A 144,093-nucleotide genomic window follows, 5' to 3' on the forward strand; every position below is an offset into this window, starting at 1 on the left:
AATATATTAACAAAAGTATAGTCAGTACGGAAAGTTTTAAATGGAAGAATTGATGAGTAATTGAACTATTAAATTAAATATCGAGGATAGCGGTTTATAATATACTCAGCACATGACAGTTTAACGGTAGAAGTTTTAGTAGAAAAAAGCTGTTGTATTTAAAATGTTATATAGATAGGTAGGAATAAGTGCACACTTTTGGTATTCAATATTCAATACACAATAATAAACAAAAACACATCAACACAGGAAATGTTTAATTTCTTAGTTCAATAACATTATCTGTAAAAATATCTCCATAGAAAGTTGATATTAATCACGTTGTTACTGGAAATCCAGCATGTCGAAACCAGTGATCACGAGTCCTATAAAATACTATATTGGGCTTTAAAACATCCCGTGCTACAGCCCCGATGGACTTGACAATCCTCAGTTGCGGCCTTATAAATCTAATTATTCCATAGGCTCGAATAACTTGTGTTTAAAAATTTATTTATACAGACTGCGGTATGTCAGAAATCCACGCTAGAAGTGATTTGATTTTGATTTATTGCAGAATCTTTGTAATCAGCAAAATACTCCATTTACCTTTCGATTAAACAGAACATGCGATCAACTTAAATACTAACGTGGCATTTTCGTATTATATTGCATTAAATATTTTATAAGATGTATCAAGATGTTTACCTTTATGTAAAAGACAGATTTCTTCCAAAAATAACAGTTGTCTAGCTCGAATGATACTATTGTTGTTTTTGTTGTTGTTTTCCGGTTGTAGAATTTACGTTTTGGTTTATGTTAATCGTACTGTCATATTACTAAAACCTGTAATCAAGATAATCATTAATATTTCACATATGTAATTACATTTTGCTTTAACATTTTAGCTTACTTTAAGCAAAGCAAAGCATTGACCAAGTATATACAATTAGATGCCGTATTGTTTAATTCTTTTAATTGAAAACGGTTGTAAGATAAGTGGAAACCAATTGTTACAATAATAATTGTAATATTTTGGAATACATTTTTCTGATATTAATTTAAAGCATATTTCTTTTTAACTATTAATACATCAGCATATTTTGTTTGACCAACATATTGCAAAACATTCTATTTTTGTGCGAATAAAACATAATGGGTAATAATCAGTATAATATATGATAAAAACTTTAGTACTATTTAACATAGAATATCAATTTTAATAGAAAAAATCTTAATGTGCTGCTGTTCTAAAGTTTCTTTCTAACTGATGTTTTAAATCTGTACTTATATGAGCTTTTCCTAAATTTCTTGACAAGAACATTGTTTAACAATCAAACAAATGTTATTTTTTTCAAAACATTTGATAATAATTACCATAATTATTATGAACTTGATACTGATTTCATGTAAAGATAGCGTTTAGAAAGCTGTTTAGAATTTGATATCCTTTGTAGTTGGACATATCACTTAATGAGCAAAAATCTAAACTTTGATTTTGCCTTTAATATTCCAAGGATTGACTGTCATTTTAAAATTGTATGCTGAGCTGTTGACAACGCCTAATATTAGTTGATCACACATTTAATTAATGGTTTTGAGCTTCTATAGGTCCCTACATAATTTATGAAATTATTGAATATTAAACTACATTTTATGACAAATACATTATATCCGTTTATTGGTCCTGGTTCCTTTATCAACAAGGTCAGATAATGCATTATTTAGTTTGAACGTTGCTGCAATCTTTATATCGACGTTAAGAGCCTTCTCTTGAGGATAATATATCAGGGTTGCCTGGTGGTAATCATAGTAATTATTAACAGACAAGCTTACGATAAGCATGTTTTTTTTTTATTGCAGATCAATGATGAAAACTGGGTCCGCTTGTGGCATTGATAAAGAAACGTGTGTTGATGTAAAATATCCTGTATTTATAGATACTATGCAGAACTGTTTCAACGGATTTCAATGGCGTAGATATAAAATTTATCTTATCTTAAAGCTGTACACTCACAGATACACCGTTTAAACAACTTCACATAAATGCATAAAAATGCATCAATTTGTTATCTTAAATATATAAATCTGTGTTATCAGCAGTCTAATATAAATGATTTCCATGCATTTTCGCAAAAATTGGCTCGTTCCAAGACAAAAAGTAAAAAAAAAATATTTCAAAACGTTTCTATTTTATGTTTGTTTTACTTAAACGTTATTTTAAAGTGTCTTCCATTTTTCAAACTGAAGTGTTTGTGTTGCCAAATGACTATTATTTAATAATTAGACTCCTCAATCTGATAAGGTGGTTATCCTAGCTTTTACAAACAGGCAGCGCCACGTTTCCATTAGTTGAGACTTTCTCTGCATCATCCACTAACAATAATTGCACCGCAAATGACGACTTGTGCACGTAAACAATACCTTAGGGGCAGTTACTCACTGCTGTTTAGTTGTTGCTAAAATGACACATATAATCATAATCAATACATACACTTGTATAACAATAAAACGTTTCGAGTTATAAACCCTAAATAAACTTAATAATACATTTAAGGAAACTATTAATTACTGATAACAAGATTGTAACCGTGAAAGTATGCAGTAATAGCTGCAAACGCCAAAATATAAAATGATTGGTGAGTGCTTACATATTTAAGGTGATCTAATATTGTCTCATAAGGTAGAAATAACGATTTTCTACATCTCTCTTTCAAATCAAACCCGGTATTCTCCATAACAACCATTGTTTTCGACATTTATTTATACTTTTTCGTATATTAAAATAACTGTTTAAGTATGGTACATCTTATTTGGGAATACGAGTACATCTTTACATAAAACCACTGTTCACAATTTATGCTTCTAGGAACAGACATCTTATATATTTTCAAGGGCCAAACATGGTTCGTTTTCTGTCTGTTATAGGGATCTCAATGAACAAATCAAGCCTTAGCAGAGTCTGAATGGCCAAATCCCGGTTTGAGATAGTTATATGAGATATATGAGCAAAACATATAGGACTAAAAATATTTCAATTATGCAAACGAGAAAATAACAAAAAAAACAACATTCAATGACTTTACATGTTGCATATGGTATAATCGCATATCCTATATATCCTATATATTATTTATATGTAATTACAATTACATGTAGCCTCATATCAATAAGTTAGCGTCTTAAAGAGTAAAACGACAGTATTATTACATGGCCTTGGAAATACATGGAGTTGTAATAGAGTGGAATGCGTATAAGGTGGTAAATTATAAACTCTCCGTCTGCTGATAGAGTTGGGATCTCTAATCATAGAAGTACTTGGGTTTACCTAAAAGTTTATTATTATTTGTTTTATTGTTAAGTTTCCTCAAGTTAATGCATACTTTGATAAGATTTCCCATTATATATATATTTTAATTTAGTATTGTTGGGATAAGAGTGAGGTTTGTGCACTCAAACCGGTTTAAACTCCCAGTAAATTTACATTTTACTGACCGTTTTAAGGCGGTACCTTTTTATATAGTATGTATGCAATGTACTGTTTGTGGAGTTTTGTGCTGTTATTCCATGTTTCTTGTTTGTGATTTTTTTGTTTTTATGTTCTATGTCTTTGGCGTTTACCCAGTGTCATTAAACCGGGTTTATGTATTAATTTTGATAACAGGCGCGGGCCTTTGCCCTCGCAAAAACAAAACGAAGCATACTAGCTGACAAGCGATGGCCGTGAAGCGTCACATTTGAGTTTCTTTACAGATTAATTGGCTGACGCGATACTTCGTATCGCACAGTTATAACCGTGCAATTTAAAATGGAATTGCCGTTGAACTTCACATTTTAAAATGCTACAAATTGATTGACTGACGCGATATTAATGCATAACTGTACAGTTGGAATGATGCATTCCACTAGAATAATATTTATTTGAACAATGTCATTAGTTGAAGGTAAGCATAAACGTGCCTATATATGCAAACTCTGCTGCTTGCATGACGTAATAATATTTCATTAAATCGTCACCCCAAAAGAAGTGTCCCTTCTATTGTATGAACAATGAAGTCGACACTATTTTGATAATAAAATTGTAAACGCAAATCAAAAGCTAACTTAAATGAAACCGTTTTCAAACTAAATTTCATTATTTGTTTTTAAAATAAATATATTGCATTGGCAATCCGAGCTTTATTCCCTGCTGTATGCTTCAAAAGTCGTCTTGAAAAAGGATAATTTGTGTAGAGTTTAAGCCCAGAGCAAATTAGAATCAGATGGTTACTGTCAAACTGTAAGAGACTTATATACTCAAACAAAATCCCTGGAAATTCGGTGGCCTTCATATCCCAATTAAGTATACATATGTCAGTTTTTTTCATTTGCCTAAAATTTCCCATGATAGTTAGAAACTGACGTTTTAATGGAATGGTAATGTTTTCCGCAATGTCACGTCCTTTTATATATTCTTGCAGTATTTCTATGCATATGAATTAAAAGAGATCGTTGACATAATCATCAAGTTTATTCGTGTTTACTTTTCCTTTTACTTTATTTCGTGTTTGTCTTTATTTGATCACCTAGCTCTATTCTTTGTGAAGCACGTGTTATTTTGACGTTTTCGTTAAACTGCCCAGGCGCAAATCTCATTGATAGCAAATAAAATGAATTGATATTGAATTACACTGGAAAAGCACCGAAACATGAATGGTACTTTTTGTTTAGAAATCAACAAAGTTTTGATATTGAGATTATAGTAATTACTGTTTTAAAATATACATAGGCATGTTTACATGATATAGAATTATATTGAGGTGACCTCGTGAACTTTGTTTTTCATAATGATCTCTAAAGAGTGTACATTTTGGTATTGAATGTGTTTGATTGGTTGTATATTATAAAGAGCATTATCAAAGGAAGAAACGTTAATGCTTAATTTTTATTTCAACATTGTCACATACATATTTTAATTATGTACTGAAAAGTTGTCAGTACGAATTGAAAGCCATTTAGTTCATTACCTAAGCTTCGCGCCCTTAAATGTCAATCAAAGTTACTTCGCGCTTGTGCAGAGGGCACAGCTATCTATTAGATATATACGGCTGTACCATATCACGTAGACCGATATAATATGATATATAAAATAAATGCTTAAATTATTCGTCAGATCTGCTATACCTAATATGGAGCTTCAGTAATTTGGGTAAATCCTCGATAATAAAGAACTAACACCAAATAGTATCGGCGAAATCATTTACGCTAGAATAAAAATGTTGGTGCATTTAATCCACTTAAACAAAATAAACCTTGACTCTTCTTCATTCAAATTGCTTTGTCGTTGTAAGAAAACATTTGGTTAGTTCAATATGTATGCGAAAAGCTATAAAAACATGTTTAGTGGCTAAAACAAAAACCGGTTTAATGGCACTGGGTAAACGCAAAGACATAGAACATAAAATCACAAACAAGTAACATGGATGAACAGCACAAAACTCCACAAGCAGCACAGTGCATACATACTATATATAGAAACCTAGGTATGTTTATCAAGGATTGTTAGGTAATGCCTTGGAACGGTCAGTAAAATGTAAATTTACTGGGGGTTTAAACCAGTTTAGGTGCACAAACCTCACTCTTATTCCAACAATCCTAAATAAAGATAAAACGCAAAAGTTAAATCTTATCAAAGTATGCATTAACTTGAGGAAACATAACAATAAAACAAATAATAAACTTATAGGTAAACCCCAAGTACTATATGATTAGAGATCCCAACTCTATATGCAGACAGAGGAATACAAATCAAAGCACCTAATGCAAAATAGATACGATGCAGTCAAGGTTTCACGAACAATGTTGAACAACAATAACTTTCAATAACGTATAATATAATAGTTTTCATCAATATAAATAGCTTCATAATTATGGTATATGTTTGGTTTCATTGGATAAAAGTATGTCATCGGCAGCCTTATATTATTCAGGTCTTAAAAATGCACGAGAACCGTGACGCACATTTGTCCAGAATATTGATTAGCGCTTTGAAACGCATTTGCCGATGCAGGAAAATTATAAAGGGGTGAGGTTTGTTGGCGAGCAAAACCCTGGTATTAAAGTGAGATTGTCCACCTATCGTAAATTGATAGTGTCTTATTTTTGCTCACTAAAGTACTTAAAGGTTAATAATCCATTAGAACAAGAAGTTCGAATATGTTGCTTCGATATACTTTAGCCACCCCCCCCCCCCACACACACAAAGAAGAATAAAGATGCACATACGAATTTGTTTCTATGTATGCCATATTCGAACTCGGAAGGAAGATTTAATGAAAACCACCATGCAGTGATAAGTACATCAATTTAATATAAAAAACTGTATACTTATTACAAGTTGTACATACTAGTAACGAAATATTCGCATTGCTGGGCGTGCAAAAAAAAACTCCAATACACAAAAACAAAACCCACAAATGCATATATTACTAGTAGTCTAAAAACACAGCATAAACAGAACAAACAGTTCAACCAAAGTACTTGTTGATCACGAGTCAGGCATAAAACATTAAGGTAAATTGCAAACAGGTGAATCAATGAATATAAAACAAAATTAGAAAATGAGTGTTTGAAAACATGTCGTAATAACGTGATGTGTGGGAGTGGTCTGGGAAACGAAGGTAAATGAAAACTTCTTTGCTTTTATTGATAACATGTAGAGTGTCTGAGAATATATTGAGAGGAAAGCAGGCTGGGAAAGCCGAGTTACCCTGGCCACCTTGTAATTAGATAATGGTACTGATAAGCCTCCTCAAAATGCTTAAGATGTGTACTTTGCAATCCGCTTAATTAACTGCTGGACTGTCTGTGGCCTTCACTTGCCAAACTTATGTCCATATAGTTTTGTCTTCTCTATCAGTTTCCCCTGAAAATTCTTAACTTAAGTGAACGTAATTGCAAGCCCGAGCGGTATGGTTAATAATACAGTACGTGAAAAATAGCACTTACCGAATCGTAAATATTCATTCGAAAGGTTGAGAGACGTGAAATAGAAATGCTGTCCGCATTTCAGGTTGTGGTAGAAGTATTTTTTTATGACTTGTGAAACTTTGTTTTATAGCATCTCAATTAGACATTATTCCTGGTATATTGCCAGGAAAGGGTGTCGACTATAATACTGATAGCTATTACCTTTCGTCCGATATTCATACATGTATTTTGATTTCATGGCTGTTCGAGGATTATATAAATTATTTCTGTCCACTTTGTTTATTATAAATTGTTTTAATTAATTATGGCACACATTAAAACAAGGTCTATAAGCTAACGATATATATGTTAACCTGCAGTTGTGACAGGACAGAAAATATTGAAAAATCAAGGAAACCGAACCTTCTCCCGACTAGTGCTTATTCGACGATAATCATAAATTGACTAGCTTCATGTTCTCTTTTAACAAAATTAACCAACAATTGCCTGTTATGTTTAAACTTCGACTATTGGACTTCTTTATGTAGTTTTTCAAATAAATATTCATGATGATTTCGGAGAAAATGGCTTCCACTGTACTGAGGTAATTTCAGGCATTAAATTATAGAGTGTGTAAGAGTAATCGTACATAGAAAATTCAATTTCTTTCACATATTCTTATGTCGTAGATTTGCTGAAAACATGTTTCTAACTTATGATATATAACCCTCTTCGACGAAATATCAGGCTATGTATTTCATTGTTTTAAATGCAATATAGTTGAAAGAATAATGTTATTTAAAACAACCATATTTGAACATGTAAACACATAATTCGGTTTGTATGTTTATCCGGTAAAGTAAATTATTCCCGTGTTCTTATATTTTTTTCAGCCCTGTTGCGTATATTGACATAGGCTGATTAATTTAAACTGGTAATGCCAGTATTTCACTGCTTATTTTCTAGGGCGATCGTTTTCTGTCTGCAACATTTGGCGATTTTTCTATTTGTAGTCAATGTCAGAACCATCTTTCAAGTTTAAGGCAGATATAGGCCGATAGTTTGTTTTTTAAGCAATTTCTTCAGACGTTCTTCAAAAAACATTTATTGTCAATATCACTGAACGCTTTCTCAAATAAAGCATTGACAACGAATAAGGAAAACAACACGATAGAAAAAAAAACAAGATTGTCATTGAAAACTATTCGGTCCAAATAAGGCAAAGGAAAACAACACATTCCTCGTTAAGAAGTAATGGTATCTCTCTCATGTTTCTAACATTTAGGGCTTCTCTTTCAACGCAAAGTTTTACTTCAACTTAAAGGGTTTACTTTGTCGTTGTCGCAAAATGATCCGCCGATATGATTTGTTAAAAAATTAAAGCGTATATCTTTCGGAGTTCCAATGTTCTGAAATAATGATAAGAGTGATTTTCCAAATATTAATTTCGCCGATACAGCTGGCGCTAGTAAGTAACGCATGCATATTGTTTGATGTTATTACCATGAAATAAGCTCGTCATACGCTCTATTTAAAAATGATGAACGTAAACAAACTTTAGAAAAATAATCATATCTTCAGCAAAGTAATTCTGCTGTTGCTTGTTATAAGTGTATTCTACTATGATGGTAATAATAAATTGTATAACTTGGATAATTGCATAATTTTTGAAGCTGCAAACAATTTTGAAAGAAATAACAATCCCTTTTTGGAAATCTGAATTAATTTCTTTGAAAAAAAAGTTTGGAAGTATGTTTTAAAATATGAATGACAGCTTTATAGTTTATTTCTCGTTTCTTCGCTCATTGCCTACCCTTTTTATCACTTCGTTTCTTAGTTTGCGATGAGGAAGGTTGATGTGTACAATAAACAGTTTCAGCATTCTCTTCCTTATATAAAAAATAGGATATCGCATAACGAATCGTGCACTTTAACAGGCGGAAATTAAATTGTTTGTACTTCTTTTCATATTAACGTACTTTAAATACTAGGTTCAAATTAAACGTGCAAAACGTTGCTTTCGCTACAATAACGGTTATGAAATTTGCTTTCAATAAATCGACGGATGTTCTCCCAAGGAAAGTTTGCCACCGTCTCTTATTATAATTCAGTTCAAACATTCTGCAAATCTAATAACGTTGTACTTTATAATCGTCGGTCAAATGTCCTACGTTTCTATCTGCGAAATGCGGCATCAAATTATATGGATTTTATCTTTAATTTAAAACAAATGTAATCTACCTGTGGTGTTTGTAGAAGTCTATATTTTCAGACATTTAATAATTATTTTTAGACGCTTTATACTGTCTCAAAATGGTACTAGAAAATCAGATGGCCCAAAATTTGTATGTCCTCAAAACAAACCTAGAATTATCAAAACGAGTTAGTATGCGGCATATAAAACATCATTTTACATGATTAAAATAATATAATGAATAAATTATGTTGCTGTCTCAGCTTAGTTTACCCGTTTAAAAAAACGCATAGTGGTTTTCTAGTTAAAAGTGTGTAAGTTTAGCATGTTAAAGTCATGTGATATGTACAGATACATATACCGACGCTTTGAAATTAACTGTGGTAGACAAGCCCAGCTTAATTTGACTTGTAAAAAATACGCAAAAACTGTTAATAATACTTGTTTCGTAAGCGAAGTGATAAATATGTAAGTAAGATTTTATGCGTTGGGCACAACAATATCAATTTTGTGTACGTTCTTTCTATTTTCTTTGTTTTGCATTGGTATCATCTGGTGTCTAGTCCCTTTAATGTGTCGAATGTTTTAACGGTGACAAATCAAACAACGAGGCTCATAACACAATATTGGCGCCACAGTCACTTCCAAATCCTTTATTAGGATTTAAACTTGCTCTATGTCAGACTACAGACAATTATCCGAGAACAAACGCTAATGAATGGCTATTATCTTTGGTTTAATGATAACATATAGATATATTTATTTCGGTAAGGAATAAATTATACATGGTGAACTAAACTAGCATGACTTATTATTAAGTAATAATTACAACATGAGCATCCGAATGTTATCTAAAAATTAAAATACTGTGATTTTCTGCTCAAAATATATAAACAGAAGTATAGTCAGTACGGAATGTTTGAAGTTGATATAAAATCACGTTGTTACTGAAAATCCAGCATGTCAAAACCGGTGAGCATGAAGCCTATAAAATATGTTATTGAGCTTTAAAACATCCAGTGCTACAGTCCCGATGGACTTGTAGAGGTTTTGACAGTGCTCAGTTGCGGCCCTATAAATTTTATTATTCCATAGGCTCGAATAACTTGTGTTTAAAAATTTATTTATGCAGACTGCGGTATGTCAGAAATCCACGCTAGAAGTGATTTGATTTTGATTTATTGCAGAATCATAGTCATCAGCAAAACACTCCATTTACTTTTCGATTAAACAGAAAATACGATCAACTTAATTACTAACGTTGCATGTTTCGCATTATATGGCATCAAATATTTTATAACATGTATCAAGATGTTTACCTTTATGTAAAAAACAGATTTCTTCCAAAAGTTACAGTCGCCTAGCTCGTCTGTTACTATTGTTGTTGTTGTTGTTCTTTTTTTGTTATAGAATATACGTTATGGTTTATATAAAGCGTACTGTTATGTTGCTAAAATCTATAATTAAGATAATCATTTACATTTCACAAATGTTAATTACGTTTTGCTTTAACATTTAAGCTCACTTTAACCAAACCTAAGCAATGACCAATTACTTAAGGAATGAATTGCGGGAGTGATGTCATTATCGGGGTATAAATGCAGTTAGTATTGTAAAATTGTGCGGAGTCTGAGGGACTCCGCGTTCATATCCCCGATAATGACATTAATCCCGCAATGCATTACTTATATTTACACCAAAAGTTCATTGTTTCATTCAAGATTGTTAAAAACTACTAACAGACAACAGTTTATCAAATGACGTTACAATAACGCGGGAAAAGATCAACTACTTGAAATCACTTTTAAACGTAAAATTGAAACACTAATGGCAACAATACATTTAACATATCATAAATTCACACTTTCTAAAATGTTGATTTATTTTTACGCGACCTGCTGACGCAATACAAACAATAACAAGATAAACAATTTATATGTATATTGTATGTGGTGATTCACGATCCGAACATTTCCGGTGATGTTGCGTTCATCGGATGATAACCGCAATTGCCGAAAGACAGTTCGTTTAAGGAATGGAAGTTGAGGTGTAAAAATATACAATTGGATGCCGTATTGTTTAATGCTTTGAATTGAAAACGGTTGTAAGATGGAAACCGATTGCTACAATAATAATTGTAATGTTTTGTAATACATTTTTCTGATATTAGTTAAAAGTATATTTCTTCTTAACTATTAATACATCAGCATATTGCATAATAATCAGTTTAAGATATGATAGAATGAAACTTAAGTACTATTTCACATAGAATAACAATTTTAGTAGCGAAAATCTTAACTTGAATATTTATTTTATTTCAATGTGCTGCAACTATGTTCTCATTTTATCTCTGACTGTTCTATAGTGTTTTTTTTCTAATTGATGTTTTAAAGCTGTACTCATTTGAGCTTTTCCTAGATTTCTTGATGTCATTGTTCAACGTTTAAAAGAAATGTTTTTATTTTTATTTTTTATTTTAGAACGTTTGATAAAAATGATCATAATTATCATGAACTTGATACTTATTGCATGTGAAATATAATATTAAGAAAGTTATCAAGAAGTCCATATGTTTTGTAATTGGACTCGTCGCTTTATGAACAAAAATTGAAACCTTGATTTTGCCTTTAATATTCCAAGGATTGACTGTCATTTTAAAATTGTATGCAGAGCTGTTGACGACGCCTGATGATTGTCAATCGCACATTTGATTCACGAGTTTGAGCTTTGATAGGTATTTACATAATTTATGATGTTTTTGAGTTAACTACATTTTATGACAAATACATTATATCAGTTTTTTTGGTCCTAGTTGCTTTATCAACCAGATCATATATTGCATTATTTAGTTTGAACGTCGCTGCAATATTAACATTGACTTTAAGAGCAGCCTCTTGAGGATATAACACGTTTGCCAGGCGGTCATCATAATTATAATTAACAGACAAACGTACAATAGACATTTTTTCTTTTATTGCAGACCAATGTTGAAAACTAGGTCAGCTTGTGGCATTGATAAAGAAACGTGTGTTGATGTAAAATATCCTGTATTTATAAATACTATACAGAACTGTTTCAACGGATTTCAATGGCGTAGATATAAAATTTATATTATCTTAAAGCTGCACTCTCACAGATACACCGTTTAAACAACTTCACATAAATGCATAAAATGCATAAAACATCAATATTTTAACTTAAATATAAAAATCTGTGTTATCAGCAGTCTAATATAACTGATTTCCATGCATTTTCGCAAAAATTGGCTCGTTCCAACACAAAAATTAAAAAAAATATTTCAAAACGTTCAATCTGTGAGAGTGCAGCTTTAAAGAACCGACTTTATTGACGTAATATATATTCGGCTTTTATTTTCTATTTTGTAGGAATACTATTTTTTACTATTTTATGTTTGTTTTATGCTTTTTACTTTAATGTTCTTTTAAAGTGTCTTCCATTTTTCAAACTGAAATGTGCCAAATGACTATTATTTAATTTGCACTTAGTAATTAGACTCCTCAATCTGATAAGGTGGTTATCCTAGCTTTTACGAACAGGCAGCGCCACGTTTCCATTAGTTGAGACATACTCTGCATCACCCACTTACAATAATTGCACCATAAATGACGAATTGTGCACGTAAACAATACCTTACGAGCAGTTACTCACTACTGTTTAGTTGTTGTTAAAATGACACACATAATCATAATCAATACATACACTTGTATAACAAACAAACGTTTCGAGTTATAAACCCTAAATAAACTTAATAATGCATTTAAGGAAAATATTAATTACTGATAACAAGATTGTAACCGTGAAAGTAATAGCTGCAAACGCCAACATATAAAATGATTGGTGAGTGCTTACATATTTAAGGTGATCTAATATTGTCTCATGAGGTAGAAATAACGATTTTCTGCATCTCTCTTTCAAATCAAACCCGGTATTCTCCATAAGAACCATTGTTTTCGACATTTATTCATACTTTTTCGTATATTAAAATAACTGTTTGATTATGGTACATCTTATTTGGGAGTACGAGTACATCTTTACATAAAACCTCTGTTCACAATTTATGCTTCTAAGAACAGGCATCTTATATATTTACAAGTGCCAAACATGGTTCGTTTTCTGTCTGTTATTGGGATCTCAATGAACAAGTCAAGCCTTAGCAGAGTCTGAATGGCCAAATCCCGGTTTGAGATAGTTATATGAGATATATGTGCAAACACATAGGACTAAAAATAATTCAATTATGCAAACGAGAAAATAACAAAAAAAAATTCAATGACTTTACATGTTGCATATGGTGTAATCGCATATCCTATATATCCTATATATTATTTATATATAATTACAATTACATGTAGCCTCATATCAATAAGTTAGCGTCTTAAAGAGTAAAACGACGGTATTATTACATGGCCTTGGAAATACATGGAGATGTAATAGAGTGGAATGCGTATAAGGTGGTAAATTATAAACTCTCCGTCTGCAGATAGAGTTGGGATCTCTAATCATAGAAGTACTTGGGTTTACCTAAAAGTTTATTATTATTTGTTTTATTGTTAAGTTTCCTCAAGTTATGCATACTTTGATAAGATTTACCATTTGCATGTTTTCCTTATTTAGTATTGTTGGGATAAGAGTGAGGTTTGTGCACTCAAACCGGTTTTAACCCCCAGTAAATTTACGTTTTACTGACCGTTTCAAGGCGGTACGTAGCAATACTTTGATAAAAATACCTTTTTAAAATAGTATGTATGCAATGTGCTGTTTGTGGAGTTTTGTGCTGTTATTCCATGTTTCTTGTTTGTGATTTTTTGTTTTTATGTTCTATGTCTTTGGCGTTTACCCAGTGCCATTAAACCGGGTTTATGTATAAATTTTGATAACAGGCGCATGCCTTTGCCCTCGAAAAAACAAAACGAAGCATAATAGCTGACAAGCGATGGCCGTGAAGCGTCACATTTGAGTTTCTTTACAGATTAATTGGCTGACGCGATACTTCGTATCTCACAGTCATAACCGTATTATTTATTTAAACAATGCCATTAGTTAAAGATGAACATAAAAGTGCCTATATATGCAAACTCTGCTGCATGCATGACGTAATAATATTTCATTTAATCGTCACCCAAAATAAGTGTCCTTTCTTTTGTATGTACAATGAAGTCGACACTATTTTGAAAATAAAAATGTAAACGCAAATCAAAAGCTAACTTAATTGAAACCGTTTTCAAACTATATTTCATTATTTGTTTCTATAATAAATATATTGCATTGGCAATCAGAGCTTTATTTCCTGCTGTATGCTTCTAAAGTCGTCTCGAAAAAGGATAATTTGTGTAGAGTTTAAGCCCAGAGCAAATTAGAATCAGATGGTTACTGTCAAAATGTAAGAGACTTATATACTCAAACAAAATCCCTGAAAATTCGGTGGCCTTCATATCCCAATTAAATATACATATGTCAGTTTTTGCATTTGCCTATAATTTCCCATGATAGTTAGAAACTGACGTTTTAATGGAATGTTAAAGATTTTCGCAATATTACGTCCTTTTATATATTCTTGCAGTATTTCTATGCATATGAACTAAAAGACATCGTTGACATAATCATCAAGTTTCGTCGTGTTTACTTTTCCTGGCGTGTTTAAGTATATGTTAATGTTCATTTTCGCAATCTACAGATATTTAGAGCGACAAAAAAACCTATTTATTTGGTGGTTGCCTTTATTTGATCACCCAGCTCCACTTTTTGTGAAACACTTGTTATTTGGACGTGAACGTTAAGCCACCCAGGCGCAAATCTCTTGAAATGAGTTTGGCGATGGTAAATGGTCGCGGCTTTGATAGTAAAATAAAAAGGATTGATGTTTGAATAACACTGGAAAAGCACCGAAACATGAACGTTCATGGTACTTTTTGTTTAGAAATCAACAAAGTTTTGATATTTAGATTATATTTATTACTGTTATAATATATAAGGCATATTTGTATGATACATAACTTTATTGAGGTGACCTCGTGAACTTTTTCATAATGATCAACAAAAGAGGGTCCCTTTTTGGTATTGAATTTGCTTGATTAGTTGTATATTATAAAAAGCTTTATAAAAGTAAGAATATTTGGTGCTTGCCTTTTTATTACCACTAGCTCCGCCCTTTGTGAAGCAAGTGGTATTTTGACACGAAAGTTAAACCGCACAGGCGTTAGTTTCTTTAAATGAGTTAGGCGATTGGTAAATTATCACGGCTTTTATAGCAAATGGAATTGACTGATGTTTGTACAAAAACATGGAAAAGCATCGAAACAAATTGTTGGTACTTAGATTATAATAATTACACAGAATGTACATTTTGGTAGTGAATTTGCTTGATTGGTTGTGTATCCTAAAGAGCATTAATTTTATTTCAATAGTTTCACATACAATGTTTGATTTGAGTACTGAATGGTTTTTAATATGATTTGATAGCTTTTTCGACATTTATTTTTAGTTCTGGTTTATAGCCTAATTTTCGACCGCGCCCTTAATTGATAATCATAGTTATTTCGCGCGCGCATGCGCAGAGGGCAGAGCGATCTATGAAATTATGCGGCTGTACCAAAGTACGTAGACCGACACAATATGAACAATAAAAACTGTTTGAATTAACAGGCTTAAGTCGCTTATTTCAATTAGCAAAACTAGAAATGTGTCCATAGGACACGGATGCCCCCACTTCGATTTTTTGTCATAGAAAATAAGCCATAATGATTATTCAGGATAATCTGCACATATAGGATAAGTTGAGTTGAGTTGGGTTTTACGGCATCGCAAGACTGTATAGGTTATATGGCGCCATTCAGGCAGGAAAAAACTTGTTGGATCCACATTGGACACATACTTTTCAAGAATTAGATTGGAAACATATATTTTTGAAGTATTTTTGGCAAAAAAGGGCCGTAACTCCTAAATGACTAAAGCGATTTCCATGACTATCGAACTTGATCAAGATATTATGGTCACAAACATGTGTTTAAAGTTTGGTGAGGATTGGACAAACAGTTTTCAAGAATTAGATTGGAAACATATATTTTTGAAGTATTTTTGGCAAAAAAGGGCCGTAACTCCTAAATGACTAAAGCGATTTCCATGACTATCGAACTTGATCAAGATATTATGGTCACAAACATGTGTTTAAAGTTTGGTGAGGATTGGACAAACGGTTTTCAAGAATTAGATCGGAAACAATCTTCGGGACGTACGTAAGTACAGACAGACAGACAGACGTACGTACGGACAAGGGCAACCCTATATGCCGCCACTTTGTGGGGGCATAAATACATACTGAAAATAGATTTTGATAAATTAAATAGGTTTATTCTGATAATCATACAGATTACTCCTACAAAATTTCTAAATATTCTTGAAACAGTAAATATAACACATTTTATAGAACAACAAAAACAGTGAGATTAGCTTAATCCTGTTATACGGGACTTAAAAAAATCGGTCTGATATGGATCTACAGTAATTAGGTTTATCGTTTATAGATAAGTGCTAACGCCAAATAATATCGGCGAAAATTAAGTCAAAATAATAAAGGCTTGTGCATTAAATTCACTTAAACAAATTCAAACGTTTCTCCTTTAACCTTAAGGCTTTTAACTGCTTCATCGTTTTAAGAACACATTTGGTTAGTGCAATGTTTCCGTTGCAAAACCTAATTCTGAATGGTATTAGTCGTGTGTCTTCAAACAGGTTAAGTTGAAACTCGTATTTAAAGCCAATACATACTAATATGTAACAAACATAAATTTTGAGTGATAAACCTTAAACTACTTGCTTAATAATGTATTTATGATAAAATCTTCATTACTGATATCAAGATTGTAACTGTGTATTAAATAGCAAAAAAACAAGTATAACATGATTGGTAAGTCCGAATAGATTTACAGTGATCAACGATCGTCCAATAAGGTAGGAATACCGTGTTTTCTGCACCTTTCTTTCAAATCAAACACGGTTTCCTTCATACGAACCACTGTTTTCGATATCTATTCATCCATTTCGGTAAATCTAAACAATTCGTGTAAGGCTTATTTTGGAATAAAAATGCATCGTTAATAATGTGCTTACTGGGTGTGGTGTTTTGTTGTATTATTGTCAATGGTCAACAAACATATTTATTGGAATAAAAAAAAATCAAGATTGCTTTAATTTTGTTGTTTTTTTAAAGCAAATTTATCAATGCAATAATATAAACAGTATGTTTCATTACACCACTTCGTGATAAAGAATACATCAACTATGTAAACTAGCAAAACATATATTTAAAAAAAATGTATAGTGACAATAAACAGAGTCAAGAACTATGTAAACCTGTAATGAATATATTATAGAACTATGTTAACAGGAGAAAAAATGAATCAAGAGTTATCATTATATTATTTTGTATTATTATTCCGTTCCTCAAAATAGGCATTAGGACGACAAGAAGAATAGCTCATAAGAGTCGTTAGTCTCAATCACTATTCGGTTGTAAATTTCTCGATTTGTTAATTTGATATACCGCCAAAACGCGTTTAGAGACGTCAATTGAACGTAGACAAGCTATTTCCAAAACGCGCTTCCGAGACAGTGAATCATTTGATAAAGTACTGAGGTCTAAAGTTGATGATCCAAGTTGCTATTCAAGTGGCGAGATTTCGTATTACTATCGAAAAGCGATGAAGCAATTGAGCTGAGAGAAGAAAGTTCTGATATTTGTATCGAATTCGATGTTCAATATGTTACAAGGAGGAGAGACGTGAACATGTCTTGATAATGTTATTGGTCTTTTTCTTCTGTGTTATAATTTGGAAATATGATAAGATGGAAAGCTTCAAAGTACAACTTCAATTATTAGATTAAATTTCTTAAAAAGTAGCATAATATTTAAGGAAAAAGGTTCAACATTTTGTATTAATTGATGGGAATCGATATTTGTTAGTATGGAGTTTTTAAATAATAGTTCGAGTGAATTATATAACTATAATGAAGAATCAGGAATTGTAGTTGGCATTAACTCATCAGACTTTTATGACTACCATTCCATCTACGACAATATAGAAAACATGGAATATCCTGTTGCTTTTAAGAAAGTACCTCTGTGGGAAATGATTGTAAAGATCACACTTTATTCCATAATAATTTTATTCGCTATTGTTGGAAATATTTTGATAATAGTGGTGGTGGCCCACAACAAGAGAATGCAGACGACTACGAACTATTTTATCGTGAACTTGGCAGTGTCTGATCTCCTTGTGACCGGTTGTTGCACGTGGGTGCGACTAGTAGACGATATCACAGACGGATGGGTCCTTGGGAACTTCTTCTGTAAAATTAACTCATTCGCTCAAGGTAAGACAAAATGGGTGCTTATAAGCTCAGTGTAAAACTCAATGGGTACACTGTAAAATCAACTAAATCGATCAATGTATAACAATATGGGCGCTGAGAATATTCTCTGTAAGACAAACTCATTCGCTCAATGTATATCAAAATGGTGCTCAATGTTTGAAAAAGGGCTGTGTACGAAAAATGCAAAATGGTTGACAAAATCGGTTCTGGGAATAACACCTTCAGTGAACTAACTCATTTGCTCAAAATAGGTACTTGTTGCTCGACCGATAATCCTCTCCGCCGCCACATTCAGGACAGTAACTTGAAACTTTATTTAATCATTTACAAGTTGTTTCCATAATCATTATCTAATTTCAATGCAATGGCAGTATATGGTAAAATTGTTCGTCTTGTGGAATAAACCCTAACGAACTTACGAAATAGTTCCCGTAACGCATCTTATATGTGAAAAATGAACCAAACACCATGCGTATCGCATAATACCATATCTTAAACATTTCACTTTAAGTAACAATGATTTTTATTGTGTTTTCATTTGCAAGTCGTCATGGCATTTAATTGACTATGAACCGTCTCGGGGACTATTACATTCGCAATCAATTGACAATAGTATAATATATAATTAAAAATATTATCACTTTCCTTAGGCAAACAAACCATAAATACGTCATATATTCAAGGTTCGCATCATCCTCTTCCAATAGTTCCAATTTATGCCCACATTTATGATTACCACTGTTTAATCAAATGACGTCAGACATAACTTAACCAAATGAAAAATGGAAGCATAACTAACATAATAAACAACATTCCATCTTATTTTGGAGTTAATTTACAATTAAGAGATAAGAAGGGAATCAATGCTAAAATATTTGAACAGCGCATATGACCAACTGGCCCGAAAATGGTCTTAGTTACCCTCCACGTTTTAGCCAGATATCTGTACTACTATTATGGATAAACTTTCCTCCCACCTCAGATAAGTTGATCCGAAAATTTAACCATGCTAGAAATTCTTATCTTGCCCACGGGCAAAGATAAAACAAGTACCCGTATGGAACTCCTTTTTAATGGTCATCACATTGCAATTACCTCCCTTGTTGAAGACTGTCGTCTGTTGCATCATTGAAACCTTGTCTATTTAGAACGCTTATTAATCATTTCTCGCTTCAAATTTCACCATAACAAAAATTCACGTACCTTTCAAGAAATAATGCTTTATTCTCCTCAGAACTATTAAAGACCGATTTGACTATTAACATAATCTGAATCGAATCACTGCGCGCATATCCAGTGACAACCACGAATAATCAAATATCCATACGAATTTATTTTCACTAACGCACAAAAGTGTTCCACCAAAAATACATTTTTACTAAATTTTGTTTTACTGATTTGGGAGAAAAATCATCAACCATAACCGCTTGGGTAAGATAGGTTCATCCCAACCCTCGCGCAGGTTTTTGCGGAAACGAGGTTCCATAAAACACCCTATGCTCGGGTCGGGATAAACCTATCTTACACGAGCGGCCATGGAAGATACTTATATTCTTTCTTCGTTTGAGTGTGTTCAATGATTTTTAAAAAAATCATAGGGATAAAGCACGTTGTTTAAAAAAGTGTTTTAAACATACGAAGGATAAAGCACGTTGTTTTAAAGGAGTTTAAAACATCTAAATGATCAAACATCAGTGTTTAAAACATTCTCAGGATAAAGTACTTTTTGTCTCACAGTTATCCTAGTTCCTTGCAAAAAATAACACGATTCAAATCGTGTCCACTTCACTGTCATTTTAGGCACTCTCATTATCCACTTGATAAGGAATGGATTTACAAAAATTTGTTGGTAAACTGCAAAAACCATCGTTCACAACTTGTTGTAAAATAACATATGACTGTACCATTCACATTAGTTGTAAAAAGCGTCTATTGTGTAGTATGTTTTATATCGGGAAGTCTTTTGCTAGGAAATCATATTGCATTAGCCAAATATCTTACCTGATAATTGAAACATTGGCAAATATAGCGCCAAACTCTGTAGAATATTAGTTCAATCCATTATGAATGATATAACGCAAGAACATAAGAGTGTTAATACGAAAACCAACCTAAATCGCCACAAACCAAAACAAGGAACACTAACACCACAATCAACAACGTAGCCTAGGGGTTGTCAACGTCGCTGCTAGCGTCGGAGGCGATGGCATCAGAATACCAGAATATTTATATGCACATTCCAAAAATTACAGGCTAACAAGATTGTTTCAAAACACGTACAGGCAATTTTATCCGGGTAATTAATTAATGTTGTTTGCAAAGAAAATTTGCCACACGAAAATCCAATTATAATTAGGTGAACGCAAAATATCAACTTACGCAGTTAAGGTAAATTGGTGCCTATTCTAAGTAATTAAGTTGACCTGATGCCTATTCAAGAAGTATGCACCCCCTATTTGGTTATAAATTAAAACCTCTTTTAATGCCCGCTGCATTGCTTTTAATTTGTCCAAAACACAAATGATTCGGGTAAAGTTTCAAAGCTCCAATGACATTTAAAACCTAAATTAATCCTGTCCAAATTAGCACATTTTAACCACCTGAAAATAATACTCTTTAAGATCCTGATCTTCCATTTCCATTTGCATATTGAAGCGTTTTCCACTTCTTCAAATTATAAACTGGGGACTAATTTATACGGAAATGAAAATATTGACAATCCCGCGTTATTTGTTATTCTGTGCAAATTAATAAAAAAATGGACAATATGCCTTATTCCCATAACACAATACTCTCTTTTTCTTGCTTTGATGGAAAATATGAAAGGTTTGGAATTTAATTCAATAATAAAGTAACTGTGTTTTGGAGTTCAAGTTGAAGCACCTTAACACTTTCAAACAAATTGAATCAACCATTGGAAATGGTTCATGGAGAAGATTCCAGCGTTATCAGTATTGGCATATGGCAAAAATCTGACTAACGGTTTGTTAGAAAAGAGGCGATGAATGTATACATGCAGTTTACTTTAAGTAAACAAGAATGTATTTATTATGATGACACATACTGTCGATCGTGTGTAGCCTTCGTTGAAATATCGAGAAACAAATAAATTGAAGTAAGGCAAATTAATAGGCCTTTATAGTACATACAAGTATTTATGTAGTTTGCTAGGTGAACGATTTCATTGGTTTGGTTATATCTCGTGTTGTCGGGCTTAAAGTATCCGTCAATATTTACCAGACATTACTAGCCAACCAGATTGCCTGACAGTCATCACGTGCTATGCCCAGCCAATGAAAACCATTAACCATTGTTTCTTTGTCTTCCGCGAATGAACATCGCGTGAACCTATTGGTGGAATATTGAGATCATTATTACGATTACATTCTTGATATATTGTGATTTAGACTGCAATTAACATTTTGTGCGAGTACATGTTAGTACACTCGTAAATTGCTTGCAAAGTGTGCAAAATCTTCGGAGACCTCAAGTGTTTGATCACGTATCGATCAGCAAGATGCCGGATCGCCGAATCCAGATTTTCGGTCATTTTTACTTTCATCGTTTGAAAAACTATCTACAATGGTCTTTCGACTTTGATCCATATTTTTTGTTCCGGGAGGCCTGTTCGGTTCGTTTTTCGGGCTACCCCGCGGCTACTCTATTCGATTCAAGACAGAGGCTAAAAGTGATAACCGATTTTCAACTGGACATCGTCGTTTTATTTGTCTGTACGAATGACCAGTACCATCCGTCTTCCTATCCTGATGCTATCGCTACGGACATCCTCGCATTGATGCAGGATATAGATTATGACTGTCATGTTAAACATATCATTTACCCACAAACTGTACATCGCATACAACCGACAGTGTACACCAGGTATCCTGTTGGTATAGACTGGTTTAACTCTCGGGTCAATACTTGCAACCATGTGATATCTGTACATTGTTCGCGGACCTAACATTTACGTTTCTGGCGTTTAAAAGGATTTTGGAGCAAGGCGACGAAGGCGAGCGCGTTTTTCGAGGATGGGGTTTATCTATTTCATGACGGGCCAAAAAAGCTTTACCACAATCTGCGTACAGCCATTGTCGCAGTCCAAATTTATACAGCTCTCATTGGCACAATGTTACACGAGCGCTTGTCTTCTTTGAGGAGGGACCTGGAGGATAACTCAATTGTCCGGATTGGTGATCATGAACCAAACTCGAATTCGCCTTAACATGTATTGTTGCCTTAAATGTTTCTTTTATTGGCTATTCAACAAAATACATTTGAATGTACTATTGTTTTGCCCCTCATTTGTATTTATTTCTGGTATAATAAGGCTCGTTGTAAATCGTTTATACATAAATGTGATGCCCATAACATATATAGTAACCTGCAGTTAGATATCAGAATTAAAAAAGTATATGGTCATAAAATGAAGAAGATTTTGTATTACAACGAGTTGACTTGTGTTGCAATACGAAATGATTGCATTCTTCAAATGTCGTGTCATAAAAGCAATATACAGCCATTGATAAGTTAAATCTTATAAATAAATGTAATTCGACGCCTTATGAAAATCGACTTTACATTATGTAACAGTTCAGAATGAGCTTTACACACGCAATGTATTGATAAGCAAAGAATTCAGTCAGTTTTCAACCTCAAACAATTTCAGACTTAAAACAGTATGAGACTGAAAAGAGATAAATATATGGAAACTTGTTTACATTTTAACTATCCTTATTGTATAATTAAAATGCGTTTAGCTAACAAATTAAGCTTCTTAATCCATTGCATGATCCTTAAAATTCCTGTTCCTATCAAAGGAAAATCAAACGAGGCGGGTTTGACTTGCAATGAGATTGGTCGCCAAGCCCTCACGCGGATTCAATATACTTTTAAGTCCCAACTAGTCTCTTAACAGTGGCTATACATGCAATAATACTAATTGGTTGGTACCAATCGTGTACAGTCTGATTAAAGACTCATGTTATTTCGGTGAAAGGTTTAGGAAGTGAAAATTTACGCGTTTGTCCAAATGCGTGACTTTTCTTTAACACAAAATACGTTGATTACAATGCGTACGATTATTTAGTCGTTACACATTCGCTGTCACGTTTACTCCTGTAATACACTCGGCGCCAGCTCCCCTATACACGTTCAAAGCAACCCACGTAATGCCAGACTGTAAAAGGTTGTCTTTTCGCCACTATTATTTGAGGTTCAGAAACTATTTATTTGGTTTAGGGAGGCATATTTCAAGATACAACCCTCTTCAATAGCGTACCCGGTTGTTTTGGGTAGCGCCGTGAACAGCTAATGCTGTTTTATGATGTGCGATGTTGTTTTGTGTTATTATAAATTATGAATTTTAACAATGATGTTATATGAAGTGTGGTGTTGTTTTGGGTTATTCTTATACTGCGCTCGCGCCGTTAACAGTCATGTACATAAATTGTGGTAGTGTTTTTGGAGGTAATTTTCATGATATCCCAGCATCGTTTAATCATTCGATTATGCATCACCAAACTTAATATACGTAATGGCATAAGCTGAATGTTGAAAGCATATCAATATGCTGTTTTTACCGATGGCTCATTTTTTTGACATGGATTAATATTTTGTTTGGAAAATGTATGGAACGTGCGAACAAAAATAGCTCTTGATAGTAATTACTGAATCAAAATGTTGTACGAGGATAAATGAAGTTTTAAATGAATGTGCATGTGTAGCATTTAAATTAAGATACTTTTTGCAACAGAGTTAATTTATTGTGCGATTTATTTCGTCTCTAATAATCATTTTGGCTGATAGTTGAATTTTATACGAGCATATCTAAAGTATTTCAAATTTCAAATTAAGATGCATGTATTCCATACTCATATACGCGTTCATGAGGTTTCTAGAACAAACCCTGTGACGTTAAATTTCCCCACCCCCCATTAAACGCTCCAGACCAATAATATTAAGTTTCATTTTTTTACAATGCCAACAGTTTGTTCATCTTTCACACTGTAGTAAAATGATCTAAAAGCTACGCCAATCTTAAAGCGTTGTCTTCAGGTCGGAAATTAGCGACAGAAGATAAATATGTTTTTTCCTCTAGCAATACAATTAAAATGTGAAAACGACACTATGCACGCACAGTTGGCTAAGACCATTTTTACTTGTAAAATGCATTTAAAATTCCACAGCAATAAGAACAGTTCAACAGAAAAAAACAAATAGTTCCAAATTGGAAAGTCTGAGGATTTCCCCAAAAAGACAAAAAAAGCATTTGAATATAAGTGGCATGATGACGTTGTAGTTGTTATATGTTATTAAATACATTTCAGAAAACGTCATAATATATCTTAATCATTTCAAACGGGGCCTTACTGAGACTAAGATGAGATATGTCCATGTTTTTCCGATGAAAGTTTGCTGTTAATATCTTCTGATGTGACACGACATCTAAATGAACGTGACAGACGTTGAGCTCCATGGTGAAGATTTACTTCTTTACTCTAATTAATTCGTTGGTTATATGACATCAACCATCGTTTACTACTTGTTTTGAGATAAACATATTACTGTACAATTCATATAAAGTCGTTTTTAAAACGTCTATCTAGATATGTTTCTCATACCAGGCAGCCTTCTGCTAGATAAATTGCATAAGTCCAATATCTTACACGATAATTGAAACATTGGCAAATATAGCGCCAAACTTTGTAGAACATAAGTACAATCAATTATGAATGTTATTACACAAGATCATAAGAGTGTTAATACGAAGACCAACTTATAACGCCACAAACCAAAACAAGCAACCCCATCATCAAAAACAACAACAACATAGCCTTGGGGTTGTCATCGTCGGTGTTTGCGTCGTTGGCCTCGGCATCGTATTGCAAAATCTTTGTCCTTTGACAGAACTCGAAAATTATTCAAGATATTGAATACTTGCTACGCATGCTACTTAGGACAGATCACGCATGCGCTGATTTTAATAATGATCGAGTTCTGCCATATTTGAGTAAAAACACAACAACAACAAGCAAACAGAAGACCGTTGACATTCGTTTCGCGGTGCTCCTGTTTCAGCAAGTGCGTTCCTATCAATAACTTATTATAGGATAACCTGTTTGAAAAATACCAGAATTTATATGCAAATTCCGAAAATTGCAGGCATTTTTGTGGAGTTGACTAACAAGTTTATTTCAAAACAGGTATTGGCAATTATATCCGTGTAATCAATTAATGTTGTTTGCAAAGAAAATTCGCCGCTAAAAAATCCAATTATTAGTAAGTGAACGCAAGATATCAACTTATGCAGTAAAGGTAAATTGGTGCCTATTCTAAATAATTAAGTAGACATGGTGCTTAGTCAAGAAGTTAACATCCTTTCGTTGGTTATAAACTGAAACCTCTATTCAAGCCCTACTGCATTGTTCCTAAATTGTCAAAAACACAAATGAATCGGGCACAGTTTAAAAGCTCCAATGACATTTAAAACCTTAATTAATCCTGTCCAAATGGAAGAAATTTGAAACCACCTGAAAATAATTAACTCTTTAAGACCCTGATCTTCCAATTACATTTGCATATTGCAGCGTTTTCCTCTTGTTCAAATCATAAACCGGGGAGTAATTTATACGGAAATTTAAATATTAACAAGCCTGCGTTATTTGTTATGCTGTGCAAATTAAATAAAAAATGGCCAATGATATGTCTTTGTTCACAAACACAATATTCCCTTTTTCCTTGTTTTGAAGTAACATATGAAAGGTTTTGAATTTTATTCAATTAAAAGAGTAACTGTGTTTTTGAGTTCAAGTTGAATCAGTTATACATTTTTTTAAGAAAATGAATCAAACATTGGAAATGGTTCACAGAGTCGATTTCAGCAGTATCGGTATTCCCATATGGCAAAACATCTGACTTACGGATTATTAGAAAGAAGGCGATAATTGCATAAATGCAGTATACTTAAAGTAGACAAACAAGTGTTTATTATGACAACACATGCTGCCGATCGTGAGTAGCCTTCCTAATCCCATCAAATGGAAATCAAACGAATTGGGTTTGACTTGCAATGAGTTTGGTCGCCAAACCCTCACGCGGATTCAATGTACTTCCAAGTCCCAACTAGACTCCTAACAGTGGCTAGATATGTACCTATACTAATTGGTTGGTACGAATCGTGTGCAGTCTGATAAAAGACTCCTGTAAGTTCGAATAAATTTTGTCTTTTTTGTCTATTGTTTTATTTTTTGTCTGATTAAAGACTCCTGTAATTTCGGATAAAGGTTTGGGAAGACACTATTTACGTGTCTGTCTAAATGCGTGACTTTTCTTCAACAAAATACGTCGAATACAATGCGTATGATTATTAATTTGTTTGAGTCATTACACATTCGCTGTCACGTATACACCGTACTCCTATAATGCACTCGGCGCAAGCTCCTTTATACACTTTCAAAGCAACCCACGTCATGGCAAACTGTAAAAGGGTTTCTTCTCTCCACTATTGATTTACGTTCAAAAACTATTTATTTGGTTAAGGTAGGCATATTTCAAGATACAACCCTCTTCAATAGCGTACCCTGTTGTTTTTTGGTAGCGCCGTGAACAGTGCTGTTTTATGATGTGCGATGTTGTTTTGTGTTATTATAATACAATTTTGAATTTTAACAGTGGTGTTATATGAAGTGTGGTGTTGTTTTGGGTTATTATAATACAATTATGAATTTTAACAGTGGTGTTATATGAAGTGTGGTGTTGTTTTGGGTTATTATAATACAATTATGAATTTTAACCGTGGTGTTATATAAAGTGTGGTGTTGTTTTGGGTTATTATAATACAATTATGAATTTTTACAGTGGTGTTATATGAAGTGTGGTGTTGTTTTGGGTTATTATAATACAATTATGAATTTTAACAGTGGCGTTATATGAAGTGTGGTGTTGTTTTGGGTTATTATAGTACAATTATGAATTTTTACAGTGGTGTTATATGAAGCGTGGTGTTGTTTTGGGTTATTATAATACAATTATGAATTTTAACCGTGGTGTTATATGAAGTGTGGTGTTGTTTTGGGTTATTATAATACAATTATGAATTTTTACAGTGGTGTTATATAAAGTGTGGTGTTGTTTTGGGTTATTATAATACAATTATGAATTTTTACAGTGGTGTTATATGAAGTGTGGTGTTGTTTTGGGTTATTATAATACAATTATGAATTTTTACAGTGGTGTTATATGAAGTGTGGTGTTGTTTTGTATTATAATACAATTATGAATTTTTACAGTGGTGTTATATGAAGTGTGGTGTTGTTTTGGGTTGTTATAATACAATTATGAATTTTAACCGTGGTGTTATATAAAGTGTGGTGTTGTTTTGGGTTATTATAATACAATTATGAATTTTAACAGTGGTGTTATATGAAGTGTGGTGTTGTTTTGGGTTATTATAATACAATTATGAATTTTAACAGTGGTGTTATATGAAGTGTGGTGTTGTTTTGGGTTATTATAATACAATTATGAATTTTAACAGTGGTGTTATATGAAGTGTGGTGTTGCTTTGGGTTATTATAATACAATTATGAATTTTAACCGTGGTGTTATATGAAGTGTGGTGTTGTTTTGGGTTATTATAATACAATTATGAATTTTAACCGTGGTGTTATATAAAGTGTGGTGTTGTTTTGGGTTATTATAATACAATTATGAATTTTAACAGTGGTGTTATATGAAGTGTGGTGTTGTTTTGGGTTATTATAATACAATTATGAATTTTAACCGTGGTGTTATATAAAGTGTGGTGTTGTTTTGGGTTATTATAATACAATTATGAATTTTAACCGTGGTGTTATATGAAGTGTGGTGTTGTTTTGGGTTATTATAATACAATTTTGAATTTTAACAGTGATGTTATATGAAGTGTGGTATTGTTTTGGGTTATTATAATACAATTATGAATTTTTACAGTGGTGTTATATGAAGTGTGGTGTTGGTTTGAGTTATTCTTATACTGCGCTCGCGCCGTTAACAGTCATGTACATAAATTGTGGTAGTATTTTTGGAGTAATTTGCATACTTTAATCATTAAATCATTGTTTAATCATTTGATTATGTATGACATAACTTAATATACGTTATGAACATTAGCTGAATGTTGAAAGTTTATCATAATGCTATATTTAACAACGCTTCATTTTTTCTGACATTGATAAATCCTTTCGCAAAATGTATGGAACGCGCGAACAAATATATCACTTGATAGTAATCACTTCATAAAATTGCTGTAGGAGAATATGGGAAGTTTCAAATGAATGTGCATGTGAAGCATTTAAATAAAGATAAGTTTTGCAAAAGAGTTAAATCATTGCGCGATTTATTTCGTCTTTAATAATAAATTTGGCTGATAGTTGAATTGTATACGAGCATATCTAAAGGATTTTAAATTAAGATGCATGTGTTTAATACTAAAAAATGCTATGATGTGGTTTATGAAACAAACTCTGGTAATGTTAAATTCCCCCATTAAACGCTGCAGACCAATAATATTTAGTGTCAATATATTACCATGCCAACGGTTTGTTTATATTTACACTGTAGTTAAAATGATCTAAAAGGTACGATAATGTTAAAGCGTTGTCTTCAGGTCGGAAATTAGCCGACAAAAGTTAAAAATGTTTTACCTCCAGCAATACAATTAAATCGAGAAAATGTCGCTATACACACAATGTTGGCTTAGACCATATTGACTTGTGAAATGCATTTAAAAGTCCACAGTAATAAGAACAGTTTAACAGAAGAAAACAAATAGTTCCAAACTGGAGAGTCTGAGGATTTCCCCCCAAAAGACACAAAAGCATCTGAATATATGTTGCATGATAGTGTGTTTGATATGTGTTATCAAATACATTTTAGAAAACGTCATTCTATATCTTAATCCTTTCAAACGGGGCCTTATTTAGACAACGGTGAGATATATTCATGTTTATTTTCGAAGAAAGTTCGCTATTGAAATCTTCTGACACGACATTTATAATAACGTTGCGGTCATTGTGAAAATTTACTTCTTTACTCTAATTAATTCCTTAGTTACATGCAATCAACCACCTTTTTAACTTCTTGTTTTGAGATAAACATGTTACTGAAAAAATCATGTAATGTCATTTTAAAAACGTCTGTTTAGAAATGTTCCTCAATCCAGCCAGCCTCTTGCTAGATAAATTGCATTGATCTAATATGATAAACGATAATTGAGACATTGGCAAATATAGCGCCAAACAATGTAGAATATTAGTACAATCAATTATGAATGATATTATGCAATAACATAAGGGTGGTAATAAAACTTATAACACCACAAACCAAAACAAGCAACACCACCACCATAAACAAGCCTTGGGGTTGGCGTCGTCAGTATTGGCGTCGTTGGTATCATTGTACAAACCTTTGTCCTATGACAGAAATCGAAAATCATTTAAACATTAAAATAACACATGCTACACATGTTATAATTTGTTTTAAAGATTAAATACACATGTGCTGATTTTAATATTGATCGAGTTGTGCCATAGTTTTGACTAAAAACACAAAAACAACAACAACAAGCGAACAGAAGGGCGTTGACATTCATTTCGCGGTGCCTTTGTTTCAGCAGGTAATCAAGTGCGCTTATTAATACATTGTATATAGGATAACCTGTTTGTAAAATACCAGAATTTTTATATATTAATTCCAAAAATTACAGGCGTTTCTGTGGTGTTGACTAACAAGTTTATTTAATAACACGTACTAGTTATTATATCCGGGTAATCAATTAATATTGTTTGCATAGAAAATTCGCCGCATGCAAATCCAATTATTACTTGATAAACATAAAATATCAACTTACGCAGTAAAGGTAAACTGGTGCTTATTCTAAGTACTAACTAAGTTGACCTGGTGCTTATTCAAGAGGTATACATCCGTTCGATGATTATAAATTAAACCTCTATTCAAGCCCCACTGCTTTGTTCTTAAAGTGTCATAAACACAAATTATTCGAGTACAGTATCAAAATTACAATGACATTGAAAACCTAAATGAATCCTGTCAAAATGGAAGAAGTTTTTAACCACCTGAAAATAATTGTTTAACTCTTCCTGATCTTTCAACTACATTTTCATATTGCAGCATTTTTCTCTTCTTCAAATTATAAACTGGGGAGTAATTTATACGGAAATTAAAATATTGACAAGCCCGTTTTATTTGTTATGCTGCGCAAATCAAATAAAAATTGGCCAATGATATGCCTTATTTCCATAACACAATATTCCCTGTTTTCTTGTTTAAAATAAATATGAAAGGTTTTGAATTAAATGTTTTGGAGTTCAAGTTGAATCACTTATACACTTTCAAACAAACTGAATCAACCATTTGAAATGGTTCACATAGACGATTCCGGCGGTATCAGTATTCCCATATGGCAAAAAGATACTTTTAGGAGGGACCTGGAGGATAACTCAATTGTCCGGATTGGTGTCCATGAACCAAATTGATATTTGCTTTAACGTGTATTGTTGCCTTAATTGTGCCTTTTATTGGCTGTTCAACTGAATGCATATGAATGAACTATTTTTCCCTCACTTACTTTTAAGAATAGTTACGCTCGTTGTAATTCGTTTATACATAAATGTGATGTGCATAACAAATACATTTACATGAAATTAGATAACAGAAAGAAGTACATGGACATAAAATAAAGAAGACTTTGTTTATCAACAAATACACATACTTTGAGGATTTCTTATATATTGACATGTGTTGCAATACGAAATGATTACATTATTCTAAAGTCTTGTCATAAAAGCAAAAGAAAGCCATTGATAAGTTAAATCCTACTCTTAATAAATGTAATTCGACGCCTTTTGAAAACAGACTTAACATTATGCAGAAGTGAGCTATACACACGCATCGAAATGTATTGATAAGCAAGAGTTTGAGCCAATTTTAAACCTCAAACAATTGCAGACTTATAGTTATATGACACTTAAAAAAGATAAATCTATGGAAACTTATTTTCATTTTTACAATCCTTATTGTATGATAAAAATGCGTTTAGCTAACAAGTTTAGCTTCTTAAACCATTGTATGATCCTTAAAATTCCTGATCCTATCAAACAAAAATCAAACGAGTTGAGTTTGACTTGCGATGAGTTTAGACGCGCAGCCCTCACGGAGATTCAATGTACTTCCAAGTCCCAACTAGTCTCTTAACAGCGGCTAGACATGTAATAATAATAATTGGTTCGTACGAATCGTGTGCAGTCTGATTAAAAATCATGTAAATTTGGATAAAGGTTTTGGAAGCCACTATGTACGCGTTTGTCCATTGTGTGACTTTTCTTTATCAGAAAATACGTTGATTACAATGCGTACGATTAATTAGTTGTTTTAGACATTGCACATTCGCTGTCATCTATATTCCTGTAATACACTCTGCGCTAGCTCCTTTATACACTTTCTAAGCAAACCACGTCATGCCTGATTGTAAAAGGGTTTCTTTTCTTGACTATTATTTTACGTTCAGAAACTATTAATTTGCTTAAGGGAGGCATATTTCAAGATGCAATGCTTTTTAGTAACGTGCCTTTTTGTTTTGGGTAGTGCCGTAAACAGTGCTGTTTTAAGATGTGCGATGTTGTTTTGTGTTATTATGATACAATGCTTGCGCCTTAAACAGTGATGTTATATGAAGTGTGGTATTGTTTTGGGGTTGTTTTTATACTGCGCTCACACCGCTTACCGTGCTGTAAATAAATTGTGGTAGTGTTTTGGAGATAACGTTCATACTATGCCAGCATCGTTTAATCATTCGATTATGCATCATATAAGTTTATCTACGTCATGAACATTAGCTTAATGTTAAACGTATGTCATAATGCTATTTTTAAACAATGGCGCATTTTTTTTTGACATTGATACATATTTTATTCGCAAAAAGAATTTAAACTGCGAACAAAAATAGCTCCTGATAGTAATTACTTTATCAAATTGTTGTAGGAGAATAAATGAAGTTTTGAATGAATTTGCATGTGTAGCATTTAAATTAAGTTAATTTTTGCAACAGAGGTAATTTATCGGGCGATTTCTTTCATCTTGAATAATTATTTTGGCTTATAGATAAATGTTGTACGACCATATCTAACGGATTTTAAATTTAGATGTATACGTTCCATACTAAAATACGCGTTGATGAGGTTTCTGAAACAAACCCTGTTAATGTTGAATTCCCCCATTAAATGTTTCAGACCAATACTATATAGTGTCTATTCTATGTTTTACAACGCCAACGGTTTGTTTATTTGCCACACTGTAGTTATAATGATCTAAAAGGCACGACAATGCTGAAGCGTTGTCTCCAGGTCGGAGATTAGCCGACAAAAGATATATTTGTTTTTCCTCCAGCAATACAATTATATTGTGAAAATGACTTTGCGCGTACAATGTTGGCTTAGACCTAAATGACTTGTGAAATTCATCTAAAAATGCAAAGCGATAAGAAAAATTCAACAAACATAACAATATGAATAGTCTGAAACTGAATATGGTGATGATTTCCCACAAAAAGACCCAAATCAATTAATTAGGAGTGGCATGATCAATGTGTCGATGTGTTTATTAGATAAATTTCAGAAAACGTCATTCTATATTTATCTTTATACTTCGACACGGGGCCTTCTTGAGATGTCGATAAAATATGTCTATGTTTATAAGACGAACGTTCAATGTTGGTACCTTCTGATATGACACACATTTATATTAACGTGGCAGACGTTGAGTTCAATGGTGAAGACTTGTAAAAATTGCTATTAATCATGATCGAGCCTTTTTTAAAAATAGATCAACGCCGCAATGCTTAAAGTCACATAAGTTTGTTTTTTTTCATATTTCTTGGCAAGAGAAAATCAGAATATTGTGCAGAGACGCACAGACGCTCGACAATGCTCGCTTTTTTTCAGAAAAGGCAATGCCTATTAAAGCTGTATTTGCAGAAATTATGAATGGTACCACTCATACTTGCATAGGTTACCTTTGGCAAGGTGAGACAAAACGAACAAGATGTAACTGTTTCTGGCCTGTTTCCAATATTTTTATGATATTTTGTATGTAATATTATAAATCATTTCAACAATTTCTTAGTATAACAAGGATGCAAAAAGCAACACTTTGATTTAATGTGTGTCATTACCGATGATGGAAAAGTATACAGGTTGCTTAAGAAGTGATGATTTGCTACAAAGGGACGCTTATGAAAATTGTAAAGTAGAAAGTGTCAACTCGTATACTATAACGGCACCAACATCGTATATAATAAAATGTTCAGAATCTGCGAAAAAGCTATACTATTTCATCATTATTGTAAAATTCATGATTATTTAAAAAAAAACTCTTCCTGGAACGCAAATTTTATAACGGGTTTAAAAGTAATGCGGGTTTGAAATGAAAGAAAAGTTACATTGTGCGTCCAGCTGTGAACATTATAAAGCGGTTAATTATTTTTAAGAAATAATTTCATATTCAACGAAAGAAAACATTGGCACAAATAAGAACGCAGAACAAAACAACTATGCAAACATTTCAACTCATGTGAGGAAATATGACCTTCAACATCATTGTTATTTCAAGTAAGTTAAACTATCAACGTGTGTTCAACAGGTTTAAGCTGGCATAGTGTCTGTTGTATTGATGTTTAAAACTTACGATTGTATTATTCTCCAGGTAGAACGGACATTGGATTGTGCTTAACTTGAATGCAAGCCTTTTACACAAATTCATTTCATTCAAAACCAATACTGGCGAAAGAATCCTGTTTTTCTTAATGTATAACGCAATGATAAACTATCGTTTTTTATCTAGAATACATATTTGTAAATGTATGATGTTCATATATAAATTCATGGTTTGGCGATCAGGTTTACATATTTCCAATGTCAATGGCCAAACGCAACATGCTGATTTGCCAATTAGCTTTAAATAAATTTGATAATTATTGCGAATTATTTAGATATCATTTTTGAAACATCACAACAAAGACAAACTCCAAAAGCTCCAATGCGTTTTTTTTTAGTCTTCCTCAGTTGAAAGCAACTAATCAATACATATGAAACAAACATCATTCTATTTACAATTGTGAGTTAAGGTTAAGTCATGCTTATGTAAGTGTACACCATAAATCACACTGTTCGTCATACAATGCATATTTATTTGGCAATCCAAGCTTTAATTCCAGCTGAATGAAGCATACATCGTCTCGAAGGAGGATAATTTGGGCGCATTTAAATCCCCTGAACGCAAAAAAGTGAATGGCTGCTGTCAAAGTGTAAGGGTTTATGAAATCAAGCACAATTTCTAGACGTTCGGGGGCGTTCAGTTCCCACTTAAATGTACATTATCCAAATACTAATTGTTGTTATGACATTAAGAAACTTATAATTATACCGCTTGGCGGTTTAAGGTATTGCCAATCCTGTGTGGTTTGATATGATGTTGCATTAATCATATAGTAATAAATTAGAATATATATTCGACATAATTATAACTATTCGTCGTGGTCAGTATCTCTTGTGTGTCCGGGGGGGGGGGATACATTATCCAGAAATAGAAACGTATTTGAATACATTTCAGCGAAATCAAACGATTCTTATTTCTCTTCCATTTTGTTTCCTTTAAAATAAATGAAACCGTATTTTAGTGTGTTCGTATTTTTGTGATAAATCTTGAGCAGAAAATTAGCCATATTCCCTTGTTTCCCAAGGCTGAAACATGTATTATTTTCACAAATGTGAAGATAATATTCCCATTGTTTTTGTTTTGTATTTCTCAATGTCCATATCGTTTTCTTACTTCTTCTGAAACATGGACAGTCGAACCAGTTTTGCACGGAAGAGTTGGTGAATTCTTTTTTTTTTTTGCATATTCTTTAAGTGTTTTGTTTTTATCTAGGCAAAGATAAAATTTCGAATTTAGGTCAAAATGACGCATTCCTCCCGAGCAGAAATGTTTTTATTTTACACTTAAATAGTGTTGTTGTTTTTAGTTGTGATGAAAGCTGATTTATGAAATCACGCAACAGTCCGTTTCTAGTACAGTCTGAATCCACAACCCCTTACATGTGAGTCGGATAGCTATACCACTAGACCACTTTCATCATCAAAAACGTTTTCATACCTGTTAAAATAAGATTTAAGACTAAGTGTTCAATATATTATCATTATATGAAACGATTTGTCGTTGTATTGTTCCCCTAACAATATCAAGTATTTATAGTATTCATTTTGACAATGTCTAACACAAGTCATTGTTCTAATTACCAAAAAAATGTTATTCTTAATTCTAATAAGTATGCGTATTTATGTGTATAATGCTCTGATCGGGCTGTTTATCTGGACCAAGGATGTAACTTTCAAATATCAGAGAAAGTCTAGAAAAGCTTTCCAGCTCCAAAAGGTACGTATTGAGTCGTCCGACATGTCTCAATGTCTTATCAATATATCTTGATCACATGGAAATCGCAAATGGCACCGTTCTGTTAATTGGCAGTTTTAAAGACATCGAACACTTATAATGACAAGCCATTTCCGACGTTGAAAGATGCTCCCGCTAAAATACTGAGGTCTAGAGTTGGTTATCCCAGTTCTAACAAACACATGCGATACAAGTTGAGATATGTGGTATAGCTATCGGAAAGCGATGAAACAATAAAGCTGGGAGGCAACTATAGTGACATTCGCGTACAGTTAATGTTCAATATGTTACAAGGAGGAAAGACGTCAACATTTCTTGATAGTTATCAATATTATGATTCGGAGATTCAATTTTGTGACACGAATCAGAGTATAACGAAAATGATGATATAAAGTTATTGAAAATAATATAATGTAAATAAAAAGTGCAATCATCTGTGACACATTGACGTGAACCTACACGTTCAAATATGGACGTTTTAACGCAAAATGAAACGACTGACTTTTACGACTACACTGTTGGATTAGAAACTTTAATTGGCTCTAATTCGTCAACCAATTACGACTACCAGTCCATATTTGACAATCTAGAAAACGTGGAATACCCTGTTGCTTTTAAGCAAGTGCCCCTGTGGGAAATGATTGTAAAGATTACACTTTATTCCGTAATCATTCTTTCAGCTATTGTCGGCAATATTTTGATAATAGTGGTCGTAGCCAACAACAAGCGAATGCAGTCGACTTCGAACTATTTCATCGTGAACTTAGCAGTGTCCGATCTTCTTGTGACCGGCTTCTGTACGTGGGTGCGACTAGTGGACGACATCACGGAAGGATGGGTGCTAGGAAACTTCTTCTGTAAATTTAACTCATTCACTCAAGGTATGGCAAAAAGGTTGTTGGTAACCTTGTAGGTAACATTTTATTTACTCCTTTAAAGTGGAAGGAATGGGTGCTGGGAATATTCTATTCTGTAAATATACACCATCTGTTTAATTTCATCATTTGCTTTCCATGTTCATTTTACGATGATGTTAATTTGGCTATAAATTAGTGACCACTGCATTTTTCAGCAGCATGCATTTTACAAAAAAAGACATTACTTAGGTCATATTTGCTAAGCAACAACGTCGTAAGTTCATTGTCGCTTACAGATCATCTCTTTCCAAGCACTTGTTTGCTCTGATATTTGTGTATATCACTGCGTAATCAAATAACATCTTTTATTTCGTAGCAATACAATTAAAGAAAAGAGCTAGGATAAAATAATTCCATACTTAGTTCTAGTAAAGGTAAATAAGTAGCAGAAAAGCTCAGTTGACCACCTGGCCCGATAAAGAATGGATGTATTACGTATCCTTTTATTATGTCGGCTTTCAGGTAAAAATGTTGACAGATAGACAAGTAAAATAATTTCCAAAAATAAAATTTATAATATGTTACATCGTTTTTAACTTGGAACGTAACTTGATATTTTATTATAATGAAATGCCATAATGCATCCATATGCAATGTAACTGGATGACTTTGTTATATGAGTTATTGGGATTATCAAGGAAGGAAAAACTTAACAGTCTCTCAGATGACAAAATGTTACAATGCAGATGATTTGCCCGAAATGAACAGCTAGAACTATTCAAATAAACATTGAATGGATATGCTACTAAATAATATTCTGATTTAAAACCTTTTCGATGAGCTAGAATACAAAACACGTATTTTAACAATAACCTTGCAATTAAACAAATTGGTCTTTCTTGCCAATACAATTATTATCAAGTGGTTAGAGTGTGTTCTAAAAATAGGTAAAGTGGATATGATTTAATGCATGTCGATTGAAAGGTGCTTAAATCACGTCTGACAAAACGTGCTTAATTCTCAAAATGATGGACAGTAAACTGAAATTAAGCACGTTTCTATATTAAGTAAAAAACAAAACAATTGGATGACATCACGTACTTGTTTTGAATACGTGATAATTGTTCTTTCTCAAGTACAGAGGACTCCAACCATAAATTCATAAACCAATTTCTTTCCAAATTAATGTTTTGTTCCATGGATGTTTGCCAACAAATAGTGAAGCGAGCGAGCGAAACAACATAAGATACAAGTGTTTCATTTTTCATAAAATCCAAAGCGAGCGAAGAGAAAAAGAATTCTTACAATCAATAGGAAAAAGAACAGTTGTGTAACATTTTTGCACTTAAACCGATTTGAGCAAATCCTGAACTTGATTCTCTAAAAGAAAAAAATGGTTCCAGCAATTGTTTTGAGTAAGCACAGAAATTGAGACCAAATTACTTGGATATTTATAAAAGATTTTAAATACGATGACTTTTCATAAATACGCAACTTGGCTTTTCAAATTGGTAAAATGTGTGAAACAACTTATCTACCTTAATCAAATGACCATCATTTGCAACCGTTTGTAAGTATAATAGTCTGTCTTAATTTCAATTTCTTGTTTTAATTTCATTTTAAATATCATTGTTGATGCAATGACATATTTGTACAAAAACGAGCAGTTCCAGGGTATGTTCAGAATACTTTACAGGTCAGGGAAACATGCCAGATTATGTTGTTAAAGAAAAGAATATATCAAAGTATATTTAACTCCGAACCAGCGCTCCCTGTACTGATAGCTATTTGTGATCAGATATTGGAGCAAAATTGTTATGTGTGTCCGTTTTGATCAATATGTATTTCCAACCATCTATTCAGACCGAGCAATAAAACATATTCTAGTTGAGTAAAGGCTATTCTCGTCATTATCGACTTCATCAGGTCATATTATAGTTATGAGTAAACTTTCATTGACTGGAATACTTTTTATAAAAATACTCTAAAGCTAGTAAAAAGCTGGGACAAGCGACAACTTCTGTGTTTATCATCATGGCAAACATTTCACAGTCAAATCATAGGTATTTGTTGAGAGAAATATTGCCTATGAAAAATAGTTAGTTTTATTTTCATTTCAATGAGAAAACAAAATGTCAGTACAGTTACACATTTACTGGAAGCCGCCATCTCTCAGAAATATTGGAAATGACTGACATCAATGCTTAACCGATTAGTATATAAAACTCAACGCGTCGGTTACTTCCCTTTATATAACCAATACTATAAAACTGCGTAGAAAAATATAATCCATGACATTGCAGCATTCTGATAATCTAACTATCAAAAATAAATCTGGTTCGTAGTGAAATATAGGTGCGGTCGCACATTTTTTTTTCATTTTCATGAAATAGGTGAGGTGAATCGCGGAACGAAACATCAGCTTGGTGTGGCCATAGCAGTATTACAATAATTATAAATTGCGGTTCAGTTAATTAAATATAAAAATCCCTTACACTTTCCGATTTCTTTTCAGCAATAATACAATAAAATTCGAAGTATACAGTTGAAGTAGGTTAACAAACGACAATTTACTAGGTAAAAGTTAGAAGTAAATTATTAATAATTCAGAATGGGCGGAGAGCGCGTAGCGAACCAGCACTTGTAATCATTCAGATATGACTTCAGTTCATCTTACTGACTTAGAAAACAAGCTTATTGGCTGAACAATTGTCAATGCAAAATCTGATGCAGTAAAGGTGTATCGAATGAGTGACAGAAGGCTTTAAATAGACGCAAAAGTTGACATTCTAATTGATTAAGTCTAGTACTTATTAATTGCCTACCAGCAATTTTGGTGGCTGAAATGTAGGCTGTATTCTAAAGACACTAACGTATCAACATTTAATACACAAATACAAGCACCACAATCAGACCTCACATTCATCAAATTAGCTTTATTTTTAAGTAATTTGATTACCGTCTTGGAATGGTAAGTGGACCACGTAAGTGAACTACGAGTTCTCTGCAAGTCATCATGAGCTGAAATGATTTTCTTTCCTACCTATTTATTCTTAAAGAATAAGCGCTGTTATCAAAATTCAGAATTTCGCTATGTAAATTCTAACAAGTGCGACCATAGTATGTAAGTTGCTAATAAGTTTGATTCAAAACAATAACTGCAAACAATATCCGGCTTATCATTAAAGTTGTTTATTTAAATGCATTCGAAAAATCGAATGAAAGCATATTTTTGAATTTTAAAGTTAAGGTAAAAATATGCTTATTCATCGAGTTCACATAATTTCGTTGTGTTTATGCATTCAAAAATCTATTTGCAATTCAATCCCCAACTGCGTGAATCTTATATTTTCCAGATCACAAATGATCAGGGTACAGTCCCAATGCAATTTAAAAACAAATAAATCCTGTCAGAATATAAGCTATTTAACAACCTAATAATAATTCTTGTACTCTCTAGTATCCTGATCTGGAAATTAAATTTGCATATTGTAGTGAAAGTCTCGTTTTTACAGTATAAACTTCATATTAGAAGTTAAATTATTTACAAGATCACGTTATTTGATATGCTGATGCATTATTCATGTGTAAATGAGATAGACTTGGTCAATGATATACGTATGCCATACAACTCATTAAAGTGAAATTGAAACTAAAATGCATTTACTGCCAATCTCAAGTACAAATATGTTAAAATATCGGAATAAATAAAATCGAATGAAATGCAGAGAAAATTTTACTTTACCGTTTTAAGGTTTTAACATATGGGTATAGTCAATTATGGAAAACCCAATGCGTATTTATTGCTCATTCCAATATTATTTTTTCTATCTCTATCCTTTCTTCCTTCGTATTCATTGATTACAGACTACAACATCTTGAATTTACAATCCAGTGTATACACCGTATACCAACAGACTTATATTTATTCGAATCACTGCAACCATCGCACCAGCATAAGCAGCCTGAATGATTTACAGAAGCGAGACATAGCATAAGTTTGAACGCTTTCTTCTCAATTCTGTCTACACTATTGTTTTGTGCATAATTAACACGTTTTCTTTCAACGCAAAAACATATTTGGTTTTTTGTTAGTGCTAATGCTTAAGGTATGTTGAACTGAATCAATTGTAAATGTTATATCGAACTAAAAATTGTTCAAACCAAGTAAATCATGAAATTATTCAATACACGAAGACTTTCGCAGAATTTTTCGTCACCACGCACTTGCGCAGAACTAATATATTTCCTATCTTTTCTAGTATATTAACATAGTTTAACATATGTCAACACTGGCTGTTTCGAAACAACCATGTGCAGTCTGGTTAAAGACTGATATACTTATTTTGATTATTGTTCAAGAAAGTAAATAGTAAGACATTATTTAACCTGACGAAATCCATGCCTTTCCTTTACAAAAAAGAAGTCGAAAATAGTTCCAACAGTCATTTAATTAGGTTAAATAATGAGACATTCACTGTTACGTGCATTTCTTTCTCACTAACCGATAAAAAGAAACATTAGACACTCCTTCGCAATACACCTTTAAAACTTACCAGCGCCATGACAGACTTACATAACGCTTTCTTCGATAACCTTTTATTGTACGTACAAAAGAAAACATTTGTTCGGTTCAGACAGGCATAATTCAAGTAGATTTATAGCACGCTACGGCGGTAAAAGGACTTCGTTAGAACAATATAGTTACTCGTTGTAAAGACTTCTGTACCACGTTAAAACGACTGACTACCTCGTTAAAATGAATTACGTATCTTGTTAAAATGACTGACGCATCTCATAAAAACGACTTGGTAATTCGTAAAAAAAAACTTAAAATCTCGTTAAACGTTTAAAGTTTCAATCTGACATTATATTCTATGCGCCATCAAATGTACAGATTTTCTGTAAAAGATTATGTTAGCCGTGCGATACAATCTCTTGTGAGTAATTCATCCTAATGTTGAGCGAGCATATCTGCAAATGAAAAATAAATGTTCATGTGTTACATTAAAACTCCGCACTCAGTGCTTTTGCACCAAATGTTTCAACGTTTAAAAAACGTCATATGTACACCTCAATTTCCATTCCTTAAATGAACTGCCTTTCGGCAATTGCGTTTATCAATCGATGAACGCACATCATGAACATTTTTCATCTTGTTATTGTTTGTATTTTGTCAGCAGGTGCCGTAAAATATAAATAAACATTTAAGAAATTGTTAAATTATGAAATGTTTAATGTATCGTTGCCATAAGTGTTTCAATTATACGTTTAAAACTGATTTCAAGTGGTTGATATTTTCCCGCGTCATCGTGACGTCATTTGATAAAACGTTTCCGGCTACAGTCGGGTCGTTCTATTTATAGAATGGGTAAGAATGGATTACTGGAAGTCTTTTTAAATGAAATAAAAAAAATTTTTTATCGTTTCTTGAATGAAATAATGAACTATCGGTGTAAATATAAGGAATGAATTGCGGGGTTGATGTCATTATCGGGAATATGAACGAAATTGGGCTGGTCAAAGTAAGCGGACTCCACACACTTAGACCAGCCCAATTGCGTTCATACCCCGATAATGACATCAACTCTGCAATTCATTCCTTAAATGAAGGTTTAAGAAGGTTTAAGAATAATTTATTTATGACATAATAGGGCACCTATTGAAACCTAGAGTCATTACACAACAATGCCATCAGTACATTTATTTTAAATGAGGAAATATGTAATGCAGAGATAAGTTTAACCTCTAGCAATAAACTTATGTCGTAAATCTAACGCTATGATTGAAACGTTGGGAAAAAAGAAACTTTGACATTCCTACGTTAGGTTAATTTAAAAAAAAAATACTCGGTCGTGCTTCTGTGCAGCTTCGGCACCATCAAGATCAACTATGAGTATTATAAGCGTTTGCATTGTTAATTCAAATGTGTACTGTGAAATACGTACATGCGGCATCGATTTAAAAGATACAAAAAAGAATGACCGTTTTTAAGCTTTACCAGATCTGAAATAACAATAAATAATACTATACCATTGAACTAGTTTTAAAAGCGTTTTACTTAAGAAGATAAATAATCAACATGTTAATTCATATTCATGGTATGATAGTAGAGCACGAAGGTCAATGCATTATTTATTTTTAGCAAAATGAGTTGATCGGTTGGTTTGAATTTTCAAATTGCCAAGATATATTTGTTCTGCTCTCTATATTTATCATAAAACACTTCCAATTATAATTCTAGCAGTCGTAAGACTTTAAATGTAATGGCAGTAAGAGTAGTGTCAGCGAAATAAATATCACAGCGCTTCTACAAAATGGTTTTTAATGTACAAAGAAAATGTCATATACGATTGTACTGAAATTGTAAGTATGACCTTTCAAGACACAGCAGGTATTAGATACTGTTGTCAATAGACAGCAGCACATAAAATTGAAATATCACATTTAGTTTTTTTCCGAAAAAAATGTTCACAAATATTTATTTAAGGTACTTATAAAATTGTAGGTAATTTTGATTCAAAAACAAGATATCCATTAGTCATCGAAAGAAGACCATATTTATTCTTCAATAACAATTCACTAGTGCACTTTAGTAGACAAAACGGAAGACAGATAATCTATTACTAGGTGGTAGCCAATAATTTTATAACACTATTTTGATATTGACGTGGTTTGTGTTAGATTTATGATGTAGTTTGTGACGTTTTGTGTCCCGCTTTAAGTGTCGATTTGGCCTCGATCATTGTTCTTTTAAACACTTTAATAATGGATAGGTCCATATAGTTTCATGTTAGGTGTAGAAAGGACTATCATTTGAGTTGCTAGTTTGCTTAGTGATACACTGGCAAAGTGGCCTCTTTCTTAGACAAAGTGACGGCAATTAATTTTGAAGTACTTTTCTTCAACTTTAGAGGTATATTTCTTAACGCATACATTAATTTATCTTCTGTAAAGCTTGGTCTAACACACGATGCTTGAACAAGCGAGTCTTGAACTCAGCCAAATCCGCTAACTTAGTAAAACTGCTATTGCTTCGCCTTTTTCCCTTAACAACGTTTAACTATTTCAAAGCATATTTTTACATGTTTGTCTACTTAAACAACCCATACAACAGCATTGCCTTAGAATTAAAATATACTCGACCTACGTATAAGCGATTCATTGATTGAAGCTCACAGATAAAAGTCCAATTATTTTTTATCATTTTCTATATGTATTCGTAAGTAACAGTTTGTGTGAGAGAATATATATAATTCATTTTTCTGTTATCTCTGGTTTCATAAACTATATTGACGTGTTTGTTTGTGCCGTTCTGTTTATACAGTGTCATGTCATAGACGTGTTCCTGTCTGATAAAAAATGATTGACGAGAAATCAAATACAAAAATGTATGCTTCGTCAAAGACCTAGGCTCAACTTCTGTGCGTGATTTAATTAAGATTAGACAAGAATGTTTTTTTCTCTATTTCTTAATGAAATAACGCATATATTGCTGGGTTATCTTTAACAAGGCGTGACGAAACAAACACGATATTGGTGTTTCCTGTCTGTCTATTTTGTTTAAATCGTTTATTTGCAAGTGTTGATGATATTGTTTATTCAATATTGTAAATAGTCTCAACAGCTTGTTACAATAACTTCATATCTCTCAACGATGGAAATAGCAACACTTTGCTTTATCGTTATACCGAACGTAAAAAACTACACTGGTTCCATTTTTCAAGATAAGCACATGAACATTAATTTAAAGTAGGACTGGAAAACTCGTAAGCTGAAAAGTACCAAAATCCTCAGTAGCTAAATGTAACCTGTACCACTCCCTTAAAGAGGCATTTATAATTATCTTCTCAATAAATATGCCCATCCTGGAAAGGAAGATGAATAAGGTTAACAAATAATATTTTTTAAATAAAACAAAACGTGACGCTGTGTGTAACTGTGAAAATAATAAAGCGATATAAGAGAAATAATGAGCTCGAGTGTGTGAACGAATCATAACGTTCAAGAACTATGGAAAAATGTCAACTTATATTTTAATTTAGAATTTCTGAACTTGATTTGTTTCAATTATTTAGAAACAGTTATTTTCAAAGTACAATTAATTTTAATTATATCTTGACAATTTTAAAAATCGTTTCATAGCAGGTTGATTTGTGTAGAATTGAAATCCCATAAACGCACCAGACCAAAATGGTTCCTGTCGAACGGCAAGGAATCAACTGAAATCAAACACAATCCCGGGACGCTCGAGGGCGTTCAGTTCCCATTTAAATATACACAAAATAAATAAAACTGTCCTGTCAGTTTTTGCAGTCTTTCAAATCCCATGACAGTAAAAAACTGATAAATATCCCAGTGGTAAGTGTGAGATATTCACAATCACGCGTCGTTTGACATAATTTTGCATTATAATTCCTTCGTAAAATAATTAGAAAAGAACATTATTACCGTCGAGTTGAGTTTTCTGGCGTGTCAAAATAGTATAGTAGAACATGTCGTAGCGAGAATTTAAGGTTTGTGCATTGATAGATGAAATATCAATATTTTAAAGAAAAACAGGAGTTTATTATTTCCCTTCCGTTTAGTCTGGAATGAAAACATAACTTATTTTATTGGTGTTTTTTTCCTGATAAATATGGTATTTTTTTTCGAAAAGCGAAAATATTATTACCAATTATTTTGTTTAGAATTTTCTTATTCCCCGTCGTTTTTATGGTGTCCATGAACTGGACGTTCAGTTATATTTAGCGTGGTAGAGTTTATGTCTTTCTTACGAAACATTATTTTTATGCCCTTTTTAAAAGCGTTCTTGTCCATTTTTAGGCAAAGTAAGATTTCACAAATCATGTTAATATAACCAATTTTTCCCAATCAGAAACGCCTTAGCCCAATGCCAATAATGGTGAAAAAATGTGTTTATTTGAGACTTATGAGTAATGTGATTCAGCGTTTAATTTTTAGATGAAAGTTCATAGCTTTAGTCCGTTTCCAGTACTGAGGCACTCGAAAGTTCCTTGATATGAATTGGTACCTCAATCTCTTGTACGTAATGTGGACAGCTGTACCATTAGACCATTCCCATTAATAACATTGCATATCCTGTATTTATAACCTTAAATATTTAATGTTTAGGGGTTCATCGGTGTATCAAAAGGGCTGCATTGCATGGTTTCCCTTGCAATATTTAATGCTAATAACATTAATCTTGACATAAATGTTTTTCTTCTAGTAACCAAACAGTTTTATATAATGCTTTAATTTAGTATATATGTAGTAAGTATTAATGAATGCAAGGATCTGAATTGACTATATAGTACAGATTAAACCTTTAAATGACAGAGAATGTCGAGGAAATACTTTCCAATTTTAATAGATACGTATTAAGAATGTAGTTATCAAATAGACATATCTAATCCCTTTCATTACAAAGTCATAAGTAGAAGCAGTATATCTTGATCACACAAAGTTGCAAATGGCTACGTACTTGAATTGGCACAATTAGAGATTTCGACCACTTACAAAAATAAGCCATTTCCGACATTGAAATGAGCTCCAAGAAAAATACTGACGTAAAGAGTTTCGGCGCAAACATGCGATACAAGTGGCAAGATTTTGTATTACTATCGGAAAGCGATGAAGCAACGTAGCTGAGAGGTGATCAGTAGTGAAGCTCGCAATGAAAGTTCTGCCATTTGTATCAAAGTCATTATTCAATAAGTAACTAGGAGGACGAACTTGAATATTTCTTGATAATGTTTTGATATTTTATTTGAACATTATAATAAGAAAATACCAAATGTAAGCAGCATCAAAGTGCAACAGAAGAGATGAGACCTCATTTAAAATAAATTGATATTTATATAGAAAGCGAAGTAAGTGTAAAAGTGCATAAATACTGACGTGAAACGACGCTTTCAAATATGGACGTTTTAACGCAAAATGAATCGTCTGAATTTTATGAATACAATGTTGGATTAAGAAAGGTAATTGGCATTAATTCGTCAGACGTTTACGACTACCAGTCAATGTACGGAAACATGGAATACCCTGTTCCTTTTAAGGAGGTGCCATTGTGGGAAATGATTGTAAAGATCACACTTTATTCCGTACTAATTCTATTCGCTTTTGTTGGAAATATTTTGATAATAGTAGTGGTCGCCCACAACAAGCGAATGCAAACGACTACGAATTATTTCATTGTGAACTTAGCAGTGTCCGACTTGCTTGTGACCGGTTTCTGCTGCTGGGTGCGAGTAGTGGACGATATAACGGAAGGATGGGTGCTAGGAAACTTCTTCTGTAAATTTAACTCATTTGCTCAAGGTAGGATCGAGTTCTTTCTTGGGATTTTTCTCTGTAAAATAACTTTATCGCTCAACGTACGGCATACTGGTGCTAGTAAGAATCTTTTTCTATAATATAAATCCATTTCTTTAAGGATGGGGACTTTTGTGCTGGAAACAATTTCTGAGTAATAATCTTATGTGTTCAAGGTTGGGTAAACAGATCCTTGGAAACTCTGTTTGTAAAATGAGCTCATTCGTTCAAAACATTCTTAAATAGGTACTTAGATAATTGTTAGTTTACCCTATAAATTTCATCCCCGTTCCCGACAATAGCTTTATTTATAGTTTTACCGATTTTTTATAATCACTTCCACAGCTTCATCAACATGTTTCAACGCCCAACAAACAATTTCGAAATAAAAACGTATTAACAGACAGAGTCATACGTAGCCTGTATGTACAAATTTTAAAACAAACTACAGAAGCTAGTGTCACAAGTCGGATTCAACTTTTTTTTCTAATTTTAAATGAGCATTGACTAATCTTTTCAGCCATTTTTTATCCGTTACAACCAAGCGTAAAGGATTTAAACTGTTTAAACTGCCATTTTCATTCATATTAGATTGTATTGTTATGTGGAATTGTCGGAAAAATAGCCCGAACCATATGACTGATCAACAACGAGATCATTTCTGGGTGCAAACTGTCCTGGCCAAGCAGTTTGCTTATTATTTAAACTGCCCATGTGCAGGGTCTCCGTATGTCGATCTGTAAACAATTGTGATAATCTGGCTATATTGTTCTGGGCTGGAATTCAATATTAATCTTTAGTTAATCTTATGGTCATACATCATTGACTTCATTCACTCTATAGGTCAGTTATTGATAATAAGTAATCCGATTAGCTACATCGTTATTAGATCCAATTAAGACCAATATTGAATCTACCCCTGATCTAATTATACCTGACTGGAGAAGCGGAGACGATTTAATGGAGAGAGGTATTAAATAATATTACATTTTACCTATCCCCTCAGTCCCTGATGATAAATGCATACCATGGGTTGTTTTCAATGTATTTTAATATAATATATTTACATTCACACTTCATTCCTTAACGATGGTTGTTGTTTATCAATTGCACTTTATTTCTGTATAAAGTGCAATGGCATTTTCCATCGATATCGCGTGCGTTTGTTCGATAGTTCTGTCCTGTCATTGGGCGCAATAATACCAATGGGCGGGGCATATTTACTACGGACCCCACCCATTTTGAACAGTCCCATTGCATACCATACCCCAATAAAATGCAACATGGCGAATTTTAATCCTTAAACAAATGTTTAAACTCAGCTAAACCGAGCACATCTAATCTGGTTGGTTGAAATCTGTGTCATTTATTTCTAAAGTTGGACGTGCTTTTTAATAGAGACATACACATATAATGAATCCATACTCACACCCCACTTCTTTTAAACACACTCTTTACACTTGATAAAAGTTGGATTTAAAAAAAGACGGCTGTACGTTAAACAGCATTTTTTTTATCAATTAAACAAACATATTGTTGTACCATTCATGTTAATTATAAAACGAGTCTAAACGGAAACCTATTCGGAAAGTATTTTTCTAAGAAAATTGCATTAGCCAAATCTCTTACAAGATAATTAGCAACATTGGCAACTGTAACGCCAATGTTTTAAGAATATTACCTTCAATTATGTATGTTTATACGGAGGTACAGGCGAAGGTTGTTTATAAACACTGCATACAAATGCATTCACGAAAATTATCTGATGCTTGTGTTTGTTTTCATTCTTTTACTGGATAAATTACCCTCGGTTGCATTAGAAAAAAACTTAAATGTAATTATTCTATATAACGGTTAAGGTTATGTTTTGAAAGAGCAAAACACGGCCACTTGTTCTTGTTTCCTTACATTCTAAGCTCGCCTTTTTTCAATGAAAATCCAACACTTGAATATATTTCTTTCAGGCTCATATGGTTATAAAACAAGACCTGTCAGTAATTTCCCCCTTATAGATTAGAGTTGCCTGCAAAGAAAATTCGCCGCATGTAAGCCAAATCATGCGTGATGCATGTATAATATCAAGTTATGGTAAAGTGCTGCTCGTTCAAAGTGATGAAGTAAAGGTAACGTAGTGCTTTTTCAGGAAATATCCATCATCATCATCATTCTGTGGGTTATAAATTGAATTCCTTTGGCAGTGAGACCACATAATGCAAGATTCTTAAGATGGTTAAGCACAAATAATCAAAGACAGTTTCAAAATCTCAATGTAATTTAAAAAACTAATTTGATTTTGTCCCAATGTCAGAGAATTAACATGCTTAAATTAATTATTCGAGTTTTTAGGATCTTGATATCCCCATTTAATTTGTGTTTTGAAGCGGTTTTTTATTCTTTTTTAGTAAATGGGTTGGAGAGATTTTTTAATGTAGGCTTAGATATTTACAAGCCAACAATTTTTGATATGCCGTTAATAACTTATGTGCAAAGGAACTAAAAGTGACCAATGAAATGCCTTATTTCCACAGGCAACATACCTTGTTTTTTTATGTTTTGACAAAATGCAGCTGAAATGTTTCAGAGTAAATGAATTTAACTGATCGTAACGTTGTTTTGGAATTCAAGTTAAAAAAATTACACCTTCCTCAACCTGTTTTAGATATCTAATTGTAAAACAGACTAGTGTAATGGAATACAGAATACTTAGCTTGTCAATGAAAATAAAAGATGTCTTGTTTATTTAGTCTTATGGCAGTAGAAATCTAAAGCATTGTTAAGGAAACAATAGTATCCTAATGAATGTAATCATACGCGCTTTCATTACTAAGAAGACAAGAATATCTGCTATCTTGAAACTGGGACTCTTATATGTGTGTCAAAATAAGCGCTACGACAACAATTTTGATACGTATAAGAACATTCAAACACAATGTTTAAACCCAGAACCAACAATAAAAACACAAAAATACTACAGGGACAAGCCAAGTAGCCAAACAATTTAAGTTGAGCTGAACAGACTCTAAAAGAGAAATTTAGAACTTATAAAACGAAAAAGACGTAGCACATACAAAACACCACAGACATATCACTCATGCATCAAAATATATTTATTAATAAATGTGGGAATTTATAAACTAGCTATTATCCTCATAATTGCCCCAGCATTCATTTGTAATTGAAAAATAAAAACAATCTAGAATATTAAAAGTAGATAACTCTGTGGAGACCAATTTTCATTTAACAAATCCCATTTGTATAGTTCTTATATGTTAAGCGTTTCAACCAGGACAATGGACAATACCAAACGCAACTCAAACGAGAAACAAGTCTGTTAATAATGGATAGACATGTAATAGTACTAAATGTTTGGTACCAATCGCGTGCATTCTGATAAAAGACTGATGTAAATTCGAACAAAGTTTTGATAAGTCGACTTCTTAAAGTATGTTCAAATGCGTGCGGTTTCCTATAAAATGGATATATAGATTATACCAGTCTGTACGATTCTTTGGTTATTTAAGTCATTACGAGTACCTTTGACACGTATGAACCTAAGACGCTAGCTGTGTCTTTTAATAGAACCGGTGCCAACTCACCTTAATTATTTCGATGTGACCCACGTCATGCCAGACTGAAAAAAGATTTCTCCTCTCCCCGTTTTTTTTTACGTTCAGAAAACATGTATTTGGTTCTGGGAGGCATATGTCAGGAAACGTAAAGCGCTGCTTTATAAAGTACGGTGTTGTTCGGGGCTTTTTTTATACTATTCAAGCACCATGAATAACACTGTAAAATATAACGAACCGTGTTGTTTGGGGGTATTTATCATATTGTACCAGCGCCTCAATGAGTTTAGCAACATAAGCATCGTGTTGTTTAGGGTCATTTTAATAATAATAATTATTATTATTATTTTTATTATTATTATTATTATTATTATTATTATTATTATTATTATTATACGATGCCAGCGACTGTAAAGTACTGTTATATATATAGAAGCGTGTTGTATTGGGTTATCTGTTTTGATAAAATCACGAATATGTCGTCGTCGTATCAAGAATCTGATGTTTATGTTTACGAAATTTATACGCCAATTAATCATTTGATTATGCTTCACATAACTCAATCTAGGTAGTAAACATTAAATGAAATGCCAGGTATATTATTATTCTCTCTTTTACGAACCTACATTCTTTCTGACATTCATTAATGATTACTTCGCGAAATATGTTTTTTTTGCAACGGAATTATCAACAAAAAATATTCTTCTTTATGAAATAATTGACCGAGCAGAACTGATGGTTTCATATAGATGTGCATGTGTATCATTTAAAGTAATAACATTTCCCTGCAACAGGTTTGACGTGCGAGTTCGAGTAAATTATTTTGTCAACGATTTAATTTAAAAGAGCATATTTGAACATTTTATAAATGTGAGTGCATGTGTAATAAATTAAAATCTGGTTCGAGATGTTTTCTGGAATATACCGTCATAATGTCAAAAAAAAACTCATTAAAAGGCTCAGACATATTATATTTCTAGAGTCATTATATAACAATACCATCAGTTTGCTCACCTTATGCACTTTAGTCGTAATGATCTCAACTGTACGACAATGTTGAATTGTTGTCTCCAGGCCGGAAATCAGCCGACAATGGATAGATGTGTTATAACTCTAGCAGTACAATTAAGCCGTGAAACTGAGTTCACGCACGTTATGCTGGATTAGACCTAATTGGCAGGTAAAACGCATTACAAATGCTAATCGATAAAAACACCGTCTCCGTGGCCTTGTGGTTAAGGCATCCGCCAACGGAGCGGAAAGTCCTGGGTTCGATCCATGGCCGCGTCATACCGAAAGACGGTAAAAGTTTGTACAAGTAGCTCCCTTGCCTGGCGCTTTGCGTTTTAAGGGAATTGCCTGGAAAAGAGGTGTACTCTGTACTGGTTTAACCCAGGAAAGTTGTACCACATGTATCGGTGCTCAGACAAAGTTGATATCTAAAAGGCGTTCACCTTTTATATATTTGGATGTGACACGTGTCCGTGAAAGTAGATTAAGCTTGATGGTGAAGACTTGTAGAAGTTTCACTGAATGTAGATCGAGTGTATTTTCCAATTGTACAATCGCTGGCTTGTTAAAAATAACATGTTAGCTTTTCCCAGATGTCTCGGAAAGAAAAAGAAAATCACTAAAAGGTTTTATTTCCTGCTTGAAGGAAAAGCAGCTGATATGATAAATAATTATCATACCATTTGAAATGTCATCAATATTAAGATTAAAAATATATATAATATGCCGGCGGAAAAGAGCTTTCAATTTTAAGTCAAGTTTTCGTAAAACTTTAACGACAATGACAGTTTTTGTAAATTTGGAAATAATTACCTCCTCGTTTTTTTACAAAAATTATGTTGTAATAAAACAAATGTCATCAAAAAATTGGAACGTGATGTTTCTAGAAACAACAGCTTGATACAGGTATAAAGAGCGTTCTATTATGCTTGTATTATCGCATTTTAAATACAGGGTTGGTAATGCATTTAAATCAATTAAACACCCTAGTCCAGGCCTGTTTTGATACTAACGTTGTCTTTGACGCTTTGTGTCTCTCTTTTAGTCTCTTTGATTGTCTTTTTAAACAAGTCCATAGCTTAATGTTGGCTATTGGTGTATTTTTCTTGTATTTTCATTAAGAGTTTCCTGTAATAAGGCCCATCAACTATATTGGTAGATTGTTACTTGGTAAACTAAATGTGGCGCTCTGTCTTAAAGGAGGGGCGGAAAACTATTATTGGTGCTTTTCTTTAACTTCACAGAGAAATTCCTAAACGTATTTACGAATAAATGCTTTATAATGTGTGTACCATTATACATTTTAACAAGTGTTTGTGAGGTTAGAAGTCAAAATTGAGGAAGTGCTACTTCAGCTTGTCTCATGTCATCTCGGGAATGTTAAGAGTGTTGTAGCATTGAGCTATGCCAACTATATTGTAAGAGAGCTACTTCTTCGACATTGTATTTTCTTGTCTCGGTAAACCCTAGACCTTTGTATATATACTTAGTTTGAGCGCTGACACTTGTACTGGTCTAATAAGATTGATATCGCTTCAAAATGTTATAAACGTGTTCTTTTCTGTACTGTGATACAGGGTTATGTCACACATGTTTTATGCTATGATAAATAAATCCGCCAAAGATCGAAGATTGAGCTTGATTGAAATACGATAAGACGATGCTTGTTAATTGCCACTTTCCTTTTTTTAAAATGAAAACACTCATACCTGTAAATGCTATCTTTAACAAGACGAGGCGAAATTAACAAGAAATTGCCGTTTTCTGTCTGTTTCTCGTAAACAGCTTATTTGATCGTGTTGATAATATTCTTTATTTCAAATTGTAAATTATTTTCAACAGCTTCTTACTTCAACCAGATGTCAATGATTTCCTCTCATGATAACTTGCTATGAAGATTGAAACTTGCGTAATAAAACGGCACCATTATTTGCACTATGTAAGTGTTCAGTTGCTAGTGAAATCTCTCAAAGAAATATGCCCATTCTCGAACAGAAAGTCAATGAAGGTTAAGAGATAGTGCGTGTTTTTAAAAACGTCTGTCATATTCAACGAAAATAATCTGATGCATGAATCAGACCAAAAAACAACAAATATGCTTGAAGTAGGAAATGTGCACTTAAATATGCAATGCCTGTTCAAAGTATTTGAACTGTTAGGAACGCATGCTGTTTATTGAAAACAAATACTGACAAAAATCCAGACAATATGTTTTCAATTTTTAGATAAGATAAAGTGCTGGTTATGACACAAATCAACACGACATATATCATTATGTGTTTTAAAATGCATTTTTAATTGACAATCCTAGCTTCTATCTGACATGCATGATTCTAAACTCGTCTAAAGGAAATACACTTTATGTATGATTTAAGTCCCGGAGACGAACAAAACCCAATGAGTTATTTTCAAACTGTAGCATTTTATTAAATCAAACATAACACCATGACGTTTGGGGCATTCAGTTCCCTTTCAAATTCACATTAAAAACTATCGGGTCGGAGTATTTGCATTGTCTCAAATTTTGACGGCTCAAGACTTTTGAATATTCCCCTGGACAGTTTCAGATGATTGCAATCATGCTTCATTTGATACCCCTTATTACCGCAAAAAGGAACTATAGGATAATTGATATAATAATCACTATTCGTCGTGTTCAGTATCTCTGGCGTCTCAAAGTTGCATCGTGGAAGCTATTGTAGCCACAATATAAATTTGTGTGCATTTAATTCCCTTAAAAAAAGAGAAAACTTTTCTGTTTTATATTTTAACTGTTTTACCTGAAATAAATAAATTATTATCGAAACAATTCAAATCCTGTAATAAATGTTTATTTATCGGAGTTCATCGGCGTATGTAATAACCAACTCAAATAATTATTCGGAAAATGGTATGTGATCTTATATTCGAGTTCTAACATTTATGGATATCAATTAATGAAAGGATCTAAATATCTATTTTTCTATACCCGTTCGTAGTTTAAAACTATATGTAAATTGGCAATTTACAGGGAAAATTATTGAGATAATAGACCGTATTTAAAGACGAAAATTAAGTAGTCGTTTGACATGTCTAATAACTTGTATACTTAAATACTTATTAATAACTAAGAGGTGTATGCAATAGCAATTTATCGTGATTACACACAGAGGTAACAAATGGCACTTCTTTTAAATTTGATATGCTGTTAACACGAAATTAAGGACGTCGATGACTAACATAGACAAGCCATTTCCGACGTTTAAATGTACTCCTGCCTCCGTGATGTATGTCTAGCAAATTCATGAGGTCTAGAGTTGATGATCCCAACAGTAAAAGCGGCCAGTGTTTTACTATCGGAAAGCGACGGCGATAAGTAGCAAACTTCGCGAAGAAACGAAAGTTCTGGCATTTGTATCACAGTTTGTGTTCAATATGTTTACTAGGAGGAAAGACGAGTGCAATCGACTTCCAACTATTTCATCGTGAGCTTGGCAGTGTCCGATATCCTTGTGACCGGTTGTTGCACGTTAGTGCGAGTTTTGGACGTCACCATGGAAGTATGGTTGCTTTGAAACTTCTTCTGTAAATTTATCTCATTCGCTCAAGGTTGGGCACATTGGTTGGCGAAAGAGTAACATGTTAGCTTATTTCTTCAATGTAAGGGAAATGGTTGTTTCGAAATCTTAACCTATATGATTCACCATCCGTTAAAGGAACGAAATTCGTGCATTTGGAATGCTTTGTTGTACAAATTTGAAACTTATTTGCTCAATGAAATGTAAAATGGGTATGCATGACCCAGGAGAGTGAGTGCGCAACTCCGTCTACAGAGGCCACGAAAGGTAGACCGGTCCAAGCAAAATGATTGCAAATTATCATGTGCAAATGTAAATATTTCAGATATAAAGTATGTATTGATATTGTGTAGACCGAAGTTCATGCTATATTTAGAATTTAGTTAAGAAAAAAGTCAGTGACATACTTAGTCTATGCAATATTGTTGTGTTTTTTTATAAAGCACATATTGTGTTTTGCTTAGCAAAAACAGTTTGCATGCTGAAATTGAGTCAAATATTGTGTAATAGACATGTCACATCATAAGTTAGGCTTGGACAATGTTTGCCATATAGTAAAGAAATACATGTATTCAAACGTTTTAAATAGTAACAGTAACATTTAATATGGATCATAGTGTGTAAAATAGCATTAACGCAAATCTACTATACAAACTACTGTCTAATAATTGTTTAAGTGTACTATGCAATATTTTACTTTAAAAATAATCACATAAGTGTATCATTCATGTGAGTGATACAAACATACTAAGAAACGTCTTGTATATCTGGAAGCACTACACTCAGAAATCATATTGCATTAGCTGTAGCAATGTAAGGGTGAAATGCCAAATGTCAATGTAGGAAAAGGACAGTCTGAGGCACGTAGTGCCGTTACTGTTTTATTTCTAACATAATGAATGTTTTGAGGCGTTACCTTACTGCCAACACAGGTTATTTTTAAACTTTCATTCTCTATTACTTTGTGTAAACTAAAGTTTTAATTTGACAAAAATAGGGTCATACATTGTAGAAGATTAGAACAACTTGTTGTTGCAAAAAAATAAAATGAATGTTGTTACTCAAGTGCAGACGAGAGTTCTTTATAACATCAAATAGGAATAAACCTACTCATTCTTTCGCAATATCACCATACTTTCAAAATGTCATAATTCTAAATTGTGGTTAAGCTATTTATTTATTTTTACTTTACACTTTCCAATTTCCTTTTCAGCAAGTCATAAATGCCTGAAGATGTTACCTACCCATATACTCGTATAAATCCAGAATCTAACTGTCACGAGCATACATTTACAAGAGGCTAATACATTTGTTTCAAAACAAGTACGGCCAATATCATTCCGCTTATTAATTAAAGTGGTTTGCAAATTAATTTCGCCCTGCAGGCATATTTCAAACTTATGAAGAGAGAGTAAAGTGGCGCCTCTTCGAGAAATACTTATCATTTCGTATTGTTTCTGAATTGAACGCTCTACTGGCAATTCAATCCCGCACTGCTTAAATCTTGAAAATTCCCAATCACGAATGATCAGGGTACAGTTTCAAAGTCCAAATACAATTTTAAACTGAATGTATCCTGTCAAAATGTAAAACATTCAACACCTGAAAAATATTTCCTGGAAATTCTCTTAAGTTAAATACATAAATTGGATATTGGCATGCGTACGCGGTAAGACAAGTTTATGTTAGAATGAAACAACGATGTATTTAATGCAAATCTTGAGTAAAGATTTGTTAAAAAGTCGAAAGAAATAAATTCGAATGGCGCATTCACAGCGCACCGTCTTCACATAACTCAATCTATTTACTGATCATGGAATTACTCTTGCAGCTGTTCTATTTATCCGTTGTTGTTTTTATGCATTTTGTCATTGATATATCTTTACGACTAGAAATGTGCAAATTGTATGCAACAGATTGTTAAAGTTGTGTGAGGCGATCGCATGTAATTACTTCACCATGTTACGAGCATATCTAAAATGTTAAATGAATGTGCATGTGTTACTTTTAAACCTGAAAAGTGTTTTCTTGAACAAGTACTTTCAATGTTAAATTACCATCATATAACGATTAAGAGGCATGTGTTCATCAAACAATTGCGCACCAAATAAATATAAACATTGCAATACATTACCATCAGTTTATTAATATTCAATGAGAAAATTTACACTACAAAAGGTTATGTTAACCTCAAAAGAATGAACATGTTGAAATGTCATTTCCGGTCCGGAAATTGACCGATTAAGATTCAAAAACATCATACAGATATGTTTTTCCATGAAGCAATAGAAACAGGCTGTGAATTTGACGCTTCGCATTCAATGCTAAAATATACCTTATTGGCTTGTGAAATACATTTAAAGATGTTTAATGTCAATAACAACACATATCCATACAGAAATCTAATTTGTAAAATTTTACAAAACTGACAAGACTGAGTATTTGACACAAAAAGATTCAAAGCAAAACAAGAAAATACCCCATCGAAAACCTTTCCATGGCATGAAGCAGAGAGCTTGGTGGAATATTTTTTATTAATTGTATTCAGATTTGGTAACTCTTATGAATGGTTATCTTTTTATTACCTTAAAACCGGGACCTGCCATTCATATCTTCGTATTTTACCAGGTTATTCTTTCGAGATTGAATGATTCTAGTCTTCAGTACTGACAACTTCACTGGTCTAGTAAGGATGTTACCGGTTCAACATTGTACCATATCGGCTCGAGTAGTCTTGAGAGCTTAAATGAAGCTACCAGTCCAACATTGAAACATTTCTGTTCGGTAACGTTGAGAGTCTAGCTGTCTTGAGAGCTTAAATCTAAACTGGTCTAGTTAGGAAGCTAGCGTCTCGACAGTGTATCATATCGACTCGGTAATGATCAGACTGACCCCTTTTAGCATGAATAATTTCCTTTCGAAATACTTTACATTTTTTTTACTTTATTTTGTTCTTTTGAATGTCTTAAATTAAAATTACAATCATTCTTTAGAGTTGATCAATTTCATTTACAAGCAACTTCGTCATTGAAATAAGAATACATGCTTCATTATTTTGTTATCTCTCGTTCATAAAGTGTTATTGGCGTGTTCGTCTGTATCATCTTTCTTTACACGTCACAGACGTTTTTCTTGTCTGATAAAAATGAATGATGCACTTTCATCAACAAAACTGTCTGTTCTTTCGATGACCAATGATCAACAATGTTGCGTCATTTCTTCGAGATATTAAGACGATGTTTGTTATAAATAAATGCTTTTCTGTATTCCTAAATGAAAGCACTTGTACCTGTCCATGTTATCTTTGACAATAAATAGAAATACTATATTGCAATATCCTGTCTGTTTCTTTTACAAAACAATATATCTGAACTGATTTTTATCACCATATTAAATTAGATTCAAATAAACATGTGCATTATTGTGGTAGGAAAGAGAGTTTTTAACATTAACAAAATAAATGCAATTCTATTTGGCAATGATACTCAATTATGCAGATAAGAAAATATGAATTATTGTTATGTTGGGTGTCATTCAAAGAAGTTGTAACTGATGTTATTAGAACGGCGCCAACATGTTAACTTTAAAAGTGTGTGTATAAAGCATTACCACTCCACGAAGAGAAAATCAATATTATCTTTCAAAAGAAACATTACCCGTCCTCTATCAGTTGTAAAGGATTAACGAACAATACATGTTGAAGAAGAAATTTGACGATGTACGTAATACTGCTGATATTTTAAATGGAAAACAGAAATGTTTTTAATTGTGCCACATTAGCTTTGTGGTAGAATTAATGTGTTTTTTTCTGCAATACAAATCAACTTGTTTACTTTTTCCCTGCCAACTGTTGAGTCGTATAAATAAATACAGTTTAGTGACTGTGATGAATTTGCTATTCAAGGCGCGAACACATGAAACGTAAAGTGACTACGTCACAAAGCGGAACTTGTCGCTTTAGCCACTACTTTTATCTGATATATAACACCAGTATTAAAGGTATAAATCTGACACTGCGAATTTATTGCAACACTGATATCACTTAATTGCTTAAAGATTAACGTGATCAAGCAGAAAAAAACAAATAAAAAAGAACAAACACATGACATTGAACAAAGACGAAACATAATTTACCATAAATCGGATATGTGAGGGTTAAAGCGGCTTCCACTCTTAACCTCATATACCCATTACAGCATGTGTAAACTTATCAATACAAACGGAGCTCTGACTCACACTGTCTTATATAAACATGTATTTACTAATCGATATAACTTAGCTCGACGTCAAATTTATTGTATTAACATTTTTTTTCCTTTTCTGATCAATATTAACAGAGCTAAACCTCATACTTATAACAGGATTCGTTTGCAAATTTTCAAAATAGACGACCTTAATTTGAAGATTTATAAAGAACATCATACTAATATCTTATCATTGACGATACATTCCGAAATAATCGTGAGGCTGGACTTCAACCAACTTGATATTTCCTGACAGTGACATGACTTTATTGCCAATATTAACCATGAGGATATTTTGATATTTGCGTAAAGATGCACTCTTACTCCCAAATAAGATCTACCACAATTAATAATATTGTTATAATATTCACAAAAGGATAACAAAATGTCGAAAACAATGGTTTATATGAAAGATACCGAGTTTAATTTGAAAGAATTGAGCATAAAACACGGTATTTCTACCTTATGAGACTGTAGTAAACAACAGTAAATATTTAAGTAATCACCAATCATTTAATATTTTTCGCTTTCTGTTATCAAATACATGATTAGAATCTTTTTATCAATATTTAATATTTTCCATGAATGCATTATTTAGTAAGTAACTAAAGGTTTATAAGTCAAAATTGATGTTTGTTATACATGTGTATGCATTGATTTTGAAAGTGTGTCACTTTGAAGTGCCTTGTCTTGAGGCGTTGTTTCTCTGGTTGGTGTATGTTTGACCAACGTCCTTATGCAGTTCTGCAGTATCTTTGTTAAAGTTAGGCTACTTGGTTCGTTCCTTCAGTTCGTTTTTGTAAGTACATTATAAAATATGAATGTTCTTCTACTAATGGTCACAATATAAGAGTATCGCATAGCCACGGTCAATGGAAACAGGAACACAAACATTTGTTTAAAGCTCGTCAAAACCGGCATTAGCTTCTTTTTTTAAAACTCTGTAAAACCGGCAAAAGCATGTTTAAAAACTCGGCATAAGTTTTTAAAACTCGGATATACCGGCAATATCGTGTTTAAAACTTTGCTAAACGACAAAAGCTTGTTTAAAACTCGATAAAACCGGCAATAGCTTGCTTTAAACCCTGTAAAACCGGTATTCGAGATATTCACTTTAAGCATATCCCAAGATTGCTTACGAAAGGAAACACTGAAACCGATATACCATATCGAGTCCAAAATTAAAAGTCAATTCAGTATGAACAATATCAACTCAGAAAGTAGTATTTAAGTATTCCAAGACCGGATACAGACACCAGATGCAAAACTAATTCAGCCGATTGTAGATTGTAACGTGTTGATTGATTCCAACAGCCAATCTTGGTTGCAGAGTATTCATTTTTTCGCCCTCATGATGACAGCTAGTGTTCATCACCTTCAAGAAACGATAAGATACTGTTATTTTCCTATTATATTACATTATTGAAATAATTACAGGTTTGATTGACAGTGATTGATCTCAACGTCATTACATTGACGCAATGTTTTCACAAGGTTACGATTATGATAGGCGGAAAATTATCACTTTGGAAAGGTCGCGTTGAATTTACATTACTCAGCGTGGAAATATAAGCAAGCAATAACAATGAATCTAACATCAGATTACAAGTATTACCTCTTATTAGTAACTGACGTTTCCATAAAGCAGGTTTACCATTTTATCAGAACAGAACAGAACAGAATGTTTATTATATAATGCATATACAGCATATTAATAATGGAAAGTTTAAGCAATCGTCAAGAAATGTACAAATAAATAAACACGATAATGAATGCTCGTACAAAGAAAACGAAAACATACAAGCTTGTGCACCATAGTAAACGTACATAAAATAAGCTGAGAGCGATATGTTAACAAATACAATTGACATGGTTAGATAATAGTAAATGAACTTTTTTAGTTTATGTTTAAACATATTTTATTGCATGACGATACATTTTTACAATATATGATGATGATGATGATAACAACAACAAAGAAACAGAAACAGTGCAATATAACAAAGCTTGCATTCATTTAAAAGGACAGACATCAAAGGGACTGGGCCACGAGTTTTTCTAACATCAGTTACGGTCCTTTCCTAAATGAAATAAAGCTGAACCCTGTTGGCTCGAATTCACTAGGCTCATTGGATTGAACTGGATGTAAAGGACTGATTACTTGATACTGAATGTATTCCCGCATGACTCGATTTTTCCGAGTCTCGGTGTATGTTTGCTGGTTTCTAGGAGTTCAAGCCACCGGGATTCGTCTGTAAATCATTTCCCTGCATTGTTGTTGTAGAGACCTCGACCTCTGTCTTACTTTGGCCAAACCTTTGATAATCATTTTACGACATCTACGTCACTAATTCGATTGCTCTTCTTCATTGTCTTCTAAAATTATCGAATGATTCAATTCACCAACGAGTTGAAATTACTTTATATCATTTGTTTTGAAATCGGTTATTTGTTGTTGTTTCTTGTCAAGAAGTATGAATTTTATTTCGCAGATACTCAGGCATCACCTTTATGTATATTCTGACATGTGGCCCAATTTTAAATTGTAACTAACAAAATGTACAATGTAATTGAACCCTACACGCATTGGTTAATCAAAACGAACGGACAAAACCAGCATTGCTGACTAGAAGAGATTGTCTCTCTGTGTTTAATATAAAGCAGAGTGAATAATAAACGTAGATTGTTATTCACTATATCATTTCGCATAAATATCCATACATAAAATATTATGTTATTCTAACCATGGTGAACATGACTGCTTATTTCGATAAAACTAAAACCAAACCAGAATTGTCCATACCATGAACAAATATAATCTTTAATTGCATTTTCTTTATAATCCCTTTACACGAACATCCACTTAAAATTATCTGATATTTCAGTGAGGTTTTTGGATTACAAGTAATAAGCTTTGAAAGGATGGATTACAAGAAATATGCCTTGAACTTAGAGAAGATTAATTAAAAACTTTAGCTGCTTCTTAGAATACTCATCTGTACAGTCAACATATTTGGTATAAATATATACTGTGTTTTCATTGATATTTTATATTCAGTACACATAGACTAATTTACTAAGCATATAAGCACATAATATATTCTTTACACATATAATTGTCACAATTTACATTAGTTTTCTCATAATTTAGTATTATAAACATTAAACATATTTGAATATACGTATATATATTTTGTCTTTGCCACAAAATGATTGTTTTGTAAATGGCCAAAGGCACATTATGTCGATTGCCAATAAACTTTAAAACTATAATCACCAGTGTCACAATTGCAAACATATAAAGAGGCACAACTCCCTGGTTCTGATCATAGAAGCTACGAGAAAAGCGTCTCATAACCTTCAAATGCCAAGTTACTGGGATTTCAGTAATGAAATAAGATTTGTTTTTTTTCGGAAAATTAAGAAAGCATTACAATGCATCTTCCAAAAATTATTTCCGACTATGATAACAAAGTATTTTATAATTAATCATTTGTCTGATGATGTTGTTGTTTGATCATTAAACGCAATAGTCTGATTGAGATATGATCAAGACTTTGGTAAAGATTATACTTTTATTCCTAAAGACTGTTGATGGTATAAAAAAAATGCACCGATAACAAACTCTTGAGCATTTCCACTAAACCGAATAAATATTAGAATCTACACATCCTCATGATCATTAGAACAGGATATGGAATACACCTCTCGTATAACTACGAGATAATAATTAAATCAAGCTCCGGTGCTGGAACGAGGTAACAGAAAGAAAAATATGATGTTTCATAAAAAAACACACTATATAGATAAAATATTCACAATTCTTCTTTACAAGATGATGAATGTTTGAATCACAACCTTAAATAATGAAACATACATAATAAGCATTGAAACATTATTACTCGTACGTTATAATTTAATCGTTTTCATAGCGTTTCTGGCGACTGGTAACACGTCAGAACGTGCCTGACGAGACCCCTAGACAAAATGCAGGTAATCACAAAATTCCCAACGAAATAAGTATACTTCATTAGTTATATACCATTTGTTTTTTATTTATCTGACCTTCTTACTAAAAACAAATCAAAGATGTAATGTCACATTTCGGAATACCCAAATTCATATCTTGATATTAAATTTAATCAGACGAAATGTTCGGAATGCGATCTTAAACATATTACTTTTACATATATATCTGTGTTGACGATAAGCATGCTTATACAAACATTCACGTACAGACGTTCGAAAAAATCAATATCATGAATAAAGGTTATTCAAAGCCCAGACATTCGTGTTAAACCAGTTTCCTTTTACATATCCCAATTTGCATATTATCATACAAATTGGAACAGATATGAAAACAATCTTAAAGTGTCATTGAGCCGAATGTTCAAAACTTTATCAAAATAAGCTACGTTGTTAACGTCATCGTTGTTATTTTTCATTGTTTTCTACTCTGTTAGTTGAATGGATACACATGTGATCTACAGTATACACATGTGATCTACAGTATACACATGTGATCTACAGTATACACATGTGATCTACATTATACACATGTGATCTACAGTATACACATGTGATCTACAGTATACACATGTGATCTACAGTATACACATGTGATCTACAGTATACACATGTGATCTACAGTATTCCTAACAATGTTTGAAACATCACTTATAGCTGTGCTTGTTTTAATTTAATATAACAGCACAACATTCAGTATTTCACGTTCAACGAACTCGTTAATTACGTGTTTTTTCAACAAAGTAATGAACACTCATCCCTTTAACACCCTTTCTTTGGATAGAAAAGTCCTTAATTGATTTTGAGGTAAAATGTTGAACTGTGAAAGTGTTTTAATGAGGGTTTGGAGGTGCTAAGTTGTAAATGTAGCATCAATTGTAGATGGTATTACAAGTATGCTTTCGAAAATTAGTGCAAATATCTTAATCGTTCCGAAACAATCCGGGTTTAATGGTCTTTTGAAACGATGCCTTCCGTATCGATAAAAATTGAAGAGAATATAACATTAGTTTCAGTTTAAGATCGTAATATAGTTCACCTTGTGCACCACCTGTGAAATATGAATGTTGGTGCTAATCTGTGAAATATTTTACGGTCTTATACTGAAACAAACTATTTGATATAAAATGATAGTTAAATTAATTTATTCCTTTCAATTATGTTCAAATATTGTAGAAATTTGACCACTTAAGGATAAAGTTACAACTTTTTTAGATATTTTGCTCGAACACCAGAACAACATGGGCATATACGAATAAAATGAAAATCATTTTCCATATCTTTAGTTATAAAATACAATATCGTTTCTGTATGGGAGTTCGGTTTCTGGCATACCTACCAGTCTGATTTATCAGTGTTATTACAGATAATAACATAACAGGACTGCTGTATTCTTATAACCGATATATCTCTTGCAGACACCATTGACTTGAGACGCGTCAACTTTAGCAACAATCAATCAAGTTGTAACACACTATTTACATTCCTTAAATTGTCGTTTGTTATGGTGAATCTCAGACAAAATGCAGCCACAAGTCCCAAACGTAAACATAACACAAGTTATGTGTCACTTTCCCACTCTCTTTATTTATTTCATAATAAATTTTATTGCGCATTCAGATGGTCTGTTGTGCTTGCCATTATTATATTGCGTCAATCTTGTGTTAGACTCACACAACGTCTTATTTTAATTTCCATGAGAGCAGGATACTTTGTCTGCTGCCATTTTGCGCTTTCGTAAGCGCTTCCTTTAAATTCGTTCAAGCTGTTTATATCTGTTAGTTCATTCCGCTCTCGTACATTTGAAAGATTTGGTGCCCAATAGCGTCATATTCATTTAAACAAAGCATACCAGATGTGGGCAAAGTGTTATAAATAAAAATACATTTTATGAATAGAGTTTGCGATAACTTAAAGTATAAGAAATATATCGGAAGAAAAATGTATTTTTTTTACTTTAGTGCACTTTTATATGCCTAATCAATTGTTTATAGATATGGTGTACAGTTATTAACTGAATGAAGAGAAACCTGATAACGTTTAAAAATCGTATTGTGTCATTTTCCATCGAGTTAAAATTTGAGCAAAATGTTTAAGAAAAAAGAAACAGTTTACGCAAAAAATATATACGTATAACTCATACATTGCATTCACCGAAATCGGCAATATTGAATTTATGATAACGAGTTTTATTCTTTATATTTAGCATATGCAAGGCATTTCCATGACGTCATATTTTGTCGTTGATTATCCTTAATCAAATTTAAGAATTATAGAAAGCTATCAAATAGTCAAAACTAAGTAATGTTTATTCAATTAAGCAACCCACACTTTCAAATGAATTAATTTTCCTTTCACCAGAATCTTGACCTTGTAAAAATTTTCTGTCAATCAAGAAACATTTAGATTTATCTTTGTCAGACAAACTTATGTTAAATCACGTAACAACAAAAATATAATATGAATGCAAGTTTGACTGCTTGCATCGTTTCTTAGAGGTGATGAACACTGTTTGCTCTGGCTGCCCTGACATCGTAAAATAAAAACTGAGATCTAGCAACGTTCCGACCACTCAATCAATCAATTATATGCATGCCAATTGATTGTAGTAACATAAAAGTAATACGCTTATCGGTAAATCAACATTACAATTGTATGAAAGTCTCTCTAAGGTACACTTCAAGAACTTAAAGATCAGATCTTGATCAATGCACGCAGAGAAAGTGAGAGAGAGAGAGAGAGAGAGAGCGAGAGAGAGCGAGAGAGAGAGAGCGCGCGTTTAGCTAGACACGTTTTAGGTATTTCATGTGGGCATACGAGTTTTCTATTAATATATGAATGAAAGATCATAGGCCTGTATGACAATGATAAATTGCACTCTCGTAACATTGACAGAATGATTGCACACTATTATACTTGTAGATGACATTAATCTACCCTTTAAAAATATCTGCCGATTTATTGAATGTTCATAAATCAAAATTGACAGGTTCTTACTGGTAAAAGGAAACATGATTCTGCGACCTTCATTGTAATTTTAAGCGTCACAGTTTCATCAAACCAAAGCAATCAAATTCAATATACTTGTCAACAATTGACGATGCTCTTCATATTTTCTTTATGTTGATGTGAACTTTATTTGCGTTGATATATTAAGTACAGAAATAAAGTTGGGAATTGTCTTCGTCTTTCATACATGTTTTGAAATTTAATATTCGTTCATTGCCAAAGAGCAATTTCCAAGGAATGTTTGGGATCAATGAAAATGTTTGCACTAATTGCCGAAGGCATATTTGAAAAAACATTAAAAGTGAACGCAACATAAAATGGCTAAGCTCTTCAAAAAGCTTAAACTGTAAAACAATGTGCCAAAACAGCAGAAATTAAAATACGTCGTTAGTTGAAAAGTTTGAAAAATCCGTTACGGTCATCATTAAAATAAAGATTGCTCTTATATTAGAAGTCGTTCATTAATCAGATTCAAGTGTCTTATAAAAATACGACAATAAGACAGAATCAATGCAAATACTATCATCAATACGAATCATCATCGACACGCAATGAACGCCAAATATCAAAGTGGGCATAGCCAGAGACAGTTCAAAGTTAAATATTGTTCTAAAATAACGCAATTAGATTATTGTCAAATGTGTGAGTACGCTTAAACCTGTCTTGGATATATTGAATTAAGCATTCGGACAATATGTTACTTAAATTATGTATTCATCGTGGAGGAAATGCCCAGAAATATAACACAGCCAATATGTGATTGCTAATAAGGGTACTTTTTGATGACCTTCTTAACGTTTCGATTTGTGTATTAATATATAACGCTACGCAATTACGTCGAAAATTGTTAAACTGACTCGGGTTGTCAGAAAAAAAATCCTATCATAGAAATGTATGTATCATAAAATTTGTGGCATGTATTGTCTTTTAAAGAGTTACAATGAATAATTACAATGAGAAGTATATTGTCGATTTTCATAATACGTATACCTCCTGTTTATCTTGTCTGCAGGACCGCACCTAGTAAATGATATATAAGTTTGTGTTTATGTCTGCTGTTGAGCTTTTTCAACAACTGATATGATATGACCAAACGCTTGTTAATATATGGCAAATGCTTTGATGAAAGACGTCATCCGAATAGTCAATTACTCAAATTAGGAATAACTTTTCAATCCCCTTTAATTTTTAATTGGCATATTTAAGTTCAATGTATATTTTTAAAGCGCATACAATCATATGTAAATGATGTCATAGCTTTAAGTTACAAACACCAGCCCTTTCATCGACTGTGATAAATCCAGTGTTTGCGTTCGAGGCTCAAAGCTAGACATGTGATTTTCTTATTATGATTTGGTTTCCGTTAATGTCCATGCTGGAAACCCGCGGGTATCGTAGTGATACATTTGTTTTATAAGCAGACTTAGGTTTGGCAGGCTTTATCTGTACTGAAGCATTCAATACACTTGCAATGTATAGACTTTCCGCTCTGTCATTTCTATGTACATGTACATTAAAATAATAAACAGGTACATCAGTTTCTGGCCTTCTTTGAACAGAAAGACGTATATATAAATGGTGTTTGTATACTCTAACCTTATGTTATCTATAAGATTTAAGCTTGAGAGCATTTTAACTACATTATTTACATAAGTAACAAAACATTAAGGTTTCCAGATCAACCCTCAACATTTCACTGGACCACGACATATTTTTTCGGGTATTTCTATGTTTGTACCCAAAAACATAGTTGTTCGTTCAGCGCTGATGTTTTTTTCTTCAATTTTTAAAAGAGTATTTGATTCCTGTTATATTAGACATATTTAAAAATGAACAGTACAAAAGTTTAAACAAACGGACTTGGGAAAATCAAAGTTTAGGCCAAGTTCCATACTAAATGATACATTTTCACAAGCTGAGACAGTAATTTGGGGCCACGTGGCGTATGCCCCATGAAATTGTTAAAGTGAGCTTATCATGTCAATGTTGAATAATTTACATCAGGATGCACCATTCAAGATTGAAATTAGCTAAAACGTTCCTGTAGATGTCCTGCATACCTGATATTACTTTGGAGCGTATTTTCTGCTCAGGTGTGGGGGAGGGGACGCATGTCCTAAGTAGTGCCCCTAAGTTATATTATATATAAATGTGACCCCGCATCTGGTTCAGACATGCTGAATAACATCGTTCTGAATGTCTATTTTCTTGGTAAAATTTGGTTTTGAGTAGTAATAGCAAATGGTGAAACGAGTATATCTAAAGCGCATTATTTACTAATTAATTGTTCAATAAACACAAGCCAAAAATGAAATAAATCGCTGAGTTTGCCAAGAACCATTTAACCATTGGATTTAGAATGCAATCTTAAGCGCGAGGTGAGACAATCTTCTCTGAAAAATATCATTAAATCATTGATTGTGCAAAAAATAAAATGGAAAAAAGGAGAATAATCGCACTGTAAGCCTAGGATCATTGAAGGCATTGAGGGCGTATCTATTCAAAAAAGGTATATGGTGTGCAGTCAGGAGATGCAAGAGGAAAATAAATAAAAAAAACACTGAACATTCGATTATAACTTTAGACTAGTACATCGTTTTGAGCGTTCTCATTGAAAGTGTCACCGGCTTTAATTGAATTTTTGTTGAAAACTTAATTTTCCAAATACTGAAGATTATCTTTCTTATTTAAAAGATGTCATTTTGCCTGACAATTGATTGACATTATGTCTAAAAATGCTTTGTAAAGCACATATTATGTAATCAGCCCGAAAGAGACATACAAGTGAGTTTAAATGGTAATTGATGAAAAAAATAAATCAATTCAATTTTTTATTTATGTTATCATTTCGCACATTCCGGTTAAAAGTATGTTTTTTAATAAATTAACGTTGAATTAACTTTAAAGTCTGACACAATATTTATTTCACAAAGGAGACTTACTCATAGAAGTCAGCCACGTTTGGTGTGTTGTTTTCCATTACATCAGTCTTGGCATTGCATGTGGAGGTTGTAGCCAGCTAAGATGTATGGGGTTTTCTAGACTGAAAGAAAGATGTGCAGGCATGTTTCCCACTGGGGTTTTTCGTTCGTTTATGCCTGAAGGACCGCTTTATGCCGTATCTAAGATTTAAACAAAATCTAAAAAACATCTGTCTTAAAAATAATAAAAAAAACAGTTATTAAAATTGAGCACCGCAGTTTGGATATATTGTGCACTGCAGTTTGGAAATATGTGCGTCGCTATTAGTTAAGAATGTTTTACACTAATAAATCAATTATGAATATGAAAAACAGCTCTTAGTTTAGAAGGTTCCAATGCATTTTTAATCAAAATCGGGCTTTATAGATCAGATAGCTATTATATGGTATGTTCGGTATCACTTAATAATGGTTAAAACGTAATTTACAAGTTCAGAAATATCTTTGGCAGCATTGAAATATGCGATATAAATGCCGATCCGATTAATGAAAATCAGACAAAGACTAGTGGTTTTTATATCAAAAAATGTGATTTACCAAGCAGACTTGATATTTTCAATACTTTAACATCTAAGACGAAATTGTCTCCTTTTTATTGCAGTGATGTCAATGGTAGCAGGCATCTTCTCCCTCATTCTGATAGCGTGTGACCGCTTCTTTGGTATCGTTTTCGCCATGAAGGCTCACATCATCGAACGAAAGGCTAGCTATTCCATCATCATTATCTGGGTCTGCGCAATTGCTGTCGCCACGCCCTTACTGGTTGTCAGAAAGGAAGAATCAGTCACATGGTCCAACCACGTGGAAATCTGGTGTGATGATACATGGCCGATGTCTTTGACCAAAGACCCTGCCACTGGGCGGGATATTGTGTCATTCCCTGGAAGAAAGGCGTATTACACATTTCTGACAATAGCTCTGTATTTCATACCTATGGTGACAATGTCAGCTATATATAGTCTTATTATAATGACGGTGTGGTTTAAACGAGCACCTGGTGAAAGAGTTTCTGCAAAAGAAATCAAAGTCCAAAAGAGGGTAAAAAGAAAGGTATTTATAAACGTTTTAGCTATCTTCATTTACTTTATTCTAATATTTCATTTTTTTTTTTAGAAAGAACAGATTGCAAAGTCATACGTCTTCGCTATAAAACAAGTTTTCGTTGCATTATCACCTGTAATGGTAACACATATGTTTATTGATTGTTTCAAAATTTTAGAAGTATACAGTTACCTTTTATCTTGTGCAGTTCCAAGTATATCTATTTCTATAATGAGCCTACGGTTTGGTCGCATTTGCTAGTAATTCGCAGTACAAGGATCGTTCTCTGACGAGATAATCCATTTCCAGACCAAAACTCAAGAGTGTTACAAAATTTAATGACTTTGAATATCTCTAAATTACCCAACGCGGCGATAATTGTCACGTGATACTTAAGACAATCAAGTAAATTGATTGAACGTGCTAACGGTTCCCTTACGGCGGTATCGTATATAAAATGACAGGATAAACCGCAATGAATAATGTGTCTAGAAAAGATGTGATCGACGTTATTAACGAGTTAGTGATACGAGATCGTTGTAAGCGAAAACGGTGCGTTACAAACTAAAAGTTCGATAACAATGACAGTTGCAAATTTGCAACGGTGATCTCATGTGAATTCGCGAAAGACGCTCCTGGCTTCAAGTTAGCTATAAATGCAAGTCTGCGTTTCCTCGAGGTGATTTGAAACGAGCTAAACAGTGTTAAAGATTCCATTCACATGTTGTATTAGAATTAATGGGCTTTTCCGATTTAAAACGATGTGCATCTTCATCATTGTTTTTAAATATTACAAGTTTTATCATTTTGTTCTGTACAAGTATTGATAACAATTCTTCCCATTTATGTTATTGCATAAACAACAGCCTTTAATCAGTGCGTTCAAGATAATTCCATCCTTGTCAATCACTCGAAAAACATTACTCTTTCTTGTTTCCAATTCATTTTCAAATTATTTCTGTAAGTACACGATAACATTACAATCCGGTTTTAGTCTTCGAAACAATAAAGTGATACAATCGTAAACTGGAATGTAATTTATGTTTTACGACTTGTTTAAAATGATTGGTGTTTTGCAAAATAAGAATAAAGTCACAAATTTATTTTGTTTTCCAACTAGACAATCCTTAGATGAATAATGTTTATTCGCGAATTAAAAGTGGGGTCTGGAATATTTCAATGCCAACCAGGGAAAGACATAAAAGTAATATTAGGATCATGATTAAACATAGGTACCCTCTTATTGACAATCGTATCGTATGCCCAATTGTTTCGAATGGGTAATTCCAAAACCTCTTATCAGCGATCGAAACATAGGATTCACTTTTGAACACGGGTTATTTCAAGAAGTCATATTATTTATTTCCTATTAAATGGATTGATTGGTCTTATGAGATCCAATGGTTTGATTGGTCAAATGAGACCCAAATAACTGGCTTGTTTGGTCAAATAGGACTCAATGGTTTGATTGGTCAAATAAGACCCAAATAGTTTGGATTGGTCAAATAAGACCCAATGGTTTGATTGGTCAAATAGGACTCAATGGTTTGATTGGTCAAATAAGACCCAATGGTTTGATTGGTCAAATAGGACTCAATGGTTTGATTGGTCAAATGGGACCCAAATAGTTTGGATTGGTCAAATAAGACCCAATGGTTTGATTGGTCAAATAGGACCCAATGGTTTGATTGGTCAAATAGGACTCAATGGTTTGATTGGTCAAATAAGACCCAAAAAGTTTGGATTGGTCAAATAAGACCCAATGGTTTGATTGGTCAAATAGGACTCAATGGTTCGATTGGTCAAATAAGACCCAATGGTTTGATTGGTCAAATAGGACTCAATGGTTTGATTGGTAAAATAGGACCCAATGGTTTGATTAGTCAAACAAGACTCAATGGTTTGATTGGTCAAATAGGACTCAATGGTTTTATTGGTCAAATAAGACCCCATGATTTGATAGTCAAATACTACCCAAAGGTTTGATTGGTCAAATAAGACCAAATGGTTTGATTTGTCAAATAAGACACAATGGTTTGATTGGTCAAATAAGACCCAATGGTTTGATTGGTCAAATAAGACACATTGATTTGATTGGTCAAATAGGACTCAATGGTTTGATTGGTCAAATAAGACATAATGGTTGAATTGATCAATAAGACTTATTGTTTTGATTGGTCAAATAGGACTCAATGGTTTGATTGGTAAAATAGGACCCAATGGTTTGATTAGTCAAACAAGACTCAATGGTTTGATTGGTCAAATAGGACTCAATGGTTTTATTGGTCAAATAAGACCCCATGATTTGATAGTCAAATACTACCCAAAGGTTTGATTGGTCAAATAAGACCAAATGGTTTGATTTGTCAAATAAGACACAATGGTTTGATTGGTCAAATAAGACCCAATGGTTTGATTGGTCAAATAAGACACATTGATTTGATTGGTCAAATAGGACTCAATGGTTTGATTGGTCAAATAAGACATAATGGTTGAATTGATCAATAAGACTTATTGTTTTGATTGGTCAAATATTTACCAATAAGTTATAGTTTATAACTTGAATATTTCACTTGTATTTTTATAAGTGACATAAACTATCATTCGTAATACGTTTCTTTAGGTAAAACACGCTGGGCTTTCATGTCAGTGTAACCAAATGAAACTGAACGAAGAATATTTCGAAACCCATGTATGCGGTTTATCCTATTGGCATATATCAAGAAATGGTAATAAAGGTATACATATATTAATTTCAAGAAACTTTTTTCATTCTGAAATGCAGAGGTTAAAGGTTAATTGTATTGTTCTTAATGTAGTATGCATCAATGCCCATTGCAAAGAATTATTACGTATTAATTTACTATATATTTACTAAAAGATAATTTTAAAAATCAAAAATTAGAAGAATCCTCTTCAAATTAGCAAATTCGAAAAAAGAAATAATTTGCATTCGCTATCATGACCAACACCCTATAATCCAAATAACAGAAAAAGACTATGTGTACTTGAAGGTCAGCTTCATATTTTTGCCGTCACGAGAACGGTGTTAGAATGCAAGCTGTACTTTTTCGAGGTTGAATGCATAACACTAGATGCTTATTTCAGACAATAAAACTATTATCCCGCCCGAATTCTAATTTGACAGTCAGACATTATTCAAAGAAAGAAACACATCCGGATTTTTTTAATCAGAACAGAACTGATTTTTATAAGACGTTTACCATCAAAGAAAATAGTCAAATAAAATGAAACAGATTTAGTAAATATATCTTCAATAAGTCATATAATACAAAACCGATATCAGTTGAATGCAAAAAGAAATGGATATGTATTCAACCTACTTTAACGTTTATTGCTAATCAAACTACAATTTTCCTACAATTGGTTTAGAATATTTACTGAAATATTCAGTGTGTTTCTGATCGAATGTTATCAAAAGTGATTAGATCAAATTATGCAGATTCGAAAATGTTATCACTTAAAAGGTGGCAGATAATAAATTTACACGTGATCATAACAAAGCAAGCATATGTTTTGTACACAGTCTAAAACATAAGCTTTCGGACTTAAAAGCTACGAGGTTCCAAAGTTTAAAAGGCCCTAAAAAATTGTTGTACACAAATCTCATGGTTATTTTGGTTATTAAATTCAAATAAGTTAAACATAATAAAGCATAAAAATCTAAACCAATATTGTGCCCAATTAAATCATCGAAGGAATTTAGGAATAAGGCGTATTAATCATTAAGAATTAAGACACTATTTTGTGAAACCCTCACTAAAACAAAAGGATTTAGAAAAAAAACATCAGCGAATGGTAGTGGTTCTGAGAAATCACATTGAATTTCGTAAAAGGCGATACTTCGGTCGAAACAATTACAGATCATATACTTAGGACAATACATAAACATATAAACGAAGTGCAGTAAGTGTAGCCATTGTGACATAAATGTACTTTCATTTAAACTCGAAGCATTTGAAATTATCGCAACAAATATAATTTACCTAAACTTTGGCTTTCAAATCTTGAACGCCCGGATATTACAAACTGGTGCAATACTGAAATTCATTTATTATGTACATGTTTACTTTCAACAAAGAAAATTATTAGTCAATATCAAATCACAATAAAAGATGGAAATACCATTTATGTTTTGGAAGTACATAGGGAATATTAGGAAAGGACGCTATTTCTAGTGACCTGCATCACGTCGAGTTCGGTGTATTAATACGTATCCTTCAACACCACAGGTCGAGACGGATACGTGTTTAGTCACCAAACAATCTAGTTCTTTTTTCGGTTAATCCGATTACAAATAACTTGGCTGATGTAGCGTTGGGTTCAATTATCTCACCGAAAGATTACAGAAATTTTGTCAATTAAGATGGAACTAAACGACACAAGGCGCCGCCACATAGATGCGGTATTAAGATTGTTCGTATTATCTTTTGTGACATCTTCCAAATGAAGTCGCTCTACTTGAAGATTTGTATTTACTTTCATTGCACTTGTGGCAATAAAAGCTTTGGACGTGATGCAATAAATGACTAGTCATAGATGCGATTTATGAGTTTTTTTAAATGAAATTCTTGGGATTGGAAATGTCACTGCTCTGTTAATTGGACCGAAGTTTTATTTTAAAACATGTAGCCCTTGTAAAGCGCCTTTTTCTAGCGCAGCTTAGATGATATAAAATGTAGACAATGCGAAATTGTTCTAAATGATACTTTCAAGTAACCTTAGAGTTGCACACTTATCGGTGAATTTAGCTAATTTAGGAAACACAACTTGTAGTTTGACGTGCAAGTATTGCTGCATTAAACGACGTTTTGCTAAGCTTTTTATTTCCAAGGGTATCGTTAGGCTTGCCGATTCTCTCATATCAAAGATTTCCACGGTGATGTATCGTTTTGTACGAGCCTTCCTTAAACTGTACTACTTAGGTTACATGTAACATGTTTCCTTTCAGTCGACTACACGCCTATAAATTGTACGAAGTACACATACGTGAACTTGCAACGGAGTTCTCTCTACTTGTATCTTTCTGTAAGGTAGTTACGGTTATAACCAATAACTCTCGTACGCGTTCAACTGCTCTCTGTTAACGTTAAGACATTTAGGACTGACCCATTAACGATTGTTTGCTGAAGGTTATTGGAAAATGTGTGTTTTGCTGTATGTTTTTAAGACCAAATTTTGTTCTGTCATTATAATCGAGTAATTTAAACTTAAATACAGCAAACTATATATCAAGGAACTAAAACTGTTTTCATTTCCTCAGGTTGTTAAGATGTTAGTGATGATTCTGGCCACGTTTGGTTTCTGTTGGCTGCCGTTGGAGATCGTCATCCTGTACTCCGAGTATCGGACAAATCGTCTGCAACCGGTGAGTATAGAGAACTGATACTTTAAGCAGATTATAGTATCCAAAATGAGTATTGTAACCGTGTTTAATGATTTTTTCCATATAAATAGTAAATCACATTCGTGGTCATGCAATACGAAATGTATTTATCACGTCAGAGATAGATTTCTTAAAATATAGGAAACTTGTTTTAAAATTTCGTTCTGAATGACAAATCACACAGCGGGGAATCCACGTGACCAAATGGTAGGTTTCAGTGCAAGATGGCGTCACCAAAACGCTCGACTCGAGCCGAAAATCAAGGCAATACATATAATTATAAATGTTTCTTTATTTCTTAACATAGCCTATCATATGCCCACCTACCTAGTGTGTATTATCATATCCATGTTTTCCTTGAAACTTTAACCGTTCTCGAGAACACTTCGGCAATGATTCCAAAATGTACGAAATCCGACTGGTAGGTTACAGTTCCATTTATCATTTTGGCTCGGATTTAGCGGAAAATGAGGTTGTAATTTGGAAAAATCGCAAAAAAAACACTTAAGTTTTATTTAAACATAACAGGCATATGCATTTGGCAACGAATATTTTATTGATTTTAAAAGATATGAGCACGAAAAGAAAATGATAGGTTGCAGCTCCGATTTTTGAAGAGATAGGTTGCAGTTCCATGTAAAGGTTGTCGTCTGGACTGCAAATTATGTGATGTGTTTGTATCACTGATATTGTATACAAGCATGGAGGAATTGAAATGTGACAAACTGTTTTTATTTATTTTATTTTATATTCGTGTATATAATATCAGGATGTTTAACATTTTTATTTATTTACTGCCGATATATTACTATGTGAAGTATTATGGATACAACTTTTCTCCCACCTCAGATAAGTACATCCAATAATTTAACCATGCTAGATATTCTTATCTTGCCCACGGGCAAAGATAAAATGCCCGTATGGAACTCCTTTTTAATGGTCACCACATTGTAATTACCTCCCTTGTTGAAGACTGTCGTCAGTAGCATCATGGAAACCTTGTCTTGTGGCAATATTTCTAATGCTAGTTAATTATTTCTCGCTTCAAATGTCACCATAAAACAGTTTTCACGCATCATACAAGAAATAATGCTTCACTCTCCTTAGGACTATTTAAAGACCGATTTTACTATTGATTTAATCGGAATCACTGCGCGCATATCCATGACAACCACGAATTATCTCATATCCATACGCAATTAGTTTCACTATGCACAAAAGAGTTCCAGCAAAAAACTCGTTTTTACTTAATTATTTTTAACTGAGGTTGGAGAAAAAGCATCTACCATAGCCGCTCGCGTAAGAAAGGGTAAACCTCGTTTCCGCAAAACACCCTACGCTCGGGTCGGAATGACCCTATCTTACACTCTCGGCCATGGAAGAAACTTATAATCTTTATCCTGATCAATTGTTAAAGATTTCTTTAGTTGAAGTTACCTTTAGGTTAACACAAGGTTTAATAAATAAAAAATACCAATCACTTGTTTGGTATTTGTTCATTTAAACAAAGGTGGTCTCAATTGGTCTGAAGTTGTTCAACACGGCGCATTAATCGAAAGCTAACTCTTCAATATCTTACATAATATTTTTTTCTAGTACTGATATTAAGTCAGGTAATGCATGTTAATGACACGGAAAGATTTTAACAGCGACGAATGTAGTTTTATAATTAAACAATGGAGGAATAAGCTAGGTTTAAACCACACCATCCTGCGATTAAACAATATTTTTACATATTAAATGGATGTTGACATTGAAAACCAGTCGAGTTTAATTCGTTGATCTTGTTCAAACGCAAGTAACAAAGTTAAACGTTATACTTAACTAAAATGACAAACATTGCCTTTCATGAGTTCTGCTTACATGAACTGGTGACCAAATATGTATTACATGTAATATGTAAGGAGCGATTTAAAAGTTCAAACGTAAATGGGTAATAAATATACAAGCTCATATAGGAAGTTGTTTTTGACATGCACCAATCGGCATTCTACAACAATTAACACAAAATGTTGATTGATTAATATTATAACACACATATATATATATATATTAAAGCTAAAATATCAAATGTAAGAACGGCATCAGCATAACATGAACTTTTTATTATGATATTTACAATGAAAATGGATATATTTGTCGTGTTTTTTTTTTGTTATGAGAATGGCACATGAGTCTTTTCCGATGATCTTTGTTGGAAGCTGTTTCGACAAATTTCATCTAGCCTTTTCCCAACGTACACCTAAAGTTTCCCTTTGTATTGCATTTCTGTCTGTCGGTGCAGTCGCTTTCTTTCTGCGTGAGGCCAGTCTTGACCTCACCTTGTAATCAAACGAATTCTCACTGAACACTTCTTTTGTTTTGTTATATCGCTGCCATTTGTTTTGGTTAGCTGTTTAGATATCTGCATTCATTTCGTTTAGGTTGATGAAGGGAAAGACTCTCTTATTCGTGTCATTGGTCTAAAAGATAAAAATGCATTCCATATGATATATCGAAAATTGCAAAATATCGATTGACACGTCATACAATAAAAGTTTTTTTATCACAGATAATGGTTTAACAATTCAATTCGAAACGTGTAAAACATCAATTTGTCACAGAAAACAAATCATTAATGATGGTAACCTTATAAATTTGTAAGCAGAAAAATCAAAAGTATAAAAACAGCAGTCTCGATGTGATTTTCAATGATTTTATAATTTTAGATGATGTTATAACTATGTAAAATGAACAATGGTATAGAAAAATATCAGTTAAGTTTTATGGGAACCTATATGTTTGGCTTGAACACTAAATCTAAGTCAAAGAATCTGCAGTCCAGACGGCAACCTAAATATGGAACTGCAACCTATCTCTTCAAAAATCGGATCTGCAACCTATCATTTTCTTTTCGTGCTCATATCTTTTAAAATCATTAAAATATTCGTTCCCAAATGCATGTGCCTGTTATGTTTAAACAAAACTTAAGTGTTTTATGCGATTTTCCCAAATTATAACCTCATTTTTCGCTAAATCCGAGCCAAAATGATAAATGGAACTGTAACCTACCAGTCGGATTTCGTACATTTTGGAATCATTGCCGAAGTGTTCTCGAGAACGGTTAAAGTTTCAAGGAAAACATGGATATGCTAATACAAACTAGGTAGGTTGGCATATGATAGGCTATGTTAAAAATTAAAGAAACTATTATAATTATATGTATTACCTTGATTTTCGGCTCGAGTCGAGCGTTTTGGTGACGCCATCTTGCACTGAAACCTACCATTTGGTCACGTGGATTCCCCGCCGTGAAATCATGTAAATATCATATGCTAATATGCCAGTAGTAACGATAGCTATCGCGATAGGAATACACAACGTGTTGAAAGCCTTTACGGCTGGTATAAACGTTTTTTTCAACACGTAGGTTATTCATCTCATTATAATTACCGTTCTAATCGATTGTCGAGTGAACAAGCGGGTAGTTAGTTCGTCCTTATCAAAATTGTTCAAATTTTGTCACCTTTTCAGAAGTCATACTTTATTCTAGCAAATGGTTCAGAAATATGAGATATTGAAGACCTGACCACAATTGAATCCATCCAAACATACACATTGCACTTAATTGTGGTTGTTTAAGGTTTCCTATTTATATACAAAGTATCAAACAGGTTATGAAATATTTCCCAATTACTACATACGCTTTATTACAGATTGGTGGGTATTGTACATATTATACACATACATAAACGATTCGTACCACAACAATTTGACAACGATCGTTAAGAACATATTAAAATCGACACGATATAGATAATTATAGACATATCAACAAGTTTATGATAATGTTGACCAACATCTTTCTTTCAGTACAAATACTTTAAGACCAATTATTGCGAGATTGGGTGCAGTTATTTACTGTATTACATATACTTATCAATACTGTTAAATTGATAAAGTTAAGGAGAGCTTTGGCTAAGCAGAGAGTTTCTTCCATAATTAAGCTGTTGAATAAGGCAGATATAACATAATTTTTGTGAAAATAGTAAATAGGACGCGCAACCCTTCCCAAAGGAACCGTAAACTAATAAGGCTTCATTCGTCGTATGGTAGGTTTGAAGGACCTTCCCAAAGATGATGGCTAATGTATAGTATGATAGGGTGCAATCTGGTGTAATGTATGGATACAGTTCTACCATATAAACGTAAATCGTAAATTTTATGGGTGGGGCGCGGATACGGACACCCGCCTCCACTCATCCACCAGTGTGAGTAATACATATTTACTGACGTCAATACTTGGGAGTGAATATGTGTTATGGGATATAGGAGTGAATTAACGACCCGTCATTCAACGCTAGCGTGTACAAACAGCATCTTTTGATTATCCTGAGCCCATTATTACTACTGAAAATGGCATTAACGTTTTGATAATGAATATATAGCATACAGTTAAATTAAACAAAGCTTCTAATTAACCAAGCCAAGGTGTTTGGAAATGCTTGTTTTGGCATATCTGTATTTAAAGGGGCTCGCTCATTTTTTGGCACCAATAATGCGTTTTCCGAGTAATGCATATGAAAACACTTATATTCTATCATTTAAAAAAACACACTGCAGTTTAAAAAACCGGAGAGCAAACCCACGCCGGTACAATCAGGATTTAGTTTTAGAAAATTGATATCATGACCACTTGCCCACAAGGACTATGACATATGTTGACGGATAGTTTAATCTTTAATAAACACATTTGTAGCATCGAGTGATAATTTCGATCAACCAGTCACACTTTGGCCTTTGCTGAATCGCCTTAATAACGCTTTTCAAAATCGTGGACTGCAAAGACAATATTTGAACATATATAAACGTTTGTTGAAGTGTTCCAGCCGTCAGTATCATAGCTTTAAGATTCCTATTTTATTTTTGAAAAATAATACCATAATTAGTGCATTTCAAAAACCTTGAAATGGTCCCTTTTAAGGTTGAATACATTTCATCTTATCGACATGCGTCTGTCTCATAGCCTGTGGTGTTGGTCTTTGTTAAAGTCTTGGCTACTGAACTTGTCCATGCAGTTGCAGTTGTTTGATCGTGTTATCTCCTCAGGGTGGTCAACGGAAGCAGATGTCAAACCGAATTTTGAACCCTAAACTTCACACTTGTCTTAGCAAATACCAATACAAGCCAACTAAGACCTATAATCACCGTCGATATGACATCAATACAGATCAATATTTCAATATGTGTATATGTTATATTCCAGCTTCCTGAATGGTACGGTGTACTAGAGTTCCTCGCCTACACCCTTGCATACGCCAACAGCGCAATTAACCCACTCATCTACGCGGGTTTTAATGAGAATTTCAGAAAAGGTAAATTTGTTCAAGTACCTGTTGTTCTCGTATTTAATGTTTCCTTTAACCATGTCAAAATAATTAGAAGTCATATAGGATGTTAACTTATTGCAATTTGATTTTCATTAATAATTATAAATTTTATTTTGTTTATTATGTCGTCTGCACTTTTTATGACAACAGCCACAATGCGCGGTTATTTGCACAGTTTATTTTTCATATATATTAATTTTTGTTGCATCTATTGTGGTTAAATCATTTCTTGCTTACAGGTTTGTATTTTCAGGCTTTCGGACGTTATTTGGATGTTACGAAAGAAAGCTTTACACCGCTATATCTCGAGCGGATTCAATGTACAACACTTCAACGACAAACGTCACAACACAACACATGACTAGGATGTGAAGTCACTTCTATCCACAAAGCCCGAAGAAAAGATAGAACAAGATATGACGTCACGTCTTACGTCTTTTCCTAGCATGAATCATTTACGTCTAAGTGCAAGGAGAAACGTTTTGTAACACTGGCATCATAATAAGAGACTGGGTAAAACCTTTTAAATTGCGGAAATCGGAACATGGACAAATCGATGCTCCCTTGCGTTTCGGACACAAGTCACTGGACAAGGCGCCAACTTATTAGTTCCATTTAATTTTAAGGAATTCACCATAGTAAAACACTATGTTGTTTTGTTTATCATAATTATCAGCATTCCTAAAAAAAATTAATTACAAGAAATAAGTGTTTCATTGGTAATATCGGACGAGTTGTTTCAGATAAAGCATGACTTTGTCATAGTCATTTTACATTATAATTAAAACGACAACAAATTATAATATAGTTCTTCTTTTGCCGTATTCTTAAATCATTTAGTGTTGATCAGATATGTGTGGATAGTAAATACACAACCCAAGTTAAACTTTGATACGCTCAGATATGCTAGTTACATGAGTACAAGATACAAGAGGAACAATATACAAGATACAATAATCTTTATTTTAAGTCGGGGATATGTTTACAAGAAACATTAGCTCAATGGGATATTTTACGACATGATTAACAATCATACATAACATATCAAACCATAACAAAGAGCTGGCGACCTTGAAATAAAACATGTAGTTTTAAATATGTACAATAATGGAAAAAAAGTATTTACAATAGCCGTTTCTTCATAATTACATGCATATAACATTACAAAATGTAAGATGGATTAGAGCATACTGTATACATTGACAATATCAACTAGGTTCCTCGACCGTACGGCCAATCCACCAGCGCAGTGATGGGATAACCGCATTGAAATTTATCAGAATAGCTTTATCAATACATGATAGGATCACTGCATGGAACGGTCGGTGAATTTTGACTTTATTGAAACACGAGTTTCTCGAGAGCTTAGAGTTGTGTTTATATGCCTATTACCGTGCACTTGGTTCCTTCATTTATCAAATAGATACACAATCAAAACACAAGACTAATTTTGATGCAAAACATCAAAGACGATTCCAATGATGTTGAAACATGACTAAAAGGTAGCAGATGCAGTTCACTAGCTTTGAGGTACCTGGGTACAAAAACTTCCTGAACATGAGTTTCCGGAAAGTTTAAACTGGTTTATATGTGCATAAACTTACACGCGATCCTATATCTATCAATAAAGACTCAAATTAAATATAAGTTTCATCGGAGCCCGCATCGACTTGAAACAAAGAAGAATAAAGTGAGATTAACCCTTGAACTTACATTTCAAGAAGTAAACAGTCGGTTACAGGATTCAACTGCATAAATAAAGCTGTTGAAAAAGCGCCAACTCTTTAAATATATGATGCAGTCATCCAAATCCATCCGCAGACACCAACGCCCAACTCTGTAGAAAACGGAAGGGAGAATAAATGAAATTGGAAAAATGAGTGTTTAAACATTCATGTTTGCTTTTGCAGCAGGATAATAAAAGCACCACTTTTGGTTCTCTAACGCTCATCCATGTCGACAAAAGGCATTAGTGTCCTAAATGTTAGTCAATTGATGTCGCAGAGCGTTAAGATCAACATGAATCTTGTTCATGAAGAGGTCTTTTTGAAACACTTGACATATATTATGTATAATAATACCGTTTTAACCTCGGTACAAATAAATATTTTAAATGTCATTGAACCGATGGTCTTTTAGGAGGAAGGAATTTAAGTTGAAGTAGCACTTTGGAATAACGTATAATACACGTATGAATATTAGGGATCCAGTATATTGTTGGGACATTATATATTCTTCATTCAACACGTTTTGAAACTGATCATTGAATAAATGCTGTTTCTTCAAGTTTCGTACGAATTTACATAGCATATTCTTCCGACAATAAAAACCTTATTAGCAGCTTTGAGTAGAAACTTAATATCTGTATTTAATTGAAGGGTAATTGTTGGGGGAGGGGCCTATAGATTATTTATAACAAACACTATTTTCTTCTCAATCATTGATGGTATTTTAAAGAACCAGGTCATAAAGGCATCCGGTTCAATACATTCTTGTTTATTTGATCTAATACGGTGTTATATATTAATAAATCGGTCAATTCATTTAAACATGCATCAAGATAACTACCTGATGTCATCCGGTCTTGATGACCTTTCTTTTAGTTAGAATTTAGTTCCAATGTTTACATACATGTACTTGCAAAGCAGCTCTTGCCCATTCAGAAATTTGTTCCATTGCACGGGAGAATGGTTCAATACAACAATGTTTACCCAGCATCCTCTAGCACGCATGGCCCGATAATCAAATGGTAAGTATGAGGCTCAATTTACATTGTCTACCAAGGAAAAAGCTCAATCTTAATTGTAACGTATTGCGAAAGGCGTTCGGTCAGTGTTCTCTAGGAACAAGCGTAAAACATCACCCGTGAACGCCGCTTCTCGTGACAAAAAGCTGTTTTAAAGATGAGAAAACATATTTCCATTATTCTGCTGGTTTGAAGCCTAGCTTTTTTACAGTTCGATGTGCCATCTTTGAAATCCAGGTACGAATGATTAGTCTTTCTCTTCCATTTAGAATTTAAAAATACAATAATATTGTGTTAAAGTATAAAGGTATTCTTTAAAACTCTCCTTATATTGCATTTCTTAAAAACCAAAACCTATCTATTGCATATAAAGACAACATAGAAATATGAGGTCGTAAAGGCAACATTAAAGGGCTCTACAAAGAAACAGAAACATACGGAAATGTTTTGTAACGGTGAAGTCAACAGTCTGATATTTCCATAGCTGTCCGACTACACCAAAATATGTAATAATGCAAATGGTATAACTAACTGCGTTTGTTATGATACTTAGTTTTGAAATTAACTTAGCGTTTTAATATATTAAAGCATTGAAATGATAGTATATTGCTGTTTCGCGTGTTTGTGTGTTTCTTTTCTATATTTGCAGGTGTGCTTTGTGAAATGAAACCAGGTCAGTTTCATGATATCATTCCGTATAAATATTTATGCACAAAGCTACAGAAACAAGCTCAGTAGCAAAATGTTTAAACATGAACCCGGTTTATTGGCACTGGGCAAACGCCAAAGACACAGCACACAAAATCACAAAGCGATGAATAAACAATTTAATACTTATACGCAAATGCGTTTTAATATATTTCGGTAGTATGATTAAACATACACAATTACGTTCCGTTCTAAAAATTGAAACAATGGCAATTTTATTACCAAATGCTTTAAATTGATATGAACGAAACATGGGGTGTTGTTACATTAGTGCAAATCAGATTCAAAATAAGTTTGCTTTTGCGTTCTTCCAAAAGAACTTGGCCCTTCCGTCCTATAGTCGACCTTTTAGCAATGCTTTACATTTTTGTTTAATATTTATTTCATGTTTCTTTATTCAAAACATTCCTGTTATTGGAAACTATACAATGAAACAATCCACTACGGAGTTGCATTTACATTTTGGCATTTGTTTCGCAAGCGTCTTGCTGTTTCTTGTCAATGAATATTAACTTTTATGGTACAGATCATTTCAAATGTTAACTTTCAAATGTTACTATGCAATGTAAGTGGATATGTGTTGGTTAATTGAAGAAAAAAGCACACGAACGAAACAAACTCTGCTTCTGTTTCAATTTAAACAAGTCATGCAATAAACGATGAATTTGTTAGTGTCTGTATCATTTCATCAGCTGCCAAATGTGCTTTGCCATGAGCAAATATAAAATATAATCTAATTTCATTTGCACAACGTTCAATAGTATCTTAACACGAGGGCGGGCTTCAGCCTCATACTGATTTAAATACACATTGAAAAATGAACCAAAAATGCGTGGTAATCCAGAGAGTATCGATAGCGTAAAGTTGTGGGCTCTTCCGCCAATTGGTGAAGTATGTTAGCTAGCCAGAGATTATTCCTAACATCGTTCCATATACGAAAAAGGGAATGTATGGCCATTTTTATGGTAATTATATTATATTATGTCATCTACATAGATAGTATAATGGAAAAAAAACTTGACAGCCACGGATGAGGTCTTAAAATACATGACAATTATTTTGCTAGTACTACAGTAGCGGACAATCTCCCAGTGCGGTCCCTCTCTCCCACACTCTCTCTCCCCCCCCCCCCCTCTCTCTCCCTTTCCCCCTCTCTCCCTTTCCCCTCTCCCTCTCTCAATCTCTCACTTTCTCTGTTTCTCTCTCTCTTCTTCTCTCTCTCTCTCTCTCTCGCTCTCTCTCTCGTGTTTTAAAAATACCCATTTCTGTTAAGCAAAAAACATCTGCCACAGTTCAAATAAAGAAAATTCAAAACACATATTTCACATTGGTAGTTTATTCTTAATTACTTTCTAATATGTGTATTAACGTCACGACATTTTAAATGTTATATATGATAATTCAGTTCACGAGTGTTTGTTAAAATAATAATATAATTTATGTGAGATGTGTGTATTTAGTGCATATACTGCTTTTTTTCATCACAAGGTGAATTAAATTAAAAAATCAAAACAAATTCATTAACATTTGAAATATGCAAAGTTAACGACTGATGGAATATTACGACAAAGACTATGCTTATACACAAACATATATAATTTCTTGTAATTTGAGGTGATTTATTTATAATATATCACCGTTTATGTAAATGTTTTCATCCCTCTTGAATCCCATATGTCTATCCATCAAACAAATATTCTGACCGTACACATTCCGGCTTTTCCAATGGCTCCATTTGATCCTGGTGAGCCATGAAATAGAACATTGATATTAAAACTAACATCAATAAAATAGCAAGGCATTTAATTTTCTACTTTCCTTTATAAACGTTAAGCATAGTCAAATAAATTGTGTTTCACAAAGTATATCGAACGCACATTTCCGAATTTACCAATTACACGTGGTGAATACATTGCTCTAGACAGAGCTGCGGTGTGTTGTTTTCACTTACGGTTAAAGCTCTTAACATAATTTGCTTTTCATGAATGTCCAAGAGGAATACTGGGCGATATCAAGATTGATAATTCTACGTCATAGAATTATATACATAGTAGACAATCAATTCTGCAAAACACTACGTTTTTCTTGTAACATCTCTGTCCGTTTCTGATAAAAAAAAACAATCCTGTAACTCATTGTAACTAATGTACCCATATAACTTTGATCATATCTCGGGCTAAGAACTCATTTTTGGAGATTTTGTACTTAAAAATAGTTCAATGTAACCGATGTAACCGATGTAACCGGTTGTAACAAATGTTACAGCGTAACCCTTTATTTGAGATAGAAAAAAACACGTCTTCAAACTTTCAAAACCTCTGCTGTAACTCATTGTAAGTATTGTAGCCGCATAACTCTGATGAGATATCGGGCTGAGAACTCGATATTGAGTTGGATGTGAAATATTCAGATATAATTTAAGTTTTGCCGATGTTACACTCTTTTCACAGTTTTTAACCAGTGTAACCGATACAGCGTTGGTCATATAAGCGTTACAATATTCAGAACTTTCATTTCATGGGCCAATTGTGTGTCCTATCTTGTCTGATATACAAAAGGTGTTCAATCTATACCTACCAAGAGATTTCCAAATAACACCTGTCGAACCCAAATTAATTCTTCGTGGTCATTTCAGCTAACGTTAGTTGTCTACCATGTTTATTGTTGGTATAATGCACTGTCTTTATTAAGTTTGTGTCAATAACAAATGAAAGATCAAGTTTGCTAAAAACTCCAAGTATGTCAGACGTTTAGGGGCATCTATCGAAAATTATTCCAGCCAGCTCTATACAATTTACTACGAATGTGTGTATATCTTGGTTCATGCTCATAGGTTTCAAATTAATATTTAAATATGTGTTTTCTGGGTTTAATAAAGTTTAAGTTTGCACGACGACAACGAATCTTTTAACAATAACTCGATTTATTATATAGATTAAAATATTATATAAAACAAAAGAACATTAAACTCAACTAGTTACGACGGCATTTAAACAAAGGTCATAACTGACATCCACATATTTGGTGTTTTATTTAGTAGATAAGATGACCAATTCACTTTGTCTACCATTATTACGAGAGTTGACAGACAGACAGACAGTCTATTTATGTCCAGTACAGCAAATCTTTAGAACAGATTAACAAAATGCAAAATATCGTTTTGAAGTCCTGTTGTCTGGATAACATATATCGGAAAGCCAGGATAAACCATTTAATTTGGCTATAAACCAAGGGTAATAAAACACTACTCATCGTTCCGCACATGCTGTCATTAAGTACGCTATTTATATGCAAGATTATCTTCTTTACAATAGGTAAACAATCAATATTATGAATGATGATTCATTTTCTGTATTCAGGATTTACCAATTAATTTTGCTATAAACCAAGGGTAATATAAACACTACTCATTGTTCCGCACATGCTATCATTAAGTACGCTATTAATATGCAAGTTTATGTGATCTTCTTTACGATAGGTAAACAATCAAATGTTCTTAGTAACATATGAAATAGAAGCGCTCAGAACATGAATCGGTTGCAATGCGTAGCAATAGAGTGTGTAATCTCGTTAGATTTAAATCCAACTATATATATGCTAATTTATTTTCTGTATCAGAACATCGGTCTGCTCCATTTTATTATGTTTATTATGTTAAATGATTTGAAAATTGGTCTTGTTCTAGTTCGTATTTTTAAACTTTACATAATTCTAAAATAATCCAGGTAAATTCTAGACTGAGTGAGTATGGAACAATGTGTTGCCTGCATGTCGTATTCCAATTCAAAAATAAAAACGACACACATGGAAACATAACACAGTGTTAATTTGTCTCAAAGAACAATTACTTAATCGCCAAAGTGTCTTAACAATATTATCAATATTATTGGTATTTGTCAAATTGGCACCGCTACGGGAATAACCTATTCATTTATTATATTCATTTCGTCGGTACATACATATTCGTAAGTGAGATAAAATTGAGAACGCCGTTTTTAAAAATGGAAATCATACTTTAGTATTAGTCGATGTTTATTTTCTGTGAAAATTTATGACGTGGCGTTAACAAGATTTCAATCGTGTTTCAGTTTCCGTACTAATTTATGCTATAGTTTTTAAAGCATGAGCATGTTACAATGAGACCCTGAACACCCATGAACACGGAAAATGATATATCTCCTGTGGCTGGGTAAATCGTTGAAATATGTCTTTTAGTGGTAACTAGGATATAGTACCCTCAACATAAATTTATATTAATTTCCTCTGCAATCACAATAAATTAAAGCTTGTTATTTTTGCAGTATTTAGAGAGTAAAATACAACGGATAATCTTTCGGTTAACCTTTATATTAACAACGAAATAATTTGATTTGAAATTAGTGTACGTCTATAGATGTTTTAATTTGATATATTTTCCGAAGAAAAGTTCACGCAATCGCTGAAACATTGAAAATACTTTACCAATATCCGAAAGCGTACATACATTCCATTTAAACAGCAATGTTACAAACGATATCCGAAAGCGTATATAAATTCATTTAAACAGCAATGTTACAAGCGATATCCGAAAGCGTATCTAAATTCCATTTAAACAGCAATGTTACAAACGACATCATCAATTTCTTAAATAACCGTAGCAAAGAAATGTTAAATGTGTAACAAATTACCAAACACTCAATTGAAAATTCTTTACTCTTTGAACATTATGTTAATCAGACTTTGTTATTGTTATTTTTTAAAAATAACTGCTTGTATGTAAGAAAAGTAATCATAAACGGTATTCAGGTGTCTAATAAATACAGAGAATAAAAGAAAGCCAAGTTAGTAGTTCCATCTTCACAAAACATTTCTTGCTGTAAAACTCAATACGTAAAATGATGCAAGAATATCAAAATGTGCTTAGACAGAGACGTAAAAAAAAGAAAAGGGTGGTAAAATAATGCATAACAACTTTGTCAAATATGTAGCCATGCACATACGTGTGTTGTATGAAACTTAAGCTATGTAATAATACCGTAGCGAAGGGGTAACATAAATAATAATAATAATAATAATAATAATAAAAATAATAAAATATTCTATGTAAACATATTGCAGCAAACAGTTTAATCTAACTGACTGGACCTGTTTTTAAGTCGCAAATATCGGCAAAACTGTAAAACATAAATCAAGATTTAAAGTTATGCACCAAAAACCAGAACAAATCCGATATAACTCTATTTTATTACCTTAATTACGTATTGTTTGGTGTAAAAGCATATTTCTCGGTTCATATCAACCACGGTAGATTATCTTTTTTATCCGTTAAACGTATGTTGTTTTATACCATTTTACGAAATCGCATTTTTTTCTGGTAGTGCCTTGTACCGACAATACGAATACATGTACTGTTAAGTGTTAACTATTAGTATTAACTGAACATGAACATCCCTACAGGTATAAGATTCCTCTGACATCAAACACATTTTACGAACTTGAAGAGAAATAAAAGAAAATTGTGCTTTACCACGACTTTGGGGAAAACAATCATTAGGCCAAGCTCAATATTGAAAGCTACATTGCCAATTAGTGTATAGGCAGAGTACCACATAGTCCCGCATATCGCTATGTGAGAGCCTTTCTTATATTATCTAAGCAACGACATGAATCAAAACGATTATATATAACTAGGAGATGCTCTCTGCTAACGTACCACAGCATATGAGTTGGTTGATAGCGAAAAGCTTTAGGCAACTCACCCAATTCAATGTGTTACCTTCATCTATTGTATAAACAATTGTTTAATATTTGCGAGATAGAAGTTTTTACTAGCATATCCAGGGATGGGGGACGACCGGCGCGCCCCCTCAACTTGTAGAACTGAACTTTTCATGTCAATATTGAAGTCACTAAGAGAATAAATAATTTCAGAATGCACAGAATAAAAATAGCCAAAACGTCCTTGAGGCGGTCTCGAACACCTCATATTAAGCTTAGGGCCTATTTATCAATGTCCTCAGTTGCACCCAAAAGTGTCCTCAACTAACGTCAACTCCTGGATCACCCCAGGCTGTTACAAACTCGATAGCATCATTTTAAATGTTTATTGTCTGGATAGCATGTGCATTTAGTTAAGAACTTCGCAAGGTGAAATGTTCATCCATAATGAAAACCATGTAATAACTTATTAGTTGTTCATTAAACCAAGGGAAATACTCGCATAGTTCTCCTACCATCATTATTCACCATTGATGAAAGAATGCAATCAAATGTGAAAGGTGAAGCGATTATCCCTGAAAACCATTATTTATTAAATAATTGTGCAATAAACAATAGAAAATGGGAAACTTATCGCATAGTGCGCCTAGCATCACTGGGGTTAGAATGTGATCAAAAGCGAAAGGTAAAAGGATCATCCCTACAAACCATTATAACAAATAAATTGTGCAACGAACAGGATTGAAACAAAGGAAAATGAGTTACCCTAGCATCAGCATTTACCATTGTAGCTTTGGGATTAGAACAAAGACCATCATTGTAGGTATTGAGGACCCAACTATTAAAGAAACGTGCTTGGCGTGTGGTACAAGGGATGCAAGTGAAAATAAAACTATAAAATAATTCAGATCATTATTTTTTATAATTGAGCGTATTCTAGCCTTTGATTGATCGAGCTTTACAAACAACTCTCTGCAAAATTGTTTTTGACATTTTACCCTTCATTCTACTTCAAACCATATGTTTAAAACTTCGTGTTCCAAATACCTTAGATCAGCATACTGATTATGATTAAACCGATGTGTCTCCTACGGAGACAATTTATTGTTGATTTTAAGTTGTGCCAGGTATTTCATTATTTCGAAAGACGATGAGGTTCTTGAAGATGTACGATGAACTTTGCCTCCGATAAGAAATATAATAATGCAATGTAAAATACAGGGACATATTAGAACAGGGAACAGGGAACCGCTGTTAGGAAATAATATTCTTTCAAATCAAATAAATAAAGCTTTTAGACGTAAATGTCTAAATTTAGAACGCCCCCCCCCCCCCATGAAGTTTTCATGCAGTAGGTATGATATAAGGGACATTTTTTTCAGATCAAATATATGTTGTGTTTTGTTCCGTATCGTTTAACGATGGTTAATTGATATTAATAACCGTCCAGAAATTCCGTTCTCCCCATATTTTGATAGCGTATGACACCTTCCTCAGGCTAGTTATTATGTCACCATTATCTGGGTCCACGACATGGTTGTCACATTGTCCACACACGCTGGAATCTTGTGCGACGATACATGGCCGATGTATATATCTAAGGACCTTGCCACTGGACTTGATACTACGTCATTCTCCGGCAGAAAGACGTATAACACATTTCTGGCAATAGGTCTGTGTTTCAAAGCCATGGTGACAAAGTTAGTTATATATTAGGGATGGCAACGAGTACCCGAGTACTCGATCGAACGTCCGAGTACTCGAGTACCAAATCACTACTCGAGTACTCGGAAAAAATATAATAAAACACTCTTTAAAAATTACCAAATACACGATTTACAGACAAAATATCAGATCTGGTTGGTTGCCAAAAGGACAATTTACGGTCCCTCTAATCCCCGCTGTGTACACAATTGACCTCAAACAATTAGTTGACAGTTGTTGTGATAGTTGCAAACTGTCAACAAAGGACCCCTATTTCAAATTAGCACTGATGTCAATTAACGAAGTTTTGATAGCGGTACTTTCACCTACACAATTCTATTGTATATCAAGTACCGACCTTTCACCAAACAATGGACGCTAACGAGCGAAAGAGTATTCGACCGTTACGAGAATTGATTTCTTAATGGGCGTATTTCAACTATTTTTGTAATGATTATCACGATTGATTGGTTGATATTTTAAATCAAGAATTATGAATATTAATGAGGTAAACAACAATTACACAGTACGAAAAACTATCATTTAAAAAAATAATAATATGTAGAGTAAACAACTGAACTTCGTACTGAATTTCGTTCATTGTAATTCTGATTGTTGTTCATTTCTGCAGTGCATACTTGTATAAAATGAAACGAATAAGACAAATTAAAAGCCTGAAACAACATTTGTGTTCTTTTTATATCATTTTTTTTGTTAAAATACGTAATGAAAGTTTACTTTAAAGGTGAAAATGACCAATAATACGACCAACGCACAACATGCGTCATTAACGATACATGTATACACAATCTTGTCTAAAGTTGCGAACACATATTCAATTTTTCCGAGTACCCGAGTACTCGATCGAACGATTGTCCGAGTACTCGAGTATTAATTTTACTACTCGTTGCCATCCCTATTATATATGGTCTTATAATAATGACAGTGTGATCTAAGTAAACGCCCGGTGAAAGAGCCTTTTCAAAAGAAATATAAGATTAAAAGAGGTCAAACAATGACGGATCGATAAACTATTTACCTTAATTCCCTTTTGTCATTCACACGGTTTCAAAAATGGTTAGAAATAACATGTGTCACGTCGTTCATATAAAACATATTGGTGGCATTATCATTCTTACAGGTAACATATAATTATTCAACGTTCTACATAAAGTACTTTTATTCAGGAACAGCTTAGGTATCTTTGGTCCGATTTAAGGAGATATATTAGTGTTATTGACTTGAAGAACTAACATTGAACGGTTGGATGGTCTCATCTGTTCGTTAACCGTATACAGGAACATATTTGTCTTCCTGGAAGATGACCATATTTCTTACGATTTGTGTTAAAATCATTGTTTTTTCGCGAACCACAGAACGTTGTTCCAACTTATTAAGATATAGAGTTAATATCCCATTTAATACCTGAAAAGTACTGTATTTTGAGATGATAGTTGAGGCGGTATTATCATTATCGTTCACATGAGATGTCTTTGCAAGTCAACTTGTCCTTTTTTAAAGATATCTGGGTTTTAAATCAGCGTGTGTCTGTCTGTGTGTGTGTGTGTGTATTTGTGTTTGTTTGTGTGTGTGTTTCTGAAATTAAAAGGTAGCAGTAAATGCACTTGATGATTATTCATACTTTTGCGTGTAAACATGTTCTTCGAAGAGAATTAGATTTTGACCAAAAACAAATTATAAACTTTTTTTCAATGCAAATGAAAGCCGAGTTTCTCATATTCATCATGTAATTGTTATTCAGTCAATGATTGTATCAAAGTCTGATTTTCAACTACTTTTTTATTGCTTTAATCAAATCATTCTATTACCACACCTGGAAAACTGTGTACTCAAAGACGTCGTGACGTCATACTAAATTTTTAAAATGTTTCAACTTAACGTCGATTCCATTTGTGACTTCTTTTGATACTGTATTCCGTGCTTGACAAGCCGTATCAAATGAACTCTCTTTGCCTTTTTGCCTTACGGTAAGAGTAATAGGTTCTGCTTTTAGCTTCAAACAAATCACGAGATTTTGTTCACGTACATCCGACTGTACCGAACAATGATCCCTCTATAATAACTTAAAGACATTGTGTGATCTGAAAGAATTCAATTTCCTCACTGAAATTGTCTTAGCCTTGAATTGTTCAATTCTTTACAAGCAACTCCCTGTGAAATTCAATTGTTTTGTTGATACAACATTATACCCTTACTTTCTTCTTCAATTTGTTTGTTGAAGATATATCATACAACTATGTCATTCTTCGTAGACAATTTACTGTTTAGTTTAACAGTCTGCCTTGCACATTCAGTTTTAAAGTATTTGTAATCAATTCACATTTAAGTCTTACACGTTCTCTGTTATGTACTCAATATCTTGGTGTGCGAAACAGTTTCTTTAAAGCCCTTGTTGGTTGTTTAAAACGAGGAATCAGTCAAATGGTCACGTCAAATCTAGTGCAACGAAACGTGGCCAATGTACAAGGAATCCGTCCATAGGCAGGATACTGTGTCATTCCCAACAGAAAGGCGTTATACATATTTCTGACAATAACTCGGTGTAATCTTCCAATGGTGATATGTCAGCTATATATTGTCTTATATTAGTGGCAGTGTGATTTAAACGAACACCCGGTGAAAAGGCCTTGCAAAATAAATAAATCTCCAAAACGCAGTTAAAAGAAAGGTATCGATAAACTATTAAGCAATTGTTTCTTTCATTACCAATGTTTGAGAATCGAATGTTTTACGTCTTTGATATAAACGTATTGGCTGCATCATCACTCTTCATAAAAACACAGATTTATTTAACGTGATTGTAAATAAGAACAACTTATTTTTGTTGGTCGGATTTCAGAAGATTTATTAGAGGGATTGACTAATATATCTAAAATTGAACATGTGGTTGGTCTCATCTGTTCGTTAACCGCCGGTCTTCGATGTAATCAACCTTAAGGACGAAATAGACACAACGTAACGAGATTTAATGGCATTGAATGCTTCTACATTACCCGACGCGGCTATAATTGCCACGTGATACCTAAGCCAATCTAAATGAATTGATTGACCGTGCTCACAATTCCCTAACGGGGGTAATGTATATAGAAAGACAGGATACACCGGAGCTAATCATGTGTCAAGTTCAACAAGATCGACGCTTGTTATTAACGAGTTAATAATACGATTTTAGTCTTTGTAGAATTGCTGCATTACAAACATATATCTTGATGACGATATCATTTGCGACGTGGAATTGCAAGTGCAATTCTTAAGTATTTATACACTTTATTTGCCTTTTTAAAATAAAACGTGTGAAATACGCATTTCCTTGATTTAAGAAGGAAACATTGCAGGATAAGCATTAGCAAATCTATCAGAGATAGAAATTAGAATATTAACCAATCATCCCTCACCAGTACAACACGAAAACCATCACCGACAGCTAATTCCAGCTTTCTTGCAATCAACAAACTTGTTCTTGGGTAGTTTAATACGCTTGCAAAAAACGAGACAGAAAAAGCGGTTCAATCATTTCTCCGAAAGATACCTCAAAAGTGAACATTAAAATTAAAAACAAAATGACACAAGGTGCCGCTATAAAGATGCTGTCTTAAGATATTTCGTATTATCTTTTAAGTCATCCTCCAAATGAAGTCGCCCTACTGGAAGAATTGTATTGGCTTCAATTGCCCTTGAGGCCATTAACGCTCTCAACATAAGGCAATAAATGGCGCGTGATAGATTAAATCACGAGTTTTAAAGCGAAATATCTTTGGATTGGAAATGTCTCATTTGTAATGCACTGCTTTACTTTTGGGACAGAATGTTAGTAATATATCCTTGAGGAACAAGCTCTAGCAATATACAGATGATATGTGATATAAAACAAAGTTTGTTCTGAAATGCTTATGTTTTACCTACGAATGACCTAAAAGTGGCACTATTTTTTTGAATCAACAGTATCTACATATACAGCCGAGCAATATAACTGTTCTAGTTACTCCGTAAAAGATAAAGGCTGATAGTAAACATACTCGCATATTATCGATTTAATGAGCAATAAAAAGTCGCAACGCAACTTATAACTTGTATTAAGATGTTGTTCACTTTTTTATTTTTTTTTATTTTTAAACTTATAATTTTATCGACATGAATCTATCTCATAGCCCGTATGGTTGGTCTTTGTTAAAGTCTTGGCTACTGGGATTGTCCATGTAGTTTTAGTTGTTTTATTATGTTATCGCCTTAGAATGGTCAACGAAATCAGGTGTCAAACCGTATTTTGGGCCTTAGAATTCACACTTGGCTTAACAATTACCAAAACAAGCAAATTAAGACATAAAACCACCGTAGATATGACATCAATACAAATCTATATTTCAATATGTGTTATATGTTATATTCCAGCTTTCTGAGTGGTACGGTGTACTAGAGTTCCTCGCCTACACACTTGCATACGCCAACAGCGCAATTAACCCACTCATCTACGCGGGTTTTAATGAGAATTTCAGAAAAGGTAAATTTGTCTAAGTACCTGTTGTGCTCGTATTTTATGCTTCCTTAACCCATGTCATAATAATCAAAAGTCATATAGGATGTTAGTTAACTGATTGCAATTAGTTTTTCGTTAAAGCCGCACTCTCATAGATTGAACGTTTTGACAACTTCTTTTATTTTTCTCTTGGAACGAGCCAATTTTTGCGCATATCCATGGAAACCAGTTATATAAGACTGATGACGAAACAAATGATCGCAGATTTTTATATTTAAGTTCAAAATTGATGTTTTTATGCATTTTTCTTAAACCGTTATTAACGGTTTAGGCAATTAAACATTTATTTTCGAACGGAAATATAAAAATCTACGATCTGATTTTTTGCCAGCAATCATATATCATTGGTTTGCAGATATTTATGTAATAAATTGCTCTTTCCAAGACAAAAAAGACTTGTAAAAATGATATATCTGTGAGAATGCAGCTTTTAATAATTATACATTTTTATTTTGTTTATAATGTCGTCTGCACTTTTTATTAACACAGCAACGATGCCCGGTTATTTGCAAAGTTTATTTTTCATATATGTCACTTTCTGTTGCGTCTATGGTTGTTAAATCATTTCTTGCTTAAAGGTTTGTATTTTCAGAGTTTCGGACGTTATTTGGATGTTACGAAAGAAAGCTTTACACCGCTATATATTGAGCGGATTCAATGAACAACACTTCAACGACAAACGTCACAACTCAACACATGGCTAGGATGTGACGTCACTTCAATCCACAAAGCGAGAAGAAGAAATAGAACAAGATATGACGTCACATCCTACGTCTTTTCCTAGCATACAAACGTACAAAAAAAGACAAACAAAACACATATTCATCAGAATAGATTTATTAATAAGTGATGGGATAACCGCATTGGAATTCATCAGAATAGCTTTATCAATACATGATGGGATCACCGCATTGGAATTCATCAGAATAGCTTTATCAATACATGAAAGAATCACCGCATTTGAACGGTCAGTCAATCGTGTCTTCACTGGAACACGAGGTCCCCGAACGTTTTAACTATTTGATATATGCCTAATCTTACACGCGTTCCTACATTGATCAATAAAGACAGAAATTTAAATATAAATTTCATCGGAGCCCACATCAACTTGAAACAATGGAGATTAAAATGAGAGTAACACTTGAATTTTCATTTCAAGGAGTCAACAGTCGGAAACAGGATTCAACTGCATAAATAAAGCTATGGCAAAAGCGCCAACTCTTTAAAGATACGATGCAGTCATCCAAATCCATCCGCAGACACCAACGCTCAACTCTGTCAAAAACGGAAGGGAGAATAAATGAAATTGGAAAAATGAGTGTTTAAACATTCATGTTTGCTTTTGCAGCGGGATAATAAAAGCACCACTTTTGGTTCTCTAACGCTCACCCATGTCGACAAAAGGCATTAGTGGCCTAAATGTTTGTCAATTAATTTCGTCTTACGCTCACCCATGTCGACAAAAGGCATTAGTGTCCTAAATGTTTGTCAATTAATGTCGTCTTACGCTCACCCATGTCGGCAAAACCTGTGTCCTAAATGTCAATTAATGTCACAGAGCGTTAAGATCAACATGAATCTTTTTTCATGAAGAGGTTCTTTTTGAAATACTTGACATATATTATGTATAATAATACCGTTTTAACCTCGGTACAAATAAATATCTTAAAGGTCACTGAACCGATGGTCTGTTAGAAGGAAGGAATTTAAGTTGAAGTAGTACTTTGGAATAACGTATAAAACACGATTTGAACGACAATTTATGAATAATTTATCCAGTATATTGTTGGGACATTTAAATATTCTTCATTCAACACGTTTTGAAACTGAGCATTGAATAAATGCTATTTCTTTAAGTTTCCTACGTATTTACATAGCATACTCTTTCGGCAGCTTTGAGTAAATACTTAATATCTGTAATTAATTTAAGGGTAATTGTAAGGGGAGGGGCCTATAGATTATTTTTAACAAACTCTATTTTCTTCTCTATCATTGATTGTCTTTTAAAGAACCAGGTCATAAAGGCATTCGGTTCAATACCTTCTTGTTAACTCGAGCTAATGCGGTGTTATATATTAATGCATCTGCCAATTCATTTAAACATGTATCAAGATAACTCTTGATGCCATCCAATCTTGAGGAACTTTCTTTAAGTTAGAATTTAGTTCCAATGTTTACATACATGCACTTGCAAAGCAGCTTTTGCCCTTCCAGAAGATTGTTCCATTATACAGGAAAATGGTTCAACACAACAATGTTTATCCAGGATCCTCTAGCACGCATGGCCCGATAATCAAATGGTAAGTATGAGGCTCAATTTGCATTGTCTGACAAAGGAAAAGGTTCAATCTTAATTGTAACGTATTGCGAAAGGCATTCGGTCAGTGGTCTCTAGGAAAAAGCGTGAAACATCGCCCGTGAACGCCGCTTACTCTGTTTTAATGATAAGAAAACATACTCCCACTATGCATCTGGATTGAAGCCTAGTTTCTTTATAGTTCGATGTGCCATCTTTGATATCAAGGTAAGAATGGTCAGACTGTTTCTTCCATTTAGAATTAAAATAATATTGTATTAAAGTACATGTATAAAGGTATTCTTTTAAACTCTCTTTATATTGCATTTCTTCAAAACCAAAACCTATCTATTGCATATAAAGACGACATATAAATATTAAGTCGTAAAGGCAACATTAAAGGGCTCTTCAAAGAAAAATACGGAAATTGTTAGAAATTTTAAAGCCAACAGTCTGATTTTTGGTATTTCCATACCTGTCCGACTACACCAAAATATTGAATATTGCAAGTGGTATATTAACTTAATACGTTTTTTATGATGCCAAGTTTTGAAATGAACTTAGCGTTTCAATATATTAAAGCATTTAAATGATAGTGTATTTCTGTTTCGTGTGTGTGTGTTTCTTTCCTATATTTGAGAGTGTGCTTTATGCAAATAATATCTTTTCGTATTTAGCGATTCTGATGAATAAACAATTTATTAATACGCAAATGCGTTTAAACATATTTTGGTAGTATGATTAAACATACTCAATAAAGTTCCGTTGAAACCTTAAAACAATGGCCATGTTATAACCAAATGCTTTAAATTGAATTGAACAAAACATGGGGTGTTGTTACATTAGTGCAAATCAAATTTAAAATAAGTTTTCTGTTTACGTTTTTCCAAAAGAACTTGGCCTTCCCGTCGACCTTTTAGCAATGATATACGTTTTTTTTTAGATTTATTTCATGGTTCTTTATTCAGATCATTCTTGTCTTCAGAAACTATACAATGATACAATCCAATACGGAGTTGAATTTACATTTTATCATTTGTTTCGCAAGCGCCTTGCTGTTTCTTGTCAATGAATATTAACTTTTATTGAACAGATCATTTCAAATGTTAACTTTCTAACGTTACATTGCAATGTAAGTGGATATGTATTGGTTAATTGATAAAAAAATACACGAGCAAAACAAACTCTACTGAATTTAAGGAGACGTTGTCTGTTTGAAATAAAACAATTATGCTATAAATGTTGATTTTGTTAGTGTCCGCATTATTTCCTCATCCGCAAACTGTGCAGTTATTCTTACCACTTTGTGCAAGACTAACAACCGCATATTGCGTACATAAAAAAAACAACTAAAATTTACCATGAGCAAATATGAAATATAATCTTATTTTATTTCCACAACGTTCAACAGTAACTTAACACGAATATCCACTTCAATTTACTCTTGTTTCAGGAAGGTTACCGATTGTTGACATTCAATTAAGGGCGGATTACAAAAAAACAACAACATTGCTTTGAACAGCATATGGAGTTATTTAATTGATCAAATATTTGTAAGAGATGTCTCTGGCGATGTCACATGTAAAATGAAATCAGGACGATGATACACAATAGTTGTTTCAGGCTAAAATTTAGAAACGCATTATAAAACTGTTTGTTTAAACATTGGTCAACACCAAATGAAGCGTAAATTCCAAATATAGAACATGTCAAATTGAAATGCCCAAAATTAGTACATTCATTATAAGTATCTTCCATGGCCGAACCGTTCTTCGTTGTAAGTTGTTTACCGAGTTTCCGCAAAACACCCTGCGCGAGGGTCGGGATGAACCTATCTTATACGAGCGGCTATGGTAGATGCTTTTTCTCCCACCTCAGTTAAACAAAATTAAGTAAAAATGTATTTTTTGCTTGAACTATTTTTTGCTTATTGAAAATAATTGCGTATGGATATGCGATAGCACGTGGTTGTCGTGGATATACGCGAAGTGATCCAGTTAATGTTAATAGTCAATTCGGTATTTTTAAATAGTTCTAGGGAGAATGAAGCATTATTTCTTGAATGGTGCCTGAAAACTGTTTTATGGTGACAATTGAAGCGAGAAATAATTAAATAGCGTTCTTAATATTACCATAAGACAGGATTTCCTTGATGCTACTGACGACATTCTTCAACAAGGGAGGTAATAACAATGTGGTAAAAGGAGTTCCATACGGGCATTTTATATTCGCCCGGTGGCAACATAAGAATATCTAGCATGGTTAAATTATTGGATGTACTTATCTGAGGTGGGAGAAAAAAATATCTACTTTTTTTACCTCGTCTGTTTTTTAAAGACAACAGAATTGAGATATTCTCATAGCCGTGGCGTCGTTGCTTTCTTTGGCATCGATGGCGTCGTTTGTCAACATACTCAACTTTTGCCATAATACAAAACCGTTCAACATATTCAAACTTGGTAATGAAACAGAACCGTGTATGTTTTTCAACCTTAAACATAACACAAAACCGTTCAACATATTCAACATTGAACATAACACAAAACTGTTCAACATATTCAAGCTTGGTAATGATACAGAACCGTGTGTGTTTTTCAACCTTAAACATAACAAAAAACCGTTCAACATATTCAACCTTGAACATAACACAAAACCGTTCAATATATTAAACGTTGATCATAACACAAAACTGTTCAACATATTCAAGCTTGGTAATGATACAGAACCGTGTATGTTTTTCAACCTTAAACATAACACAAAACCGTTCAACATATTCAACCTTGAACATAACACAAAACTGTTCAACATATTCAACCTTGAACATAACACAAAACTGTTCAACATAGTCAAGCTTGGTAATGATACAGAACCGTGTATGTTTTTCAACCTTAAACATAACACAAAACCGTTCAACATATTCAACCTTGAACATAGTACAAAACCGTCCAACATATTCAAACTTGGTAATGATACAGAACCGTGTATGTTTTTCAACCTTAAACATAACACAAAACCGTTCAACATATTCAAACTTGGACATAACACAAAACCGTTCAATATATTAAACCTTGATCATAACACAAAACCGTTCAACATATTCAAACTTGGACATAACACAAAACCGTTCAACATATTCAAACTTGGACATAGCACAAAACCGTTCATCATATTCAAACTAGGACATTGCACAAAACCGTTCAACATATTCAAACTTGGACATAACACAAAACCGTTCAATATATTAAACCTTGATCATAACACAAAACCTTTCAACATATTCAAATTTGGACATAACACAAAACCGTTCAACATATTCAAACTTGGACATAACACAAAATCGCTCATCATATTTAAACTTGGACATTACACAAAATCGCTCAACATATTTAAACTTGGACATTACACAAAATCGCTCATCATATTTAAACTTGGACATGACACAAAATCGCTCATCATATTCAAACTTGGACATAACACAAAATCGCTCATCATATTTAAACTTGGACATTACACAAAACCGTTCATCATATTAAAACTTGGACATAACACAAAACTGTTCATCATATTCAAACTTGGACATAACACAAAACCGTTCATCATATTCAAACTAGGACATTACACAAAACCGTTCATCATATTCAAACTTGGACATAGCACAAAACCGTTCATCATATTCAAGCATTGACCTTAACACAAAACCATTCAACATATTCAACCTTGGACATAACTCAAACCCGTTCATCATATTTAAACATTGCCATAACACAAAACCAATCAACATATTCAGACTTGGCCGTAACACAAAACCGTTCGACCTCTTTAATTGTGGCCATAACACAAAACTGTTCGACAACATATTCAAACTTGGCCATACCTCTGGCTAAGCATTGTCCAGTTCTGTCCCTTGTTCGACTAATGGAAATATACTAGCAATGGCGTTCTCTCCGCGTCCCTCTCGATTCCATAAAGAACGCTCTATCTGTCCAACCATTACGTTGTTAATATACATTTTAAGCAAGGAATATCCTACGTGCTACTTTTCCAATGTCACTTAGAACATTTACTCAATTATCTACCGTATTGAAAAACTTATCATTTTACCCAGAACATAGCATTCTTACTGAGACTAAAGATAAGGCATTCACACTCTTGAGGTGTACAATGATGCTTATTGTTTAATGAGATAATTGTAACAATATTTAAAAAGCAAATTTGACAGGTGGCGAGGGGTTAGGGCAGATATATTTTGTCTTGCATATTCGCTAGTCCAATTTGCGTATTTATGCTCCGCAGCTTGGCGCATTTTCGCATTTTCGGCGATATGACAGAAATTAGCAATAGAAATAAAATATTTATTTATTGTTTATGAATCCAACTAGAGACTAGCCTTCTATTGTTATATTTGCAATAAGTAATGTTACAATCGCAACAACAATGAGGCAAATACTCTGAGGCCAATTCCTTGAAACTTCTTAAGTATTATATGACACGATTAAGCTTAGCTCACTATTTTTGTTCTTCTATAATTTGTAAAATATTTACTATTTTGGTAAAAAAACAACACTTATTAATTGAAGTAATCTGTCTGATAATTACGCAAAACTCAGTTATATGTATCGAAATCAGGTTATAGTAAAAACTTTTGCTAGACAAAATAACCTACTTAAGTTTGTTAAGCTTACGCAGTTTCAAGAAATCAGGGCCGGGCGTTTATCATAGAAACTGCGCTAAAGGCGTCTTATAACATCCATATGCCAAGTTACGGTAAGTCAATAAGAGCTTGTTTTGTTTTCGTTTTAGAATTCAACGGAAACAATAGAACGTTTGTAACAAAATTAGTTTCAAACTTTCTTTTAAAAAGTAGTCATAAGCTTTTTGGCAACTGATTTATTGATAACATTGACAACAAAGTATTTAGTAATTAAATATTTATCTGATTAAGTCGTTGTTTGATCGTTACAGGTATTACTGGTTCAAATATTATCAGTGTTGTGGTAAAGAGTACACTTAAATACTTCAGAGTGACATGTTGAATGTACAAATCTTTTAAACCACACCGGTAAAAGGCCTATGAAAGCATTCGCATTATAGCCTATATATTCATATGATCATCAGAACTAAATACGGTTGAACATGAAGTTCTTCCTATGATCATGATATCTCGCTAATAAAGGTAACATATGGTTTTGTTATAGATGGGCTCAAGAGATTCATAGTAGGAAATATTTGCATTTACGATATTATATCATAATTAGAACACACTCCTAGAATACCGAAGAAACATAATTTACATCATATAGTTCTCAAAGTATCGCTTTACAAGACAACAAATGTTTGCGTCGCAGGCTTGTTCCAATGCGGTAATGCCATCATTAAACAGTAACGTTATTTGATGAGGGTATTGATTGTTTGTGGTATTTATATTTGTGTATGTGGTGTAAGTTTGTTTTGGGTGTTTGTAGTTATAAATGTGATGTTAATATGTTTGTGTCTATAGTTATTTGTCGTTTGGGCCCTTGGCTTGTGCCCCAAAACATACTGTCTTTTTTCGGAGTATAATATTTCTCAAACAGTCGAATCCCGTTGGCTAGAACTCCCCGGGAGCGGGGAAAATACCTCGAACCTCGGGAAACTCGACCGAAGCGGGTACGCTTACCTTTAGTAGAATTTTATTTTCACATACATTTCGAGCTAACGAGGAAGTCGAGCCAACGAGGGGAGTGTACATAACCTTTATTCTAATGAGGTATAAGTCAGTCTGATACCAATTTTGATTCCAAACTGATCCATACTAATGGAAATGTGTTGGAATATCAATTATAACTAATAGCTGTAGTGTCAAATACATTCGTATGTCCGTATCTTACATTTATCATGTTTGCACTTTTTTGTGCCCAAAAGCTGGTTAGCACATAGCTGAATAATCAAATGGATTTCATTGACCACCTCTGACAAAATAACTCCAATAAGTGATCGGGCAGAGCGAGGCCCCAAAGTGCGTCAAGCCAATATCACTTAAACACCGTTGCAGTCATTTCGCACAACAAACATTCACAACTTGCAACACACTGCCCTGTGAAGATAAAACATTAAAAAGTAACTACAGGGACATGCATTCCCGCAATTTTCTCAACCATGCACTTGATAGAAAGTGCAAGTCATAACATCTTCAGGAGTTACGTTAGGGTGTATTCCCCTCCGCTTGTATACCAAATACTCCATTTTCCGATTCCTGAGTAAAAAATAATGTTTTACGATTTTGAGAATCTACGTTCAAAATATTGCAACGTATTGAGTTTCTGCGTATCACCCTCCCCCTTTCCCCGAGTATCGAGTTCACATCTTAAATTCCAAACTCCTGAATACCGTATACCAGAAGGGCGGGCTTCTACCTCATTAATAAAAACACATTACCAAATGATTGTTTAAGAAAACAAATATGCGGGCTTCCGCCTCTGAACATTCAGCAAAATCCAAAGAGTATACAATAGCGAAAAGTTGTAAAGGCTGTTTGCACAAAGCTAGCCTAGTTCTTTATTGTTGGTGTTTATTGATAACTATTAAACAATTTAATACTTTTGGTTAATTTACCCTAAACAAAGTTTCCTCTGTATCACGTAATAAACATTTCACGCTTATTGGAACGTCAAAACGGATATGAAAATTATTTTATAGGTCTCCTTTAGCACACTTTCTTTTGATGGGAGAATCCTAAATTAGTTTGTCTGGTAAAATGTTGAACAGTAAAAGTGTATTTTATTGAGTGTCTTGAAGTGCTAAGGTATTTAATGCAATATTTCTTTAAATTTAATCTCCAATATAATTTCAAATATAAGTGCATATATATCATTCGCTGGGTAATGCTCGATGGAAACGATGCATTTCATATCATTTTAACTCGAGCAATGAACCACAACGACAGATTCGATGAAAACCTTTGAACAATTTAAATTTTGAATTCCTCTTTACAAACTTTATGACCCTGGAATTTCACCTATTTTTTCAAAATTTAATATGCTTACAGATGTTTACAGTTGTGTCCGAACTGACAATATCATTTTAACATGGTTCCAAATACGAAAAAGGGGAGGCAAGGCCAATGTTTAAGTTCATAATATTACGTTACCGACATAAATAGCCTAGTAGAAAAGTTTTATAGTCATGACAGTTGTCTTAAAACAATACATGGCTCTTCTTTTGCTTTTCCTACAGTAGCGGACGATATGATGTTGCTCTCGCTAACGCCGACAGGTCTTCAATTGATGCCGTATGTTTGTTTTAAGAAGACGGAAATGGATCGGTTTGAATACAATCAAAACAAATGCACCGTTATTGTATATCAATAATGAACAGCAGAACGACTACAAAAAGTGCGAAAAACAATCATCTCTCTCTCTCACCCTCTCTTTCTCTCAACCTCTCTTTCTCTCAAACAAAAATCACACTGCTGTGATCATACTTCGTGCTTCTTAAGTAAATCCCGTACTGATTGCATTGGTATTTAAAGCTTCATTTAATCTTTAAGTTAGCAACAAGCAATCGATGTTGTTAAATTGTTATTAAGTTATTTATCTCAGACAAATGCAAATGCAATCGTTCGCCTCATATCCCCCATCTTATTCATCATATATTAATTTGGTAATATTCGATTAAACAGCCTTTACAACATTATAATCAGCTTGACAGAATGACAGAAGAGGGACAATAGTATAAGCTTTCTTCTCTTTTCTTGTTATTTATTTTTTTGGGGAAATATATCACGTTGCAGTATGTTGTTTTCCCTAAGGGTTAAAGCTCTTAATATAATTATATTTACTTTTTCGTTTATGCCCTTGAGGTATACTCGGTGATATCCTGAGCAAAATTATACGTGATAAGTACAGTTTCAATTCTGCAAAAAAATTACTTTGTTGATATGTCGTATGTAGCAACTCATACTCGAGTATTGCTTATTGTTTAACCATTTGTACAAATAATTCCGAAATCGAAACGAATTAAAAGACAGAGTTATACTTAGCCTGTACGTACACAAAAACTGAATATAGTGTCTGAAGTTGAAATAAACATTTAACTTCTAATATAAGATAAACATTGGCCTATCTTTTCAGCCATTTTTTATCCTTTACAACCAAAGGGTAAATGATTTAAACTGTTTAAATTGTCATTTTCATTCATATTAGATTGTATTGTTGTGTGGAATTGTCGGAAAAATAGCCCCAATCATATGACTGATCAACAACGAGATGCAAACTGTCATGGCTAAGCAGTTTGCTTTTTATTAAAACTGCCCATGTGCAGGGTCTCTGTATGTCAATCTGAACTAAAAAGTGTGAGCATCGGGCTACATTGTTCTTATTACATTTATACCTGACTGGAGAAGCGCAGACGATTCAATGGAGAGAGGTATCAAACAATATTACATTTCAACTATACCCTCAGTCCTTTTGATGATAAATGCATACTATGGGTTGTTTTCAATGTAGTTCTTGTAATACAATCGTTAAACTAAGCTAAACTGAACAAATCTGTTCTGGTTAATTGAAATCTTTCGCATTTATATCGGAAGTTGGACGTGCTTTTTAACAGAGCCATATACTTATGATAAAGCAGAAAGACTGTACGATTTGTACCATTTTACTCACACTCTACTTTCTTTAAACACATTTGTTACACTCAATAATAGTTGGAATTAAAAAAAGAAACGACTTTACCTTAAACAATATCTAGATTGCATCAAATATTGCATTGTTTATTTCTTATATTGAAATAAACAAATATATTATTGTACCACTCATGTTAATAATAAAACAAGTCTAAACGGAAAAAAATATAATCTTTACTAACTGCTGTCTTGAAACAGAGACTCTTATATGTGTGTCAAAATAAGCGCTACGACAACAATTTAGATACGCCTACAAACATTAAAACACAATGTTTAAATCCAGAACAAAAAAAAAGCAAAAAAAAAACTCCAGGGACAAGCCCAGGTTATCATTATTAGTAGTAAAATTATTATTATACAATGGTAGCGACTGTATAGCGCTGTTATTTAATTTAATTTCTGGAAGCGTGTTGTTTTATGTCATTTGTTTTGTTAAACCAAGATTATGTGGTCGTCGTTTCAAGAATCTGATGTAAATTTTTACAAAATTAATACGCCAATTAATTATTCAATTATGCTTCACATAACTCAATCTAGGTAGAAAACATTAAATGAATTTCCAGGTATATTATTATTATTATTTTCTCTTTTACGAGCGTGAATTTTTCTGACATTCATAAATGTTTACTACGCAAGATGTGCGTTTTTTCGCAACAGAATAATCAACAACAAAAATCTACTTTATGAAATAGTTGACCGAGCAGAAGGTTTTAAATAAATCTGCATGTGTACCATTTAAAGTAATAACAATTCTCTGCAACAGGTTTGTCGTGCGAGTTTGAGTAAACTATTTTGTCAACTATTGAATTTAAACGACATATTTGAAGATTTTATAAATGTAAGTGCATGTGTAATAAAATCTACTTTGAGGTGTTTTCTGGAACATACCTTCTAAATGTAAAAAAAAAACGTGAAAGGGTTCAGACATATTATATTTCTAGAGTCAATGCAAACAATGTCATCAGTTTTTTCAACTTTTTCACTGAAGTTATAATGTTCTTAAATGTACGGTACTGTTAAATTGTTTTCTCCAGGCCGGACATCAGCCGACATCAGATATATGTGTTTTCACTCTAGCAGTACAATTATGCCGTGAAACTAAATTCACACATGCAATGCTGTATTAGACCTAATTGGCATGTAAAACACATTACAAATGTTAATCGATAAAAAACAGTTCAATTGAACAATTATAATAGTTTTGAAATATAAGAAAGTGATAAGTCTTAGTATTTAACAATGAACAATACACAAACACTTGAATAGGATCGTAAAAATAGTTGAGCAGTTGGGTTTTTAAGTCGATACAAAGTCACTCTTTATCTTTATCCTTCCAACGAGCCTCTTTCATTCAAAGTTGACATCTAAAAGACGTTCACCGTGTTTATATTTGGAAATGACACGTTTCCGTGAAAGACGATTGAGCTTGATGGTGAAGACTTGTAGAAGTTACTTTGAATGTAGAACGAGTGTATTTTCCAATTGTTCAAACGCTAGCTTGTCAAAACAATCACAAAAACGTTTAACTTCCTGCTTAAAAGAAAAGCAACTAATATTATGAATAAGTATCATGCCGTTTAGGTTGGAAATGCATCCATATTAAAATGGCATCGATATTTAAATACCGAATATATATATAATTTGTCGCCTGAAATGAGCTATCATGAAACACTTTAAGTCAAGTTTTCGTAAAACTTTAACTGCAGTGACAGTTATTGTAAACTTGGAAAGAATTACCTCCTCGTTTTGTACAAAAATATATATTTGAACAAAGCAAATGTCATCAAACGATTAGAATGTGATGTTATAAATATAATCTTTCTTCTAACAGCACCTTGTTACAGGTATAAACAGCGTTCTCTTATGCATGAACTATCGCATTATATTCTATCAAATTAATGTTAAGTATAGAACACTTATAGTACGGTACTTGCAAAACGTTGTTTTTAATTCACGAATTTCAAAAGGAAACCTGGCGCAGATAAATAAAACAAAATACGCGAAGGCTATAGTCTACAATGCTTTTAATAACAGGGTAGATTAAAATGCAATTAAATCGATTAAACACCTTAGTCCACGCCTGTTTTTATATTAAGGTTTTCTTTGACGCTTCGTTTATCTCTTTGAGTGTCTTGGATTGTCTTTTTAAACAAGTCCATAGCTAAATGTTGGCTATTGGTGTTTTCATTAAGAGTTTCCGTAATAAGGCCCATCAACTATATTAGTGATTTTAAACTGGTAAACTGAATTGGTGCCCTCTGTCATGTAAGAAGCGACGGAAATCTATGATTTGTCTTTTCTTTTACATCACAGATAAATTTTCTAAGCGTATTTACGAACAAATGCTTTATAATGTGTGTACCAACATACTTCTGACCAAGTGCTTGAGAGTTAAGTAGTCAAAGTTTAGAAGTCACTTCTATGGCATTTGTCTTATATCATCCCGGAAAAGTTAAGAGTTGTGTAGTATTCATCGAAGCCAATTCTCTTGTAACGGAGCTGCTACTTCGGCATTGTATCATCTTGTCTAGGTAAACTCGAGTCCTTTGTAGTTTGAGCGCTGCCAGTTGTACTGGTCTAGTCAAATTGCTATCGCTTCAAACGTTTCCCATATCGTTTATTTTCATCAACTGTTTTAACGTGTTTTTGTCTGTACCGCAATGCAGGGTCATGTTACACGTGTGTTATGCTATGATAAATAAGTCCGCAAAAGATCAACAATTGAGCTTGATTGAATTTAGATAAGACAATACTTTTAAATTGCTACTTTCAATTTTTTAAAATGAAAACACTCATACCTGTATATGCTATCTTTGAAAAAACGAGGCGAAATTAACACGAAATTGCTGTTTCCTGTCTGTTCCTCGTAAACACTTCATTTGATCGTTTTGATAATATTCTTTATTTCAAATTGTAAGTGTCTCACTATTACCAGATGTCAATGATCTTCTCTCATGATAACTTGCTATGATGATTGAAACTCGCGTAATAAAACGTCACCATTTTTTTAAATATGAAAGTGTTAAAATGGCTAGTAAACTCTTCCAAAGAAATAAGCCCATCCTCGAACAGAAAGTCGATCATGGTTAACGGATAGTGAGTGTTTTTGTTAATGATTCTATTATATACAACGAAAAGAATCTTATGCATGAATCAGAACAAAAAAAAGTATAAGGAAATGTGCTCTTTAATATGCATGGTTTGTTCTAAGTGTTAAGAAATATCACATAAACTGTCTAATTGTTGTTTCCCTGTGTATATTTTATTGATGTTAAGGACTTTTTCTGACTTCGAATATATTGGAGCCAATAACTGTTTGGAACGCATGCTGTATACGCAAAATCGTTTTATTCAAAACAAATATTTAAAAAACAATGCAGACAGTATGTTTTCAAATTTTAGATAGTGCTGGTTATGCCACAAATGAACACCACAAATATCATTATGTGTTTTAAAATGCATATTTCATAGGCAAACCGAGCTTCAATCCGAGCCGCATGATTCTTAACTCGCCTGAAGGATAGACAGTTAATGAATGATTTAAGTTCCATAGACAAAGAAACCCCAATGAGTTATTGTCAAATTGTAGCTTTTATTAAATCAAACATAACTCCATGAAGTTTTGGGCGCGCAGTTCCTATTTAAATACACTTTAAATACTAATTATCATCGGAGTATTTACATCGTCTTCAAATTTCCCATGACAGCTGAATACTTTTAAATCCCCCCTGGACAGCTTAAGATTTTGGCAATCATGCTTCGTTTAAAACACTGTTCCCTAATTCCTGCAATAATGAATTATAAGATAATTGATATAGTAATCACTCCCTGTCGTGATCAGTATCTCTGCCGTCTCAAAATTGTATCGTGGAAGCTATTGTAGCCAGAATATAAAGGTTTGTGAATTCAATACATTTAAACAAAACAAAACTTTTCCTTTTTTATATTTAAACTGTTTCACATGAAATAAATAAGTTATTTTTGAAACGATTCCTGCAATGAATGCCTATTTATCGGATCTCATCGGCGTATGAAATAAGTGGTCCATGCATGATATCCGGAGCAATATCCCGTTCTGAATGAAGTAAGTTTATAATAACTATCACAAATAATAATTCGGATACCAAGGTTTAACAATTATCTTATTTTCGAGTTCTAACATTTATGGATATCAATGAATGGATAAAAAATATTTGTTTTTTTCTATATCCATTCGTAGTAAATAACTATATATTGATTGTCAATTTACAGGGAAATTTCTCGAGATAATAACCCGTATTTAAGCACCACAAATAACTAGTCGATATGACATGTCTAATCTCTTGCATATAAGATGTGTATGCAAAAGCGATAAATCTTGATTACACACAGGGGTAGCAAATGGCACTTCTTTTAAATTTGATATGCCGTTATCGCAAAATCAAGGACGTCGATCACCAACAAAGACAAGCCATTTCCGACGTTGAAATGTACCCCTGCCTCCGTGCTGTTTGTCTAGCAAAATTATGAGGTGTAGAGTTGATGATCCCAGCAATGCATGCGGTCAGAGTTGTATTACAATCTGAAAGCGATGGCGAGAAGGAAGTTTGCCATTAATATCACAGTTTGTGTTCAATATGTTTACCAGGAGGAAGGACGAGTAAATGTCTTGATATTTTTATTGGTATTTTTATCAGCATTATAAGTTAGGAAATAACATAATAAGGAAAGCATCAGAATGCCATAAAACTGATGATATTAAAAATAATGTAATATGCATAGAAAAGGGTACAATAGTCTGCATAAATATACGCCTGTCTTCACTTTTTATATGGAAGGTTTAATTTAAAATGAATCAACTGCATTAAATGACTACACTATTTGATTAGGAACTGCAATACGCATTTATTACTCAAACGACTACCAGTCCATATACGACAATCTAGAAAACGAGCATTATCCTGTTTCTTTTACAGAAACGCCCCTGTGGGAATTGGTAGTAAAGATCACACTTAATACCATTATTGTATTCGCTATCGCCGGAAATATTTTGATTATAGTGGTCGTAGCTCACGAAAAGCGAATGGAATCGACTTCGAACTATTTCACCGTGAACTTGACTGTGTCCGGTCTTCTTGTGACCGGTTGATGCACGTGGGTGTGAGTTGTGGACGACATGACAGAATAATGGGTGCATGTAAACTTCTTATTGCTCAAGGATGGACACAATGTTGATGGGATATTTACATGTAAATTCATTTCTTCAATGTAGAATAAATTGGTGTTTGGAAAGCTTAATCTGTATTAAAACATCATCCGTTTAAAGAACGAAACTCGGTCATTACGAAACTGTTTTTGTAAACTATTAGCTCAAGGATGTGTAAAATGTGCATGCATGACCCAGATGAGTGAATGCGCAACTCCGTCTACAGAAATCACTAAAGGTCATCCGAAAGGATCGCAAATTGTCAAGTGCGACTGTAAATAGTTCAGATATGCATACTTAGACTAAGCGAATGTGTTTTTAATGGAACGCATATCTTTTTGGCTTAGCTAGAACAGTTTGCATTTTTAATTCAAGATAATTCTGGTGAATTGAACACGTTATATCATTAGTACTATTCATCGTCATGCAACCAAACAAATGCATATACAAAAGTAAAGGAAAATGTAATACATAGAGTGTAAAATAGCATTAACGTAAATCCTTTATACAAAGTACGGCTCCTTTCCATCTAATAATTGTTTACGTGTACTAAGCAATCGTTAAACATTTGTTTTGAAATAAATACATTAGTATAAGATAGTAATAAAAAGCTCTACTAAGAATTGTCTCGTTTATTTGAACCACGTCTTTTCAGAAATCGTATTGCAATGTAAGGGTGAAAGGCCAAACGTGTATATGTTTAAAAAGGGGGCCGTCAGGGACACGCAATGCCGATACTGATTTTTCTTTGAAATAAAAGAGATTTTGAGGCGTTTCCTTAATCAAAACACAGGGTTTTTGTTTTATAGTCAAACTATATTTGAAATCAAACACAATGTCGTGTAAACTAAATGTATAAACTGTCAATAACAAGCTCGCAACTTGTAGAATATTAGTACAACTTGTTGTTGCAAAAGGGTAAAACGAATGTTGTCACCAAAGTGCAGAGGAGAGTTAATCAGAACATTAAATAGGAATAAACCAACTTCTTCTTGAGCAATATAACGATACATTCGAAATGCAATAATCATGCATTATGGTCAAGCTACACATTTCTTTGCGACTTGCATTTTCCAATTTATTTCCAGCAAGTCATAATAAGCCCATATACTCTTATAGAATAACCTGCCGCTGAAATCCAGACTATAATGAACATACATTTATAAGAGGCTCATAAATTTGTTTCAAAACATATACAGACAATAGCATTTGGCTTATTAATAAGAGTGGTTGGCAAATAGAAACTCGCCGTATGCAAGTTAATTATCAACTGAAGTGAAAAATGCAGGTATATTACAATCTTATGAAGTAAGAGTAAAGTAGTGCTTACTCCAGAAGTACATATCCTTTCGTCTTGGTTCTGTATTGAAAACTCTATTGGCAAATCTACCCCCACTGCGTAAATCATGAATTTATCACCTAGGCGACCCGGGTTCGGTATCGTAATGGTTAAGCTAAAAATGTCTTTTCACCTTACTCTTCCAAAAAAAAATTCTGCAAGTCATAATGAGCTGAAGTGATTTCCTAACCCATATACTCTAATAGAATAACATGCTTCTGAAATCCAGAATCCATCGAACATACATTTATAAAAGGGTAATACATTTGTTTCGTAACAAGTAGTGACAATAACATTTGGCTTCTTAATAAAAGTGGTTTGAAATTTCGACGTGCAAATTTCAAACTTATGACATAAGAGTAAAATGCTGCTTATTCGAGAAGTACAAAGCCTTTTGTCATGGTTCTGAATTGAAAAATTTATTAGTAATTCGACCACGGCTTTGTCAATCTTGACAATTCCTAATCACAAAGGATTAGGGTACAGTTTCAAAGTCACAATTAGATTAAAAACTAAATGTATCCTGTCAAGATGTTTCACAATTAACACCTGAAAATATTTCTAAGACTCTCTTGGACTCTTATCTCTTAATTGAATTCGCATACATAAAATGGAACAAAAATGTATTTTTGAAAATCTTAATTAAATCTTTGTTCAAAAGTCGAAAAAAATAAAATCGAATGACGCATTTACAGCCCACCGTCATCATATAACGCAATCGAATTACTGAACATGAAACTACTCTTACAGATGTTCTATTAATCCGTTGTTGTTTTTTACGCATTTCGTCATAGATATATCTTTACGACGAGAAATATGTGCAAATAGTATGTAACAGATTGTGTAACTTGTGCGAGGCCATCTCATGTAATTACTTTACCATGTTACGAGCATATCTAAAATGTTAAATGAATGTACATGTGTTACATTAAAATCTGATACTTGCTTTAAGTGTTTTCTTGAACAAGTTCTTTCAATGTTAAATTACCCCCATATAACGATTCAGAGGCATGTGTTTATAGAACAATTGCGCACCTAATAAATATAAACATTGCACTGCATTGCCATCAGTTTATTAATATTCAATAGGAACATTTGCACTGCAAAAGGTTATGGTAATCTCAAAAGAATGAACAAGTTGAATAGTTATATCGGGTCCGGAAATTAACCGATTAAGAGTCATAAACAAAATACAGATATACTTTACCTGAAGCAATAAAAACAGGGTGTGAAACTGAAGATACGCATCCAATGCTGGAATATACCTAGTTGGCTTGTGAAATACATTTAAAAATGTTCAGTGTAAATAAGAACTCATATCCACACTAAAACATAATTTGTAAAAAATTACAAAAATGACAAGACTAAGTTGTTTACACATTTAACTACAAAGCAAAACAAGATAAAAAAAAATCATCGTTAACCAGAGTTATTTAGAACATCATACAGGAATAAACATACTTCATCTTAAGCAATAAAACTATTCTTTCGAAATGTTATAATGATATATAATGGTTAAGCTACTAATGTCTTTTCACCGTACACTTCCAAATTCTTTTCTGCAAGTCATAATGAGCTGAAGTGATTTCCTTACTTATATACTCTAATAGAATAACCTGCTTCTGAAATCCAGAACCTAACGAAACTACATTTATAAGAGGCTGATATATATGTTTCATAACAAGTACTGACAAGAGAATTTGGCTAAATAATAAAAGTTGTTCGCAATTTCTACGTGCAGGCATATTTCAAACTTATGAAGTAAGAGTAAAGTGGTGCTTATTCGAGAAGTACATAGCCTTTCGTCTTTGTTCTGAATTAAAAAACTTTATTGCCAATTCACGGGGATTATTTTCTAAATAATATACCGTATTTAAGGACGACGATTAACTAGTCGGTATGACATATCTAATCTCCTGAATATATGACGTCTATGCAAAAGCAATTTATCTTAATTACACACAGAGGTAGTAGATTTAATATGCTGTTATCGCAAAATAAGGGAAGTCGATCACTAACATAGACAAGCCATTTCCGACGTTGAAATGTACTCCTGCCTCCGTGATGTTTGTCTAGCAAATTTATACGGTCTAAAGTATCACAGTTTGCGAAGCGAAAAATGTTCTGGCATTTGAATCACAGTTTATTTTCAATATGTTTACCAGTAGGAAAAACGAGTATATTTCTTGATAATGCTATTAGTATGTTTGTGAACATTCTAATTTGGAAATACCATAATGCTGAAAGCATCGCAATGCAACAAAAATTGTATATTTATATTCATAAGAGGCTTATAAATTTGTTTCGTAACAAGTACTGACAATAGCATTTGGCTTAATATTAAAAGTGGTTTGCAATTTCGCCGTGCTGGCATATTTCAAATGACAAACTTATGTAGTAAAACTAATGTGGTGCTTATTCAAGAAGAAAATATCCTTTAGTCTTGGTTCTGATTTGGAAACTTTATTGGCAATTCGACCCCGGCTGCATCAATCTTGATTCCAAATCACAAATGATAAGGATACAGTTTCAAAGTCACAATGAGATTTATTACTAAATGTATCCTGTCAAAATGTTACACAATTAACACCTGAAAATAATTCTTAATTTCTCTTGGACTCATATCTCTTAATTGAATTTGCATTCATAAAATGAAACAAAAATGTATTTATCGCAAATCTAAAGTATATATTTTTTAAAAAGTCGAAAGAATTAAAATCGAATGATGCATTTACAGCGCACCGTCTTCTGATAACGCAATCTATTTACTGAACATGAAATTCCTCTTGCAGATGTTCCATTTACCAATGTTGTTTTGTACGTATTTTGTCACTGATAGATCTTTACCAGGAGAAATGTGCAACTTGTATGCAACAGATGGTTTAAATTGTGCGAGACAATCTCATTTAATTTCTTCATCATTTTACCAGCATCTCTTAAATGTTAAATTAATGTGCATGTGTCCCATTAAAACCTGAAACTTGGTTGAAGTGCTTTTTTGAACAAGCTCTTTCAATGTTAAATAACCTTCACATAACGATTCAGAGGCATGTGTTATTCGAACAATAGCGCACCTAATAAATATGAACTTTGCACTACATTGCCATCATTTTTTTTTAAAAGATTATGCTTTTCTCAAAAGAATGAACTTGTTGAACATTTTATCCGGAAATTAACCAATTAAGATTCATAAAAAGCATACAGATATGTTAAACCTGAAGCAAAAACAAACACAGGCTGTGAAACTGACGCTTTGCATTCAATGCTGGAATATAACTTACTGACTAGTGAAATATATTTAGGAATGTTCGGTGTAAAAATGAACACATATCCATACAAAAACCTAATTTTTAAATATTTACAAAACTGACAAGACTGAGTATTTGACACAAAAAGATACATAGCAAACCAAGAAAATACCCAATCGTAAACTTTTTCATGGCATGAAAGTAGAGAGCTTGGTCGAAGAACTTATTAAATGTATTCAGATCTGCAAACTCTTCTGAATTATCATTCTTTTTTATACCCTTCAAAACGGGACCTCCAGTTTATATCTTTTTATTTGACCAGGCTATCTCTTCGACATTGTATGATTCAAGTAATCAGTACTGACAACTTCACTGGTCGAGTAAAGAAGCTACCGGTTCAACATTGTACCATATCGGCTATGTTACGTTTAAAGCTCAGTAGTATTGAGAGCTACTAGTTCAACATTGTAACATTTCGGTTGGGTAACCTTGAGAGTCTAGTTGTCTTGAGAGCTTAAAAATTAACTGGTCTAGTTAGGAACATACCGTCTCAACAGTGTATCATATCGACTCGGTAACGATGAGGGTTTGCAAGTCCTGAGTTCTTCAAAATGCACAAGTCTAGCTAATTAGCTTCTGTTATATTGTCTCAGTAACGTTTCACTTTACTCAAAGAAAAAACAACAGTTTTGCCAAGTAGGGTTGGATCACTTTCACATTTAAATCAAATGATTAATAATTTCCTTTTGAAATTTACTTGATATTGTTCGTTTGAATGTCTTAAATTATATGACAATCATTATTCATAGTTGATCAATTTCCTTTACAAGCAACTTCATCACTGAGATAATAATGCATGCTTAATTATTTTGTTATCTCTCGTTTATAAAGAGTTATTGGCGTGCTCGTCTCGATCATCTTTCTTATACACGGTCACAGACGTTTTTCTTGTCTGATAAAAATGAATTATGCATTTTCATCAACAAAACTGTCTGTTCCTTCGATGACCAATGATCAATAATTTTGCTACCTTTATTTGAGATAAGACGTTGTGTTTTTTTTATAAATAAATGCTTTTCTGTATTCCTTAATTATTGTTAAGTTGGGTGTCATTCACAGAAGTTGTAACTGATTTTATTAGAACGGTGCCAACATGTTAACTTTAAGTGTGTGTGTATAAAGCATTACCACTCCACGAAAAGAAAATCATTATATAATACAATAGAAACATTGTCAGTCCTCTATCAGAAAGTTGTAAAATATTAACGAACAATGCATGTAAAAGAAGACATTTGACGATGTACGGCATACTGATGATATATTAAATGGAAATGTTTTTAACTGTGCCACTTTGGCTTTGTAGTAGAAACAATATGGGTTTTTTTCTGTGATACAAATACACTTGTCGCCTATGACATTGGTAAACTATTCAAATAAGAACATTTTCGGTGCCAATTGTTGAGTCGTATGACAATGAACACAGGGGATACTATTTGTCCAAAATCGCATATGCGAGCTTTACCTGTCATACTTATTACAATACGTATTTACTCATCAAAACAAACAGAGCTCCGATTCACACTTATATGAATATATATTCAAATTATTTACCAATCAATAAAAATAGACGACCTTAATGTGAAGACTCACAAAGAACATCATACCGATATCTTAACATTGACGATACAGTTTTGGATATTCGAGGTTGACCTTCCACCAACTGGTTTTGTCTACATTGAGTGTTTCTTAGCTTTTCTTAGTTTTTCTGACCGCACCAGGACGGTTATCCAAATATTATTCATGACGATATTTTGATATTGGATTAATGTGTGGAGTCTTAAGACGTTGGGTCTCTTGTGTTGTGTTTGTTAGACCAAGATCCTTGTGCATTTCAGCAGTATCTTTTTTAATGTTAGGCTACTTGGTTTGTCCTTTCATTTTCTTTTGTGTTATAACACTATACACTTCTTATAATGTTTCAATATTTGAGGATCGCATAGGCACGGTCAATGGAAACAGGATTACAATTGTTTGTTTAAAACTCGGCAAAACCGACAATAGCTTGCTTAAAACTCTGTAAAACCGGCAATATCATGTTTTAAACTCTGTTAGACCGACAAAAGCTTGTTTAAAACTCTGTTAATTCCGCAAAAGCTTGTTTTAAACTCGGTAAAACCGTCAATTGCTTGTTGAAAAAACGATATATTTAATCGACAATAGCTTGTTTATAACACTGTAAACCCGGCAAAAGCTTGTTTAAAACTGCGTTGAACCTGCAATAGCTCTTAAAACTCGGTAAAACTATTTAAATTCGGCAAAAGCTCGTTCAAAACTCTGTTAAACTTGTATTCGAGCGCTTAACGTCATGCATATCCCACAATACATTACAAAAGGACACTTACACTTAAATAATATTTTGAGGCCAATATTAAAAGTAAATTAAGTATGAACAAAAAGCACTATATCATCTGATAAATAAGTACTCAAGTACTCGAAGACCGAATACAGACACCAGATGCAAAACTTATCCAGCCGAAGCTACGTGTTGAGTGATTCAACAGCCAATCTTAGTTGCAGATTATTCGTTTTTTCGCCCTCATGATAACAGCTAGTGTTCATCACCTTCGAGAAATGACAAAACTGTTATTTTCCTGTTATATTACATGATTGAAATAATCATAGGTTTGTTTGACAGTGATAAATCTCAACGTCCTTTTTATATTGACACAATGTTTTCACAAGGTTATGATTATGCGGGGAGGAAAATTAATACTTAAGGTTCCGTCGATTTATTAAATGTACATTACTCAGTTTTGACTAACTGGTATAGAAATATAAGCAAACATTTATCTATAAATCTCTTATAAGTAATGTACGGTTTCATAAAGCAGCTACACCATTTAATCATAGCTAAAGTATTAAGGTTTGATCACTAGACTAACAGTTGTGTAAGTGATAAAAGTGATAGTGTTCTCCGCATGTGGTTTTTGTTTGTGGCATCTTCAACTTGTAGCGGTTTGTTTGAAAGTAATGTTTAACAAATTGTTTGGACAAGTATGCTGTAAACCGATTATAAGTGTCTAATTCAAAGTTATGTCTTAATGACTATGTACCTTGTGGGTATACGTCAAATAAAACTATGGTCTGTTCTGTTCTTAATATATTGGGGTAGTGTGATTTAACTTACACGACTGACTTATGTATTAAAGCATAGTAACATGGCTAAATAATAGTAATTAAAACACAGTAAAACCCCGTTGGCTCGAGTTCACTTGGCTCGAATTCCTCATTAGTTTGAACTTGATGTAAAGGACTGATTACTTGATACTGAATGTTTTCCCGCTTGGCTCGAATTTCCGAGGCTCGATGTATGTTCCCTGGTCCCTGGAGTTCAAGCCAACGGGGTTTGTTTCTATATCATTTTTCCCTTCATTGTTTTTGTATCCGTGGCCAAACCTTGTCATTATTTAACGACTTCTCTGTGACCTATTCGATTGTTCTATTAGCACAACATCAAGTAGTTCACGTTCAACGAATTCGTTAATCACTTATTTTGTTCAATAATGTAAAAACAATCATCCCAATAACACCCTTTCTTTGGATGGAAGAGTCCTAAATTGGTCTTCAGGTAATTTGTTGAACTGTGAAATTGTTCTTTTGATGCGGATCCTGAGGTGCTAAGTTATTAAATGCAACATGAACTTAAGATGGTATTTCAAATATGCTTTCGGAAACTAGTGCAAATATCTTCCGCAACAATCCGGGTTTAATGATCTTTGAAAACGATGCCTTCAGTATCGCTAAAATTCAAGAGATGAACCGCACATGCAAACGTCCTGTCGCTTAAAAACAATCTCTGACCAATATATTTGCTGTTGGGTTAAGTCTTACGCAGTTTTCACATCATTATAATATACAGGAGCTCCAATTATATGTAATGATAGTTAAATTAATCCATTGCTGACATTTATTTTCAATTATTGTAGAAATTAGTCCAAAGTAGGTAGCTTGAAGTTACAACTTTTTAGATATTTTTTTCTTTAATCACAACATCAAGGACATATACAAATAAAATGAAATTAATCCTCCTTATCGTTTGTATTACAAATTAAACAATATCAATCGTCTATAGGAGTTCAGTTTCTGGCACACATACCAGTCTGAATTCTCAGCGAAAATACAGATAGTCAGATATCAAGCCTGCTGTATTCTTATTACTGTCGTATCTCTTCCAGACGTTATTGTCACGAGACGCTTCATTTAACCTTAGCGACAATCAATCTAAGTTGTTACACACTATTGGCATTCCTTAAATTGTCGTTTGTTATGGTGAATCTCAGACAAAATGCAAACATAATTTCCAAAGGTAAACATGATCTACGTTATGTGTGGCTGGCCCACTATTTTTTATATATTGCATAATATCTGTTTATTGTGTATTCGAAACATTCCGCGTTCGTAAATCTGTAAGATTGAATGCACAATTGAGTCCAATGCATTTAAACAAAGCGTTTCAGATGTGGGCAAAATGTTATACAATAAAAATTACATTATATTAACAGCGTTTTGCGAAAACTTACAGCAAAATAGGAAATATATTGGAAAAATATTAATTCTTTTATTTTAGTGCACTTGTATTTGCCTAATTAATTGTTTACAGGTATGACGTACAGATATTAACCTAATTAAGAGATACGTCATAGCGTTTAGAAATCACATTGCACCATTGTCGGATCCATCGAGTTAAAATTTGTGCAGTTTTTTTTAGAATAAAGCAACAGTTTACGCAAGAGATAGATGCGTATAACGTACACAACACATTCACATAACTCGGCAATATTAAATTTATGATTACCATTTTTATCAGTTATATTTAGCATATGTAAGGCATATCTATTACTTCATATATTTCGTCAATTATTCTGAATCAAATTTTAGATTTCTACAAATCTATCAAAAAGTCAAAACAGAAGTATGTATATTTAATAAATCGACCCACACTTTTCCAATGTAAGAAGTTTTCTTCCACCAGAAGCATGATATTTTGAAAATATTATGTCGATAAAGAAACTTTTAGATTTATCTCTGTCAGGCAATCTTATGATCTGTTAAGTCATGCTAAAACAACAATATAATATGCATGCAAGTATGAGTGCTTGCATCGTTTCTTAGAGGTGATGAACACGTTCTGCTCTGGCTGCCCTGACATCGTTAATCAAAAATCTTACTGAGATATAGCAACATTTCGATCACTCAATCGCTCACTTATATTCATGAGAAAGAGAGAGAGAGCGAGAGAGAGAGAGAGAGAGAGAGGGGGGGGGGGGGGGGGAGAGAGAGAGAGAGAGAGAGAGAGAGAGAGAGAGAGAGAGAGAGGGACAGAGATATTGGGATAGATACACACACAAACACACACACACACACCCACACACACACACACACACACACAGAGAGAGAGAGAGAGAGAGAGAGAGAGAGAGAGAGAGAGAGAGACAGCGTTTAACTACTCCAAGACACGTTACAAAAGGTATTTCATGTTTTCATTGTATTGCTGTAAATATATATGTTGAAATAATAGGTCTGTGTGACAATGTTTATTCCCAACGCCGTTACATTGACAGAATGATTGCACAAGATAACATTTTAGATGGCATACCCTTTTAAAATGCCTGCCGATTTATTGAATGTTCATAACTCAAGGGGAAACAGGAACTGTGATTCTGTGACCTTCATTGTTATTTAAAGCGACACAGTGTCATCAAACCGAAGTGATCGAACATACATTATGTCTAATATACTTGTCAACAATTGACGATGCACTTCATATTTTCTTCTTGTTTATGCGAACTTTATTTGCGTTAATATTTTAAGTATAGTAATTAAGTTAGGAACAATGGTTTTTCATACAATGTTTTGAAATTGAATATTCGTTCATTGCCAAAGAGCAATTTCCAAGGAATGTTTGGGAACAATGAAAATGTTTTCACTAAATGCCGAAGGCATATTTAAAATACCATTAAGAGTGATTGCAACATTAAATGTCTTAGCCCTTTATAAACATTAACTCTTAAACACATTGCCAAAAAACAACAGAAATTAGAATACGTCATTCGTAAAAAGGTTTGAACAATCTTTCTTCTGTTTTGTATCTGTTTAGTTAATCTTAAAAATGAAGATTGCTCTTATGTAAGAAGCATATCATTATTAAGACTCAGGTGTAATAAAATTACGACTATAAGACACAAGCAATGTCAATACTATCAGCTACGCAATACAAATCATCCTTGACACGCAATGACTTCAAATATATGCTAATGGGCATAGCCAAAGATGGTTAAAAGTCAAGAAATATTTCTCAGATAACGCAATATAATAATGTCAAATGTGTCAGTACGCTTAAGTCTGTCTTGAATATATTGAACTTAGATATTGGACAATATTTTACTTAAATGATGTATTCACCGTGGAAAAATTGCACATACATATAACACAAACTTTAGCGAATATGTGCATGGTACTGACTGGAAGTTTTATCACATCAGAACTAGAAATATTTCGAAAGAACAATTTTCGATGATTTACTTTACGTTTCGATTGGTATATAAATTTATATCCGCTACGCAATCTCTTCGAACATTGTTCAACTGACTCGGCTTGTCAGAATAAAACAACCCTGGAAATTTATGTGTTTTATCATAAAATTTGTGGCTCTTATTGTCTTTCTAAGGGGTATAATAAATATTTACGATGTAAAGTTTATTGTAGGAAAAAGATCAACAATCAGACAATAATAAATAACGTCAGTAACTCTCACTCACTCTCATATCAAAAGAGAAGTCGAGTTTATAATTCGTATATACCTTGTGTATCTTTTCTGCTGGACTGCTTCTAGTAAATTATATATAAATGTGTTCTAATGTGTGCTGTAGAGTTTTAAAAAGGCTGATAGGATATGACCACACGGTGCTTTGATGAAAGACGTCATCCGACTAGTCAATTAATAACATTAGGAACAACCTTTCAATTTTTCTTACATTTTAATTAACATATTCAAGTTCAATGTATATTTTCAAAGCGTATGTAATGACTTAGTTCTCGCCGTTCTTACCAGCCCTTTCATCTATAATAAAATAATTGTGATTTAGCTAGTATTTGCGTACAAGTTTCAAAGCTCTAAATATGATTCCCTGAATATGATTTGGTTTTTCGAAGAAGTATTTGATTATAGTGGCACTAAACACGTTTTAAAGTGGATAGAAAACAAGTTATTGCAAACGAACTTGGGAAAACGTATATTAGGCCAAGCTCAATATAAAACGCTAAGACAGTGATTTAGGGCAATGTGGCGCGTGCCCAATGAAATGATTAAAGTAAACTTATCATATCAATATCGAAGACACAATATGAATAAAAAAAACAGAATGCACCTATTTTGACTAAACTTAGCTAAAACATTGTTTTTGCGATGTCCTGCATAACCGATACTAAGCTGGAGCATATTTTCTCTTCCGTGGCGACGGGACGCATGTCATAAGGAGCACCAATTAGTGTGGTTCCACTTTCTGAACCTGCACCTGGTTGTATTAAACTGAAAAGCTTCATTGTAAGTGTTTATTTTCTTGGTAATATTTGTTACAGTGAAAGGTGAAACAATAATCCATGAAAACGATTATTAACTAATTAATCGTGCAATAAACAAAGGCCAAAAAGGAAATAATCTCAAAGTACGCCAAGAACAATCACATCATAGGAGTTAGATTGTAATCAAATGCACAAGGTGAAACTATTATTCTTGAAAAAACAACATCATTTACTCATTGATTGTGGAATAAAGAATGGGGGAAAAGGATTATAATGGCATAGTAAGATTAGGAAAAGTATTCACCATTGGAGTTCCGTGAACAAAAAACAAATGCCATCATTGAAAGCTTTGAATACGTAACTATTCAAGAAGGAATGAGTTCTCCGGTACAAGGGAAGAATGATGAAATGACCTAAATTGAAAAGGAAACCTTTAAAAACACACACTCAATCTTCGATTTTAACTTTTTTTTATTATATACATACATCATTCTGAACATGTTACCCTTACTTTCAACTTGAAATCAGTTTTAGCTCGACTATAGATTCGAAGAATATGTTCCCTATTATTATGGCTTACTGATTATCTCAGTGAAAGAGAACAGAGTGTTGTCTGGTACAATGTCAGATATGGTTTCAGTATCTGCCGGAGTTCCACAGGGTTCAATTCTTGGACCCATACTCTTTCTTGTCTTTATAAAGGATATCGTACGGGAAATAAAATCACCCATACGTCTTTTCGCAGATGATACACCCCTGTATATTGTTGTCGATGATCCTTTGTCTGCAGCTCAGCAACTAAATGATGACATGAACAAAATCCATATGTGGACAGAAAATTTGGCTTGTAACCCCGCAAAAACCGAATCATTTTTCATATCTTGAAAAACAAACAGACAGGCACCTCCACCTATTTTTATAGATAATGTTCAAATAGCGGAGGTTACTACTCATAAACATCTCGGCGTCACACTCGCCAATAACTGCTCATGGCATGAGTATATTAACACCGTCAAAACCAAGGCATGGAAACGTATTTACCTCATGCGATCATTTAAATACGTCCTTGATCGCAAATCGCTATAAGTCTTATATAAAACATATATTCGGCCACTATTGGAATACGCAGATGTAGTTTGGGACAATCTAACGCAAGCTCAAGAAGAGGACCTAGAAAAGGTTCAGCATTAGGCAGCGCGAATGATTTCCGGAGCAAAGCGACTTGTCTCCATTTCAAATCTTTATATAGAAACAGGACTTGAATCTGAAGGAAGGAGAGAAGACGGAAAGACAAATTCACTCTTTTTTACAAGATGTTTCATTCTCTTACTCCAGCTTATCTCACTACACTTATTCCATCGCGAGTTGGTGATACAAGCTCTTACAATCTTCGGAACTCTGTGAACCTTTGTAATATTCCTTGAAAAACTCAGCAGTTATTTAATTCGTTTCTTCCAACCACAATATCCTTATGGAATACACTTCCGGAAACTGTTCGTTCTTCGACATCCCTGTTCTCCAAAATACAATCTTAGCAAGAATAAAAAAATCAGTTCCAAATTTCTACTATGAGGGCGATCGCAAATTGAGCGTCATACAAGCAAGGCTGCGGGTGCATTGTAGTAATCTTAATGAACATTTGTTCTCTGAAAACATTATCAATAGTCCAAATTGTCAATGTGGTGAAATCGAGGACACCTACCATTTCTTTTTCACCTGTCCCCTTTATCGTGCACAAAGGTATTATCTACTCGAATATCTGTCTACTATTATGCCTATGTCACTTCAAGTACTACTGTTCGGTTCAAAGAATGCCACGGACTTGACCAACTCAACGATATTCAATCACTTCAACACTACATTCGCCAAACTAAACGCTTTTGATCTAATTAAGATAATTAGAAAAAAAAACAGATTCTACAACTGACCTGACCTGTACATGTCCTGTCCCGTCTTCCCGCTTCTTGACGTTTCTCTCTCTCTCTCTCTCTCTCTCTCTCTCTTGCTTCTTTCCTACTTCCAACGCATTTTGCTAATTCCTTCATTTGTCATTCACCTTTCATCTTATCTATCAAATTATAACGGTACCGAAAATATAAACATCATAACAACATTTACACAATAACAAGCAGCTTTAAAGTGTGACAGAAGCGAGGCACAGTATAAGCTTATAAGCTTCCTTCTTAATTCTGTCGTGAATATTTTGTTATGTGCATATATCACTTGCTTACTTTGCCTGTACTACTATGTTAGAAAACTTTTTATTATTGATTATTCTCTAACCTTGTTTATTCCTTAAAATGTATCTTATGAAATAAATATTGTTTAAACCAAAAAAGAGAGCTATGCTTCTCACCCAAGCGTCGGCGTCGGCGTCAAACCTTGGTTAAGGTTTTGCATGCAAGATCCTTTAAGTATTCCCAACAATCTTACCTACTAAATTAATGTATTTAGATAACACTTATTTGAATATAATGCAAAAATGGGCCTTTATTATTTGACTTAGAAATTCCGGTTAAGGTTTTGCATGTTAGCACACACAGATAATTATCTCAGCAACTACTTGATGTATTGCATTAAGACTTTATATAATGGTACTCAACCATCCAACCTACTTGAATAACCAAGTTTGTTAACTGTATGCTAAAAACAATGGCCCTTTATTTTTCGACTTAGAATTTCTGGTTAAAATTTTGCATGTGACCACATGTATGTTAATATCTCAGCAATTACATCATGTTTTGCATTGAAATCTAATTTTGCAGTGATGCATGCATGTTTCGCCAAAACATCTCAAACCTTACACTGAAAAGCGGCGGAATAGTCGAGCGCGCTGTCTTCGTTACAGCCGTACGTTGTTGAAATCTTTATGTTCCAAATACTTGAGATCATCTATCCCATTTTAAAGATGACTAATTTCGAAGATTATTTATTGAAATTATGTCTAAATTTACCATTTAAATGCAGTTTAAATGTAACCAGCACTTAATTCAATATTAACAATCGTTTTTTTCTTCTATAACACATGTACAACTGAAGCTAAGTGGAAATCACTGTAAAAACTCAATCTATTATTTAATTTGTTAATATCATTTCATAAATTCTTGTTTGATTTTTTTAAGCATTGGCTTGCACAATAATTATTACACACAATAGATCGCTTGGTGTGGTTTTAACCAATGAATCAGTAATGATATTATAGTCATAGCATTGCATTTGGAAATTTTGCTAGCTAAGATTTAATGGTTTATCTAGACTAAGTAAAATGTACAGGCATGTTTCAGAACGGTTATATTTCCTTCTTTTATGCACGAAAGACCACTTTCGGTGTGGAATAAAACAGTTACTAAATATTGATTTCCGCAGTTAGCTTTTTAAAATTTCAACAACTCTGAATAAATATTATAATCTGCACATTTCAATGATCATTGAAATGAGATATGGAATAAACCTCTCTTATAACTGTATTATGTGAGTCTTCACAGATGGGCACTGGGGACAAATAGAAGAAGAAAATGATTGCATATTATTATGAGGTTTTATATCATAATTAAATCAAGCTCCGTTTTTTATTCGGCGTAACCGAAGAAGCATTATGATGTTTCATAAAATATTCACTAGTCCTCTTTACAAGATAATAAATGTTTGTAACACAACCTTGAATAATGTAACATACATAACAAACAATCATACATATTTGTTCATATATTATGATATAACACTTTTTTTCTGTCAACTGGTAACACGTCAGAACGTGCCTGACAAGACCCCAAGCCAGTATGCAGGTCATCACAACATATCCAATAAAATAAGAATACTTCCTTAATAAAATATAATTTGTCGTTAATTTCTCTGACCAACTTCTTAAGTTTAAATCGAAGACGTTTACACCAAATTAATGTCTGATTATTCAAGTAAAACTGACGAAATGTTCAAAATGCATTTTTTTACATTTTACTTTATATAAGCTTTTAATATTTTAATATTTGTTATCTGTCTGTTAAGTAGTGTGACGTTTTGTGTTTCACGTAAGGTGTCTACAAGGGATTGAACCTTGCAACTCTAAACAGATAACATGTGGAATGTTTGGCTACCTGGCTTGTCCTTGTAGTTTCCAGTATATAGTTTAATGGCAGAGAGACCTCAGAGTGACCTCAGTATAGCAGACGATCAGCGATCAATACATTGGAGACGACGATAAAAATGAATATACAAACATAAACGTACTTACCTTATCAATGTTTAGGAATACATAATTTGGTAACCGTCTCCGGTTGCTTTCTACTCTGTTAGTTAAATGGTTACAGATGTGATCTGCAGTATTTCTTACAAAATTTGAGACACTTCTTATAGCTGTACTTATTTCAATTAAATATATAAGAACACCGTTAAATAGTTTACGTTCAACGAACTTGTTAATCATGTGTTTTTTCAACAAAGTAATGAACACTCACCCTTTCTTTAGATGGAAGAGTCCTTAATTGATTTTAAGGTAATATGTTGAACTGTGAAAGTGTTTTTGATGAGGGTTAAGAGGTGCTAAGTAATGAAATGTAACCTTATCAACTTTAGATGGTATTTCAAGTATGCTTTCGGAAATTAATGCAAATATCTTAATCGTTCCGCAGCAATCCGGGTTTAATGATCTTTGAAAACGATGTCTTTCGTATCGATAAAAATCAAGAGATAAACGGCACATACGAATATGCTGTCGCTTTAGGAACCCTAGAACCTGTCGCAGTTATGCGAAGATGAGGATGCTATTGCAGCTGTTGTGCTTACGTTGTAATACAGTCAAAGAAAAAGAATCAGTTAAAACAAAAACAGATCTGACATATTTTTCAGACTTGTTCAATGTGCATTGTCTACATTTACATACAATTTTCATATATCATGTCGATGTGTCTATAAAATATGTAGTGGTAAATTGTACATATATATATGCTGTTATATTAAGTCATTCGCTTGCTTCTCAAATAAAACATTATTTTAAAACATAAAACTTTTATCATTTCTTACAATAAAACAGGAGCTTCTTTGATATAAATTGAAATTTATTTAATTTATTCCTGACATTTACGTTCAATAATTGAAGAAATCTGTCCACTTAAAGGCCTTGTTTAAGCCTTCTATAAGTGACCCTCCCCCCTCCCCCCCCCCACAAAAAACCACAACCGTGTACAGTATACAACTTCTGTGTATTGATATTTATCTAAATCGCCTTGTGCTGCTGATCAGATCCCCGATCTAAGTGTCCAGCTGTGCAGTTTTAGAGGTTTTATTATAGAAATGGACAATACATATTGTTTTAGTTGTTGTTATTGTTTTCAAATGATAATAATTTTATTATTACCATGCCTTTTTATTTTAAGAGTGATGTTATACATAATAGCTAATTGATATATTTTTACCAGGAAGCTTTACAATTTTGAATTCAACAATGGTGACCATGCATTTTAAATGAATTTAATATACATATAATATATCTATTTAAAAACGTATGACTCTTAATTGTTAAGTTTTTATTTCCAATCAGTTAAATTAATAAAAACATTAGATATGCATATTGTTTATATGTATTAGTGAGACAATGAGATTATCTTCTTGAAAACTGTCAACTCCAAATGGCCCTTTGCCAATAAACAAATACACAGGAAATGGCTCATAATGTGACGCTAGAGCAATAAATAGGTGATACACAGCAGGGGATTATCATGCCGAACATTCCTTTAAACAAGGCCTTGAAGGGTGCTTAAAGTAACATTTTTTTAAATATGTTTTCATACATCAAAACAACATGGACATATACAAATACAAGTAAATTCATCTTCCATATCATAAGTTTCACAAACTAGAGAAGTTCCTTTAGAGAAGTTCGGTTTCCGGCATACCTACCAGTCTGATTTCTCAGTGGAATACAGATAATCAGATAACAAGACTGCTGTATTCTTATTACTGATATATCTCTTCCAGACACTATTGACATGAGACGCGTCATTTAACCATAGCAATAATCAATCTAAGTTGTTACAAACTATTGGTATTCCTTAAATTGTCGTTTGTTATGGTGAATCTCAGACAAAATGCAATCACAGTTCCTTAAGGTAAACATAACACAAGTTATGTGTGGCTGATCCACTACCTTAATATGTTTAATAATATAATTTTACTGTGTATTTATATGGTATATTGTGATTGCCATTGTTTTTTGCGTCAAACGTATGTCTACGTCACACACAAAGTTTTTTTTTTCATTTCCATGAGAGCAGGACAGGAGACATTGTACGCTACCATATTGTGCTTTCGTGAGCGCTTCCTTTAAATTCGCGCAAGTTTACTTATTTCTATTTTTTATTTAAACATTCCGCGTTCGTGCATTTGTATGATATAGTGCAAAATAGCATTATAGGCATTTAAACAAAGCGTATCAGATGTGGGCCAAAATTTAATATAATAACAAGTACATTATATAAATAGCGTTTTGCGATATCTAATAGTATGGGAAACATATCGGAAAATATTTCTTTTATTTTTGTGAACTTTTACCTGCCTTATCAATTTTTTACGAATATTACGTACGGATATTGAGGGATACCTAATTCCGTTTATAAAACGCATTGCTTCATTGTAGATCGATCAAGTTAAATTTTGAGCAGGGTTTTTTAGAAAAATAAAGGAATACAGATGCGTAAATTTTTTACAATGCATTCACTCAAATCTGCAATATTTAATTAATTAAAACGATTTTCATCATTAGTATTTGGCATATCAAAGTCAAAGTCAAAGTCTATTGTCAAAAGGCCTCCGGCTCATACACAAACACAATAGCATACATATATCAAACATTCATGATAGATAGTGATAATGACATGTTATGATATCAAACTCAAATGTCCATAAAATATTTTCTTTCTTCAACATAATGAATAAACATTGCTAAATAACGTATTTTCAAAGCAATTGTACTAGACATTAAATCATAAAATTTATCAATAGTAGGGTTTTCTCGATAGTATTTTGCAATATAAACATTCCTTAAAACATAATATAAAGGAATTATCAACAAAAAATGGAATTCATCTTCAATATAACATTTGCAGTATTGTCAAGTGCGTTCTTCTCTCTGTATCCCAAAATGTATCCCGGTTTCAATAGAAAGATTATGTACACAACATCTGAATGATGCAAAACATTTACGAAATTTAGCTACATCTTAAACATAAACATATGTTTCAAGTGTTAAATTTGTTTTATATTGAGAATATAATGATAACTTTCTATTCGCTATTCATCTGGCTCTCCTTATTTGCAAATACTGATCTTTTAACCTATTAGTATACTGGAATGAAAACAACATAACATTATTGACATGTTGGGTTTCCCAAATGTAGCAAAAGCCGTTACTATATAAATTGTCTCTTACAGTAGTCACCCAGTCACAAAAGCCAATACTATCATAATATAAAAGCATATTATAAGATAATTTAGGTTATCTAGTTTACGGCATATTAAGAAGACGAATCCAGTATTTAATACAACGTTTAGATGAATATATATATACATAGGAAAACGTCCCAAGTCACCTAAAACCACATCATTACAAGCGTTTTGTTGAACATTCAAGAACCTCTTGCATCCCAACATATAAACATTATCAATGCAAACCATATCCGTGACGTATAGTTTCGTTTTTTATCCTTAATCAAATGTTAGATTTCTTCAAATCTATCAAATAGTATAAACTGAGTAATGTTTATTCGATACATCAGGCTTCAGTTTCCAAAGTATGGAGAATCCTTACCGTGTAAAAATATTCTGTCAATAAAGAAGCTTTAATATCCCTGTCAGACATAATTATGATATGTTCAAGCATGTTAAAACAAAAATATAATGTGCATGCACGTTTGACAGCTTGCATCGTTTTTTAGAGGTGATTTACACTGTCTAATCTGACTGCCCTGGCATCGTTAATAAAAAACTTACCGAGATATAGCAATATTTCGATTACTCAATCGCTCACTTGTCTTTACGCATCTCGATAATAGTAAAAGAATGTTATACGCTTATCGGAGAGTCAACATCGAAGTTGAATGAAATTCCCTCTTAAATACACTTCAAGTAGTTAAAGATCAGATCTTGATAAATGCATCACACACACACACACACACGCACACGCACGCACGCACGCACGCACGCACGCACACACACGCACAGAGAGAGAGAGAGAAAGAGAGAGGGAGAGAGAGAGAGAGAGAGAGAGAAAGAGAGAAAGAGTGAGAGAGAAAACACAACGTTTATCTACTCAAAGACACGTTACAAAAGGTTTTTCATGTAGGCATACGAGTTTTATATAAATATTTGATCGAATTTATCATAGGTCTGTGTAACAATGAATAATCGAAACGTCGTTACATTGACAAAATGATTGCACACATTTATACTTATAGATGGCTTAAATCAACCCTTAAAATGTTTGTCGATTTATTGAATGGTCATTACTCAAGTTTGACAGCTTCTTAGGGGAAAAGATGAAATGATTCTTCAACCTTCACTGTTATTTAACGCGTAACAGTTTCATCAAACCATAGCAATCAAATCTAATATGCGTGTCAACAGTTGACGATGCACTTAATAGTTACATCATGTTTATGTGGACTTTATTTGTGTTAATATTTTAAGTATAGGAATAAAGTTAGGAATAATGGGAATTGTCTTCGTTTTGCATTGAAATTAAATATTCGTTCATTGCCAAAGAGCAATTTTAAAGGACGTTTGGGAACAATGAAAATGTTTGACCTAATTGCCGAAGGCATATTTGAAACACCATTAAAAGTGAATGCAACATAAACTGTCATTTCCCTTCAAGTAGCTTAAACTGTTCAACAAATTGCCAACAAAACAGAAATTAAAGAGTCGTTCGTTGAAAAGTTTGAAAAAGTTTACTTTGTTTTTGTTTTCAATTCGTTTCGTTAGTCTTTAAAATAAAGAGTGCTCTTTTGTTAGAAGTAGTTCATAAATCAGATTCAAGTGTCTTATAAAAAATACGAGAATAAGACACAATCAATGCCGATACTATCATCAATACAAATCATCATCGACACGAAAAAATATCATAATGGGCATAGCCAGAGACGGTTCAAGGATTAAATATTGTTCACAAATATTGCCGTTAGATTAATGTCAAATGACTGAGTACGCTTAAACTGTCTTAGATTTATGGAACTAAGCATTTGGACAATATGTTACTTAATTTATGTATTCAACGTGGAAGGAATCCCCAGAAATATAACACACCGAATATGTGATTGATAATAACTGGAACTTACGTGACGTTAACGTCAAATATGATAAATATCGTGAGTTTGCGCTTAAAAAGAACTAGATACATTCTGAAAGGGCAATTTTTAATGACCTTCTTAACGTTTCGAATTGTGTATCAATCTATATCCGCTACGCAATCATGTCGAAAATTGTTAAACTGGCTCGGATTGTCAGAAAAAAACAATCGTATCATAGAAATGTAAATATAATAAAATTTGTGGCATGTATTGTCTTTTAAAGAGGTACAATGAATATTAGGAATGAGAAATATATTGTTGCACATAGCTCAACAATCAGTCGTGTTCAGTTATTGATAATTAAATATTTGACGTCAGTAACTCTCAATAACTCTCATATAAAAGGAAAGTCGATTTTCGTATTAATGTGAATACGTATACCTCTTGTTCATCTTGTTTGCAGGACCGCTCCTAGTAAATTATATATCAGTTTGTGTTTATGTGTTGTCGAGTTTTACGAAGACTGGTATGATATGAACACACGCTCGTTGATATACGTAATGTTTTGATAAAAGAAGTCATCTGACAAGTCAATTTATTAAATTAGTAACAACATTTTAATTTCCCTTACGTTTTAATTAACATATTTAAGTTCAATGTATATTTTCAAAGCTCAAAAAATTATACGTAAATGATACGTAAGTTTTTGTGAAAAAACACCAGCCCTTTCATCTACTGTGATTGAGCCAGTTTTTTCGTTCAAGTATCGAAGCTCTTAAAATGATTTACTTAATATGATTACTGTCCAGGCTGGATACCCGCGGGTATCGTGATGATATATTTGTTTTATATGCAGACTGAAGTTTGGCTGGCTTTATGTACATTAACATGATCAACAAGTACACCAGATTCTGGCCTTCTTTGAACAGAAAGACATTTATTCAAATGGTGTTTGATAACTATAAAATTTAAGCTTGAGAGCATTTTAACAATATTATTTACATAGGTAAATGATAATTAAGGTTTTCCGACCAACGCTCGAAATTTCAGGGGACCATGACATCTCTTTTTCCGGTATATTTTTTTGTACCAAAAAACAGAGTTGTTCATTCATCGCTGATGTTTTTATTTTCGATTTTTGTAAGAGTATTTGATTCCTGTTATATTAGACACATTTCAAAAATGAACTGTTAACAAGTTTTAACAAACGATCTTTGGAAAAACAAAGTGTAGGGCAAGCTTAATACTAAATGATACATTTTAACTAGCTGAGACAGTCATTTTGGCCATGTGACGTGTGCCCCATGAAATTATTAAAGTGAGCTTATCATGTCAATGTTGAATAATTTACATCCGGATGCACCACTCAAGATTAAAATTAGCTTAAACGTTCCTGTAGATGTCCAACTTAATTTATTCTACGTTGGAACGAATGTTCTGTTCAAAAGAGAGGGGGGAGCACACTTGTCCCATATATATATATATAATATTATTTTGAGCCAGCATCTGGTTCAATCATGCTGTATAGCATCGTTCTGAATTTTCTATTTTCTTGTCAACATTTGTTTTTGAGTAGTTACAGCAAAACGTGAAACGATTATGTATGAAACCCATAATTAACTAATAAATTGTGCAATAAACACAAGCCAAACATGAAATTACTCGCTTAGTTCGCCAAGAATCATTTAACCATTCGATTTAGAATGCAATTTAAAGCGCGAGGTGAAACGATCTTCTTTGAAAAAAATCATTAAATTATTGAGTGCGTAATAAACAAAAGGGGTAAAGGAGATAACGGCATAGTAAGCCTAGGATCATTGAAGGCATTGAGGACGTATCTATTCAAGAAAGGCTTTATATTTTTAGAAGTTGTTACAATGTACAGCTACCTTTTATCTTGTGCAGTTTCAGTATATCTATTCTTATAAATAGCCCAAGGTTTGGTCGCATCTTGTAATGCGCCGTAAAAGGATTGTTCCCTGACGAGATAATCCATTTCCAGACTTAATTACCCAACGCGGCGATAATTGTCACGTGATACTTAAGACAGTCAAGTAAATTGATTGGCCGTGCTAACGGTTCCCTAACGGCGGTATCGTATATAGAATGACAGTATACACCGGAGTTAATAATGTGTCTAGTAAGATGAGATCGACATTATTAACGAGGAAGTGATACGGGATCGTTGTAAGCGGAAACGGTGCGTTACAAACTAAAAATTCGATGACAATCAAATTTGCAACGATGATCTCTAGTGAATTCGCGAAAAACGCTCCTTACTTCAAGGTTTCTATGAATTCGAGGCTGCGTTTCCTCGATGTGATTTGAAACGAGATTCAATAAGGTAGTTGTTAAAGCGTCTTAAAGACTCCGAGTTGCCTGGTAAGCGCACTCGTATCTCAACGAAACGACCCGGGTGCGAATCCCGGTCTGAGCGCATTTGAGTTTGGTTAGTGGTCACCAAGCTGGACAAGTTGAGTTTCTCCGGGATCTTCGGTTTCCCCTACAAGACAACACTTTCGCGCAACATTAAAGATTCAAGGTCTAAAGAATAAAAAACGTAAATTCACATTTTTCATTAGAATTAAAGGGCTTTTACGATTTAAAACGATGTGGATCTTCACCGTCGTTTTTGAATATTACAAGTTTTGTCATTTTGTTCTGTACAAGTATTGATAACAATTCTTTCCATTTATGTTATTGCATAACCAACTTCCTCTTAAATAAGTGCGTTCATTGACAAGATAATTCCATCCTTGTCAATCACTCGTAAAGCATTACTCTTTCTTGTTTCCAGTTCATTTTCAAATTACTTCTGTAAGTACACGATAACATTACAATCCGGTGTTAGTCTTCGAGACAATCAAGTGATACAATCGTAAACTGGAATGTAATTTATGTTTTACGACTTGTTTTAAAATGATTGGTTGTTGCAAAATAAGAATTAAGTCGCAAATTTATTTTGTTTTTCAACCAGACCATCCTTAGATGAATAACGTTTATTCGCGAATTGAAAGTAAAGTTTGGAATATGTCAATGCCACCCAGGGAAAGATATATCACATAAAAGTATTATTAGGATCATGAATAAACATAGGTTCCCTCTTATTGACAATTGTATCGTATGCCCAATTGTTTCGAATGGGTAATATCAATCCCTCTTATTAGCGACCGAAACGTAGGATTAACTTTTCCAAGACGTCATATTATTTATTTCCTATTAAATGGTTTGATTGGTCTAATGAGACCCAATGGTTTGATAAGTCAAATGAGACCAAACAAATAGTTTTATTGGTCAAATATGACCCAATGGTTTGATTGGTCAAATGAGACCCAAACAAATGGTTTGATTGTCAAATACGTTCCAAATAAATAATAAGATCGGTCAAATTAGACCCAATATTTTGATTAGTGAAATAAGACCCAATGGTTTGATTGGTCAAATAGGACTCAATGGTTTTGATTGGTCACCCAATAAGTTATAATTTATACATTGTACATTTCACTTTTATTCTAATTGGAGATATAAACTAACATTCTTTATACATTTGCTTTAGGCACAACACGCTGGGCTATCATGTAATTGTAACCAAATTAAACTGAAAGAAGAATATTTCGAAAAACATATGTATGCGTTATATCTTAATGGCATATATCAAGAAAAGGTAATGAAGGTATATATTTATCTTAATATTTTTTTTCTCTCTGAAATGCAAAGGTTTTTTTTTTTTTCTTAAAGTAGTATGCACCAATGCCAATTGCAAAGAATTGTTACGTATTAATTTACTATATATTTACTAAAAAATAATTTTGAAAATCAAAAGTCAGAAGAATCCTCTTCAAATTAACAAATTCAGAAAAAAGAAATAAATTGCATTCGCTATCATGACCAACACCCTATAATCCAAATCACAGAAAAGACTATGTGAACTTTAAGGTCAGCTTCATATTTTTTTCCGTCGCAAGAACATTGAACGGTGTTAGAATGCAAGCTGTACTTTTCGACGTTGAATGCATAACACCAGAGGCTTATTTCAGACAATAAAACTATTATCCCGCCCGAATTCTAATTTGACAGTCAGACATTATTCAAAGAAAGAAACAAATCCGTTTTTTTTTAATCAGAACAGAACAGAATTTTTATAAGACGTGTAACATCAAAAAACTTAGTCAAATAAAATCAAACACATTTACAAATATATCTTCAATAAGACATATAATACAAAACCGATATCGGTTGAATGCAAAAAGAAATGAATAAGTATTCAACCAACTTAAATGTCTATTGCTAATCAAACTATAATTTTCCTACAATTGGTTCTACAATAAATGATTGTATAACGCATATGTCTCTACTAATCTCTGTCAGGATGGTGTTTAATTGAGATGTGGAACCAGGAAAAGGAATGAATTTCTATTGTTTAACTACCAGTATATATATTCCCGATTTTAATAGATACCGTTTAAGCGTTTAGTACTAACCCAGAGCAACTGTGGTTTCTTATTAACAGTAGCAGCACAATTTACTAAGCATCAAAATATTTTATTTATGTCTGTCAGAAGTTAATAGCAGAGCCATTTCATGATAGAATCTTTACTGAAATAGTCATTGTGTTTCTGATCGAATGTTATCAAAAGTGATATGATCAAATTATGCAGATTCGAAAATGTTATCACTATAAAGGAGCACATAATAAATCTACACGTGATCATAACAAAGCAAGCATATGTTAAGTGTACAGTCTAATCATAACTTTAGAATTTATAGCTACGAGGCCACAACTTCCAATGTTAAAAAAGCCCTAAAATGTTGCTAATTTTTCTATCTGTACACTTATAGTATGCCGTTTTAGTTTTGATCATTAAATTCAAATGAGTTTAACCTAATACTGCAATCAACTAAAATATGCTTTGCACATATTAAGTAAAACCTTTACTGTTCCCATTAAGGACTCGACAGATATTAGGAATAAGGCGTATAAATCAATGACACAGCTTTTGGAATCCCTTACAAATACAATAGGCTTAAGGAATATACTAGCAAATGACAGTAGTCATGAGAATTTTTATACTAAAGAAAATACATAAACATATAAACGAAGTGCAGTAACCATAGCCATGGCGAGATAAATTTACTGTCATTAAACTCGAAGCATTTGCAATTATCACAATAAATATAATTTACATAATTTTTGGATTTCAAATTTTGAACGCCCGGATATTACAAAAAAGTGCAATACTGAATGCATTTATTAAATACATGTTTACATTCGACAAAGAACGTGACAAGTAAATATCAAATGACAATAAAAGCTGGAAATACCATTTATAATGTGGAAGTAAATAGGGGATATTATGATAAGACGCTTTATCTAGTGACCTGCATCACGTTGTGTTCGGTGTGTTAATACGTATCCTTGAAGACAACAGGTCGAGACGGATACGTGTTAGGTCACCGAACGATCTTGTTCTTTTTACGGATAATGCGATTACAAATAGCATAGCTGATGTAGCGTTGAGTTCAATAATCTCATCGAAAGATTACAGAAACTTTGTCAGTTAAGATGGAACAAAACGACACAAGGCGCCGCCACAAAGATGCGGTATTAAGATTGTTTGTATTACCTTTTGTGACATCTTCCAAATGAATTCGCTCTACTTGAATTGCACTTGAGGCAATAAAAGCTTTGGACGTGAGGTAATAAATTACTAGTTATAGATGCGATTTACGAGTTATTTTTAAACGAAATGTAGTGGGATTGGAAATGTTACTGCTCTGTTATTTGGAGTTTTATTTTGAAACATGTTGCCCTTGTAAGAAGCATTTTTCTAGCGTTGCTTAGATAATATAAAATGTAAACAATGCAAAATTACTTTCAAGTAACCTTAGAGTTGCACTATTAATTTGTATAAAAAATATCTACACATTTAGTCAAGTAATATATTTAGTTCAGGTGACATCATATACATATATCGGTTAAGTGGAAACATATCTGCATTAAATCAGTTGGATAAGCAATAAAAATGCAAAACAACCTGCAACTCGTATTGATATTCAGTACTTTCATGTTTACTTTAAAATTTCTGGCTATTTTCGAAACACTTTGTACATATATCGGCCCATGTCACTTTAAGAGAACTTGCGAAACACAACGTGCACTTTCACGTGCAAGTAAAGCAGCATTGAACGACGTTTTGCGAAACTTTATATTTCCAACTGTATCGGTAGACTTACCAATTGTACTATTTAAAAGCTTAACTCGACGATGAATCATTTTGTACGAGCCTTCCTTTAACTATACGACTTAGGGCACATTTTTACATTTATCCTTGCCATCGACTGAACGGTATTCTTTTTTTACAAAATGCACATACCTTGATGAAGTAGTCTTCAAATAGTTCACACGTAAACGTTAAACTGCAAGCCGAGTTTCTCTGTATTTTACATTATAATTAAAACAACAACAAATTATAATATAGTTCTTCTTTTTCCGTATACTTAAATCATTTAGAGTTGATCAGATATGTGTGGATAGTAAATACACAACCCAACTTAAACTTTGATACGCTCGGATATGCTAGTTACATGAGTACAAGATACAAGAGGAACAATATACAAGATACAATAATCTTTATTTTAAGTCGGGGATATGTTTACAAGAAACATTAGCTCAATGGGCTATTTTACGACATGATTAATAATCATACATAACATATCAAACCATAACAAAGAGTTGGTGACATTGAAATAAAACATGTAGTTTTAAATATGTACAATAATGGAAAAGTATTTACAATAGCCGTTTCTTCATAATTGCATGCATAACATTACAAAATGTAAGATGGATTAGAGCATACTATATATATTGACAATATCAACTAGGTTTCTCGACCGTACGGCCAATCCCCCAGCGAACGGTTCTTCTAGTTGACATACTACTGTAAAATGGTTTGTTCTTTCAATAATCGTTTACATTTAAAACATCAAAAAAATGTAGGTATCATTATGTACATTGGAATTACAGGAAGTTACGACACAGCGGTATTTGTTCACTTAGTTCGTTGGCTCAATAGTCTGATTCTTGTTATTTCCATACCTGTGCGTCTTAACCTAAATATAGAGTATTGCAAATGGTATAACTAACTACGTCTGTTATGATACTAAGTTTTGAAATTCACTTTGCGCTTTAATATATTAAATTATTGAAATGATGGTGTATTTCTGTTTCTTGTGTGTGTGTATGTGTGTGTGTGTGTGTGTGTAAGCGTGTGTCTGTGTGTGTGTGTAAGCGTGTGTCTGTGTGTGTGTGTAAGCGTGTGTTTGTGTGTGTTTGTAAGCGTGCGTCTGTGTGTGTTTGTAAGCGTTTGTCTGTGTGTGTGTTTCTTTCCTATATTTGCAAGTGTGCTTTGTGCAACTAAACCAGCAGGTCAGTTTCATTACCAATTATATCATTCCATATAAAGCGATTCTAATAAATAAACAATTTAATAGTACGCAAATGCGTTAAAATATATTTCGGAAGTATGATTAAACATACACAATTAAGTTCCGTTCTGTAACATTGGAACAATGGCCAATTTTATTACCAAATGCTTTCAATTGAATTGAACGAAACAGGTTGTTATATTAGTGCAAATCAAATTCAAAATAAGTTTCCTTTTGCGTTCTTCCAAAAGAACTTGGCCTTCCCGTTCTACAGTCGACCTTTTAGCAATGCTTTACGTTTTTGTTTAAGATTTATTTTATGGTTCTTTATTAAAAACATTCCTGTTATTGGAAACTATACAATGATACAATCCACTGCGGAGTTGCATTTACATTTGATCATTTGTTTCGTAAACGTCTTGCTGTTTCTTGTCAATGAATATTAACTTTTATTGTACGGATCATTTCAAATGTTAAATGTCAAATTTATGTGGATATTTGTTGGTTAATTGAAAAAAGGCACACGAACGAAACAAACTCTGCTGAATTTAAGGAATCGTCTTCTGTTTCGATTGAAACAAGTCGTGCAATAAACATTGCCGCCAGATGTGCTTTGCCATGAGCCTATATAAGATATAATCTAATTTTATTTGCACAGCGTTAAATGGTAACTTAACACGATTATCCACATACATTTACTCATGTTTCACGCAAATTACCAATTGTTGACCGTCAATTAAGGGCGGATTCAAAACAACAACATACCACGTCAAACCACTTTCATATATCCGCATCTTACATTTAACATGTTTTCACTCGTTTTTGCCCAAAATCTTGTCAGCACATTACTGTATAATCAAATGGTCTTATTTGGCCACCTTTGCCAAAAAAACTCCAATAAGTGACCGGGCAGAACGAGGCTCAAATGTTCGTTAAATCAATATCACTTAACACCATTGCAGTCATTTCGCGAAACTAACATTTACAACTTGCAAAATACTGCCCTATGGAGCTAAAACATTAAATATTAAGTACAGGGTCATGCGTTCCAGCCCTTTTCTGAACCATACACTTGTTAGATAGTGCAATGATCTTAACATAACATAGGCAGGAAATACATGAGGGTGTATTTCCCTCCCCTTGCATTCCACATGCTACATATTTTCGATTCCTAAGTAAAAAATAATGTTGTACGATTTTGTGAATCTACGTTAAAAAAATGCAAACTATAGTGTTTCTGTGTTTTACCCTCGCCTCTTTCCCCGAGTCTCTAGTTCACTCCTTAAATGTCAAGGATGCGGGTTACCGCCTCTGAACAGACTGATAAAAGACTGATGTTAATTCTAATAAAGTTTAGAGTCGACTTTTAAAAGTCTATTCAAATGTATGCCGTTCCTATAAAATAGCTAAGGTTATACCAGTCTGGTTGGTTGTGTTTGGTCAGTACTCGTTCCTTGTCACGTTTGCATCTATGACGCTAGCTGTGTCTTGTAATACAACCGGTGCCAACTCCCCTATAATCTCTCGAAGTGACCCACGTCATGCGAGACTGATAAAAGGTTTCTCCTCTCACCTATTATTTACGTTAAGAAAATATTTATTTGGTTCTGGGAGGCATATTTCAGGAAACATAATGGGCTGTTATATAAAGGGGTTGTTTGGGTGTATTTTTCTACTATATCAGCACCACGATTAACGCTGTTATATAACGAACCGCGTTGTTTGGGGTATTCATTATACCGTGTCAGCGCCTTAATGAGTTTAGCTACATAAAGCATCGTGTTGATTGGGGTCACTATTTTTATTTTTATTGTTATTATTATTAATATACGATGCCAGCGACTGTATAGTGATAATGAATATATAGAAACTACTTGTTTTGGGTCATCTGTGTGGATAAAATCAAGAATGTGTCGTCGTGGTTTCAGGAAACTGATGTTTATTTTTATGAAATTAATACGCCAATTAATCATTCGATTATGCTTCACATAACTCAATCTAGGTAGAAAACATTAGTGAAACTTCCAGGTATATTATTATCCTCTTTTTTACAAGCATACATTTTTTTCTGACATTCATAAATGTTTAATTCGTGAGATATGCGTTTTTTTTGCAACGGAATAATCAACAAAAAATATTCTACTTTATGAAATAATTGATCGAGCAGGTCTAAAGGTTTCCAATAAATGTGTGTCATTTAAAGTAATAACATTTCTCTGCAACAGGTTCGTCTTGCGAGTTCGTGTAATTTATTTTTTACTATGA

General features: G+C 33.1%; 1 protein-coding gene and 1 pseudogene across 5 annotated transcripts; both read left to right on the forward strand.

Annotated features, from left to right (window-relative positions):
- Positions 1-18,031: 18,031 nt before the first annotated feature.
- Positions 18,032-82,452, forward strand: LOC128217714 (QRFP-like peptide receptor). 5 transcript variants are annotated; one of them, XM_052925050.1, is made up of 5 exons: positions 18,032-18,511; positions 70,189-70,637; positions 75,913-76,017; positions 81,281-81,389; positions 81,644-82,452. In XM_052925050.1, exons 1-5 carry the CDS (start codon positions 18,103-18,105, stop codon positions 81,763-81,765), a joined length of 1,194 nt encoding a protein of 397 aa, XP_052781010.1. In that variant the 5' UTR covers positions 18,032-18,102; the 3' UTR covers positions 81,766-82,452. The 5 variants fall into 5 exon arrangements, with proteins under 5 accessions (XP_052781010.1, XP_052781008.1, XP_052781009.1 ...); XM_052925048.1 differs by lacking the exon at positions 18,032-18,511 and adding an exon at positions 36,236-36,897 and having other exon boundaries at positions 81,644-82,451; XM_052925049.1 differs by lacking the exon at positions 18,032-18,511 and adding an exon at positions 36,238-36,897 and having other exon boundaries at positions 81,658-82,449.
- A 12,389-nt stretch (positions 82,453-94,841) lies between these two features.
- On the forward strand, positions 94,842-97,525 carry LOC128216203 (galanin receptor 2a-like; annotated as a pseudogene).
- The last annotated feature ends 46,568 nt before the right edge of the window (positions 97,526-144,093 follow it).

The sequence above is a fragment of the Mya arenaria genome, chromosome 14 (assembly GCF_026914265.1).
Source record: "Mya arenaria isolate MELC-2E11 chromosome 14, ASM2691426v1".
NCBI classification, from domain to species: domain Eukaryota; kingdom Metazoa; phylum Mollusca; class Bivalvia; order Myida; family Myidae; genus Mya; species Mya arenaria.

Coding starts and splice junctions, on each gene's coding strand:
- LOC128217714 (XM_052925048.1), top strand. CDS start 36,486: ATGGACGTTTTAACGCAAAATGAAACGACTGACTTTTACGACTACACT. Junction 70,638..75,912: donor AAAAGAGGGTAAAAAGAAAG/GTATTTATAAAC, acceptor TCATTTCCTCAG/GTTGTTAAGATGTTAGTGAT. Junction 81,390..81,643: donor TAATGAGAATTTCAGAAAAG/GTAAATTTGTTC, acceptor TCTTGCTTACAG/GTTTGTATTTTCAGGCTTTC.